This window comes from Pelecanus crispus, chromosome 2 (assembly GCF_030463565.1).
Source record: "Pelecanus crispus isolate bPelCri1 chromosome 2, bPelCri1.pri, whole genome shotgun sequence".
In the NCBI taxonomy this organism is placed as follows: Eukaryota; Metazoa; Chordata; class Aves; order Pelecaniformes; family Pelecanidae; genus Pelecanus; species Pelecanus crispus.
In genome coordinates this window covers 101,839,478-101,972,082 of record NC_134644.1, presented here as the reverse complement: position 1 = coordinate 101,972,082, position 132,605 = coordinate 101,839,478, and the positions used below count along the sequence as shown (strand labels likewise).

At 37.6% G+C, this 132,605-nt stretch overlaps 1 protein-coding gene across 2 annotated transcripts; it reads left to right on the top strand.

The window, feature by feature from the left end:
* The first annotated feature begins 11,533 nt into the window (after positions 1-11,533).
* Positions 11,534-108,692, top strand: PTPN3 (protein tyrosine phosphatase non-receptor type 3). 2 transcript variants are annotated; one of them, XM_075704848.1, is made up of 25 exons: positions 11,534-11,671; positions 21,904-22,011; positions 22,198-22,240; positions 23,320-23,398; positions 24,932-24,976; positions 25,923-25,975; positions 36,427-36,547; positions 40,860-40,947; positions 46,754-46,842; positions 52,145-52,208; positions 58,003-58,175; positions 63,447-63,581; positions 65,102-65,278; positions 78,733-78,931; positions 79,921-79,998; positions 80,963-81,019; positions 85,985-86,141; positions 87,925-88,091; positions 90,862-90,952; positions 91,214-91,275; positions 92,094-92,240; positions 96,147-96,275; positions 103,669-103,814; positions 104,491-104,626; positions 108,615-108,692. In XM_075704848.1, exons 1-25 carry the CDS (start codon positions 11,534-11,536, stop codon positions 108,690-108,692), a joined length of 2,760 nt encoding a protein of 919 aa, XP_075560963.1. The 2 variants fall into 2 exon arrangements, with proteins under 2 accessions (XP_075560963.1, XP_075560964.1); XM_075704849.1 differs by lacking the exon at positions 63,447-63,581.
* The last annotated feature ends 23,913 nt before the right edge of the window (positions 108,693-132,605 follow it).

Genomic DNA, 132,605 nt, shown 5'->3' with positions numbered 1-132,605 from the left:
CAGTCCTATGTTGTGTTCAGAAGCAGATTGAGTAATGGCCATCAATTGAGAACACTGGGTAACAGTGCAAAGCTTTAATTTGGGCTTTGTCTAGTATGGGATCAAGAGTTCTGATCAAAATCTGGCATATAATTAAGAATTACTTAATAACCTGTTTGAGTTGGTCAGCTGAGTATCATTTGCGGCAGAAAACTCTTGTCATCGGTCTTGGTGGCTGTTGCTTCCCTGCTTCTGAGGTTTGTGAAAGCAATAATAACTGGTTTAGCTAATGTGTGGGCAATATTAGAAATCTTTAACAGTAGCGATGGACAAATACGGAGTTTTGGTTTTGATATTGGGAGACCTGATGTTGGATGTGCGTGAGCTTGTGAAGACATCACTACTAATAGCTTGCTGTGTTTTATATCTGAATACTTCAAATGAACCTCAGGCAGCTGGAGATCCCAGCACTTCCAAACTTTTCACAATTTTGTTGATTAGATGTGTAGATGAGGAAGACGTTTTCATTGAAAACACAAAATTATTCTAAGGTGGGACCTTCACCAGTGTAGGCTTTGCGTACTGCTGTGTGGGATGTTCCAAATTTGCTCCTGTTGCTCTTTATTTTCTATTTGCTTTTCATCCCATTTTCAAGTGGCAGGTAGATTTCACGATCCTAATCCACTACTCAACTGTGCCCATGCAAGAAGGAAACCTCAGTCATCTGTAAATTCAGGCTATTTCTCAGGTCTTGTAACAATGTATTGCTGATATTCACGTGGCATTTCCTTTTTCTTTAAAGGTGGAGTTAGCTTTCTGTGGCATTAATATGCTCACTGCCATGATTAAGGTGTTTGTTCTCCTTCTCCTCCCCCCGTTGCAATGGATGGCAGTCACTGCTGTGGCAGCATCTCCCTGACATAGCACGTTTAAGTTCTGTTTAGCTCTTCATAGAAACTCTTTCCAGTTGTGCTATGGAAGTTGATAGCACTGTAACAACAAGCTCTTAAATTGTTTATTCACAGTCTAGTTATCTACAACATGCTGCCCGCTCTTTCAAGTTTTTAAAAAATATTCTTTGGCAATTATTTTAGAGCCATGATCCGTGTTCAATTTGGAGAGAAGTGACCAGTTCACCAAATGCACTTAGTGACAACATCAGAAATAGAATATGGGCATTTAGATTCACAGCCTTGTGTTGAATCCACTACTCTGTTGTTCTGTCTACAGGCTGCTGCTTTCCTGCTCTTTAAAAAACAGCTTAGATTTTTTTTTTTTTACTCTAAATAAAGGTGGTGAAATGCGAGCTGTGATACCATCAGACTTGTTGAAGAGAATGAAATGTTTGGTAACTGTAGCTTTGATGTGAAAAATGTAATGTGTTAATCGGAGGGAAAAATTGTAGAAAGAGGTCTTTTATTGGACTGATTAATATATAGGAAAAAAATTGCTTTGGACATGCAGTTGAGATGAGAGGCTTGTTATGGAAAGCTGTTTTTCTTTTTAGACACACCTGTAGGAGTCAACTCATAAGAGGTATTATTACCTGCAAGCTGTGATTTTATTTATTTATAGGCCATCATGCAGCTTTAGCAAATGAAACACCATTTCAATGCAGATCTGTAGTCTTTTATCTCATAGATAGTAACTTTGAACTGTTGTCGTCTATCAGAAGACAGCAGGTCTCACATAGGAAACATGATGTAGGAACCTGATGCTTTTCTGACATTCTCAGCAAAGTTTTTGTCACTGTGACTTCTCAAAAGTGAACTTCCTCTTTATTTATCCATTTATTTATTTTACTCTAGAGGAGGTAGAGATTAGTATTGACCTGGAAGCCTAGTGGATAGTGTGATATTTGTGTGGATAATTCCTGTTTTACTTGAAGGTTTTTTTCTGTGTTTTTTAAAATCAGTAGAAGGAGCACAGGTAGTTTCTAGACTGTTTGACTAGTATCATGCTATGGTTATAGTAAAACAGTAGAATTTCCCCTTTAAAAATATATTTTGGATATATCGGTTTTAATCCTTAGAGAGAGCTTTTGGCTATTTGTTTTTCTCCACCCCTTCCTGATTCTGTAATGCAGGTAATTAAAATTCTGCTTAATTATCACAACTTTACTTGGCAGTGTAATTGACGTGATGGTTCTTATCTGTCATACAATAGTTCCACGAAATACAGTTTATTGCCTGCTAATAGAATATAAGGTCTTTTTGTATTTAAATTTTGTTATGGTAATTGACTTGATACCTGAGGTTTCAGAATATTTTAGTAGCTTGTCTTTGTAAAATTCAGTGGTGAAGGCTTACTTATTTGGTTTTGAAAATTTGAGGGAATAAATTATTTATTATATATAAACTAATGGCATTATTTGGTTACTGTACTGTAGCTGTGGACAGAGCTTCATATTTGATTATTTGATTTTACAACATGGCAGTTAGTTTTTTAAAAAAGAAACGTTACCTTTGTATACATTGGTCTATCCTGAGCTATTTGTGGGAAATGTTGGTAGTTGGGCACTGCAATGCTCTTTGACTCGGCTTTTCATGTTCTTCCACTCTTCAGTGTTGTCAACATAAGACTCTATCAAGCTGAGGAAGGTGAACTTTGACTTTCAATCTGCAGTTTCTAATTTGAGTTCATGCAATGTTGTTTGTAGCCCCAGAAAAGCATTATTTAGGAAATAAATTAGTGATAGTTCTTGCATTTTTCAGTGAGCTGGTTTTCTGTTGTGCTGTGGTACTGTTTAAAGCTGAGGCAGGTGATAGAGGAAGCCGTAGAGTTCCTGAATTCTTCGATTGGCACAGTGCAGGAAATGGAGCAATGAGCTGTTATTGCCTTGAACACACTGGCTTAAGGTGTTATTTTTACAAATGGGTTTTTAAAAATAAACATCATAAAGATCTCTTACATGAGCAATAAAAACTACTGAAAATGTGAAAGCATTTTCATCTGTACTTTATAGTACTTGAGCAGTGTAGGGAACAGGTTTCTGCTATTACTTAAGTTGCTTTTTCCTCCTATTTGTTTTTCTTCTCTGACTCATTCTGCATGCAGTAGATTGTATCTCCGTACTAGTGCTAATCCAATATCTAAGATTTTACAGTAATGCTTCACGCTGTATAAGATGACACATTGGGTCCTGCCATGACTTAGCTGCATGATTTAGTTCTATGTACGTTAAGTAGCATCAGTGAATCTGGCATAACCAGATTCACATCCTTGAAGGTTGAAGGGTCATTCATACAATCTGGTATGATCCTTTGCAAATGTGACCAAAGTATTTTCCTCAGAAGTTGGATTAAAGCGTGTTTAAGAACCCAAGTACTGAAATCGATGGTCAGTATCGTTTTTCTACTAGTAAGATCTACAATTTAATTACCTTTAGTTATCTGATTTCAAGATTCAGTTTTCAGATAACCAGTCTTGCTGTTGAACATGTTGCTGAGAGGCTGGGATAATTCTTTTTTTCCCCACATGTAAAGACTATGACTATGTAAAGAATATGACTGTTTTGGCCAAATAATCTCTATTAACCTATAATAGCAGCTTGTCCTGATTTATTGCTAGCCAGTCTGTGTCCTCTTGAGTCTTACCAGCAAGAACTGTTGTTATGCCTGAAGCTATGCCTATGCACATTTTAAGACTTTGCAGGCAAAATCTGTAGGATGTAGGTAATGGAAACCTTTTGAAAAAAGGGGAGGGGGAAGAGGAAGAAGGATCTCAGAAAAGTTGAAGTAGAGTCTTTGTCTCTAAAAGTTGTTTGAGAATGAATATATGTATAATATATATACAGAACAAATGTTTGACATGAATATTGCTTTTTTTAAGGATAATTCATTTACTTTGTTGTTACTCTGTCACTGTAAGTGCAGCTCTGCTTTTTGTAACTTAACCAACATTAACGTATAATTAATGATCTGAAGAGAGTAAAGCCTCTTTTGTTACACCCATACAGTATTTTGAGAGCACTGAGTCTGTCATCAAGTCCCTCTCTGCCATCTGTCGAGAGACTGGATGGTCCCAGCAGAAGTGTTGTCCCCAATCCAGCTGTGTGAGTGTATGTACGTACCAGGCAGCAGAACTGAATTAAGAGTGGGTGGCTTACTGTGCTGCATGGCTTATCTGCATCAGGTATTTGCAGCGTCTCACAGTGCTTGCCTTACCTTCAGTATGTTATTGGCTTAGTGGGGGTCTTAGGGACATGTCAATCAAGATACAGTGTAATGCTAGAACTAAAACTCAGGCTTATTTCATCTCCCACCCACCTCCTCCTTTGACATTCATGTGTGGTCTTGTTGAATCCAGAGTTCAAAATAGCTGGATTTCTCTTGAAAACACTTCGCAATATGAGTTTACCAGAGATACATTATAATAGAAAGCTAAATGAAGTGCAGGGAAGGCTTGCAAAGCACTTAATAACTCAATCTTATGCAGTAATTAAGCACCTAACCTCTTGTAGTGGTGTGGGGATTTTTTTAACTTATTCAACTGTGTATATTGGATTTTCTTCTTAGAAGCAATGACTACAGAGCAGTAGGTAGGTACCTGATTTCTAGACATAGGAACAATCCAGTTTGTCTACTTACTGGCTTTTAAAAGTAAAATTGCCAACCTCCACAAAATTATTTTTTATTAAAGGAAAGAGTATTCAAAAGTACTTGTGGTTTGGTTTTTGTTTTTAAATTGAGGCTTTTTTCCTCATAACTACCTTAATTGAAACTAAAATGCTTTCAAGTACATTCTAAATAAGCCAATAGAGATATCCTCATATATACAGTCTACCCTGAAGGGTTATTTGTGGATGAACTCCAGCATAAAGAGCTGTCAAATGAGGAAGATGTATCATTACATTTTACTATGGAAGAATTTTTTTTTCTTTACTCTGTTCTTTATTAGTTCTGGTAAATATTGGGCTGGCAGTATGTGCAAGAATATATGTTAGGCATTTTCATACCTATTTAAGGTATAACTTTAAAAGGCCTATGCTTATAATTTTTTTTTTCATTTAATGGACTAGTTTTCTATAAAGAATCTCTGCCTGTAAGATCTGTTTTTCTCAAACTTACGATAACTAGAATGATTGAAACCTTGTTCATGCAATTTTTGACAACATTCTCAGAATGCTTTGCTAGATGTCTTTATTTATATGGCAGGTAAATAATTTTGCTGTGCTGGAATGTATCATGGATATTAGCCACTGGAAGCAAATATAAGAAAGCTGAATCTTTTTTTATGTTGATTTTAATTTTGGGGTGAAAAGCTTCTCTTATAATGATAATTGCTGTCTGTCTTAAGAGTGATTGTTGGAAAATGTGCAGCTGCTGCTTTGGAGATTGTGTGTGTGTCTACACACACACACAAACATTCATTAACCTTTGTTCTGGTTCTGAGCAAGAAGATGCTGCAAGAAGTCTTTTATTCTTTGTATCTCAATTTGGAGGTATTTTTACACCATAAGCTGTAATGCTTAATCATCTAAGGCTTTCATGCTTGTTCTATATTTATAGTTTAATTGATCTTTTTTTTCCCCCAAGTGATGTGAAGTTTTATCATATTGTGATACTTCTGGCTTCCAAATTTATTTACTATATAATTTATATGTCAGGAAAAGTTTGTGGGAATAACTATAAATAAGGAGCAAGTGATGACCAGCACGTTGCTCAAAATGAAGTTTATCTTTTACTTTAGTAGTTGCTTTAGTAATGCCCTATAATTTGTATGGAAACTTGCAAATATTGTATTATGGTTAAATACCTCATAGGATTTTCCTGCAAAATATTACAGTTGAATTTTATATTAATGGGGAGACATCTATAGTTTCTCAGTGGGAATGTAGAACAGATGATGCATTTCCTCTGCAGAAGGTGAAAATAGGTGATGTTTTTCATAGGTGTTGGGTTAAACTTCAGTCTTCTATGTGGAAAACCTGGCTGGATAATTTAACACTCATTAAGATGCATTGATGATAGATATGGCTTTGAGGTGTGTAAATAATTGTTAACTACATGAGAAGAATAATCAGAATATAGATTACTACAAAAATTTCAGGTTCACTAGTGCTGGGTTTTTTTCTGATAATTTGGGAGATTTTTTTTAACTAGCAGATAGGGAAAGGTGATGCATGCTGAAGAGCATTTGTGTTGGTTGTCTTTGGGCTATACATTGATACAAAGACACCTTTAATTTGTTATACGTCCTTGTATTCCCACTTACTTTATTTCATATCTTCTCCATAAAGCAATAGGTAACCTTAAAGTATAACTGTTATTGAAAGGACACACAAGACTTGGGAATGTCTTTAGTACTGCAGTTTTTCCCTTCATTGTCAGGGGTGGTCACTCAGACAATGAAAATAGGTTAGAAGCACTATCCTTTCATAAATGACATTCCCACAGATTTTGCAATGTTTACGATTTTCAAGAGCCCAACATGGAAGTATACATTTTTCAGTCATGACTCTGAAAACATTTAGAGTGCGGTAGTCCCCTTCTAGAAAAAACATGAGTGCACCTACTTGCAGGAGTAGAAATAGTCCCATTTACTCAATGAAATGGTGGTAGTGAATGATTTATTTTTTTAAAAAAATATTCAGTTATATAAGGTGTCATTATATGTAGAAGGTCCTTGAGTATAATATACTCAGCAAATCTTCTCTTGATTTAATTCCTTGGTGACAAACACATTAATGGTAATTATACTGAGAATCAGGTCCCAAGTTTCTTTACTGAAAATTCCTAAGTGATTTGGAAAGAAACTAAATGCTGGCATGGAATAGGTCTTTTAAAAAGTCAGTTTTCAATACAGAAGATGAGGAAAACACATTATTTTTGTTCTGCTTGACTGCAGTGTTATTGTAGGAGAAGGCATGCATAACCAAACTTGTCCAGAAACGTGTTTAATGTGCTTGGAAAACATTAACTTCTTTCTGTAGCTGTGTAGTTTGCTCCTGTAAGACTGTTGCATGGTTTGATTATGGGATGGAATTCCACATCTTTGTTTTATACCTTAGAGTGAAAATAACTGTGTTTTGGGGGTGGTTTTGTTTGGTTTTTTTAATTAAAATATTACTCTCAATTTTCTGGGTTCATGATGCTTATTTTAGGGAAAGGGGAATAATTGTTATAGAATTCTCTTATTAATAATGTTTAAATTTGTCTTATTTAGTTCTTTGTTTTGCTTTGTGAATTAGTCTCCTGCCCAAGGCTACAAAGCTGGAGCTGGGCTTTGCATGTAATGGCTGGTCCTGGCTACTCAGGGCTGGAGACTGATCACTGGTGTTTAGAGCCGGCATCTGGTCTTGCCTGAGATCTCAGTGATGCTCCGCCTATCCCAAAAGCGGTTGCCATTGCAGATTTGTTTATGTGCTTCCATGTACCCCTTTATTGCACGGGGTTGATAAGCTATTTCAGTAATCTGGGCCTATTTAAAATGCAGCTTTAAACGCAGGTCATATATGGAGGAGAAATAGTAGAGCAGGTGCTAATAACTCAGCTGCTCACCTCTTCTGTTCTCCTTCCCTTGCCTTTCAGATTAGGGATTCGCAAAGTTGTTTCCTTACAGACTTGCTGAGTGTGTAGCATGTTAGGCTAGGACATGCAAAATGACGTAGGCTGGTGCCTGTGGCGTGACACCTGTAAAATAGCTCCTTCAGGAGCTTACTGTCTGCACAGTAACCTTGAAGGCCATCTAGGTGGGAAGTAGAGAGTCTGGCTTTCTCTGCTCAGGGCTCCCAGCTGGTGGCACTTTTCTGGGGCTTGATTAGGCCATTTGAGCTCTAGTTGACTAATGGCTGTGGTGTCCAAACACTCAGCCATTTGTCCTGGCCTTGGCACAGTTTCCATGGTCAGCTGGCTCTGTCAAGGATAGCCTCAGCTGGGGCTCTTTGCACACTGTAAACACAAACCATGAACTCTGACTGTTAGTGGTTTGATTTTACATAAAATTGTAAAAATCGAGGAATTCCAAGTTTTCATTTGTGAACTCGATGCAAATTCGTCACACTAGCACATTTGAATTTCTTGTGATGAGTTTCTGAGTTACTATTTCAGTTGGGGCATCCCGCATATAACCTGAAGATATTAAAGCAAATGTAGCTGTGAAGAAATAGCATAAAAAACACCTGTAACTAACCTAAAACTAATCACCTCTCTGATCCTATGGTGAACAGCAGTATATAAGTACGTGTTACTGTTAGTTCTTGGATAGCTTCTGTGGATGCTGGGAGACGGACTGTTAACAGGTTTATGGCATAGAAAAGAGCAGGTCTGACTTGCGGGAGGACATGTGGAAGTTCAGCGATAAAATGCATATCGTATGATCTCTTTGCTAGCATTCACAATTCTTGTTATTTTGTGAAAAATTTCAAAATGGAATTTCATCCTTGTCTCAGACAGCTTTAGGGTGAAATTCCTGTCACCTCTTGTGTCTAGTTGAGAGCATTCAACAGAAACTTGGGCTTGGGTTTAGAGAGTATAATATGGGTTATCAGGGGCAATGGTTGGATTTCATGTAGAAATTGATGCGCAAGTGGAGAAGAAAAGTTAGGGGTTTAAGTTATGAAGAACATAGGGGACCATAATCTGAAAATTAAACCTAGCCTACCAGATCTACCTCAAGTATGGACTAAGTTATCCAGGTGACATGCTAGGCTTTCTACAGAGAGGGACCTTGGTATGAAATGGACCTGTAATTACTTGTGCTGCTATGCACAGTCAGTTAAATAAAAATCATCAATTTGTTCATACAGGTTTATTTTTCCACAGTTACAAAAGAGTTTGGTTTGGGTGGTTTGGGTTTTTTGTGTGGTTTTTTTTTTTTCTGGATAGCAAGTGTGTGTATGTATATAAAATTGTTACTGATGCTATTTTATTGGCTTCTATATTTGAAGCTTGAACAAGTGAGTAGCAAGTTCTAGCTATATTATAACACTTGAAAAAAATAATGTTCTGATGGAAAGTGATGAGGATTAGAGATCAAAATTTCTGCAAGGTCTCCAAGCATGGCTCGACCTGCATCATGCTCTGCACTAGGAGTGCAGGGGCTGAATGAGATTCTCTTGCTTTCTCCAGGCAGATCAGGAGCTGAGTGCTGGAGACTCCTGTGATTGTTGCTCTCTGCTGAAGCCTGGCTAAGGCAGAAGAGTAGAATATACTTAGAAAAAGGAATAGTGGAAGTGTAAGATAGGAAGCATTGGGTGTGGCAGCTGAGAAAGGTTGGAGAATATGAGCAGAAGGGTCAAATAGCATTTTCCCAAGAGTGGAGAAATCCATAAGCTCCAGGAGTGTTAGGCATCGCAATGCACACTGAGCCCGGAAGGCCTGAGTGTGACAGGCTGACAAAGCTTTGAGTTTGGCTACTAAAAACTTGTTCTCATCTAGTGGCTGTCCCACAACGAAGAATAACTTTCTCCTTTTACCCATCAGCGGACTAGTGGGTAGAAAGCTATTTCTGCAAGTGAAAAGTTTTGGTTGTTTTTTTTTGTGCGTGGTGGTGGTGGGGTTCGTTGGTGTGTGTGGGGTTGTGTGTGTTTTTTTTTTTTTTTTTTTTTTTAAACCTCTGAGGGTAGAAAGGGGAGAAAAGACTGCAGTATAATTCATGTAGTCACCTGGATTTTTGGTAAAAGATAACACAGTGCAGAATAAATAGTTTAAAACTCAGCTGCTAGAAAATTAGAGAATGCAAGAATGAAGATTTCATATACAGTCGTAATCTGTCTTCACCTTTTTGTATGTCCTTGATAATTAGATAGCTGCATGTTTTCTTTCACACTAACTATTCCTGAATAAGAAAGCCCATTTTCTAGATAAAAAAAAATCAATTTACTGTGATTAACTGCAGACCGAACAATTTCAAAGCAATAGGAGTGCATAGTGTTTTATGTGGAAATACTGTTCAGAATTCACCTAAAGATCGCCTCTTCCTTTTTTCCCCCTCCTTTAAAAACAAAAAAACCAAGCCCCCAAAACCACACTTTTGGGAGAGAATGGAAGGAAAATACTGATCGTCTCCTAGGAGAAAATGCAATGTTCTGGTTAAATAAGTGAGTCTTGGCAACTTACATACACTTTTGATGTCAGAAAATATAGAGTAGCAAACTATCAATTGCCTGACAAAAAAAAAAAGAATTCAGGAGTACTTGCTGAATGCTTTTCTGTGTCTGACTTCTGAGTTTTCTGTGAGAAGGGAATGGTTTTAGCTGGTTCCAAGTATAGATTACACTTTGTTATGTGAGGATGGGTCACTGCGCTGCTTTGTTGCCTTTGGTAGTCTATACAATTTTACATCTCGTGGCTCTTCATGCATTTCACATTTGCTTTTTGTAGTGATGTGTGAGTAGATATGATGTTTCAGAATTGTAAGTGATTTTATTCTAAATTGTTCAGTTTCTTTAGCTGCTTGAAAGACAAGACAGCCTATGTTTTAAGGCAGATACACAAATAAGGGGAGGTTGCAAAATAGTCCTGGCGTTGCTCCTGTCTAACTTGGCCAGCTGTCTGGGAAACACTCATATTATGCAAGTCTCTTTGTAGCTAGCCTCTAGTAAGTGAGGTATGATTTGGTAATTGGTATGGTAATTAACCTGGAAAACTATCCTCTGCTTCGCTTGCCAACTGGCTTTATATGCTGTGATGTTAATTGGTAAACTGATCCAGTGAAGAGAGGCCTGAAATGTTTACAGGCTTGACTGTATTTAATTCATCCCTTATTTCAATGAATGGCTTTTTTCTGTTTGGTGGGGGTTTTTGTTGTTGGGGTTTGGTTGGTGTTGGTTTTTGGTTTTTTTTTTCATTTGTGAAAACTCTTTTCAGAGTTTTCGTGTTCATGAAGATTTTTCCAAAAAAGAAAAAACCGAACTCAAACAAAACAACTTCCTTTTTTTTTTTTTTTTTTTTTTTTTTTACATTCTTCTTGGATGCAAATTCTGGCTTCATGAATTTATGTATGTTAGGCTGTAAAATATTGACATGCTTTTAATGTTAATTCTGGTTGCCTTACATATGGTGTTTGTATATATATTCCTGAAACAAATGTTTCCTGAATTGAATGTGATCTGCATTAACTCAAGACTGTTTTGTCAGTTGGGAGTAAACAGAATTGTTTTATTATAGTGAAACTTGTATAGTAAATATAGAAATGTGTAGGAAATCTATAAAGGGGTGAGGGATTTATTTAGTTACAAATGATTAAAGACTTGTCTTGACATTGCCTTCCTGCTTTATAGTAGGTGTTTGGGTTTTTTACTGATTTAAACTAAGGCAATGGCCCATACCTAACCTAAGTACACATAGCAGGGGTTACCTGTGATTCTGTTAAGCTGGGTACATGTAGAATATGGAAGCCCCTCTATATATGCATTTATGTTCTGTTTTACAATGTGCTAATTTTACAACTTATACTTTTATATAAGAAGCATTTGTTACTATAGGTATTTGGGGTGTAATGAGACCTTCATGATGATGTGGGTTTCTCTGAAGAAACACAGATGACATAATGAATTATAAGAACTGTTATTAAACATAATTTTTGTTTTGTAGGTTATTCAGCAATAGTTATGAACTCCCGTTTACGAGCCTTAGGTGGGAGGATAAATAACATACGAGCATCAGAACTACCAAAAGAGAAAACCCGATCAGAGATAATCTGTAACGTCCACTTTTTGGATGGCTCAGTACAAAGCTTCAAAGTCAACGTAAGTTTGGAGAACTACTTTTTTTTAAAAGTATAGAAGTTTGTTTGAAAGCTGAAGATCAAATGTGGGACCTTGAGGCACGGGATTTCCAAAAGATGTTGAAGGTGTAGCTTTGCCATTACAAACTGCAGAATTACTGGTTATGAAATGGATTTATAAAGTGCTATTTTAATTTTCTTTAAAGTCAACCACCTGAAATGTCATAAAATCTTGGCATGCAGATTGTATCTGGAAAAAGGTCTTCTGTATGATATGGGAACCATGAAGATATGTATCTGGTGATCATTATCAGTTATGAATAGGTAATTCATATTTAAAGGGGACTCCCAAACTTGGATGTGCTCCTCCTTTTATCCCATCAAAGGACTGGTAGTGCGAAAAGGAGGGAGGCCTTGTAAAATCCTGTAGTGATGTCAGTACATGTTTTCTGAAATGCAAAGGTGATGTAAATAGTGAAGACATCATGGCTTGGTAGGACAGTTCTGTTCATTCTTTTGTACTTCAATGTAGTCTCTTTTATCTGGGAGCGGGGAGGGAAAGGGGATTAATGGAGGTTCGTGCTCTACATTTTTACTGTGTTTTATTCTGTAAACATTTTGGTTTATAACCTTCAGTACTGATTAAAAGTGTTAATTCATTTTTAAATGAAAACAAGGGAAATGCCTTCACTCCTCAATTTTCAGTAGAATTATCTGACCATGCAGAAAAACTGTGGATTAATTTAAGTATAATCATGTGAATTTGTGCATATGATCCTTGTTTTATCCCGTTTACCCTATTTGAGAAGAAGCATTTTGCTGAGGAAGCTGAGTTGTTGAATATCCTAGACTATACAGTACTTTCTTATAGGAGATTCAAAACTTCACCTGAAAACTGTATTTTCCTAAGTATAATCACAGTTCTCTTTGCAGACTGATTTTATTTTTGAACTTTGTCTGGGTATTTATTGAAATAGAAATACTTTGATAGGTAAACAGATTATTTTCATTCTAATATATACAGGATTAGTCTCATATTTTAGTATATATTTTATATACTATACACATATGTATATTTATGTACATATATATGTGTGTATATATATGAAGTAGCTAGCATTGGGGAGTGGGGTACAAGGACAAGTAGGTATATAAGAGAAAGAGCAACACATCAGTATACAATTTCCATTGTTTGTCTCCAGCATGCCCTGTAGAATTGCCTTGTCTGTCAATGAGCTAGCATAATTGCCCTCCCTTCCTGCACAAGGACCTTTGAAAAATGAGAAATTTAAAACTTTTTGAAATCCGTGCATAGTAGTATATTCTTCCTTGTATACAAGTGTTTATGCAGCTTTAGATTTAGTGCTCGGCCTTAGGTCTAGCACTGTACAAGTGAACTTTGTGCTTCTCATTTCATCCTTTAAGCAGTGAGTGCAATATGATAAATGGGAACCGTTTTGAAACTCGGGACCCAGCTGATTTCTCTCCCTGCCTTCAGTGTACCCCCAGGGTATCCCTCCTGGCTACCTCCTTCATGCAGGAATCGGAAGGGCCTCCCTTACAGCAGTGCTAATACTGAACTGCTGTCGGGGTAATGCAGGACCTGTTATTACTTTATTGAAAAGAAGCGGGGAGCATGGGTACCCCACTATTTTATGGCCTAACGCAAGGAAGAGGTTTACCAGAAGATTTATGTTCCTCGACTACTGAGCTTTTGTACCAGTTCTGGGGGAGCCTGCGCTTATCTGCCAGGATGGCCCTTCCTGATTATCTAACCTTGATGTCTGCCTAAGAACAGGCTTTGCCCCTCTCTCGTTGTGTTGCAAGGCCCAGTTCTCAAACAGGTTTGAAGCTAGCTGCGGAAAGTTTGTATCAGAGTTCTGCTTACGTTAACAGAAAAGCTCAGCTTTGCGAAGTTTGTGCCTGAATGTGTCTGTGTTTTTATTTTAATTGCCAACATCATTCAGTTTTATGTCTGTGAGCAAAGAGTAACTCAGGTCTGTGGTCAGTCTGGGAATCGGCTAGGCACGTATTGAAGGAAAATAAGTTTTGCTCTGAACAGATTTTCCCCACTAGTGAAGTCTTTCTGTGTTGTTTTAGAAAAATTTTTTCTCCTATCAAGACATTGATTTATAGATCTGATTTTGCTCCATACTTTATTCATTTCTGGATGCCAGGTCAATGGATAATTCTATATTTTTAAGAAATTAAATATCCATATGCCATGGTATGATTATCCATAAGACAAAGTAAAAAAGATGTATTTAATAATGTAGTAATACATTATTAAAATGAAGGTGCTTTCTGAAATGACTAGATGTAGATACAAGATACATGAATAAAAAGACATACTGTGTCTGTGAATGTTTTAAATATGTTTTCTGGGTTTTTTACTTTCTCAGCTTTTACTGTTATTGCTGAAATCTGTTGAATTTTTCTCTCCTGTCTGAGTTTGGAGAATTGGAACTGAACAGGATCACCTCTTTTAGAGCATAGGGTACAATGTTTTCTCCTTTTAAAGAACTTCAATGTATTAGTGGAAAATTAAGGTTGGGAATTTTTCAGGGTTGTATGTTTGTGGGCTAGTGGTACCTGGTTGTGATTTATAAAAGCTCTAGGTTTGGATATATGTTATACTTTGAACTAATATTAGGCTAATATGCATGTATACATAAGTATGCTTTATGTTCGTAGATGGGATTATACTTTTCTACCACAAATAGTGGAAAGTGAATGGGGAAAAGCAGAATGCTCAAAGCTTGGCCTTCATCCACTCAGTATCACAAATGGAATCAGAGTCCTTCCATTCTAATGACATCAGTCTGGAAAACACTGAGCACTGCTTTGTCATGTAGCAGCTATCTGAATGCAGAATTCTTACTGCAAGAGGATTTCTTTCTTTTAAAGGCATAGGGGGATTATAGAGAAAAATAACGTCAAAGAAATGAAACATCAAGGGTAAGAAGAAACTCAAGAGAAATTTGCTTTGAGTTTAAGCAAATAGATATTCCTAAGTTGTCATTTCTTATATATTGTTGGCACTGCACAGATGCTCAAGACTAGTAAATTTGAGGTGGATTTAAATTTAATACAAACATGATAGATTAAATAGTCTAAATTTACAAGCTATCAACACACTGAAAAGAACAGCTTACGTATTTTGAACTAGTACTAAGTGATGTCTTTAAAATGATGGTATAACATTCATGGTGTCTGCAAACACTGAACCTTTTGGAGAACAGTGAGAATAGAGATATGACTTTCTTTTCATTCTGTAGCAACAGGATCTTTATACAGCCCACACAGCTGATTTTCATCAAACTTTGTTACCAAACTGCAACTCTGAAGATTATAGCTATAGGTCTCTTTATCATTCTGCTAGATGGTACGTTCTTTGCCCAGTGGTTGTATCTGTAGCACTGTGAGTGAAAACCAAATATGCTAAAACTGGGCAAAGAAAGAAGGTGGATTTTGCTTATGGAAATAACCTGAGGGACTTTCTACCTACTGAGAAACCTGAAGATAGCTGCATAATTTGATTCCTGCAAATTTGTTCTTATTAAGAGCTTATCCTAAAGAATATCAGTAGCCTGACCGACTGTAAATAAGACTTAATTTCAAGAGAGCAGTGCCATTTTTCTCCTGGATTTTTGGCTTTGGCAGAGTAGTAAAGTAATAGGCTTTTTTTCTTCATTGTTTTTATTTAAAAGCATTTATGCTACAGTTTTGCTGAATCTGAAATTTGTATTGATGGTACCACAAAGAGTTAATCAGTATAACTTGTGGTATACGCTGTTCTTAGGTCATCATTATCAAGAAAGTTCACATGGGAGTACAGACACACACATTCCACTACATTGCTTACAGTTCAAATAGATCTACAAGGCTGAAATGGCCTTTCTTGTCTTTCCCCCATTATGTGTTTCAGTATTCAGATGGAACATGTCCAAAGTCCAGGCAAAGAATAGAAGGTGCATGTAAGCTAAGAGTTGGAAATGTTCTTTCAAAAATACATTTGAGACAAAGGCTTGGCTGCTCTTGGTATGGAGTGTTGCACTTGATTTTAATTATATCCAGGTTTTCTTGAAGCCTCCCCAAAAATTTTGGGTGTTTGAATTTTATGATAAGGTTAATTCACTTCTGTCTCTGATGTTACCTCTGTCTTTCTAAGGCTATAATACGTAAGCTTTCCACATGGGGAACAATGTTAGTTGTCATTCTAACATATACAGAATGTGCTCACATACCATGTTTGGGTGTGTTTAATAGGTGTCTATTGAGCAATAATGCAAGTTTATTTGCAACTTTTGGTATAAACATGTAGGAATTTTCCATTATTGCTCTGCTTTGACTCATTTCCCAGGAATGACCATTTGGGAAGTATGCCTCTCAATTTCCAGTAAATTGACTTTGGTGAAGGATTAAAATTTACAGTGTCAGATCATTTCTGTATTGCATTATCTTTCTTAGTGGATGCTTATGTCTTAGTACCTGTGATTTTGCTTTTAGACTAGTTGGCTTTTAGTACTCGGGTTTCTTTCTAGAAATGAAATGATTAGGCAGTAATAATGAGAAGCTGCATGACTTGAAATTCAAATAGTAAGGAATGTCTTTCCTTCCCTACCATCTTAATTAACCTCCTTCTTCCAGTATTTGAGAAGGAACTTGATGGTTATAATTAACACCACCAATTACTATAGGTATGTTTAAAATAATGGGCAGAGATACAAGTCTCAAAGGTTCTTTTTGATTGTGGGTGTGAGTTTTATAATTTTAAACCGCTCATAGTAAAATGCAGTTATGCAGAATTGTTGGACCTTTGTCATTAAGAGTTCCTATTTGATACTGTTTGATAATACAAGACTGTTTAGTGCTAACATGCAGGGACACAGATTGAAAGAACTGCTGTATGAAGTTTTGGACTGACAACAAATATTTAGTTTAATATTGAGGCAGATCAGTATACTCTATGACTGGAAAACAGTAAGGCAGTATGAAATTTGATGATGCCTTTGAGGACAGTGAGAAAGTGATCTGACCTACAGCAGGCTTGTTAGTCTTAGCCCTTTGTGGGATCTGACTTCATAATAAATGCTGAAGGAAAGAATTAGTGGAGGGGAGATTTTTCCAAAGTTAGAATTGGAATGACTAACCTCATGTATATGTTTGTTTTAAATCATTTTTGAGGCAGAGGAAGTGCAGTGGGTCAAAACTCTGTGGGCTTGGATAAATATTTTGTATGACCTTTATATAGGAAAACACTGAGCTGGAGCGTATGGAATCCAGAAGAGTTATGGGATGGGCAGGGAGTTGGCTCAAGAGGTGGCAGTAGATCTTGCTGAAAAGGAAATGTGAAACAGTGCAAGGACATTAATAGAGTTCTTGACTGTCAAATTTCATTAACATGTTGCTATTGAATCTTTTTCAGTAAATCAAAAATGTAAGGTTTGAGGCATTATCAACAATAAAAAAGATACAGGAATAAGAGGTAGATAAGTTATCTTGAACAAGGAGCAATCACAGTGAGGGAAATCAGTAATGTAAACTAATAGCTTTCATAAGATGAGGTAAAGGTGGTTTTTTGGGGGGGTGGGGTTTAAGCTCAATTTTCAGTTGCAGACAATAGAGGAGGAGAACACGGGTAGTTTGCAGGCTGAGCTGTTCATGTGTTTTTGTTCTGAAAAAGGTGAGTGCTGTTATGCACCAGGCAGGAATCTTCAGCCAATGTCAAAGAAGTATTAGCAGTGTTAGTCTTGGCATCGAGGCCATCCTCTGGGGAATGTCACGTGTGGATCCTGGCTACTTGCAGACAAAAGAGGGAAGTTCCAGGCAGGTAGGCATAGAAAGTACAACTAGGGAGTTCTGCAAAAGTCTGGACCTAAGGAAAGAAGAGGCTGTTCTGTTTATTCTAGCTAAACAAAATCTTGCATGCTCTGAAGAAGAGCATCAGGTGAGTAAATAAAATCCAGAAAGAGAAAAGGACAGTTAGCAGAAGAGCAAATAAATTAGCTGTGTGTAAAATTAGTGTGGAAATTAAAAGGAAGTGTAGCACTTTGTTCAAGCTCATAGGCATATTGGGACCAAAGGACACAGGCTGTCTGAATCTGGATGACTGTTAGAGGCTAAATTAGGAAAGGATGACCTCGAACAGCACATGAGGGGGCAATGGGTATTGTGTCTGAAGTGCGACTGAATTTGCAAAAGCTTAGGTGGTGCTTAACTGTGAGGTTATCATTGCCAGAAAGTGAGGGCAAAGCTGTTGCAGAGGGGAGGGACAGAGATGTGCTGTATGTTGCACTGTCCTCTTAAGGTGTCACTTTGTACCACTTACCTTGGAGAAGTTAACAAGCTGAAAAGGATTACTCGCATATTTACGCCTCCACTCCAAAGAACTAACGGTCTTCAGTTATGTTTATGCAGTTCTTGGGACAGTGGGTCTTGTTCACCCCAGCTTCTAGGCAGTACTTGACATTAAAAACAATGAAGGTGTTCTTTCTCTTCAAAAATCATGTAGCTTACTAGAAATTAAACTTGACTAATCTGAATTCCCTAAATATAGCAGGAAATTGTTGTGGCACAGGCAGAATGTAATAGGTGTTAGTTATGACTGCTTTAAATATTAACTTTTGGTCTATCCAACGTAAGGTGAAATATAGTTCAAGGCAGATTTAAAGGAGGTGAATGGTGTGTGGTTATGAGGTGGTTGATGCAAAGCTTTTAACAGTTCAGAATAAGGATTGGTAGATGTCAGGAAGATGAAATAAATGGAAATTATTTCAGGGTGGAAACAAGCAAACCTCTTGGGAATGTTCCTTTTTGGTAGAAAAAACTTTAAAATTCTTAAGATTATCTTAAGAGCTTGTGTCATTGTAACAGGATAGTCTAGTGTGGAAAGTGCATAACTTTTTTGCCTCATTGTTGAAAGGCAAGAGCTTTATTAGGAATGTCTTAACTACTTGCTGTAATGGTTGACAGGGTTAAGGAGAACTTGGTTCTAATGCCCAGTTTAGCTGAGCGGTGTTCATGTTGTTTTACCCTCTTCTTATGGCAGAGGGGAGTGAAAACACAATGTGGTGTAAAGCACTTGACACATTGTAGTGTTAGAGTACACTGTGGCTATGGACTGTATTGGAATGGATGTCAAAATTCAAAAGCAGTGATGTGACATGCTTAGCCTGCCTCACTTTACACCTAGATCTCAAAACTATTTATGTGCAAAATAGATTGAGGATTGTGCAGCGTGAGCTGTGTGGTAACTATTTTGAGGTATATAGGCTGAAAAATAATTCAGGTGTTTCTTAAAACAAAGCCAAAGCTGAGTAAATATAAATTTTTGAGGAAAAACAACAAAAACCTACAACTTTGGCGGAATTTCAACAACTGAAGATGATTTGAACAGTTTAAAATGACATTTTGTACTTAGCTTAGGTTTCTGGAGTGGATCTAGGCACTGTGGAAGAAACTTTGTGCTTTTAATACCAGTGAGCAAGAACTGGAGCCACAGAAAAGTGGTGTTGGAAATTGCTTTTGATAGGAAATGTGGAGAGGAGGAAGAGAAGGAAATAGTAGGTATGTAGGTGGAGGAGACTAGTACTGGCTGAGCAGCTGGGTTTAGGGTTGGGACACCCATGGGAACACTGCAGAGAACTGTGACTGCTGAGCAAGAATATTGTAGCAGGGAGCTTGCTTGTTGTCACAGGGAAGCAGTGAGAAGGCTTAGCAATTCATGTGTGCCGGGGGCAGAAGGAGGAGTGCAATTGTGAGAGGGTGGGGAGAGAGAAGGTAGGGGCATCTGAATTGGAATGAAGGACCAGAAGCATGACAAATGAGAAGGGATTAGGAGATTTATGGGAGATAATGCTGTTGCAAAGAAAGGAGACTGAAAGGAGTCAGAAGTGTTGAAATTCAGAGAGAAAATGAGGAGAAGAATCTGCCCTCTGTGGTCTTCTCCTGCCCCATTTGTAATGAAACTTCAGATGCCCGAACACTTTCTTTCAATAAAGTGTATGTCTCATCCCCTGTAATTACTGGTTTTGCTCGCAATATAACTGCAATTGCTCATTTAGCTCGTGTCAGAAGTATGTGCCATAGATGTGCAATTATGACTCTGAGTTGTGCAGTTGTCATGTGATGTCACTTGAAAGTTTTTTAAACATTCTGCTCATAAAAACACAACCCTGGGGAAATGAATATGGTATGTATAGTAAGGCGGTGCTAAAGATGAACATCTTCAAGTCAGGAAATGCCTATTATTTCAGAGGGTTAAGGGGGCATCTGCTGTTTTCATAGGGCCCTCTTGTGTACATATATGGATAATCTCTGATAGCAAATCTCAGTCTGCGTAGCGGAGCCCACCTCACTGATGGTGCTGGACAGAATTGCCTGACAGATGCACGGCACCGTGGCTGTGTGTGACAAGGAATGCTTGGTCATGTAGTCTTCACCTGACACCGAGGTTTCAGTTTCTAAGCTGGATCTAGGTCTATGCTATTTCAGAAACAAATGGGGTTTGATCAGTGCTGTGGCTTGAATATCCCAAGGAACAGTAGCCTGTTCATAAGGAGGGGAGTAGGAGTGTGCAGCTGGGGAAGAAGGAGGGGACAGAGCTGCTGCTTCTGATGGCCGCACAGGCTTACAGGCCTGAGTGGACTTGCATTTATTGCGAGACCTCAACTGTTTGCTGTGGAAGTTAAACAAGATGGGAGACTGTTGGAGGGGAAAGGGCAGTCTCAGACATAAGACAGTCAAGTGTTGCCTACGTTGTTTTCTTCATGTGACTTGTCCTCCAAAATAAGGTAGCCAAGTGGGTGTCTTTTGCTTGAATCATTGTTCTTTTCCCATCTTTTAAATAGGAAGAATGCTTTTATGTGATAAGGGAAGACTATGAAATATGTTACTATTTAAAACACTCAATTACTACAGTGTGGTACCCTGTTTAAAAAAAAAAAAGAGATAAATCTGTCTTCTGAACGGGGCTTGAGTGTTGTATAATAAACAAGTCTAAACAAAGAGAATCGAATACAGTATTCAAAGAGAATTGAATACACATCCACAAAAATGAGGTCATTATCATGCTTACGCATTAAGTCCTTTGTTTCAAGAGACTGTTTAAGAAGTTAAGAAATTTGTTTAAAAAATCAAAACTTAATTAAATCAGAACTTAAATTTTAAGAAATTTGTTTCAGAGCAAAGTGCTTGTTTGTCTTATGCAGTCTAAATAATTTTTGTCTGGTAAAAACTTTTTTTTTGCATGTGTGCAGTTTATTTCTGCTTTTAAGAGTGAGATTTGGAAGATCATATGAAAAATTAGTTTGCTATCATTTTTTGAATAGGCAAGATCCTAACTGGCCTGATTTTGTTCTGTCCAGCAATCTTGTGTATAAAAATCTAGACCTGAAATGCTATACAGCTTTGCAAACTATTTATTACATATTAGCATATTTAGGACTGCAATCTTGTTGAGGGGTTTTTGTTTGTTTCTTTTGGTGGTTGGGTTTTTTTAATAGAATTGGTTCACAGTGTTCTTTTGCAGAAATTGGTTAATCTGCTCTCCACAATGCCATGGCATGGAGATACTTGTTTGGGAAAATTATACCATGCATATGCTCTGGATCTCTGCTGCCTGTGTAATTCCCTGTTGCACCAGTTCTTCTGTGATACCCGTCTTGAGGGACATCTAGGCAGAAAGTGGGGTGGCTGAATGGCATCTTGAGCATGTGGAGGCTGAGGGGCAGGTCGGAGTTCAGGCTGAAGTACAGGATCTTATGGCTGGAGTACAGCATCTTCCTACTTCTTTTTCCCCATCCTAGTGTATACTAACTTTGCTTTTTGACAGCTGACATGGAAAGGGAGCGTGCTGCTTTGGTGGTGACAGCAGGGGCCAGAGCAGCCCTGTGTGGCTGTAAGCCATCCTTGCAGGCTACAGCTCTGGAGAATATCATTGCTCCTAAAGACTGTGGTCAAGGAAGAGGTTGTCTGCTTGAAATTAAATTGCTGGACTGACCTCAAGGACTTGAGTTCAAGTCAATTCATATTATAAGATTTCACATGCCTAATGTATTTTGAAAAGAAAGCCCCTTTAAAAAAAAAAAAAGGTACCTCTATCAGAATAAATGAGAAACTTTGAACCAATGAATTAGCAGCTATTTTTATTCATGAGTTACAATTAACTGAAGTAAATTTGTTTAAAAAAAAATGTATCTTAAAATGTGTAAGTGTTGCAGAGTTTCACTTCTAAAGTTTTCTTGTTTTCAGAAACAAGACACTGGACAGATTTTGTTGGATATGACCTATAACCAGCTGGGTGTGATGGAAAAGGAATATTTTGGTTTACAGCAAAATGAAACTTCAGTAGATTCACCTGTAAGTATAGTAAATAATAAATGTGTGTGCATGTATATGTGTGTATACCTACATGTGTATACATGTATATATGTATATGTATATATACACATGTAGGTATACACACATATACATGCACATACACATAAATAAACAGTATTTATTTGTAAATATTTTTAATCCATCTAATAGTTTTTCATTTCACAGCGATGGCTTGAACCAAACAAACCTATTAGAAAGCAGTTAAAAGGTAAGACTTGTTTTTTAATATCTTGATTGTAACTGTGTAGTCCTGCTTTTTTGTGTCCTTATGATTAGAATAAATACAGTTCTTGTAAATTAATGTGTCCAGATGGTAGATTTTCTTTAACAGCAAGTCTTAACCTCTGCCAGTCTTTTCAGCAGAGCTTTCTACATCTCTTACTGCTACCTGAGGGCTAATAAGACCTTGTAGGTCACTAACTTTGATGCTGTATTAGCATCTAAATCTGGCTTCTGAAAGGTGTTGGACATCATGGCCGTGAAAGCAGTAGTCATATCATGGTGCCAGTAAATTCCTCCTCATAGGGAAGATAGAGGAGAGGTTTTGATCAAGGGAAGTGGAGCCAGTTTCATGTGTATGTTCTGGCAGTTTCTTTTCTCAAGTAGAAGAAAAAAAATAATGTTATGCTTGTTTTTATTAAAAACCAACCAAACAAAAAACCAACACTACACACTTCCAAGTGCATGTGGTGTTCTAGAATGTCATGTTTATAAACAGCTTTGAGTAACACCGAATGCTTACCAAGAAGCACAGCATGGCCAGTGTGACCCTGCCAGACAGCAGCTTAGGAGGACTGAGTGACACTGTCTCAATTTGTGCTGTGAAATGAGCTATGTTTTTCAGCTCTCTTATTTCTACCGTATGGTATAGATTGTGTATGAATTGAAATAAAAATACATGAAACTAACATGGTGAACTTCTGTTAATTTCTTTTATTTGTATGTAAGATTGAATTGAGCATTATCCCAATTGAGACGCTTCAAATATGTTTGCTGCTTTTTTCTCTTCTAATACCTATGAGGCAAGGATAACTAATGCCTTTTATGTAAAGTAGCATATACAAAGTACTTTAAATGAAAGCATCACCATATTTGAGAGTATTTTCTTCTCATAGTTGGTGTTGGATCAAGAGAGACTTCTTGTGGTTTCTTTTAGTTTTATGGGGAAAAACACATGAGATTTCTATGTGGTGGTTCATGTAATTTTTCTATAAATATAGAAATAAAAACATTGGGCTCTTTCTTTTTCTGAACAAAAAATTGATTTGCTCTTCTAAAATATTGCAGGAGGTTTTCCCTGCACTCTTCGTTTTCGTGTAAGGTTTTTTATACCTGATCCTAACACACTTCAGCAAGAACAAACCAGGTAACTTCTGTTTGATGTTTACTTCCATGAACTAAGAATGTGTAAAACCCTTCTTTCTCATCTCCACAGCTTGGCAAACTATGCTTATTAGGTAGATAACTTTGTATAACTTTATGTACTAAATGTGTTTGGAATTGGCAGCTTGATGTGATGCTCATAATGAATGGTTTTGTCTATACACAGCCTACAACTCCAAAATACAGCCAGAGAATAAGCTAGTACAAAGATGGCAGTTGGTTTATTTGCACTTTGGATTCCTTTTTGTTTTGAGCCCTTTGTCACTTGAAGTACTTGCCTGTTGCATTTTTTCTCCTTTTCCGATTCCTTAATCGGATGCAATGAATGAAAAATAGGGAAATTCAATGATTAAGCTGTCTGCATGCCCTAAGTCCATGTTAGAAGTTTTGTATCAACACTGAGTCAGTTTTGAACACGTGTATTAGATTTAGTGCCAAGGGTGTGGGAGGGTGGGGTTTATTTTGTTTCAGGAAGAACAGATAATTGTTCTGGTTTTCTAGTTTGCCCATTACTTGTAACATGCAGATATCCGTAACGCTTCAGTTCATAGTAGACCTTTTACAATTTTCTTTTTTTTACCCATCTCTGAGTTTTTGGGGTGGTGGGGTACATGAATTATAAGCAATTTTCAATTAATTTGTCACAAGGCTTTAACTGCTTGTTTTATTCAGTGCACATGATTTGGAATTTAGAATTCACAGGCAGCCATTAATCTGGCATTTTTGTAACATTATTGTAAAATTTTCATTGTTAATTTTGGTGACTTGAGAATATAAGTAGTACAGCATGTTAAATGATATTTCTTGTAGAAAACTTAGCTATTGACTTGTTTTGGTATTTGCTAATCATGCAGTTGTAGGCTGTTCTGCAGTTTTAAACTGAAATTATTCAAAGATCTGTTCTTTATGGTTTTTCACATTGCAACTCTCCAGTATCACTATAAAGTAACATTGTCACACTAATAAAAGCAAGACTGAACTGCCCTTGGAGAATTGTTGAAGTGTGTTTTTGTCAGCGTATGCTACTTGAGAAATGTCTCATCTTCCATGGAGTGGTTCCAAGATAGACTATCACAGTTTAGGGTTGTTTTTTGGTGTGGTGTTTTTTTTGTTGTTGTTTTTTGATGGGGTTTTTCTGTGGTGGGGGTTTTTGTTGGGTAGGGTTTTTTTTGTTGTGTTTTTTTTTTTTTTTAAAGTAACATCCAAGATGAGTATTCCTGGTAGAAAGAGAGCCCGGTTCTGCCATGGTTTGGTTCTTGTAGTGTTTGCTGTGGCATCAATACTGTGGTCCTAGAGTTGTAGTACAGGCTGCCAAAGATCTTTAAAACTGTTGTGAGAGTGAGTGGGTGTTATGATTGCATAGCTGTAAATGCCACTAAGCTTTATTCATCTGATTATTAGATTTCCTGGAAAACTATACAAAATTATTCTAATGCATGTAGCCATTTAAACCATACCTTTTAAATGTGAAAATAAATGTATGTTTATTTGTTTGTTTTAAAAAAAAATTTTCTAGGCACTTATTCTTCCTGCAATTGAAGACTGATATTGTGGAAGGAAGGTAATAAGAGGGATCTTCAATTTCTCTACAATTCTTTTTAAAATAAAATTTAAGGGAAAAAAACCCCACAACCCCAAAAAAGCCTTTTTCTGAGGGTATCATTGCTATAAAAATGTACCTTGTGAAATATTGCTTTAAAGGAAAATCAAATGGCTAGGAAATGTTACAAATTTTCACATAGCTCACTTATTAAGAACAATTTAGAAGCCTGTTGTGAACGAGCTATAGGAGATGCTGTGTGTCTGCAGGTACAATGTCAACCTGAGAGATCTTTATGCAAGGCATGGTGTGCCAGGCACGTTATTCCAAACGTGAGGACCTGCTGTCTAGTGCAGTAATCAGGAGGGGGTAGCAAAGGGCAGTTCATGCTATCATTTCTCGTGATTTCAGGGTTATATTCCCTATATGGTGGGTGTATACCCAGTTGTTCCTTTGCCTGAGATTCCTGTGTGTTTGTACATTTTAAAAATGGAGGAAAAAGGTGGTCTGAGTATTTGCTGCCAAATGTAAATTGCCTTTAGGTGTTAGCTTTTTTCTTCTATGGGGTCGGTTTTGGTCATGAGATCAGAGCTGTCTTTGTGCTTGGCATTTGGCTAATTTTAGTGTTTGTGTCTAGTTTTAAATACACCAGCTGCAGCTATTAAAATAATGTGCAGAGACCCATAAAAATCCCTTCTCCTTTTGCTTTCCCGAATAAGCATCCAGCAAGAATATGAGCATGTCCTTTTAGGACTAGTTACTTCCATTTGCTTAAGAAGCTGTTACACAGCAACTAAATTTTAATGTCCAGTCCTACCGTGCTTTGACAATCAAACTTTGTAAGATAAAAATCAGATGCTCTTTGCAGATAAATGAATCTTCCCATACTGAACTAATTGCAGAGACTTTGTTAACAATACATTTATACAGTCTATGTCTGAATAAAAATATTTTCCCCTCTTTCCAGGTTGTCATGCCCCATTAATTCTGCTGTTGTCCTGGCATCGTATGCAGTACAATGTAAGTAGTAACAAATCGTTATTTTGTTAATAAATGTATTTGACTATCTTCTCTGCTGTTCCGCATGGAAAAATAAGGAAAAGTTTCTTTCATTGTCATTGGAAACAAAGTAATGAAACTTATGTGTGTTACAATAGCTATGGGAAAGCATTTCAGGGAAATAAGAGATCATCCTGAGAACAGTTAAGGGAAAGGTAAACTCATGATTAAGAAACTCCAGTGTTCTTACGTAATGTTTTTTCAGGGAATTTGATTTGTTAGATACGTAAAACTGTCTGACACTTTGCAATACATTTAAGGTGACTCTATGTACAAGAACTTCTATCATTCTCCTCTGCCTGCAGCTGGCAAAAAGAAATTCTAAGGGTGGTATTAGAAAAATATCTTCTGTAGGAAAACCAAAATGGAGCCTGATCCTACGCCTTACAGGCATCCTAAACAGATAGTGAAAAGCAGCTGGAGGAAGACCTGTCTCATTAAACAAAAAACAGGTTGAGGGTTTAGTGGAGTTTGTATATTTGTAAAAATGATTGTCAGGGGAAAGCATACTAGAATAGTTGTGTAATTTTTTGGCTGATGTATATTTATCCCATTTCTTTATGGAAAGGCTAGCAAGGTCCATAGAAATGATTGAGGTAATTTGTGCTTGAAATAAGGACCAAGGTAAACAATCAAAATATGTTTTTCAAAGGAGGAAGTGATGAACTGTTGGTATCTATGAAAATCCCAAGTGGCTATGAAACATTCACTTTTATGTTTAAGTATATCATATGTTGTGCCCTTTTATTAAATGGAACTTTAACCACATTCAAGCTTAGTAAGAATGGTTGAAACCAGAACAAATTTTCCATAGTAGGCGGGAGTCCCAGTTTTGTTGCCAAAGGAAATGCGTCCCTGCTCCTGTATCCCTGGGGCGCAGTAGGGCACTTGAAGGCTGAAAAACTCTGAACTTTTAGGATTGCTAAATGTGGTGTTGCTAAACCCGATCGTGCTAAAGCACAAAAATGTAAAGGTACACTGAAGAATGAAAGTATTTTATGACAAAGTCAGGCTTAACATGATTTTTAAAACTAATTATGCTGCAGGTAGTGTACCCCAAATCCCAAAGTAATTCCAAAAGTTTTCCCTTCAGTTTTATGACCGTTCCCTTTTTAGTGCTTTGGATACCTACTAATGCAGTTATTTGTACTAAAGGAGAGCAACAGAAGGTCAGTGAAGATTGTGAAAGGGTGCTAGTGTGTCTTAATCTTTCTCTTTCCTGGTGGATTCTGGAATTTCCCATACAGCTATTTTCCTGGTTTTCTTAACTCACGATAGTGCTATTATTACCAGGTTTTTTTAATTTTTTTTATTTAGAAAAAAAAACTTTTTTTTTTGCTAGCTGATGGCCTTTCTGTTACTGTTTGTGTGATACCTATATTTATTCTCTGCACTGGCAAAGAATGAAACATTTAGTAGAAAGGCATATTCCCTTAAAGAAAAAAAAGAAAAAAGATTTTCGTTTTGCTACCAGGTCGTTGCCATTTACCTAAATGTGATGGCATAGGAAAGACCTGAAATCTGAGTGTGTAGGTCTCCTTATCTAGTCATGTTTGCTAGGACTCTTGTCAAATTGTTTGAAATAGTTTTCTTTCGTGTGTTTCAATTTCTAATTGCACTAAGGAGAGTTAAAGTTCTTGGATATGAGGTATCTGCTTATTAAAAAGCCGTTGTTTGAAGTTGCCATGGATTCGTTCTGTGTGAGCTGTTTCTTATTACTGCCACTTCTTGGTGGTTTTCAGGTGGCTCTCTCCTTCTGTGACTTCCCTTGTATGCAGAAGGGGCAATCATTGTTGTCTGACAACCTTATGGTTATTTATTTAAAAGGTGGAGCAGTTGTCACTGGCGGGAGGGCTGAGGCAGATGTCTTTCATTGTGCATGAAGTCTGATGTGGTGGACTTGGTAATGTTAGGTTAATGGTTGGACTGGATGCTCTTAAAGGTCTTTTCCAACCTAAATGATTCTGTTTGGTATTTCTGCTCTTGCTTTTTAACTATAGTTTTCACATATGGCAGTTGTATGGTTGACCTTCACAGGCTTTGTCTGAGTTTTGCAAAGGCACAGTTGGTGGTGATATCTGCTCTGCTGCTGAACTGCTGCTTCTCTGTATTGCCCTTTGCGCAGGTGTTTGGGTTCAGCACTGCAGTTCTGAAATAAAGCTCTGACGTGTTACTCTGCACCGTTGTGGCACACCCTGTGTTGTCTGGTGGTGCTAAGTTACAGGGGAATACAACTGGGTGTGAATACTGTGTCTAAATAGCATGTGACTAAGCTTGATTACGAATACAGTTCAGACACTTGAAGAATAAATTGTTAGTTTATCAGTAAATGCGCTTTGTGACAGAAATGATCAGTGGATTTTGAAATCCTTCTTTAAGGAGAACTTACTAAGGTGCATTTCAAATAATTTTGAAATCGTTAAGTCTGAATGATGCTCTTGTACTGAAAAAACAATCTAAGATAAATCATACATCTTGTTTTTTACTAATGTAAAATGGGAATGTTGTACAGTCTATAAAATTAAATACGGGACCTAGGCACTGTGTATGTCACTTTTTATTTAAAATGTCACAAAACTGATTTTAGCACCACTTGTTTTCTATCACTTTGTGTAGTAAGTTCCCATTTCCAGAACAGTATTTAAATGACTAAGTATTGGTATGTAAGAAGTCCCATGGGTTTGGTGGGAATATGCTCTTATGTGCATAAACCCTTTGCTGGGTTGGGACTTGAATCTAAAGCACAGCAACAAAGCCAACAAAAGATGTTATGAATACTTCTAAGCTTTCTTTTTTCTGAGCGTCGGTTGTTCAGTGATTCATTATGATTCGGGTCTTTCTGTTACCCCCTGTGATATTGTCCCCCTCTCAACTCTGCATCGAGAACCAGGAGGTTTGTCTAGCACGCTGCTATCTATCTTTGGGAGTTTGTTCAGGAAGGTTTTGACTGGTTGCTTGGGATTCAAATGCGTTTTAACCTTTTCTAAGAAAAGGAAGGCTGGCAAGGGTGAGGATTCGAGCAAAGCTGAGCTTAGTGTGCAAGTCCCTCAGGAACTAGGCACAAGTGTTTGTTAGAATTTCAGGAATGCCAGAAGGCTGAGATCCCAGAGGAGGTGGTGGGCTGTAAGATTTAGAGGAACACCACCAGCAGCTTCACAGTGAGAGCCGCACCATGTAATTCGCCCGCCAACTTTCTTCTGGCCTGACTCTTCTAACTTGCCTTCATTTTGCCCCTCTCTTTTTACAGAAATTACACTGAAACCTCAGACTTCCTAATTTACAGAGACCTGCCTCTTTTCGTAGCTAGCATTTGGGGATCTTCCTCTGTGTGTGCTCCCTGCCTATGCTTTTTTGAAGTGAAATAGTGCTCAGAAGGATGACATGTAAGCAGAGAGATTTGCTCAGAGGTCAGTCAGGTTCCCACTACTCTCCAGGGCCTCTGTAGCCCTTACACCTCAGAATCAAAATCAGACTGGATGAACAAAGAGAACTTTGACCTGAATTTCCAGTGTTTGAAATTGTTTACCAGATGTGTTGGGTAGTCTGAGGATTGTGTGCATGTCCCACCTGTTCTTCTGAAGCCTGCAGCAATGCTGTTCGGTTACAGGTACCTTTCGTCATGTCTTACAGTGCTTGTCATCAGCAGTACCAGAGTGTTACCTGTGTGATGGTGATGAAACTCCCAATACAAGAATCTGCTTGAAGAGATTAATTGAAATACATGTCCCTTTTCTTCCACATGGTTCACTGTGGTCTAGATTGCGGCTCTTGAGCTTGCGAGCATCTCTTTGTACAGCAGCTCTTCTAACACTGTCCTGATAGCTTATGTACAGCAGCTCTCCAGCTGTTTTGGACTGCTTTCCCTGAATTATATTTTACAGTTGTGTTAGGCAATACAGAGGCCACTTCAGGAGGTCATTACTTCAAGTATTGTTTGTTTGGTGGTGTTCCACTATGCCACAAATAATTTTTTAATCTGTAACACTTCAAAACAATTTACAATGCTGTAATCTCTGGAGTGGAGAACCCCGGATCGGGATATTGGCCAGTGCAGTGGCTGAAGAAGGTGACTTTCTACAGTACCTTGTAGACTTAGTGCTATCCTTCTGTATTTCAAGGAGGCTGAACGTATTAAATATTTTTGTGTAACATAACTTAAAAAAAAAGAACAGTTACCCAAGGTCAAGGTCCATGTAGTACAGTATTATGCTCATGATAGTGAGTAGTGGTGAATGCTGAGAGACAACATACATGATAGAAGATCAGAGTAGTTTTAAGATGCAAAACCTCTTAAGGGAACAGTTGTCAGTTCTCCCAAAACATTAAGTCTTTTATCCCCATACTTTTTCAAAGTGAATACTCTTTGTACTTTGGATTATGCTTTGCTTTTCTCAATAGTTTTTCTGATTGTTAATGTATGGTTTCTGAAGTACATGTTGTGTTTTAGATGCAGAAAAAGCAACTCAGTATAACTTGTATTTTCTAATTTGTTTCTTCCTTTTTGTCGTTTAACTGTGGCTGAGTTTTGAGCTGCTGATTTTAATTTTTTTTTTTGTTTTTAATAAAAGTTATTACAATGACTGACTCATTTTTCGTTCTGGGGTGGTAATAGATAACTTGGAGACCACCACTGTATATGTATAGTTGGCATTTTTTTCTACAAATGTTCCTTTGTTCTTACCAATGGCTAATTTCTCATTCTGTCTTACCACAAAGTGACCAGCTGTCATAAGTGGTCATAAGCAGCTATTTGCAATCCTCTCTAGATTGAACCTTTTTTTATGGGCTTTTGAGTGTGAAGCATTATTTCCTTTTACAAAACAGGTTAGTTTTTTATCCACATGATAGCTAGTTCTACTTGTCCAGCAGGGACATCACGCTTACTTACTCAGTGGTTGAGTGGGTTAGAGTTCATGCTCTAATCCTTATTTGGATACAGGTTCTGCTTGTTGAAACACCTTTCCTTCTCTCAGCATCCACTTATGAGGGTTTTGGTCCTTTTTGGAGACTCTCTCTGATAACCATTTTCAACAATGGTGTCTTTAATCTCTACATCTATATGGGTTTTTCTCACTTCAGTGCTCCTTTTTAGTCTCTCTCTCGTGTCTACATTTTAATGTTCGTTCTTTGAAACTGAATTCTGCTGCAGTAGATCATTTTCTGATTCCAGAAGCATTTTCATACCTGAATACTTTGTAGTTACTGTTGAGAAACAGTAACTGCTTTAGTGTATGGTATGCAGTGCATCATCTTTCTTCTGTTCTCTATTTGTGCCAAGAAGCGATCACTTAAAAATGTCTGAACTGATTGAACTGTACAGATTGGGAAGTATCTCTTCTTTTTGTACCTCAGTGTTCATATGAAGATAAATTTATCATTAGCCTTTAATATTATATTTCGGTCTCACCTCAGCATGTCAGTTATTATTGCTGTCCTAATTTGGAGGCCCGTCATGTGACCCTAACTATATTTTAATCCTGTATTGCAATTTTATACCTGAGGATTTTTACTCCTTGATAAAAGTTAAATTAGTTATATAACTTGTCTGCTAGACTTGTCCCATTGTTTGGTTATTTTCTGTTCCATTGGGAACCTGATCTGCTTATGTAATTATCCTCTTTTAAAACCAGGTAGCTCAGTTCACTTTTGTGCTTTATTCATGTCACCTAAAATATTCAACCCTGCAAAAAGTTATGAATTCAGTGTGAAACTACTTGATTTTTTTCTGGTACACTTCTCAGGTCTTTAGAAAGTTGATGTTAAACCTGTTTTCAAGGACTAGCTTTTGTAGGCATTCCTTTGGACCAAATTGTCCATATTATCTATAACTGATTTCCCATCATGCTTAGCCAATGAGCTGTTCATACATTTGCCTTCTGACATCTGTAGTTACTTGGAATGTCCATAGGCAGAAATAGGTTTTGGTGCTATTACTTTGTATGCAAATTATTTTATTATTGTTTACAAACAAACTCTGTAGAATTGGAGACCATCGTGTCTTCTATACCTTGAAGGCTATCACATAGATAGGAAGCAGAAATCGGTCACCCTTTAAGTTATACAAAGCTAAAGGCTTATCTTTTCTACTGTTATGTTTTCTGGGGCTGCCTTTGGAAATTGGGCCAGATTGAAATGATGGTATTTTGGTACTGTTAGCACTCAAAAACAACAACAAAATTAATTTCCAAAATGGGAACCAAACAAATAATTATATTGGTTGTGTAGCAGAAAGCTTGTATGTCAAAAATAACTTCATGTAAGTAAGAACCACAGGCAAGTTTAGCTTGGAAGAGGCTTCTTCAAAGTCATATCAGGTTGCTCAGGGCCTTTGCAGTTCAGTTTTGCGTTTTCAATACTGAAATTTTTGTTGTCTATCATCCTTTTGGTTTGCGACTCAAAGAAGAGTCTGGCTTTGTCTTTCTTGCGCTCTCCCTTTTGGGTAGTGGAAGACAGAAATGAGATCAGTGCTTCCTTACCCTAATATATAAGCCAACTGACCAATGGTTTCTTGGAAGAAACCTCAGGAATTACCGTAAGAGTTGTTGGCATCAATGGCTTTTTTTTGCTTCCATATGTGTCAGATCTTCCCTCTATAAAGCTCTCTTTTCTTTTTTCTTTTTTCTTATTTTTTTCCTTTTTTTTCCTTAATACAGCAATATATCTGGTACTCAAGCTTCTCTTTCTAGGGAAGGTGAATGTGTACCCATAGAATTCCTACTGAAATCTATCAGTGCTGCATAAATACACTTGTTCGTGGTCTTCCCTTCCTCTGTATCTCAATATTATAACAATGTGTAAATTTTTTGTCATTTTAATTAGTCCTTTTCTTTTGCCTTCCTGCACAAAAGTCTTCTGCTGCCAGGAGAGAGACAAAAATACATACCCACCGCATTGTTCTAGCTAAAATAATTCTTTTTACAGTCTGAAGAACAGATGGCTTGTTTAGGCTTCAGTAAGGCATAGGCAGTTCATATCCTGTGTAAACATATATGATATCAAGATTTTAATTTGCTTTTTAAGCATTTATAAATTCTTACTGTATTGAGAGCTTATACAGCTACTGTTTTGGTAGGTCAACATGGGACTTCATCCATGGAAAATTATTCTGTGGCTGCTTGGCTATTGCACTATTCTTTTACTCAGAGTTATAAAATAAATGTCCTCTTTTTATTGAATATGGCCTTCTAAATGAATGGTCCATCATGTTCCCTTCTTTAAAGCCTTTCATATTAGATATAGAACTCAAACACAAGAATCTGATATTCAAATAACTGATTTTTTTTTAACCCCTTGGTTCCATTGTCATTCATTTTGCTCTATATTCTTTCCCAGTTATAATGAATTAAAGAGCAACAGTTGGCTAGAATGGAAAATAGTAAAAATATGGTCTTTTTTTTTTTAACTGTAACTTTATCCTCATTGAGTCAGTATCTGCTGGCTTATGTGATCAAAGCAGAAGCTATGTCAGGAGAAACTTGTATTAGAAATAGGTCTTTAATATTTCCTGCCCCTCTGCTCTCATCTGGAGAAATCCAGTAGAGGTAGAAATCTCATAGTTTTTTCTTCTTACTGAGGTCTTGATATGCCCTAACTTTTTTTTCTACTTGGATAATTAAACCCTGCACAAGATCATTTAGTCTTCCAAGATGTCTACTAATCAGCATTTATAGTTTCTCTTCAACTGTGACAGTTGGCTGGGGAGTTGGAGAAGCAAGTAGTACTCTAAACTGCTCCCCTTGTCGACATGACCTCAGGTAGCTAGGAGGAAGAGGAAAAAAGACCAGAGTAACCTCCATATTTGGAAGATGAGCAAGAAGACTCTACCTCATAATGCATGAAGGAACAGCAGTTGCCCTCTTTAGAGAAGGTAAAACTACAGTAAAAAATATTTTTACCTAATGCAAATAAAATTGAAGTGGACAATTACATTGTCTTATTCCTGGCAACCTGGTCTCTTCCCATTGACAGGAATGTAATTCAAGCTAGCTGCAATGAACCTTAAAAATGTTGACTGTGTTTCATAGAAAAGATGGGTTATGTTAATGGCTAATAAAGGAAAAAGTCTTCAATCAACTACTGTCATCTGTGAAACTGTGTGTTTTATTTTTACACTGTTATTAACATACCTACTTTGTTCAAAAGGGTTTTGTTTTTTGTTTTTATTGTTACTGCCTTAGCCTTAGTCTTGGCAGAGACTTGGACTTTTGTTAATATATAGATATTCCTAAAAATTATTTCAGTTTCTTGTTATACTTCTAGATTGTCTATCTTGGTTTTTTTAATTTGTTCTTCAGAGATATATCATTTGACAGAAGTGTTCAAATATGTGCTTTGGTTCTAAAGGTAAATATTTAGTCTTTGGCCAGCCATTTTGCTAACTAATTTAAAATTCAGGCTGCCTTTAAAAAGAAAGGGGTAAGCATTGCAGGAACATCTGCATTCAAAATAAATTACTTACTGTTTATCATTCCACTTTCTTCTTTATTTAAATATTTACCTTGATGCTGACAATCAGTTGTGTGACTATATTAGCTTCTGACCACATTTGCATGGGAATTGTTTTGTATCACAGTGGTTCTGTCTTCCAGGCCATAGAAATCATGCTTTTTGAATATGTAAGTGGCAAATATTAGTTATCCCCACATTACAGATACTCCATAGTTGCTGTAGCTGTAAGTTATTTCTGAAGTCCACAACTTCCCCCCCTACCCCCAACCTGGATCATTTAAATCACTTTTATACTTTGTGTTTCCTGGAAAATAATGGTAATAGTATTGTTCCTGAAAGTATGCTCTTTAACTTTGATTTAGTTGAGGGGCTTTCTAAGTTGAGTTGTTTGCAGTCTATACGAGTACTTTCTTTTGTGTTAATTTACAAGTCATACAAATAACTTCTGGGAAGTTTTAATGCTTTAGAATAACTACTTCATGATGCTTAGGGAAAAAGCAGATTAGTACAGGTTCTAGTGATTTGTTTAAACATACCATCATTCTGGGAGTTTAATCTCTTCAACTATTTCATGAAAACACAGATTTCTTTCATGAAATATGGCGTTTGAATTACTGCTTAATTAATTGAAACTATGTAAATTTGTGGCAAACAGGCAAGTACTTTATTAGAAGCAACCTCCCTGCTGCCCCAAACCTTACATGTTTATAACAAGTAAAAGGTTTGTGTATGTTTTCCAGGATGTAAACTTATGCTGACCTAGCTTTCAAAGAAAACTTGCATAGACCGAGCCTATAAACTTGTTGTCATTTATATGTTCATATCTTTTCAGATGTACCACCAACTATGGATAAGAATTAGCTTTGTCTAGTAACTATTTAAAAATATCTACTAACTAGGATCATTTTTGAAGGGATAAAGTTTTAGGGAACTTCTCTTTTTTCTTTTAGTTTATTTGGCTATAAACATATGTTTACTTTTGGTAGCAGCTTGGTAATGTTATGTGTATCTCAGCAGTTATTTCTCATGCATTCTTAAGTAACTCATCTTCAGCTGAGGCAAAACTAACAATTGAATTGTCAGGATAGAGCCACAGTTGGTAGTTTGAACAATTTTTACTTAATAGTGTAAAGAGTAGATGTTTTCTAAGTGACAGATCTTGTGGAATACTTCTAATATGTTATAGGCAAGTAGAATCATAGAATCATAGAATCATAGAATCATCTAGGTTGGAAAAGACCTTTAAGATCATCCAGTCCAACCATTAACCTACACTACCAAGCCCACTCTAGACTAATCAAGGGTAGACCAGACTAAACCATATCCCGAAGTGCCACATCTACCCGTTTTTTAAACGCCTCCAGGGATGGTGACTCCACCACCTCTCTGGGCAGCCTGTTCCAATGCCTGACCACCCTTTCCGTAAAGAAATTTTTCCTAATTTCCAGTCTAAACCTCCCCTGGCGCAGCTTAAGCCCATTTCCTCTTGTCCTATCGCTAGCTACTTGGGAGAAGAGACCAACACCCACCTCACTACAACCTCCTTTCAGGTAGTTGTAGAGAGGTAAATGTAAATGTATATCAAAATGATTTCATTTGCTGTCTCTTACTGAAGCAATTTGCTTTCCTCTAATGTTACAGTATGCACGTCTGTGCCGATGTGGCATGTAATGCCTGTCTGGTGGTGTTACAGCTTGTGATGCAGAAGTGGGGCTATATAAGTAACTAAATAAAGTACTGAGTCATTCAGTGACTGAGATTATAGTTATGGTAAGCATATCTTGATAAAAATCTTTCTTCACTAATGTCATACAGTTCCCTGTGTTCAACACTGCTTGTCTGTTGGGAAATAATTCGTAATTCCTGCGTCTCCCCATGTGTGTACGTGTTTCAATGAGGAGAAGGAATTCCTTCTAAATAATAATTAACTATGAAAACTTTGTGTGTTTCTTGTTTCCTAACAGCACAACTTGGAGACTATAATGCTTCAGTACATCATTCAGGGTATCTGTCAAATTACAACTTTATACCAGAGCAGAACAAGGATTTTCTTACCAAAGTAGAATCGCTACATGAGCAACACAGGTAACATGAACTTTTAGTTCTCTCTTGCTTTTTGAGTTTTTAAAGAAAAAAAACATGCCAAAAGGAAGACTCAATTTCTTAGTAGTTTCAGTACAACAGACAGTGCTATTTCACATAGTTTCTGTTAAATGAAATAGTTGGTTTTATCACGTAAATGCTAGACTAATCGTATTCAGAGTATGATGCCAATGTGTTAAAATGTTTAAATAAATATCTAGCTATAACAACAAGTAGATCAGTTGGCATGATACATTACTAATGGCAGCCATCTAGAACGCTGTACTAGATGTCTGAGGGTTTTTTTTTTCGATCAAGGACATATGACCATTTTTCAAATCCTGTAGACTTTTTTTGTCTGCCTGTGGGAGGGGGGCAAAAACATTAAACACTTCAATTAACATTGTGCTTTCTCTCCACTCTCCTGAGTGTAATATAAAGGCTACAACAGATTATTCCAGTCAGTCCGCTGCTAATTACTCTTTCTGACCCTGCTGATTTGTCTCTTGTAAGACTGCAGCTTTAGAATTAGTGGTGTTGATCAGATACTCACAAGCTGAATGCAAGTATGCCAGCCTAAGAAATTGTCTGTGAGTATTGGAGCAAATGAAATCCAAATCTATGTGGACTTGTTCTACTCTGGCTGTATCTTTACTGCAGCAGAGCTGTGTCCCCACTCTCCTAGTTTCTTTGATTTATACCCTGAAATATCTCTGTTTTCATGTCCCTCTGATATTCCTCGACTTTTTTGTCATCTTTCAGTACTCTGATGTCTCCCTCTTGTTTCTTTACTGCTAGTGGGTGTAATGAGTAGTTCCAAACTTCATGCGTGCTGCCTAGCAGTCCAGAACATGCACGTTGCTTTGTCATTTATGGGGTGAAGGAGAGATAACCACTGAACTCTAACCGCAGCCATTCATGCTGCGTAGATACTAATCTGAACTGCTTTCCTAGCAGTTCATGTTCAGGAACATTACAGCTGAGGCCTCTACTCCTTCCAAATTAATTTGCAGTTTCCAGTAGGCTCAGAAGTTTTTAGAGGAGGACTTGCAGACAGGCATGAATAAATCTGTTTGTCTTTAGGAAGCAATTGTCTTGGAGACCACTGAGGGAAGATTCTAGTGAGTCTTGAAGTGGTTGGGTTGCACTCATGTATTCAGTGCTATCACAGTCAGAGATATAAAACTGGTTATATCCTGCAGAGAAAAGACTACAAGTTACCCTTGGTCCAGACAAAGATGTGGTGGGGTCTGTTGGAAAGACTCCTTTCTTTTCTAGGTCCTTTCAGTGAAATTGATGTTTTCATTGAGTGTTTTTGGTAGAGTGAGGCCTTAATGACCTAGAAGTTTAACTGCTGCATTTGAATTCACGTAGGTGGTGGTAATTGAAGTTCTGAATAAAAATACTTGAGTAGACTGGACTGGGAAAAATGTTTCTTTGTTGTTTTAACACCTTTTTTGAAACTTACCTCTTCAGGTCTATTTATTTTGGAGTGCAGGGAGAGGCAGAAAAATTATTGTATATCCTGGCAGTATTTCTTGCATCCTCCTTTGGCATTCATAGTGAATACTTACGTCTGAGACATGGTTTTGACTAGATCAGTGCCAGTAACATACTTGACAAGAATGGTTCTGGTGTTCAGTAGGCCTTCTGAGAAGGAAAGACAGAAAGCGATAATTTATCTTCTTAAAGTTTGAGGAGAACAGTGTTTTGGAATGAGACTTCTGCTGATCTGGAGTAAATAATATTTGTTGTAGACCATATAGGATATCTGTAAATGATTATCCCTTTTAAATTGGCATTCTTAAATTACAGGATTGCAAAGCCAGCCCTATAAACAACTATCCTTTTTCATTCTTTAGTGTCTATCCTTTGGGAAGCTTTCACAAGGAAAATTAAAAGGCTGGAATTGCTGAAACATGGTACAGATTTGAGAAGCCATGTTATGTCTTGTGTGTTGTAGCTAAATACAAGTTTATTTTAGCTAGTTTCTATAATGTTTTGCAAAATCTGAGAAAGTAGTTTTGTGAACGTGTTCATATCGGACATTATTCAGTGGACAGTAAGTAGCTGTTGAGGAAGCAACTGTTGTCATATTGAACTGGTACAGCTTCAGAAATTTTAGTTCTGTGTTCATCCCCAAATCCATAGTGAGATTTTTCTGTATGTAGTTTGTTCTAACAAGGTTTTGTTACTGTTTTTCGCTTAGTGCATAAGCAGCCTGCGGTCTTAGGATGGAGATACTATCCAAATTGGTAATGTTTTCGTAGTGCTTGCTAGATCTAACCATCAGTTTGAGGAGAAGGATGCATTTGAAACTTCATATGATGCTTATATTCCAGATAATGTTTGTTAGCCCTTGGCTATCAACAGCTATAAAATTTGAAGGAGACACAAAGACCAGTTTCCTCTTTCCTGTTTATCTCACCAAGTAACAATCACCTGCTTAGGGACCTCAAGGTTTCATTTCATCTCTGAGCAGGGAGGTGTAACAACAAGAAAAAAAAAAAGTCAGTGCTGAGATACTTCTTCTTGTAGGCCCTTCAAGACACAAGGCTTGATTGATCTGGTGTAGATGGTGTATGCAAATGGAGAATTAAAATTTGCAGGCATATCTTGTTGGTATGCAACAGACTTTCCCCATCTTTCTGAACAAAGTTCTTGGTCAAAATTTAAAAAATGAAAATAATGTGCTCTTGCAAACATATTCAGCATCCTGTTGTATAATAAAATGGTCATTTTGTGTTTGTTTTCTCCTCTGCCTTTCTGACACAGTGAAAGAGATAAGGTCTACTGAAATCAAGGTGACAGTAGTCACTGTAGATGTAGATCTGAATAAGCAGTTTATGTCAGGATTGTGACAAACAGCTCTTTTTTTTTTTTTCCTTTTTTTTTTTCTTTTGTCTTTGCTCTTTTTTCCAATATTGCAACATCCTCAAGCCATGCTGCTGGCAATGGCTTTCCAGTTCAAGGTTACTTTCAGGTTCATGGAGCATGATGTAGTATTTCCTAGACTGGCTGTTTCAGGGCATAGTATTTTGATGGTCTGGAATTTGAAAGGATGGATATTAATTAAAACTAATAAATATCCATCTTTTGAAGGTAAAACCCTGTTTTTAAAACTGAGAATTACTGCCTTATGTGGAATGCCTTTGTATCTGGAGTTCTTAACACAATGTTAGGTCAGCTTTTTATAGGTTGTATTTAAATGACATTTGATTAACATAATTTTATGCAGGTCATGTTGGAAGCTCACTTAGCAGAGAGTTGTTTTTACCTGCACTTAGTTGCAGATATGATAGGATGATATCATATGTCTTTTCTACTTAGATGTGTGTAGATACTACAGGCATCCCTCAGCCTCTGTTCTTACAGTTACTCAAACATGCTGTAGTGCCTGAATTGGTGGTCTGTGGGCACAGCACAATGTCAATAGGCTATGTCAGATTCCAGGTTAGAGCTGCCTCTTGTCTGATCAGTTCTTGACTGATCTTGGCCCTGCAATTTATTGGAAGGGACTACTTTCGTTATCATGCCTAAAGGAATCTTGTTTAGGCCATGTTACATTCCTCTCAAATGAATAATTAGTAAGCTACATGGGAGGACCAGCTAGGTAGGGATTACTGCTGATTTCTTTGGTTTTTAAAACTCCTAGCAGATTCCATGTAGCCCTTCCATGAAGGCATATAATCTGTTTATTCGAAGTGTGGGGATTTTTGAGTTTTTATCTCTGGAAAAAAATGTCTCAGAATTGTAGAAGCTTTCTAGAAGACCAGAAGATAGAATCCTTGTCAGTCTTGCAGCACATTTCACATCTAGCAGCAGGATAAAAAAGTATTTTAGGACTTTTAGATGGCTTTTCCTCAGTAAGTTTCATAACTTATTTAATCTTCTTTTTCCCCCTTATTTTTTTTAGTACATTCCTGCTTCTAATCTTTCTTCTAAATTACTTCCTTCTGAGAGACTGTGCAATATAGAATATTTACAGATACAGCTTCTTGTTACAAGGGAAGCTTTTATAGGGGAATCATTTCCTCATCCCTTTAAACAAAACAGATACAAATGATTTTTATAAAAAGCCATTCTGGACCAGTTCTAAGGTAATAATGTTGTGTGTAATTTGCTCCATTTTTTAGAGGAGTTTAAGTGGACCTTCACCAGTGAAGAACTTGTGGTACTAGTTAATGAGGTTGATTTGTCAGATACCGGGCTGTGGGATTCTTCTGTTTTTCTGCATTTGAAATAAATATAATATCATGTCTTTTATTTTTGATATGGTCTATATATATCTTTTTTTTTCCCCCCTCTTTTTTAGTGGCCTCAAGCAATCTGAAGCAGAGTCCTGCTACATAAATATAGCACGAACACTTGAATTCTATGGAGTGGAATTGCACAGTGGTAGAGTATGTTTACATTGTGATTTTTTTCACTTAGAAAAAAAAATGTATATGCTTTTTTAACATGAACTTAATAGCAGTAAAACCAGTAGCATTTAAATATTGACTTTATCATGTGTTATTTTTAAGTCAAGAGTTGGGTAATTTTTCAATAGTTTCTGTGTAACCTAGGTGCTGGAATTTCAGCCAAATAAGCTAGATCTCCTTGGAAGAATAGCAATGTATTTTTTAAGATAAATTGTTTCAATACTGCAATATATTTTACTTAATAACTTTAGTAAAGTTTATGCGTGTCTTAGCATGAAAGAAAATGAATGCTCTGTTTAGTGCTATGATGTAGTTGGCAGGTGTTTTAAGAGTTTACTTTCTCTGAATTTCTAATGGTGTTAAGAATATAGAGGGGGTTTTTATTATTTTATTCCTCTATTCCCTGACTCCAGGCTAAATTTAGGCAGTATTTAACAGTGTGGAAGATGACCACTAATGGTGTATTTGAAATCTTTCAGATACAGGGTGTGCATTGATAAGAAACATGTCCTACTCTTTCACTGGCTACTGGGATTTAATTGTTTGATTACACTAGCTGTCTGAGACGAATCCCCAAAATACTTTTTTTTTTTTAATTGCATCCTAGTGTGCAAGTTACCATTTGTGCTTTTATGTAATAGCAAATTATTTTGGCATAAAGCTTGTTGTATAAAAACTTAATGAAGTGTAGTGCAGATGATTGATTTCCTAAATGAAGATGACTACTGTTTTTCCTAACATTTTTCTGAAATTTGTTGATAATCCTGACACTGAGAATTTTAATGAAAAAAAAATCATCAATTTCTGTAATGATGGAAGGGGTAGAAAAGGTCATTTTCTTTCTCTTCAGTGTGATGTTTTCTTCTGTTTTTTCTTTACGCTACCGCAAATAAGTGAGTGTTGCATTAGATTTCTAAGAATTCCTAACATACTCCTATATAAAGCCACTGTAATTACATTCATATTCATGAAATGCAATGCTCAAACTGTAGAAGCCTTTTTTTAAGGATGGGGAAAAGTACAAAGGAAAAGAAATAATTGAAGTGATGAACATATGAACTGTCTGTGATTATACCATCTGATATGAGTATCAGGAGAGGCAACTGTTATGTGACAACTGATAAAGGTGATCAGATATCTTAGTTCACATGCATTGGTTGTGGTTAAGTAACGTAGCATATGTGAATAGATTTCTTATGTTCTTGTGTCTTCTAACAATGTAAAAGCCTTCCCAATTTCTAATAAGGTGATTACCTTTAAATGGTAAACAGGCATCTTATTAAATCTGACTTTGTCTAGGTTCACTGTCCATTGGGTCATTTGTCACCTTTCTGCTATATTGAAGAACCCTTTACTGTCACACCTGAGATTTTCCTATGTGCACTTAACTTGATCTGTCTATGCCTTTTAACTTCTGTTGTAGCCTAGTATTTTGATAAGCCAACTTAAGTTCCAAGACCCAAGACTTTCACCATGAGGCTATTATCTTAATGTTCATGGGATGCTGTTTATGAAAGTTCTTCAATTTCCAACATCCTTCCTGAGTTGTAGGCCACCGAACTACATCTAGGACGTCACTAGTGGTCATACCAGTGCCAGGTAGTGAGGATAGTTTAGAGTGGGTTCAGACATCTTCAACTAAATGAAATTTCATTGCAGCATACTGGGCTGCTCTGAGTATAAATACCTACTGGAGATACCAGCTTAAACAGTATTGTGGGTTTTTTTCCCAGTGCGCTGTTTCATATTTAATGACCTGGGGCTACCAGGTTGTCAGAATATTAGTCATGAGCCCCTACTCTGCCTGACACCAAACTGTATGATGTGAATCAAATAGAGTACAGATTTGAATCAAAGCCTTCTGTATTCCAGGCTGCTAAGATGCAGACTGTCCTGCTACTGTTTCAATCCAAATTAATACTTTTATCACAATTCAATTTTTTTGAAGGATGAAAATCTTTGAAGTGGTCTGTTTTTTCTAGTACTTGAACTGAACATCGAGACAATTAGAAGCTGCTAGGAAGGAAATAGAAAGCAAAATAGAAAATGTTATGCCACCTTTTAAATCTGTGTTTTGATATAATTTGAATGTTGAGTTTTGTTCTTCCTCTCCCTTCTTATCTCAAAGTGGGTAATGGAATAAGAAAAGTACAGAGAAGGATAACAATCATGAGTGTTTTAAGGAAAAGCCTTCTGTAGCAAGTGAACAGCATGGAGAATGTGAATAACGAACAATTTCTTAAAGATTTAAGGAGCTTCAATCTCCCTGGAAAGAGACAGATTTCAGCAAAAGGAACTTTTTCTATATGGCTGCAGTTGAACTGTGGGGATTACTGCTATTTTCAATGGATGACCAAGGTGAAATAGGTATCAAGAGCAGTTAGGCAGTTCAGTGGAAGAATGATTCATTGGAGTCCGTTAAACATACAAAAAGCTTCTGATCCAGGAAATCCTCTAGCTGTAAAACACTGGAAGCTGGGAAGGGGGGTTATTAGTAGAGGTGTGATTGGTTGTCGCTGGAGTTTTGTACTTCCAAAACATAGGTTACAAGTTGTTGTTTGGACTGAATGCCATGAGGCAAACCTTTCAACACGTTATCATTGGTTATGCTCCTGAAGGCCTATAGGAAAAGTGACAGCACTGGATTATATCAGAGTGGACATTCTGGGCATTGTCCTCTAGTAGATAGTCTTCCATTTGCTGAGTGCTTTTTGCCTGTGCTGTAGCAGTCCTGCAGAAGAGTACTCCTCAAGATTTGGTCTCATCTGGTAGCCCATGTTGACTATAAATGACATTGTTCTGAAGTTTGAAACGGTCTATTTCTGAAGTTTGTAGTGAATGTTAGATACCTTCCCCCCCAGTATGCTGCTGCTTCACAGAGGCTACCACACTGTACCCCAGCTTTGGCAGGGATGTTTGCTGTGCCTCCTGATATCCTCCCCTGACTTAGTACTGCTCTTAAATCACCCCTCCAGTTTTGTCAGGTCCCAGTGCTTTGAACAGATCTAGCAGGCACTAGTTAAACTGTGGCTTTTTGGAAGGCTTTATCTATGTGGATACTTATGCTTCAGCTCTTTGCTGCTAAAATAGTCTTAGTCCTCTTAGATTGTGTATGGCAGAGGAGCTAGGCTTTTATACTAGTGGCCAAAAGAAGCTGATGTTCCTGTACTGGTGCTTGAGAATGGGACACTTTTGGATAATGTTTCTTGAAGAACAGATGAATATCTTGTTTCCTTAATTTTAATGTTTTATGGTACAAAGTTAAGTATTTTGCAGAAGTCAAGTGTGAGCTTTCTTTTTAGGAACTTGCTAAACATGAAACCATTAGTGAATTAACCTGAGCTCAGTTTTCATCTGCAAACACTTCTGCTTTTCTCTGAGGATAAATCTGAACTGCTGAAATTGCAATATTCAAAAATGAAATAGTATTAAGAAACTCAGGAGAGTGAATGCAATACCTTAAAACTGTATTGAGATTTCTTTGAATTCCTAATCTCCTTTTGACTCTGGACCGCTATCTCATTTACTCAGTAATTAGTCTGATGTTAACTCATCTTTCATTTTTACTCAGAGACATGAAGATAGGAAATTTGTAGAATCAATATTATTTCCAAATCTACAAAAATCCAGATGGCAATTGTAAATGAAATCAAACGTGAATCAGTATTTAACTAGCTAGATGCCTGGTATGATCATTTTTATCTTTATAATTTTTTTTATGATTATCTCTATAAAGAAACAGGTAAAAAGAAAAGTATATGCATGTTATTTCTTAGTTGTGCAATTTAACAGCATAGGCGTTTTGAAAGGGAAATAACTGCATATCTATATCATCTTTCTTTTGGGAGACCCACTTGCTTTACGCTAGTCCAAAATCTTAGTTTTGGCTTTCTTAGGTTTAACATAAGAGAATTCATTATAACAAATGGCATGGGAGGTTAGTGTTTTGGACTGGGGGCAGATGGGGGTGGGGAATGAACTTTGTTCTGACAAGCTCCCAGAGAAAATAGAGTAGTTTAGCCTAATTAATCCCTATCAAGTGTTTAGCTAGTTCTTTATTTCTGCTAAATAATGTAGGTTTTCAGCTTTTTTCTCCTAAAGCTGTTTTTTCTTCACAGTATTGATTTTTAAGAGCAAGAACCTGGAGTAAGCTCCAAGTGCTAATAGTACAAGCTTCTGCCCTGCTTTAGGTTGGCTGTATCATGGCAGGGACAGCTAAATTACATACAGTTCATCTCCTGGAATACCTTAGTTTTCTCCCCAAGTGTTAAAATAATGGGGTGTCAGTTCTGAATTCCTGTAATATGCTGGCATAAACTGGCAGTTTGGGAGCGTCTTCCGATGGGGATTCAACCAGCTCCTCTAGCAGCAGTTCTTGGCAAAGCAGGGCAGCAGATTGCTGAGGATTATTAATAATTTCAGCTGATTCTGGGCTGCCTTGAAGTTAAGTGTATTTGGACTGCTACCTACCTAATGATTTTCTTTTATTATACTCTCAGAGATAGGACTGGTAGTCCTCTCATCTTGTCAGTATTCAGTGTTAATGCACTATGTATTAAATAAGTTATGCTCATTCCCTATGAATTGCTGTGGTATTTCACTGGAGGTTTATAAATCACATTACAAATTAGGTTCAGCTTCATTCATTCATATGCCTGTATCACCCTTCTATTCAACTATTTTTAAAGGATTTATTGTAGACTTTCCACAGTATTGTTAGACCATATGCTATCTGTTCTATTCTTCTGTACCTTACTAATATAAAGAAATTGGGATTAGACATACAAGAAAACTGCTTATTAACTGAGCACAGAGTACCATCTAGAGGAGCAGCTAAGCTACTGAAGGCTTTAAGAGAATCTGTTACCCTTGGCCATCCTTTACAAAATAGCCTGAAACTACTTTTGAGTCAAACCTGATGTTTTAACCAATGGATTCTACACTTACATGTAGATTTATGCATGTGTTCAGCTCTGTTTAGAAGTTTGTGTAATGATGTATTAGTAAGTGTTGATCACAGAGAAATAGGAAGCCAGGATTTGTAACTTTTGTAACATCAGTTTGGGTTTAGACTCAAATTGACCATTCAGCATCCTCTCTCCCCCTTTTTTCCTTTTAATTCAAGTGTTTGCTTGTACATAAGCATGTGTTTCCTCTTGAGTATCTCTCTCGCTATATATAAAGGATTGTAAATTTATGGATGTATTTTTTGAGTTGAGCATGTTAAGCTAATGGACGGGTATTGTTTTAGTTAACAATGGAATCAGTTTAGTGTATCAAATATTGGTGTACACATATGTGTACATTCTAGCATACTCTCATATGCAGAATTATGGTCACCTCCTGCCTACTTTTTGTTGGTAAGACCTTTTTGGAAAAAAAAGGAATTATTTCCTTTGTCTTTTTAAACAGCTTAGAATTAGGACATTTGTATTCAGTTCCCAGAATTCTGTGACATTTACCTGACTTGTCTTGGGAAGTACTTCAACTTCTTTCCCATGGTTAAATTAATAAGGCTGGACTTGAAACATTAGTCTGATGCTGACCTAAAGAATATCTAGTGTAGTTAGATGAGCGTTAGAACTTGTTTTAGTGAGTGGAATTGTAGTACATAGTACATAACATTGAAGAAAAGAGATGCATGAAAAAAAATCCAAATATGTGATTGAATTTTTGCCTCAGGAGTAGCAATTTAAGTATAGGAAACTTGAAAATTAATTTATAAGTAGATAAATGGGAATGTCACAAACTGCATCTGTGTTCTTACATTATTTTTCTTTTGCAGGATCTCCATAATCTAGATCTTATGATTGGGATTGCATCCGGTGGAATTGCTGTATATAGAAAACTCATCTGCACTAGCTTCTATCCCTGGTAAATTCCTTTACTAGTAAAGAAATATGTCTGATCTTTTCAATCTTATTTCCATATGCTTTAAAATTTATTCCAAAGAAGCCTACAATACAAAAATTTGTTCTTTATTGGGGTATCATGATATTTCCTTGTGTTGAGGTAAAAATGAAACCTGTTGCCTAGGTTTTTAATTCTCTAAGACTGTTGGACTCCTTGCACTGTGTGAAGTCTTGATCAAGTTAATTCGCATACAGGTCTCAGTACATGATTAGGAGGACCCTGTGGTCTTGGAGATTTCCTCCAATAATATGTCGTCTTTTTAAAATCAGTATTACTAGTAAAGCTCAACAGCTAATGGTCTGATCATTTTATCTTGTCATTCAGCAAGAAGATATTTGCTTCTCAGAAAAGAAATGTAAAAAGAATTATTTGGAGCTTCAGATTTACTGGAACTAGGATAATATAATTTCAACGAATTTTTGAATGTCATCAAACAAGGCTATGTAATGTTAACAAGTTTTGGAGTCTCTGGGTGAGAGACCTTTGCATTATTCTGTGATACTGAAAACATTAGAATGTGTGATAGTGCTGTAGAAAATAACCTCTACGAAGAAGCAATGTGCACAAGATGTCTAACATGGATGACATTAGGAATTACTTAAGATATAATCATTTATAGTATTTATGGGCTTTGCTATTTATACCATACTAAAAATGATAACATAAATTAGAAATTATATGGAGGCTGGGCCTTTCCTTAAGGTTTTTGGATTGGATCAGAAAGAATTTTTCCCAGTCTTTCTTTTTTAAAATAAGTATGAATTGTTTTATGTACTTTATGAAGTATAGCTTTATCATGTTATGCATAATTTCCTCGTGTAAGTTGTAACCGTTTTTCTGGAGACCATTTTCTTAATCATGGCAGAAAAGTGCATGCTAATGGGTTGTACTTGCTTTTTGCTCCTTAATTATATAAAAAGGTGCTGCTTAGCAATATTCCTTAAATACTTGAGTCATCCATCCTTTCATTATGAACCCAACCTAACAGGTATTTCCGATGGTAAAGCAATGAAGTAGGTTTCAATTTATTTGTAGTGGAAAATGTAGTGCACAGCCCCCAAATTTTTCTTTTTTCTTTGCAGTGAGTTGTCTTTCAACTCACTTGGATGTATAGTCACCATCATAAATGTATGTCAATAATGCTTTTGTACAGCACAGTGACATCTTGTATTTTTCCATCTCTAATGCAATGAAAGCATAAAAGAATTTTATCTTTCATCTTTGTGCCCTGAGCTTTGCCCTTTCATATGTCAATCTCTCAGCTTCTTTAAACAGACGCAGGTTTTAAAAACTGCAAGCCAGAGGCACATTTTCTGTCTTCTGCAAGTCTTGTTGTGCCAACTTAGTGACCTAAGGTATGAATGGATAATAGTAATCCTGGAAACCATAGTGATGGCATTTTAAAATCCAGGACTGTATGATTTTTAGGGAAGGGAAAGAGAGCTTTATTAGACACAAGACAGGAGGAATCCACAACTTCCTGTGCTACTTTTGCTCCTGGAGAGCACAGAGGAATAAACCACAGATGCTAAAACATCATTTACAAAAACCTATTCTCATTTAAAAAAAAAAAAAAAAAAAAAAGGAAGGAAAATAACCTGACAGATTTTTCAGTTCAAATGATTTCCACTTTAAAATGTGAGATTTAGGCAGCAATATTTTCAGCTGACAGCTAATATAATTTTACAGAAGCTTTCCTACTCTCTCTAAAAATATCTTCTCAACTTGAAAGGAGCAAAAACTCACTACAGTGAGGGGGATAACTTTCTGATATTTTACTTCTGGCTTCTTGAATGAGTTAGTCATAATTCTTCATGCAGGAATGGTGGCCATTCCCTGCCCCCTGAAAACAAGCAATCAAGGAAAGTCGCCAGAGCAGACTAGCCTGTGCTGTATTTGTAGTGTACACTTTCAGTTTCTTTTTAGATCTCAAATCAGGACATATTTCTGTAATGCCTGGAGTTTTAATGTATCTTGGTTGGACCGAAGGTGTGCAGGTAAGGAGATTCCTTACTGAACAGTATATGCCTGAGAATGGGGGGAAAAAAGAAAAAAAAAATCAGATAATTGAAATAGTATTTAGGCTTTTGTGTAACACCATTTGTAGTAAGTAGTTTTTCCAACGGGCTAAGCAAGCTTCACCATAAATGTGGTAGAACTCAAGGTGGCAGCAAACACCATCAAAGCACTCTTTCCAAAACTAAGTAAAATACGGTGCAGCATTAGTGGATGACAACAATACAACTGTGCCATATGGTAGTAGTCAAAGGGGACCAAAAGTTTTCAGGAACAGAGGCAGTGAGAGAGTACTGCCTTGGCAAAAGGAGAGTTTTCAATCAAAGCAACCTACGTAAGGAGCTGACTGATCAGTCAGAGGCAATGCAAGACAAGGCAGGTTTAAAAAAATAACTCTGGATTTAAGGCAGTATTTTATATGCTCTGGAAAATTATTCTTGAGGGTGCTCAACTGTTTTGTGATAACTTCCAAATTAATTTTGCAAGTAAAGTATTATTTTAATGGCAAAACCAGACAAGCACTCTCTACATCAGCAGCAATTAAGGTTGTGTATTAAACGCTATTCAGTGTATGCAGTTTCTTTGCTTTGAAAACTTCAGAGGAACTGCTAGAGGAACGCATTCTACATTGCTAAGTTAAAATTTAAGAAACAACTCGACAGAGTCTTACATAGCAAATCTGACAGAACCATGCCTGCTGAATCTTCCAATGGCAAAGTGTGAGACTTTCAGCTATAGAAACACTTTTGCTTAAAGTCAAAAATACCAGCTGTTAGTACTAAGTGTTAGGACAGAACTGCCATTTTGATCAGAAATGAATAATTCTGTTGCCCACTGAGTGACAAATCTATTTTGACCCTTGTGAATGATAGGAAGACAGAACCCAAAAGATGTATCATTATTAATATGCTACAAGTAATGAGCATTTTACAGGTAAACCATGAAACGTAATCATTTGTGAATGTTGCATAGTCACTGGACAGATTATTGGTGAGTGATAAGGGCAGCTGAACCACCAGTTAGAGTAAGAATACCTACCTTCTATTCTGATCATGTTTTGGATCTGGGATCTTCAAGCCCTTGTTAAATCTAAATCCTTTGATACCTTAATCTCTTGGATTTTTTTTTTGTGGATTGCGCTATATGCGAACATTAACTCAACTTGTAGGTGTAACACTGCAAATGATTTTTAGTTAATGTTAAATAAAACTGTCAGATTAGCAAGTGTTCTTTGTCACTGAATTAAATAGGTTTAGTTGTACTTTAAGAATGAATGGAATTGAGAGGGATGCTCTACTTAGAGGAGAGTCAAAATAAAGAGACTTAAAGCCCTGATTTGACTTGAAATTATTATGTGCTCATGCAGTGAATCATGTTGGTTTTTTTTTTAAAAAAAAAAAAAAGGGATTGAGAGAGTTTTGGTATTTTTGCATGTTGGCTACCTTTTTGTTAGTTTTGTAAGGCTGGTTTTCTGTGTCCTGCATTTCTGCTGGCTCTTACATTAGGGTAAAAATAGACCATGACAGCGGCTGTGTAAGCTGTGAATGACTCAAACTTATTTGTTGAAGATTAATCTAAGTCAAAAAATGTGTTGGGAAAGAACCAGAAGTGCAAAACTTGAGTGGTACTAGTTCAGGCAGAGTAGTACCAGGATTAAGAAAGGATTTATATGTAAATGAGTTGCATCTCAGTAAATGCAACTGAAAGTTTATATGACTTACCGGGAAGTTCAAAATCCAGAACTTTTAGATGAACAGTACAGATAATTACCATTTGAGGTAGCAAGTCAAATAGCACATAAGTTTCAAGAGTTGGCTTAACAGGAGAAGTGGATGCGATTTTCTTTTTAATAACTGGCACAACAATTTTGCTAGTCACCAAAGAATGTTGTGAATGAAAGTCCTGTTTCTTTGTGGTTCTATAATTGATAGGAGAAAAGCATTTTCAGAAATGGGCACACATTCAGTTTTCCACCTCTTTTGTGCAGGAGGGGGGTTGTTCCTTCCGCTACATTTTGTGTTTGTAACTGGCAAATACATGAATCCTGTATGAATGAGGAACGTTGCTCTATACTTAAAGTACGTCTTTCTCATGGGCAGTGGGGAATGAATGATATGCCATTGTCCCACTTGCTGGGACTGATGCAAAAACTGTAGTAGGAACTGAGATGATCTTCAGTATAGTTCATACCTGATGAGATCTAAGGTGCTGTGAAACATTATCAGTTGATGAGAGTATTCTGAGACTTTTAGAAGCAACCTTCCAAAACCCTTTCATGGTGAGTAGATGGTGTTTTTCAGGCAGATATGACTCAATCAGACCTTGAATAGCTTTCCCAAGGCATCCATATGATTCTAGCTGATCATAGATTCCTTTTTTCAAAATACGTAAATTTTCAGTTATTGAAGTAAAAGTATTGTAGAGAAAATTAGGTATTTCAGACAAATCTTGCTTTGCTGTAGGAAGGTACATGGGTACCTCGAAGTTTTTTTAATTTGGCAAAACTGATAAGTATATAATTAAAATGAAAATTGCTTGAACACCAATTCCAACTGTAATCCTTACCTTAGGAAATCTTTATTCATACTATGTATATATAGAAAACAGATGTTCACTTCTGTATAAAATTACCACATAAATTATGCAGCAATGTTAATAATTGAAGTGAAAAATATACTAACACTCATTCTTACAGTTTTGATCCTTCTACAATTATGACTTTAACTACAGTGTTTGTTTAGTTATTAATACTAATATATTAATATGATATTAATTAATATGATATTTTTCACATTATGAAGCCAATTCTGTGAAGTCTCTGGGAAATTTCAGATGTTTTATGACCAACCTTGTCGTGTCATTAGGGTCTTAAATTTTGTTCCTTTAGTCACAGTTGTTCTATGATTCTGAAGTTACACAAACTTGACACATTTAACATTTGTGCGGCTTAGTAAAGGATGTCATCAAGTTTTTGCTGCAAGAATAGATTTGGTGGGAGAGAATTGCTATGTGAGCTATTTAAAGAGTAAATGAGGAAGAATCTCAATTTTTAAAAGACCTTTCCTTAGCTTTTGCTTTGAATTTCTTGACACCTATTTGCCACTTAACACAGGAGATGTCTGCGTATTATTCACTGAATATTTAACAGCTAAAATCTTTTAGGCTTGATGTATACAGCATTATTTTTCATTGTTTTTTTTCCTGTCTAAACATTGTTTAGTATTCATAGTCTATTTCTTTCTTTTAGGGTGAACATATTAAAAATTTCCTTTAAAAGGAAAAAATTTTTTATACAACAACGGCAAAAACATGTAAGTAGTCATTTCATTTTCGTTTGCTCAAGTGGTCATGTTCAATTTTTTTTTTTGCCTAAATGTTAAGGCAACAAAAGGCTCTGTTGCGTTAACTTGCCTTTGAAATTCTGTTTTGTGAACTTGCCCTTGCTATTGTGGTCCTTTATGCTCGCTGTTTCCCATTTTTGTTTCCTTTCTAGCATGGAATCTTTTCAGATTCAGTCTGTTGGACTATATCTTACTCACGCAGGTTTCTTCTCCCTTGGAGACTTGGGGGAAATGCAGATCATCTTTTCTCCAGTATTTTGTAACCTAGCATATTTCCCTTTTCTTGCCAGCATCTGCTGCTCTTTTCGATGCTCTCCCTGCCCAGTAGAGTGCCTCACTGCAGTGAATCTACTAAACAGCTGCTTGTCCCATCTAAGAGGACTGTGTAAGGTCCCTTCTGCTTATGGGGCTCGGTTCTGGAAGAAAGGAAGGCACCTGGAGAAAAGGATAGGTCTGCAGCTGAAAGACATGAGGTTGGAAAGGGGGATAGTGCATCTCCTGCTGCGTGCAACATGGAGCACTTTAGAAGTTGGCAAAATATGTGAAGATAGTTGACAAAACTGATGCACAATAGAAGATTTTAGAGCAGTCTTCATAATGCTGTTTGCTTTTTGCAGACTTGTTGTAATATTAGGCTATTTAATAGAAAAAAAAATCTTGATTACAGTATTGTACTGCCATAATACGAACAGATAAACTAAGCTATCTTTTGAGCAAGAGAAGAGAATATTTAATATGACAGGAATAAATATGGAAATTAGTGACCAGCAGATATATAGATACTTTAATTCAGTTGAGGACAGAACTCAGATAGTAAAAGGTAAGTGTTAACTTATACCTAAACTTTATGAAGGCTCTTGATGAGTTCTTAAAGTGCTAGGAGCTGTGCTGCAAGAAGACCTCTTGACCCTCATCGATTAGAGGGGGTGCTGAACACAAGTTGCTAAGGAGGCTTTTTTTACCCAAAAGGAGAGTATTTTCATCTTTTCTTTTTTTTTTTCTTCTCCCCACCCCGCCCCTTGTTGGGTATCTCCCAAGTCTGAGGAGTGTGCATGTATGTACGCATTCCTAATTTTCAGGGCTCTTGTGTAAACAAAGTTAGTGTCTAGAGATAGTGTTACTGCACTAATGCTTACATACATAGCATGCACAAATGAAACTGTTTTCTCTTTTGAGAGAGCGTATCCTAACCCACCACAGAGGGGTCTTAAGTTTTCTGCAAGCTATAAGTTTCTAAATATATTGTTTATATGTAAACTTGTCTCAGTCTGTTCAACTGTATTTCACTGTATGAAGAAATGAGTGGTTGGCAAACCATTCTACTAGCTTGTGAGTGTAATTATATTTGCATTACACTCAGTGTAATTGTATGACACAAGTATTACCTTCTTCTAGGATTAAAAATTTACTGGTAAGGAACAAAACTCGGTGGTTAGTAACAATAGATGATGAGCATGCTTACAGGTTGGGTTTTTTTATTTTTTTTTTTTTTTAATATGGAGGAATGAAGTGTCAATATGTAATAGTCACTGGACTCAAAGATCAAGTAAAATACGTGGGTTCATTGCATAAAGACTTTACTGCTGTCAGAAATTTAATTTCTCTTTCTGGAGATGTGTCACCTTTGAAGAGGGCAGCATTCTTAACATTTGTTCAATTAAGCTTTTGTTAAATGATGACAGTTCAAGGCCCTTGATTAATTTAATTAATCTCCTCTTAATTGATCATAGTTCTTTATTTCATAACCCACTGAGATTACAGTAATGCACACTGTATTGTGCTTAGAGAGTTACAGAACTGTGGGAAAAATAAGGCCAGCCACATGACCTTTTCACTCTTTCTCAGTAGATATGAAAAATCAGACCAGGTGTGCTATTAAATCTCCAGATGTGTCTGTCCTTGTCAGTTAGCCCCTTGTGCCTGAAATTTAGGGCAGCAAGTCTGCATGTCTGCAGTACTTTACTGTTGCTTGAAAAGCTTGCTGTTGCAATGTGATGGGAGTGAGGGGGCAGCTGGACTGCTAGGGGTTTTCTCCAGAATGGTGGCTCGCTTGAGGGGTTTGTGAAGGAAGATGACTGAGGTCATGTCAGTTTTTGGGTTTATCAGATTTTTGCTTGGAAGTGCAGGAGGGAATAGGTAAATGAGGCTGAAAGGAAGGTGGAAGAAGGTGGGGAAAGCAGAGCAGATGCTACATATTAGTAGGCAAGATTTTACTAAAGATGGCAACAGTGCTATAACATTTCAGAGTTTTATATGTCATATGTAGATTTCTTTGCAAAAATCTACAGAAAGTTCTCAAAGGCTATGAATTTGCAGTCATTGGGATGTGCCATGTTTCACTGATTTATTCTTATTTCTCTTACTCGTTTTTTTCTTTCCTTATGCCCCTGTTCTGAAGACTCAACTTACGTTATCTCACTGTTTCCCTGCTACTCACCTCCTCTTTCACCCTCCCACTGCTTCAGTCAGTTGATCAGCTACTTGATAAAGTATGCAATATTTCTGTTTCTATTGAAGAGCTACATAAGGACTGAGGAGCAAGACAGAATCAGTGAATGTCTGATGCTTTAAAAGGTCATGATATGTAGACTTAATGAAGGGTGCAAGATTTAAGGTAGGAATAGGAACTATACTAGTTTACAGGCAACATTTTAAAGCTTCCAGCAATGAAACTTTATACAGTGTCTTTCAAATCAACTTCCTTTTCTGCATATTAAAATAAGTTTTTACTTGCTATGTTGTACGCACTTTCAAATTCTGTGTGAATGGAATAGGCATATGTCTGATCAAAGTTCTTGCCTGATGCTGAAATAGCAAGAGACTCACTTTAGCTATTGAGAATTGTTCCATTAACCTTAATGGTCACAGATTTCTCTAATCCTCATTTCTTGATAACTATTAAAATAGCATTCTTTTGGAACTTGAGTTGAGAAATGTGATAGGCACTAAATCCTTGGATCCCAGTAGAACACTCTTCATCTTTAAAATGGTGTATCAATTTAATAGCACGATTTGCAAGGTGACCTATTAGTGAGCCTTATGGTTTTGTTAACAAAAGATTTTGTTAATTTAAAAATTGACTACATTCTTCTGAAACTTCTGAAAGTATTTTTCCTAGTATAAGCCCATATTTGGACTTTTAGCCTGCTTAGAAACTGTTAAGAAGGTTCAGTGACAACAGTTGGGAAGAAGGTACTTGTGGCTTAGAGAGCAAGATTCATTACTGTTTTCAAACCTAAATTTAAAAACAGAATATTAGATGTACTTAATTCCTTATATTTACGCTATGGCTTTTCAGTATAATCGAGATGTTTGGATAATCTAATTTTTATGGGAACTGAAAGACCAGTACTCCAGGCTGACAAAAATAACTCTACATTTCCTTTTATTTGTCTGCTGGAGTAGTGTAAAGTGCTTCAGGTGGTTTTCAGCCAACAGGGGGTATGTAAGAAATGCTGTTTGTTGCTAAATCTTTAAGTGATGTGTGCTTTTTATATTGCAAGAAATTCTGAGTTAAAATTTCGCTATGCTTGCACACTTTATTTTATATAAGCGAATTAGAAGCAACTGTGGTGAACTGACAAAGATTAATTGGTTCCAGTACACATGATGCTCCAATAACAAACCCTACTTCTTTTAAAAAAAAAAAAAGTTTTAATAGATATGGGGAAAAACATGCCTGAAAGATTGCAATCCGGTAATGTTTTGCAGTGCCTATGTAAAATCAAGGGGCAAATCCTTTTTATCTTTCTCTTGAGAGTCTCATTGCTTTTCTAAAATAGTGACTTCAGTCATAGATTCTCTGAACTAGTCATCAAGTGACTTGCAGAATGAGGCATTGATCTCTGATACATGGCATTTGTAAAATGTTGCCTAGAAATAAAAAGAATACAAGAAAAACACGCTGATTATTGCAGCCAAAATGGTCTGTAGTTACTTCCCAGTAGGATTGTTGCTGTGAACAAGCAAAAGGACAATGGCAACTAGAAATCAAGGTGTTATCCAGGTGGGACCTCTTATTTCTTGCTAGACTGTATGAGAAAGAACTTTGTTAGGTCTGAGTCCTTTAATAAAAAGACTTTGCAACCCAAATCCTGACATTCTCCAAAGTATGAGTTAGAGAGCTTTCCTGAGATGGTTGCCCACCTAATTGTATGCTGATGTGTCAAAATTCAGTCATAATTCAGAACAGCTGGAAAAGGTGAGAAATGACATTGAAAACTTGCTTTTTTCACTGAAGTGCTGAGCTGTGATAGCAATTAACTCAGGTCTCATGTTATCTTGCTTTCTCCCCTTTACTTTACCTTTCATTCCACTTTCTTTGCATCAGTAACTATATTAACTAACTAAAGCTGTGTCTTGTGCAAAACTCTCTTGGGATCTGAAATAGCTCAACAAGTTCTGTAGTTGGTGAGGGCACAAATGTGGATGGCACAGTTGTGTTACACCTGTGTTTCACTGGGGCTTTGGCACTGAAGTTACAAATAAGAGTTTGTACCAAGACACACAAGCTTTGTATTCTGCTTCCTTTTGATCTCCTCATTGTGGCCTCATGTTATCATCCAGAAAGCAGGACTGGATTTGAACAGCAGTAGCAGCAGCTCCAGTCCCATCACAGCTACTTTCTTTCCCCCAAGATGGGTCACCGTTAACATCTTTAGTATCTCTTAAAAGACTATCAAGCAGATGCTTTTTGCATACTATGTCTCTTGAAAGAACATTATTGAATTGAAGCTTTATGTGAAGAGTTTGAATTCAAAGATTGAGGGTTTTTTCCTTTCTACATTGCACCCTTAATGGAATGTTTAAAAGAGTTTTGTTTGTCATAGGAGGTCAAGATCTGACTGGAAACCTGAAACTATATTTAGCCATTTTTTGTGGTTTAGCCCCAGCCAGCAACTAAGCACCACGCAGCCGCTCGCTCGCTCACTCCCCCTACCCCGATGGGATAGGGGAGAGAATCGGAGGAGTAAGAGTGAGAAACACTCCTGGGTTGAGATAAGAACAGTTTAATAATTGAAATAAATTAAAATAGTAATGATGATAATAATAACAATAATAATATAGAAAGCAAGTGATGCACAATGCAATTGCTTATCACCTGCTGACCGATACCCAGACAGTTCCCGAGCAGCGATCGCTGCTCCCCGGCCAAACCCCCCCAGTTTATATACTGAGCATGACGTCACATGGTATGGAATAGCCCTTGGGTCAGTTTGGATCAACTATTCTGGCCGTGCCCCCTCCCAGTTTCTTGTGCACCTGGCAGAGCATGGGAAGCTGAAAAGTCCTTGACTAGCATAAGCAGTACTTAGCAACAACTAAAAACATCAGTGTGTTATCAACATTCTCCTCCTACTAAATCCAAAACACAGCACTATGCCTGCTACTAGGAAGAAAATTAACTCTATCCCAGCCGAAACCAGGACACCATTTAATATTACGGTCATATATACAAAATCTTTACCACTCTAGACTTAAATATTTCATTAACGCTGTAAGGATTAGGAACTGAAAAACTTAATAATTTTCCAGTATTGCTTAAACTTTTAGAGTGTCTGTTTTGCAGTTTAGAATTTCATATAGTCACAGGGCTATTCTTGCCATCTCCAGCTCAAAATCTACTATACACTGTTTTTTTTTGTTTTCCTAAATGCATTTTTCCTATTTAAGCTAAAAGTAATTTCATTGTTGTTTTATGAGGTTGTTTACTGTGTTTGGTCTGCTTGTATATATTGAAACATGGTATTTCGTACTGTTACAGAATGAATCCAGAGAACATATTGTTGCCTTCAACATGTTAAATTACAGAGCATGCAAAAATCTGTGGAAATCTTGTGTAGAGCATCACACGTTTTTTCAGGCAAAGAAGTCACTACCTCATGAAAAAAAGATACTGTCACATTATTGGACCCTGGGTTCTAGAAATCCAGCAAAGTAAGTATTCTGTGAAAGCATGTTTTGCATTGTAATGGGAACAGGAAGATTTGTGTCAGTGATAGCTGGAGTGGCAGAGTTCAGTTCTGCCCACAGCTGTGTCCCGGTCTGTATGTGAACCATTTGACAAGTTATATAGCTGTGGTTTTAGTTTTGCAATGTGGTGTCATTACAATACAACTTTTCTTATAATTTCCTAAAAAGGTGTTTGAATGTAAGTGTGTTTCACTGGTATTGTTTCAGCTTGCTGTTTCAGTTTGAGGTACAAAAACACTAGAAAGTAAAAATGTCATGTAGCTAATGATCCAGTAAAAGAATTTGCATAACAGAGTTGTTTTGAACTGTTGACCCCTTAGTGTCGTATACACACTGTTTAATAATGTTAGGGCAATTTCTGTAGTGCATCATACCAACCAGTTATTACTGACATCGAGATAAAAAACTTTGTCCCATCCAAGTATTCAAGATAGCACTTTTGTGACACTTCTAATCTTTTATTTGCCTTGTTGGGTTCTGCTAGTCATGGAGCTGGTAGTTTCATAGTGGTATCTAAGATCTATCTCCCCAAAGGTAATACTTCAGAGCCTGTCATTTTGCTATATGAAGTTGGGATTGTTCTTTCCCATATGCACCAACTGGGCCCTAACTGCATTAAACGTCATCTGCCAGTTTATTGTCTTGTCACTTGACATTGTAATGTCCTTCTGCATTTCTTCACAATTGACCTTTATTTTTCCCATCCTGTGTGATTAATATCTTCAGCAAACTTTGTTCACTCTTCTCCCTAGATCACTAGTGAATATGTTGGACAGAAGAGCCCCCAACAGATATCCCTCTAAGACTTCACTGCTGATCTTTTTTCACTATAAATCTAAAACATTTTTTCCTATTCTCTCTTTTATGTCACAAGTGAACAGGTAATTAATTCCTCCAAGTGAAGACCCTATTTCCTAGCTCCTTAGTTTCTTTATGGGTTTAAGGGACCTTGTCAAATGTCTTTTTGAAGTCTTGAGTAGACTAAATCACTAGTGTAAAGTGAGAGGTTATACGCAAGTAGTTTTGCTGATTCATTTTAGAGTCTTTTAGATTTTTATAAGTATCAGTCCCAGTGATTTCTTTCATTAAATTAATTTGTTCTGTTGTTTCATTTATCAGCAATTCAGCTACAAAAGTGTCATGTCATGTGTTGTCATAGTCTTGTCTGTGTCCCGTCCCCACCCCACTCCTGAAAAAAAATTATGTCATGAAACATATCAAAAATCTTTCATATTAATTGTGAATGAAAAAGTAAGTGTCATGACACTTCTCCGAATGTGAGATTTTGGAGGGTTCTTTGGTCCTTTGATCATCTGTAGTCTCTGTAGACTCTCTAGGAACCTGCTTGTTCTGATGATTTTTGGAGAAGTATTTTATTGTTTTCTTTTTGTGTGTGGGTGGTGGTTGTTTGTGGATGTTTTGCAGTGTGTTCCCCTAACAATTTAACTTTATATTTAATTTGTCAGACTGATTCTCTCTTTCCTATTTGGATATGCTTCAACTTTTGAATTATGTCATCACACTTCAAATAGCTTCCCAGACTTCGGTGGCTGGCTGGCTTTTCATATTGTCATGTCTCTAGACACTGCAGAAATTCATACCAAGTGGACTTGTCTTGCTTGTAAATGAAGCAGTTAACCTATGAGGGGTGTCCAACAATAAGATGACTGATAAAATGTTATGTTTTCTGCTGGAGTGTAATTCTGTATTTTCACCTGGTACTAGATCATAGCTGAAGCGAGTGAAAATAAGTAGTTGTATGAACAGTAATCTAGTTTTCTAACACTTTACAGATCCGTATTTTGAGAATTCACCTCCTCTTTGGGTGATATGAACTTGTTGTTCCTATAGTGAAGATTTTGAGGAGGTAACTTTCTCGGAGCTTGTAGGATTGTCACATCCTGGAGTCCTTTATTTCTCTCAGATTTACAGACAGATTCAAAATCCTGATGCTTTTATATACATATGCACACACAGGCATTGCACAGCCCTTGCAATCATAGAATGCTTTGGGTTGGAAGGGACCTTTAGGAGGTCATCTAGCCCAACCCCCCTGCAGGGAGCAGGGACAGCTTTAACCAGATCAGGTTGCTCAGAGCCCCGTCCAGCCTGACCTTGAATGTTTCCAGGGATGGGGCCTCCACTACCTCTCTGGGCAGTACAAGTTCCAAAGGGTACTAGTTTAGTATCATTCAAATTTTTATCAAATATTTGAATTTTGACAAATTTGACTGTTACAATTTCTTAATAGCTTGTAGCATGCAGGATAGTTCTTATTGTTGAACTGAGTTACTAAGAAGGACTTCTTTTCAAGTAACTTCATGTTCTGAGGTATTACCTCTAGTCAACTGCTTATTTAGGCTCTTAAGGAATCTCTAGGGAGAACTGTTCATTGTGATATCTTCCATCAGCTTAATGATATCCTCTGTATTAATGCATTCTTTGGCCATCTTTGTGCCAGCAACAAGCGTGAACTTTAGGATCTATGTGAGGCAGAAATGACTCAGCAACCTTTACTGTCAGAGATTGCTAAAGTACAATAAGAAGCAATAGTAATTTTGGGAAACTTTCAGTAGTTCCTATCAACTTGGTCACTGTCACTCAGCAAATTATTTTCTCAAAAGATTTAAGAAAAGGTGTGAACAAGTCACTTCTGAAATCATCAGTCATATATTGAAAATTTTCAGTTTTCTACTTGTTTGTGATTGTGGAATGTTGTAAGAGACAACATGAGCTTCCACGTTCCTTTTCAAGGATGACTCTGAGCTCATGTGGAAGCTACGCAACAAAAAAAAGGGATTCTGTGTTCTCCCTTATGAAAGAGAACAAAACTTTGCATTGAGTAAAACAAACAAAACCAACCAACCAAAAAAAAAAAAAAACCTTAAAAACCCCACAAAACCCCCACCAACCACACTATACAACCCTGGAGGTTTTAAGATTGACTTGTCTTCAATTCATCCAACTTCTGTCAGCTTTGAAGGGGGTTACATTCAGGTTTTACCACCTTAAGTATCACAAGCTTTCCTCTGGAATTTGTAGCTTTTTTGTACTATGTTCTTTTACACTCGTGAGGCAGATATAGCAGCATCTATTGCATCAGTTCAAATAGCAGATATAGTAGCATCTATTGCATCAGTTCAAAGAGCTGAACTCTTGCAACCCTTTAGTACAGTTTCCTATTTGCATGTCTCTGTGCCCTTCTAGATTCTCTTAGCTTAAGGTACTAGTGGAATTCCATTTAAATTAGGCTGCCAAGTTGTATAAATCACCTGTAAGGCTTATTCTAGGGGCAGGCTGAATCACATCTCCCAGATTCTGAGAGCTCTCTCAATGTTTCTGGACTGAATGCTGAATAACCTGTCCTAGGCACATTCTCATTCCTTGCTGAAAAGCTAAAAATGTACCTATTTTTTCACAAAGGATAACCTTGGTAATAAATGGGAGCAAGGAACTGTCACCTCAAGATATTACAGCCCATTCCAGAAAGGCATTAGCAGCCTTTCAGTATGTTTGCTGAGAAATATCCTTGTATTTGATATCTGAAGAGCAGCTACTTGGATTTCAGGAGATTGTTTGTTTTGTACCTTCACTGAAATATCCAGAGAATATGTTGTTAAAGTGATTCTGTGGTCAGGGTTTGAGGTTAGGGCTCTGGCTTCTATCACATGAGTTACATTGCACCTCAAAAGTCACCTGCATTGGAAGATGCATGAACAGGCACTTGTAAAAAAAGGAAAACTGACTAATGCAAAAATGTGGAATTCTTCAAGATACATTTTTTGTAATACATCCTCTTTTTCCACTCTCCCTCTCTGCTCCACCTGTGTAAGGCTTCTTTGAAAGAACTCCTTGTTTTTGTAGAGGACCAGAGCAGTTGGTGCTTTGTCATTGGTATTCAGAAGACTTACAGAAATAAAATGGGTAATACAGGCAAAAGCTTCTCCTGACTTCATGGACTGTGTGTTTACTAAGCTTAAAAACATGCATGGGTAACTGATTTTGATATGTAGACACTTCATATTAAGTTTTCCCTCTTTGTGTTTTGAACTGGGAGAAGCTTTAAAAGCACACATTTAGAAGATGAAGGAATTAATTGGCTTTAATATAATGAACAAGATATATAAAATACTTCAGAATATAAAAAAGTTTTGGATTGCTTTTTCTGTTTTGCTTGTATAAACAAAAAGCAGTACAATGCAAAGCCATACTTAAGGTTTGATATTAGCACAAGTAATATCCACAGCATAAACAACTTCAACCTTTTTTTTTTTGTTATGCTATGTAAAACTGAGACATTTCAGCTCTATAGTAAAGTCCTCACACACACTGCTATCCCAGCCACCCATTTTATACAGCTCAGGACTTTGTGAGCCAAAGATGGTTTCTCTGTAACTCATAAATTGCTTCTTTTCCGTGAGAAATCCTAGGCCTGTAAACTTGAGGATGAGCAGCTTATCTCTCTGCTTGTCTTGTGGAATGCTGTGTAAAAAAGATGCATAAAATTTAGTTTATTTCAATTCTGATCTACTTTAAAAATTTCTTTATGCTGTATACTTCCACTAGTAAGATATTTTTATTGCTTTCCTAGCTGAGGTTCTGATTCTGATGCAACCCTTGTCTTGTCAGGTTCTTGTCACAAGAAGCAGTCCAGACTTGGAGATCCCCTTTTCATGTCAGATCTTTCTCTAATGCTTTATTCCTATAAGGAACACATCACTCAAATGTGGCTTCCTTCCGGAAATAGAGAATGATCTGGTGTAGCTCTTACTTGCTGAGGCAGCAGGTAGATGGTTAAAGTAGTCCTGTGCTCAGTGAAGCCATTAGTGAATTATGAGTTTTAACAGGGAACATCTAGAACATCTAGAATCCTTTGCCTGTATCTGAACCATGTTTTGTCAGGCACTCAGTTCAGTGCCAATAGGACATACTGAATTTCCTGTTTTCCCCTCCATCTTCTTAAACACAATTGGGTTAAAAATAACTCTCAGAAAAAGTTATTTTTACCCAGGCTTGTGATTAACATTGCAGCAGGGATTAACAAACAGTTTTATTGCCACAAGTGAAGGACAGTAAATGGCCCTGTGAGAATGCAAACACATAAGTAAGGAGGGGTAAGCACAGGGGACTCTTTAAAACAAATTAATTATAAAATTGGCTTTTGTAAGCATATTTTATTTCATTTAAGTTTTCTATGCAAAATAATTCACGTACAATTTTTTTATTTCTTTTCAGGTCTGTAAACAGCCAGTACTGCAGAAAAGTTATAGGTGGAATGGTTTGGAACCCATCTATGAGACGATCTGTATCTGTTGAACATCTAGAGACCAAAAGCCTTCCTTCTCGATCACCTCCTGTTACGCCTAATTGGTAAATCCAGTTTCAGCCTTTCCCATACCTTCCAGCCTCCTACCTTTTCTAATTGTATGTAGTCTAGCAGAATAATTTATGTAGTGTGTACATATACATTCTCAGATAACAATGTTTAAATATGTATGATAACAGGAGAAGAGTGGGTGTCACTTACCTCGACTTTAGCAAGGCTTTTGGTACTGTCTGCCAAAATACTATACCCAAGTTAAGGCATAATGTTTGGGAAGGGTGGACAACAAAATGTGGGTTTTATTTTGTTTTTTTTAAAAAAAAAAATGGTTGGATGGCTGGACTCGGAGGGGAGTTATTTGTTAATGGGTCATGCTCTACCTTGAGGCCAAATAACAAGCGGAGTACTGCAGGGGTCTATCTTGGGACCTGTCCTGCTTAACATCTTTATGACCTGGAGGGGGCAATGGAGTGCTTGCTCATAAAGTTTGCAGATGACACCAAACAGTTGGAGTGAGTCAATAAGCTTGGGGGCAGGGCTGCTGTCCAAAGGGACCTTGGTAGTCTGGAGAAATGGGACAATAGGAACTCTATGAAATTCAGTGAAGACAAATGCAAAGTCTCGGAAGGAAGAACCCAATATCCAGTATTGTCTGCGATGCAACTCTCTGGAGAAGAACCTGGTAACCTTTGTAGGCACAAAGTTGTACATGAGCTATCTGGTGTGCCCTGGCAGCAAGACAGCCACAGCAACCTGGCGGTATTAACAGAAGCATAGATGGTAGATCAAAGGAAGTGATTATCCTCCTTTAGCTCAGCATTTATTAGACCTTATTAGAATGCTGCAGCCACTTTTGTGTCCATTAATAGAAGAAAGACACTGACAAACTGGAGTGAGCTCAGCAAAGGCTGCCAGCCACCAAGGTAGTCAGGAGCCTGGAGCACTTACCCTATGAGGAAAGGCTGAGACAATGTCACTTGTTCAGCCTGGAGAACCAAGGGTTTCCTGCATGCCTAATAACAGCCTAGCAATACTTAGGAGGAGGCTAGCTAGAGGATGAGGACAGGTTCTTTTAGTGTTGCCTGGTGGGAGGATGAGGCAACAGGTATCTTGAAACAGGAGAGGCTTTATCTGGACATAATGAAAACTGCTTCACCACAAGGACAGTTGAGCAGTGGCTGCTTAGAGAAGCTGTGCAGTCTCTGTCCTTCAAGTTTTTTGAGATCTGACTGGATATAAGCAGCCTGCTTTGAACAGGAGGTTGGACTAGATGACCTCCATATATCCCTTCCAACCTGAATTATCCTATGATTAGAACTTTAACAACACAGGTAGCATTTTAGGGGGGAGGGGGCGAGGGAACAGATCAGTTCAGTGTGTGGAACCTAGGAGTGTACGATTGCCTAGTATGCCATACCAAATGTTTAAAAATTAATTCTTTAAAGACCTATAGGCCTGTTATGAAGATCTCTGGACTTAGATTGCAATAGGATAGAAATTTCACTCTGATGAAGTTTTATGAATTATTCTGATCTTCCAACTTGTGTTTGTGTTCCTTATTTTTAAGGCGGAGTCCTAGACTACGTCATGAAATTCGTAAACCACGACACTCATCTGTAGATAACCTTACAAATGAGATTAGTTATATTACTGAAACGGAGGATGTTTTTTATACATATAAGGGCTCTCCGACATCAAAGGACAGTGATTCGGAGTTCTCTCAGAACCGTAGTCCACAGAGGAGGTGAGGACTTCTGCAAACAATTCATTGCCTGTTTTGATTTTTTTTTAAAAAAGACACCAAACAAAAAAACAAACAGCTTTAGTATAAAACAGTCATCATTGGTTATAATATCAAAATGAGTTCAAACAGGTTTATGTTTGCATAAACTTTATTTTGACAAATTGCTGAACTGCAAATGCCATGATACAAAATGACGTTAAAAACAAACCAGCCCTTTTTCCCTAAACAATTCTCAGCAGTTGAGTTCTCGGTAAAATAAAAGAAGCTATTAAAGGCATGCCTGTTCATATCTGTAATATCCTGTTTCCTAATAGCTTCTGCATCCCTTTCTTACCTGTTACAAACTCTTCTTTTTTTTGGGGGGGGGGGGGGGGGGGGGGGCGGGCGGGGGGGGGGGGGGGGGGGGGCGGGCGGGCGGGGGGGAGGGGGGTGAGGAAAGACTTACTGAACTCCTAAGAGTTCACTTATGTTCCACATCATCAGCTCAGCATCATCAGTTGAAAGAGTTACTGCATTTGAGTAAACACAAGAACATAATAATGTTAGCAGTCATCCATCTTTTTCTTCCTCAGAGGAATTGTAGATTGCTAGTCTAAAGGCAGTCTCTGCTTTTTTGCCTTGAGGCATTTTTGCTGTATTCCTTGAAGACCAACTTTGTTCTCCCCTGCAGCAGTCTAACCACTGCTAGGTCTGCTTCCAGAGCTTGAAGCACCCGTCTAATAACACTGATTATTTGTTCGCTCATATGTTACATTTTATGGGTGGCTTCCCTCTTGTCTTAAAAAGGCATTTCCTAATGAGTAGCTTCAAATTAACACAATATTAACTTCAGAAATAATATACAAAGTCATTGATTGTTCAGTCTCAGAAAGAAAACAGAGCTACTTTAAAACTTTCAGCTGGGAAGAATACTACGTATTAAAATGCAGGTTCCTTTGCAGTGTTACAAAAGGAAAATGGTTTCTAGTGATCCCTAGTAACTTTAAGGCAAGATGTAGTTTGAGAAGAAATGTATTAATGGAAGCTGATAGGACTCACCTACCTCTGTGATAGTGTGCAGCTACTAACTGTAGCTTTAAACTCTGGATTTAAACAGTTTTCTTCAAATTTTGATTTGTTATTTATTATTTATGTGTTGTTACTGCATTACAGCAGAGAGGTTTCCATGAAAGACGGGAAAAATTAACATGTATGCATATTTGGAGTTTGTCACTGTGGTGTTTTGAATTGTTTTTCTGTTTTTCTGACTGGAAGTCAGATGAACCTTAGTACTAGTAGTGTCGTAATAGCCATGATAATATACGAAAGTGATGCCTCTAGATGTTGTGTATAGTCATAGATATGAAGCCATGTCTTTCCTGTATTTTAACATTTACAGATTATATACTTTTAGAAGTATTTTCTGAGTAAAAGTAATGAGAGGCAGACCATAAGAGGAGATGATGAGGGTAGAAGCTGTAGACAGAAAACTAAATTATCATGCTGTGTTCTGTGACTGGTGGATTGTGTCTTGCCAGTTAGTACATTGTTGGGTTTTTTCTTTTATTTTCCTTTTTCTTTTCTTCCCCTGTAGCTTTTTTCCTTTCCTTCCTGTTTCACCTTTCCTATGCCAACTGAGAATGGAGTCAGAAAGCCTGCTTTTATGCTGTTTCTCAGACAGTGGAAATAGGATATTCTAAATTTAAAAATAGCACATTAATTTATTTTCTGAGCACTAAATGACTATGCTATATCTGAGTACTATCACCACCGTGGAGATTACTGTTATTACCTCATATAAACCAAATTTTCTATATGTCTTATCCCCAATGCATTCTTGGTTTCTTGGGTATGTTTATAATATTTGATACTCTGCAGATAACTGAAAAAATGCTTGCATAAATCTGATGAATTTACATTTAAAGAGTGTGTTTTGGAAGGAGAGCATAGCGCATGGAATGGATGATCATTTGTACTGACTGTTACTTTCATGAAGTAAAATGGTCATTAATACTTTCATTTTTAACAATTTAGTTAAAATATACAGTAACTGTACAAATCAAACAAATGTTTCTTCTCTACACTGAAGTTTTCAACAGTTTATGTTAGTCCATATTCCAGTTTTTCTTCTTTTATATTCTTACAGTAGTCATTACTTGCTTCACTCCCCTATTTGAAAGATGTAAAGTAAAATTAAGTATAGATGTGGTCAGATATTTCTTTCCCTGAATGCTTTATTGACAGAGGGAATCTTACCATCAGCTAAATCTGTTTTATAAAAAAAAAAGTTTAAATTGTGTATCTTCAGTATTAAATATGGGCAAACACTTGCCCTGGACTTTTGCTGCACTTCAGGAATATTTAGATACTAACTATAAATCACCTTGCAGTGTACTGATAAAGCCAATTTACCCTTTTTTTGCTATCTGGTTTTCTTTTTCCTTAGAGGAGAGTCAAGAGTAGCTTCTCATAGTCCTGCTAACATACATTGAGGGCTCTTTTTTTACTGCCTAGACTGCCATCTGAGACTATCAAAAAAGGTGTTAGTTAAGGCTGATTATAACTAATGAATAGCTTCAATATGAAAAAAAAAAAGGGAAAATTTTTTGAGAGCTACTAGCAAACAACTGTAAGATGCTTATTTTTCATTGCTGAATTGTTATGTCTGGGACCTCAAATCTTAATTGTAATCATGCAGCTGCTTGATTTTTGTAAACTAAATATGTTTACATCAATTTCATTTACTGTATCTCAAGCTCAAGACTGTGCAAGCTGCAGTTAGCATGGGTTATCTTCTCTGTTTTTCAGGCTGCTATTAGCTTTTCGGGGGCGGGGGGATAGTTTTCACCTGTTTCACTTCAGCCCCTGGGTAATGTCTTAAGTCCTCTTTGTCAGAACAAAAAGTGGTCCAAGATAGACCTACCTTCAAACCGATCTTTTGTGATACAGTGCTTTTTGAGACAAATATGTAGGCAAAATTTGTATAATAAGACTTGCTGTGTACCTAATCCTACCAAGGCATGTTCAGAACCTTGGTAGGTATCAGAACTGTAGAAGCCACCACTGCTGGCAGAGTACCTATACCTTCACTTATTTCCCTATATACCTTATTTTACCTCCTGACAATACCAAGTATAATTATTTTTTTAATAATCTATTTTATTCCTTGCTGTGTTTACTCATGTGAGGGAATCAATCAAGTTCTGTTTTCTTTCTATAAAACAGCTCTTAGTTTAGAGGGCATAAAACACATCAGTTATTTACATGTGTTCTTCTGTTTCTTTAAACATGTTGTACTGTATTGACATGTCACCACCTGGAACTGTTTACTGTTAAATACTTTTAAAGAAGCATGCTGGAGATGAGGGCCAAGAATATTTTGCTGTTTATTATATTGTTTCTCTGAAGAACACAGTGATTGTTTTAAAAAACTACTTTGTCTGAACATTCTACCTTCTAACTGAAATTTATGAGGTATATCCTATGGGCTGTGACTAGAAAAAAGAAAATTAGGAAACAGAGCAAACTGTGTGCATAGGTGAACTATAGAAAACCAGGGCAAGCTTGTGAGTCTTGTGTTGGTGTAGCTAGACTGCTTCTGCTACCCAAAGTATCTAAGGTACTTTCACATTCAAGTACAATTTGAGGCTCAGACATAGTGAAAAGAAGCAATTTTCTCTCTCAGATTAGCGTCTGCAGAAAAGATTGGAGCTGTCTGTTACATATGTATTATAGACAAAAAAATTGCTCTAATCGCAAATTAACATATATTAAATAGAGCTTTATTCACAGGGCATGAATAGGTTTGCCTAAGCCAAGCATCTCAAATCACAGCTGCATACAAAACCTGTCATCAAAGACAGTGCTGAAGAGGACTTCAGGAGGACTTTTGTTTAGCCCAGGGCTCCCCAGCCTTTGTGAAGAAAGCTTCCCCTGTCAGTTCTTTCTCCTCTTTGTTGCCCTGCTGACGTCCAACTCATCTGACTGCTACTGCCACTGAAAAATTAAGACTAACGCAGACATAGAGCCCACACTGAGCCTTCTGAAGTCTCATAGGTTGCTTTCTGTGTTATACCACACTTTTTGTTATGGCTGTGCCTCACCAGTTCAGAGCAGGTAATCTAGTCTATCTTCTGACTATATGTTGTACTCCCTCTGTCACTATAATATGGACATGCTGCTACTGTTCTTTTGGGTTTAAAATGATTTAAAGAATAATATTGAGATAAAACATACTAATTAGTAAGTGCACTTGTTTGACTGTTTTTCAGTTAGAATTGGCTTTCCGTAGTCTTGACTTCAGCTTCCCTGAAGATGTTTTTCTTGAGAGATTTGTTATCTTCTTCATTGAAGCACTGCTGCTACTGACTTACTACATTTCTTATTTTAAGCAAGGTAGAAAACACCTATGTTCTGTGAGGTTACATACCTTACCTTCAGATGTCCTTAAACACTGAGGTGTGCATTAGGGAAGAGTTATGAATACGAATTCTTATGGCTTTCCTTTAAGACAGAAAATAAATTATATTATGAGGCTTTATTATTTCTAAAGCTATGTCTGCTGAAGAGCTGCTTTAATTTGGCATTTTTTTCAAAGCTGTCTCATACCAACAGGCTATTTGGTATCAACCCATCCTGACCATCTGCTGTCCTGATAGGTAGCCTGGATAGAGCTCCTGGAAGAGCTTTTCTTTGAGAAAAATGTTTCCTTTTCAGTGCAACAGGTTTAAACCACAGCTGGTTATTTTTAAAGGCAGCCTGATGGACTGGTGCAGGGAATTCCTTCTGATGATAGTTTTCCCTTTTTTTAGCCTGGTATGGTACCTGAAGATTACCACCATTGCAGTTTCTCTTGATAAAGGTACCACTAAGGTTTCCAAACTTGGAATGAGGAAAGCCTCACTGGTGTAGAAGAACAAATCATCATTACTGATATGCCTTTCCATGACACTAATGCAATCTGTATGCTACTGTGTCATCTGAGGGCAAAAGGCAACAGTATAAATGAAATAGTCATATTGAAGTGTGTGACACTGTTTTCAGGACCAGGTTGGGAAATTCTGAAATGTCTTCAATTTAAGCTGTAACCTTCAAATCTACTTTGGCTTTAAGTGGGGCAATAGGCTGATTATATTTTGGAATCATACTCTGACATGCTGCTTGGTCTTGTGAATCAGATGGCAGTTTTTGTCTTGAAAGACTGCACTGGCCACCCCGAGTGCAAGTTCTGGTTTTCAGTATTGACATTTGCTTTTTTTTAAAAAATAAACTTAAAATGTGCCTAGTGTATAGGGAATGTAACTTAATGCTTATCACACCCAGTTGTTCATGTGTAGGATCCTTCACTGATGAGCTGTTACAAGAACAGGAAAAAAATTGGAAGAAACTAGCTTACCCTTTACCTTCAAGTAAATAAGTGAAAATTTAAATGACTAAGATGAGTTTGCTTGTTTCCTTATGTTCAAGTATTTGTTGTAAATTAAAAATCTGTAGATGTAAATGTTTCAGTAATATGCATTTTAAACACTTGGTGAACTTAAAATACCAAGGTCCAAGGTTTGTCATGAAAACATGACATGTAACTGAGTAGTATTTAGGGAGCTTTGAACTTTAATTTTCCCTGTGTGTTTCTTTCCTTTTTCTCAAGCATCTTCTGGTGCCTGAGGTGTGATACAGATGTTCACACTTCACAGTGACATGAGAAATGAAAGTGAATGAATGAATGTCAAGAAATGAAAACTGGCAACCACTGTGTTGTTTAATCCTCTTAACTGCCGAGAAACCAGCTGCAGGAAGCTGCATGGTTTTCAGCCAGCCCCTATGAAAAGGGAAGAGTATCCTCCACTCTGTGTTCATGGATTTAAGGTTTTAATCTGGCTTTGTGGGAAGGCTATGTGTTGTTACCAACACCCACACTTGCCCCTTAATTGAATGTTGTCTCATTAAAGCAAGCTGGTGTTTCTTCCAGACAAGAAGGTGTTACTGAAACAAACAGGCTTCTTTGTGGTTCAGGATAATCTTATGTTACCTGTGCAGGACCAATTTCTTCTTTATGTGAGGAGCAGAGCTTATTTTTGACCTTGTAAATTCAGGTTTAATGGCTTGTGCTTTTCTAAAATGTTTTTATACTATAGGTGGAATAATTTGGAGTGTTAATATAGTTGTTGCTTGCCCTCTTAATGCCCTTTTTCATGTTTTTGAATGCACTTTTCTGAGTGGGAAGGGTACATGTTAGTAAGAATATATAACTTTATGTATATAAGGTGCTATTTTAAGGGAAAAAATAACTGGATTATTGCCTTGGAAAAGTAACCTGATAAAACTGTGCGGAGGGTCTTGCTACTTGAACTGTATTCAGTTTCTCTTGTTCACTCTGGAATTAAATAAACCAAAGATGTCTGTCTGGTTTAGAACAGCAGACTGCATAGGAACAAGTGTTTTGGTAGTTTTTTAGAGTAGACTCAGTGGCCTAACAGAAAAGATTAGCTGTGAAATTTTCTGTTTAACGTGTATTTCAGAAAGAAGATTACTGTAAAACACACTTCTAAGTGATGAGGTATAGTGTCAGTCAGTAAGAAAAACTCACTGACACATGAGGCATTATAGATCTTATAAAGTCATACATTGATTGGTGAGATAAATCTGGCTAGTTAATCATAGATGTGAGCATATGATGTATGAGGAGAACCAGAAGGCTGGGGAGGTTGTGGAGGGTTCGGTCACATTGTTGTCTTACTCTGCCAAAAGAGCGTTATCAAGAACATGGAGGCAACTCTTCTTGGAGGTGCACAGCAAAAACGTGTGAAGAAATGAATGCAAGTTACAGCAAGGGAAGTGCTCAAAAGACTGGGGCGGGGGAGGCGGGGGAAATCACACTGAGGTTAGTTAAGCCCTCGTACACATTGACAAAAAGGTGGAGGTGTTTCCATCCTTGGAGAACCTCAGAACGCAACATGACAAGGACCTGAACATCCTCATCTAACTTTGACGTTGGCTGCTCTTTGAACAAGAGTTTAGGTGATCTCTCAAGATCCTGTCCAACCTAAATTACTTGGAGTCTACAATTCTACTTGTTATAAATGCAATATATTCCTGCATAAGCCTTTCTCTTCAAGTTAAACATGCTTGCAAAGCTATAAACTTCTTTAACTTATATTCTAAAACTATCTTTTGCTCATGATATAGATGTCATAATGTGTACAGTGCCAGAGTTGGAGGGGAAGGAAATGAAATGATGAACTAGTATACAAAAAGGAAATTCACTTGCACTATGCTATGAATTTCTGGAAGTGCATATACGCTCCTGGTGTAAGTGTGATGCATCATCTGGTGAAGGTATTGCACTGAAAATAGATTTCCTGAACGTATGCTGTATTTGTTCAATTCTTTCAGCTTACCATTTTGGTAGACAATAAACTGTACTGTAGCTGCATAGTGATATTTAGTGAATGTGCTTTGGGAACACATCATCATTTTAACTAAAATATAATTCCTTTTGTGAACAAAACTTTTAAAGCACTACGGTTGATGAAAGTACCCTTCAGATGTATCCAGCCAAGTCCTAGTAACTACATTCTTGGTAGAAAATTGCAAATAATTTAAAAAAAAATTAAACTGCGTTATTTATCCTTAATTTTTAATCATATACAGATGTGTTCAATTCCTTGTTCTTACAAAATCTGCTGCATTCACAAGAGTCCATTGTCCTTGTTCATGTAGTTCAGTCTTTCTCAAGGAAGATGTCCTTCTAATACTCAGCAATGGATCTCAGAACATTTCGATTAGTTTCAAATTAAAGTTTTAAGACTACTACTAATAGACTTTTATGAGTTTTACTGTGTTCTTCCACTCAAATATATATGAAAATAGTACATGTATATATTTTGCTTATATGTAAACCTTTCTTTTTAAATATATATCCTTATTAAAATGTAGTACACTTTCCTTGCCAGTTCAAAAAACAATCATTTCGCATCCAAAAAGAAAGTCTCAAAGTTGAATTGAAAATCTGTGATAAGACAAATTTTGCAGCAAGCCCAGCAGTTGCAGAGTATCAGAATACATTAAACCTATATGGAAAGTAGGTAAACTGGAATATGGTCCATAGAGGCAAGGCAGAGTAACTGAAAGTATCCTTTTATGGGTGATGGCAGCAGCCTACAAATGTGGATGTTTCGAATTTATAGGAAATCACTGAAAAACTTGTGTATACTATGAAGTCTGCACATTTTTTCTCTAATGATACTCTTAAGTATGCAGTACAAAGAATCTACATGGCCTTCTTACACAGTCATTTTGTTCGTAGAAATGCTGAACATTAACTGTGCAAGTCATTCTGTATATAAACTTCTCTAAAATGCAGCAAAAAAGTTCTTCTGTAAATATCTCTTACTTATTTGGCTTATGAATAATAATCCCAGTTCTAATGGTGATCTCTCAGAAAAGAGGTGATAATGGAGGTGCTGGCACACAGTCTCCCCAGCCCTGCAGGTGTTACAGTAAAAGAAGCTTTAAGAACTTCAAGAACACCACAAGGGCATAAACCTACAGATGTTTCCTTCAGTTGTTTGTAAAGGGGGAGTTTTGCTACAGTTCTATTGTTTCAGTTGTCCCTTTTCTATCGGGGTTTTACTCTGCTGTAGTTTATCATCCTCAGTTCTCAGAATAGCAGAATTCCCTGGTAGGGCACACTGAAATGTGGAGGAGGGGTCTTTCCTTAAGACCTTTTCTTTCTGTCCTCCTGACAGAAGAGGAAAGTTAGACGTTTTGGTTTTTTTTCAGGGCAAAGAGTTTTATAATAAAGATTGTCACTGACAGAGCAATCCATAGTGAGTGAAAGATTGAAATGGCATCATTTTAGATATATTGTGGAGTAAGGAAGAGAAGTTACCTGCAGTTTTGAAGTGTTTGCTTGTTAGCTGCACCAATGGAAAGCTTAATCTCCTTGCAAGGAAGGGCGCTCTTTCTTGATGAAAAAGTTGAATGGCTGGTCTGGTGAGTGTTCTCTTTTACTGACTTAAAATGTGGTCCTTGTCCTATGTTGTGAAATGAGGAAGATATGTTAGTAAAATGTGGAATACTGACTTGTATAGCCAGAAAAGATCATCTAGTTATTCATGTTAACATATTGGTGAGTAATTAAATGTTAGAAATACTATTTAAGTTGTGGAGATCAAAATTCTGCACCTATAGCATGCTGAGCTACTAAGGACTTTAGGAAGACACAGCTGCATTGTCCATGATGAATGTTTTCAAGCATTGAATTTGGTCGATTTCTAGGTCAAATTTTTGGTTACCTTCTTCCACTTTAAGAGGTTACAGAATGATTCAGTAACTCTTTCAGAGCTGATATGTTTGAATTAAAGTGCAATAATTCAAGATAAACCTGCAGCAAATATTACTAAGAGTTTATATCCCACATCCAAGTCTCCAAATGTATTGGTGAGATGATGAAAAATTTGCTGCATGTTTATATGCAGTATATGAATGGAAGCCCAAGTTGTTTTCTGTCTCAAATGACCTCACGGGGGGGAGAGGGAGTATTATATTAAGATAATGAAATTGCATCGCTTTGCATCACAGTTTTATGGGGTGTAAATTTTTGGTGAAGGCTTTTGGAAGGGGTTAACTTATGGCAATGTGAATTCCACATAGAATTTGGTAACAGAGCTGTAGCTCTACTGTGGCAAAATGTAGAAAAGATGTACAGTTTCATTGTTCTTTGCCTCACAAAGAAATCAGCTTAAACGAAAATAATGTTTCTTTATTTTTAGCATCACTTCCTAAGGAAATAAGGCTTATGTCATTGCACTGCCTGTCTGCCTCTGTTCCCACTTTAGAAAGTCTGGACGATTGCAGTCAAATCTAATGTAGGAGTCCAGTTTTCAAAGATTCAAAGTTTTCTACAAGATTAGTGAAAGTCAGTGACTTAGGCAGAAAAAAAAAAAAAAAACCACAAAACTTGGACTGATCTTATCCTCTCACTGAGCAATTACAGTACAAGTTCAATGGTTGTCTGTTCCATTTAGATGTGGGCTCATCAGGCAGCGAGTGCACGTTCCCAAGGATCTGCTGTGCACTGCTGGCACTCGGGGTAAAAATGCTAATGGGGATTGCAAGTAAAAAGGACCAGAGGTATTTGTGGGAGAGTGGGGGTGGATGTCAGTGGAATCAGAAGGGGGGCATGACTGCAGTAAAAAAGGAAGTTAGTGCTTTAGAAGAATTTGAAGTACACACAACCCGAACCTCCACAAATCTTAGAAATCAAGCTTCACCATCTCTGCCTCTCAAGGAGGAATTTCTTCATATTGTAGGATACATATAAGGAAACTTAACTAGACTCATACTACTGCTGTTTTTGCTGTAGTTCTGATGAAATATAGTACGTAATTCTTAGTATTGAGGTTGTTTTAGAGAACAATAATTGAAAATTTACCTATATACTGTGAATTCCCTCCTATAACTTGACAATTCAACAATTCTATATTCAAACCAAACTACTCAAAGTTCGTATTTTTCCAGCATGGACTTATATCACTCCAGGTTCTTTGGTCACTACTTAATAAATTTGTAAAGTTGTCCCCTCTGCCCTAAACTTACTTTGCTTTGCAAGCACCTTTTTGATAACTTTTGCTTTCAAATTTATCTTAGTATCACAGCTATTGTTTTAATTGATGTACTGTAGTTTAGCTCACTGTTTCAGGTGATTTCTGATGAAGCTAATGGAATGCCTTGGAAAATGCTATGCACTGCAAATTTTGATTTCTTTTCCATGCTAGATTGTCCTCATCTGTGTAATCACTTCTGCTTTAGTTATGCTTTGTCTTAAAGTTCTCTGTCAACATCTGTTCTGCTCTTGCATTATGAGAATGTGTAAGAAAATTCATGCTTCTGAAGCAGCCTATGCTGCTCTTGTTACCTATACATAAAGATTTTTCTGCATTTGACTTTTTACAAAATACAGTCAGTGACATCTGTAGTCGTTGTGATCCACATCTAAAGCTTTCTTAAATGATGTAGTGTGTCTTGCTAAATAATTGCCTCTGTAAACTCCTACATAGTTTAAGTTGCGGTAGCAGATGTGTGTTGTCTGTAGTTGGGCTTGCACCAAAAGTGGAAGTGAGTGCTTAGAGCTGCCCTGGGATTTTTGTTGAGTGTTTCATAAATTCCATAATTGTCTGATTCAGACTTTCAGCATAGGATTAAGTATTCTTTAATTTACTGTGAGCACACCTTTTGGCTTTTATGTAGGCTTATTTCTTTTTTTATTAGAGTTTAGTTCTTGTTTTCCTAAAGATTTAACTTATGTTCATTTACTGGTTTGTGTTTGTTTTTTTTAAACAGGTCATCCGAACAAGAATCACCAAAGTGAGTTTTCTTTGAACTTTGTACTATAGAATCTCTAGCTTTAAGATATATAATAAAATACCTAACTTGAACTGATTTTTTTCAAAGTACTGGTCTTGTATGGTTAGAAGACACAACTAAATGTATAAACCAATGGAGATTGTAAAGATTTGTGAAAAAAAAAAGTTTTTTGGATCAAGATGTGGAAAGTCTTAAGTCCTAATACACCCCTAATCACTATTAACAAAAATGTTGGTTAAAAACTGCTGTAAAATTTTAATGATGCAAAAATACACTGGTAATTTTATCTGCTAACTCTTTATATAGTGCCAGAAGGCATTAACTGAAATGATTTATCATATTTTTCTGGTATTGTTAATTTTTTTTCTACAGTGAAAAATTATTATGATCTGTAATCTCAACTTGTAAGTGCATTTTTTTTTTTAAATTACTATGTTCTGAAAAACCTATTAGGATGTATTTACATATACAGTGTTCGTACTTGCTTACCATTGACCTCACAGGAATCGTGAAGAGTCCTGGAAGCTATCAGATAAAAACAAAATTTTGATTCCTGTAAGTGTCATTATATTTCACTACTTCAAAGTATTTTCAAATTGTTGAGAGTGCCAAGTTAATATCTCACGAACACTGAAAAAATATTTTCTGTAATAACTGAAAATTCTGCAACTGTGCATGAAACACTTCATTCCTATTGCCAAGTACACATAGTATAACTGAACATCAGAAATATTATGGCAAGAATAAGTTTGTTTGATAGCATCTTTCAGAACGTTTATGTCTGTTGCGGTCAGATTTCTACAAGCGGAGAAATAAGTGTTTGCATTATTAAAGTTTGCCACAGTGTGAGTCCTGTATGTTAAAAGCCTAAGCTACATTCTTCTATAGTGTAGTATTACTTCTTCATTGACAGCTAGCAGTGGCTGCTGGAAATGGTTCAGAAAAGCTCACATATATCGTTAGACTAGTACCAGAGCAGAGATGAATGCTCTAATTTACAAATTTCAGTGCCAGGGTTTACTTGCATATATTTCTGGTACTTTAACCCTGTGAAAATTTGATGTTGCTTTTAGGGATAAACTGCAGTAAATAACTAATAGCCTGTGTACTTCCAAGGATCAAATATGCTTCATTGCAGTGCTGGGTTGTCAGTAGCAGTGCAGAGTGTTCTTGCAAGATGTACTGCCACTGAGCATGATGATCTATCATGTAAGTGAAAGGTCTGTCTGCAGTGGGGTAATACAAGTAGCTAGGGCTCAGTTTTTGCCATAAGCAGCACTGTGTGTTAGTGATATGAAACAGTGTCTGAGCTGTACCTGCGCTTTCCCCAGGTCAGAGGTTTTCACAAAGTACTATATAGTATTTATAAAGACGGAGCAGTTCGTATGTATGGTATCTGTGAATTTGATCCAGTTAAAGAAGGGGTTTAGTTGTATTAGACAGAGGTCTGCATTTCATCCTCTTCAGAAGACGGCATGTAGCTAAATGAATGTTTGAATGTTCCTGGAGCACAACCAGGCAATTTGGCCAATTCTAAGATTTGAGGTGTTTGTTTACTTACCCATTTTTGTTATCCTTGAACTTTAAGGTTCTTGACTCACTAGGCCAGGTCTGCACCCCCATTTGATTCTGGGTCACAGAAAAGCAAAGCACCTTCTCCCAGAGGGATAAGGTTGAGATGGCACTTATAAAAGGGAGGAATGAAAAACAAGTGCTTTGCAAGAATGAAAGTGGAATCATGGCAAAAGGTTTTCATGGGTAGGATTGGCAACTGAAGTGCCTTTCCCCTGGGCTCCAGCTCTCTTCATGTTATTGTGATTTTCTGTACCACTGCAACAGTGCCTTTCACTGCTAACATCCAAATATTTTGCTAAAAATGTTTTTGCTACTCTTGTTTTGTCCATTCTTCTGGATGTCCACTAATCAAATGAGAAGCTTAGATCACACTCCAGTCCTGCTACCCCACACCTCAAGAAGTGGTGTTAAATCTAAAGTACAAAGTTGGCTTGCTCTTTTAACTGGGCAGTACATTTGTATGTTTTACTATTTAATTTAAAAGTCTGGATAACGATACCTTTGTAATATTTATTTATCGTTTTTAAATGAAGGAATGTATTGGGAAACAGTCCAACGCGGAGTTCACTGACCCGTACCTCACCTAAAGCCTTGGCTCAGTCTCCCAATGGAGTTGGTAACATTTCTGGCTCTTACCTGTTGGAAGGGGTCGATAAACAGTTCTTAGAAACATATGACAGTGTTACAAAAAGCAGCTCGACAGAAGATTCCAGTCAGTACTACTGCGATAAGGTATGGTCAGTTGCCTTCTTGTAAAGTCAAAACTAGTACTAAATGTAGCTTTGAACTGTAGATTAAGAACCCACAAAAAGTGTGGTTATATTCAAGGATTAGCATATTTTATGCAGTAATAAGAATAAATCTTGTCTTACTACTCAAATTTATCCAAGAACGTGTACACGGTATGATAGGCAAGCCTGCCAACTACATTGATTTCCATAGTGTTCAGGTTTCCAGAAGCATCTCCAGGGGAAGTTCCTAGTGGAATGGGAATACTTATGTGATTAAATCTTATTTCTCCAAGGAAAGATCAGATAGCTCAAGCTGCTGTATGTCTTGATAGCAGGCACAGCTGCTTTATCCCAGGCATCTCCTCTTTAGGATGGCTCAAAATCATCCTTTGAATTCTGCTCTGGCTAGAGAGCAGCTGCTCCCTGCTAGTGTTGTGGTAGTGGATCATTCTTCCCCTTTCTCCAGCATGTTTGAGTGATGCTGAACAGCCTCCCAACCTGCCTGTCCAGTAGTTGCTGCCAACATTTAATCCTTCTGGCTTGTGGATCTCTTGCAGAAGATACCAATGCACCCATTTACAGAAGAAAAATTGGGGAAAAAGTAGTCAGTTCATAGTCCTCAGAGCAGAATTGATTCAAAGATGTCGCACCTAACGTTTTTTTTTTCCTTTTAAGTCACCTCTAGTGAAGATGACACATTGAAAATTTTAATAGGAGTTATCAATTGAGAAAGCTAAGAGGAGCGTAACAATGTTAGGATAGAGCAAGCAGAGTGTGTATTTGCTGTTATGTATATTGCTATTTTTACAATTTAAAAGGTTACAATTGTGAGTGTGTTCTGTAACCTTAGCTTCTTCCTATTTTAAACATGGATTTACATAGAGTATTCTTGTTCAGCACATCTCAACTTGGATGCACTGTTTTCTAATTTGCTGCTATTTTCTTTTAAAAACTTGAAAAGTTTTGGTTTGTTTTTATTATGTATTACAGAATGACCTGATTGAAGGAGATTTACTTTTGGTACGTATCATACCAGATGAAGATGGCAAGTTTGGATTTAATCTAAAGGTAAAACAGCAATCTTTTAGTTATTTTTAAATGCTTTATAGAGATACTATGCTTTGACTTAATTATTTTTCATTTTTAATGCAGTGCTTTGGAGAAAGCAGTATATTCTACAGGAATTTCTTACGGACCGAGAGTTTTTACAAGTGGCAGCCTAATCCTTGAATGCTAAAGCAACATTTACAGAAAACAGCCTCTACTTGTTCTGTGGTTTTTAGTGGCAAATACTATGGGCATGGCACATTTCCAAAGCAGACTGCCTGTTTGGCTGTTTAAATATGAACTTGGAAGCCTAATTTAAGGCATCAACTTTTGGAAAATTGGTCCTCTCTATTATAAAACAAGTTAAATAGTTTGTGCTATCCAATTGAGTATATCCATTAAAAATCCTACTGGAAAGGTGAAAACTAATTTATGAAAAAAATGGAAATTACTATTGATAACTGACTATTGTAAATTTTTGACATTCCCTCACTGAAATTCCATTTAAGCAGATAGCATAAAGCAGCCATAATATCAAACTCGAGGCAGAGTTTGATCTTTTCACCTTGGGCAGTGATGTAATGTCATGTAAAGAGAATAAGGGAGTACAGTTGTCTAGATCTTTAATCCTACCTGATCCCTTGCAGGTTCATCACAACATCTAACACTGTCCGCCTTGCAAGTTCAAGTGTTGAATTAGGCTTGCTTGAAGGGTAGGGTTAGAATAAATGCTGCATTTGATCTGTTTATTGCCTATTAAAATATATGTCCAAGCAAAGACACTGGGTCTAGTTTACTGGAAATTGGTAGATTTAAAGACACCACACCCTCACCCCCCATTTACTGATGAAAATTCAGTCTTACTAACCCTGCCTGTAATGACAGTTTATATAAATACAAAAATAAGTGATTACTTGTTTTAAATGCTGCTTATGCTTATTATAATGATATATTTATGGTTGTTATTTACTTGACATTCCTCTAGGGTGGTGTAGACCAAAAAATGCCATTAGTGGTATCAAGAATAACTCCAGGATCACCTGTAAGTAAATTCTTAAGACTTTTAATCCCTCCCTTTATTACTCCCTCCACCACTCACACAAGTCCATACACATTGGAATTTGGAAACACATAACCAGTATGAGATAGCAGCTGTGCTATTCTCTTTAGAAGTTGATTTGACCAGTGGTTTCTTAAACCACAGATGACATGATCTGGAAGTGTTAGCCAAACAAGTTACCAGCAGAAAGCATGTTTGTTTCCCCCTGTCATCTCAAAAAGTGCATCTTGAACTGGAAAACGTTTGATATGGGGCAAGAGCGATGACTGAAGACATGAACAGTGTTCATTAAAGAAGTGAGTAGTCTGGGCCGCTGCAGCCTAGAGAAAAGAACTGGTTTAAGGGAGATGTAGTAGAGATCTGCAAGATTAGGAGCACTGTGAGCAGGGGATTCCAGCAGAAGATCTACAGGCTACCAAATTAAGTTAGTGAAAGTCAGGTTCTTCATGCTTAGTGAGGTAGTTCTTCAGGCATAAGATAATAGACCTGTGAAACTCTTTGACAAAGGCTGCCGTGGTTAAAATAATTTTGTGGGTGGTCAGGAGAGGACAAGTAGTTGGGAGAAAAACCTGCTAGCAGTTACTAAATAGACAGACCACAACAGGCTGAGGAAATCCTTGGGGCTAAAAATATTTATAGGATGGGAGAGTACTTGGCTGGGGAGAAGGGGTGTGGAATATGTTTGCTCTGTTCTTATTTTGCCATGGATTTTAGCTTGTGGAAATATTTATGGACAAGGTGGAACACCCATCAGAATCAGTACAGCCATTGAATTCTTCTGTTGAATTGTGAAATACTAACAATAATATAACATCTTGATAGCTTTTTTCTAAATAATTAGTACATAAATTTGTGAGGACATATGCTGTCTTATCTCACATTATTTTCAATCACCTTCTCCCAAAGCATATTTCCCAACTCTCATAAAATAATTTCAGTGCAAACTTGATAGGAAATATTGCTGGCTTAATCCTAAAAATCTGACGTATCTTGTAAACTTCTGAAATTTGATAATCAGTCACAGGACCGGTATCTACATGTTATGATGTAAATCAAGCTAAAACAGATTGTTTGAGAAGTTTTTTGTCACGTTTATGGTTTGTGGCTTGGCTTGTGTAGTGCATAGCACTCCTTTTGTGAACTACAATAATTATTCAAATAAAAGAGTAGGAAGAAATTATCATTATAACTTAAATCCACAATGTGAAAATAAAACAATCCTTAAAATGATTCACAGTCAACCTAGCAAATTTCTTAAGGGTGTTTTGAGATACTGAAGTTAACATAGGACAAACAGGCTCATTCCACAATCAGAGAATGAAATGCTTCTCCAGAGGTAGTGATTTCCTTTGGCAGATTTGGATTGTCTCCTGGGAAGTATTGATCTTTTTTTTTTTTTTTCTCTTGGATTGGAAAAGGACTGGACTTCTAACTTACAGACTGCATTTACGTGTCTCCAGTTGGTGGGATAAGCATAGATGTGAGTGACCAGTTAGCTCCCTAGCCTAGTAAGCCACCAAGCGAACAAGTTATCAAGGGTCAGGGAATAAATTGGAAACAGTTATCCAATACAATGTACTCAACAGCAGTGTTATAGAAATCACATCATGTTACAGCAAGAGGAAAAAAATATACTTTTTTTTAGAGCATAGCAGTATTAACCTTTATTAGATTGTTCTCCATAAATAAATTTTACCTGTTCTTGACTGTTTAATGAAATGTAGCTGATATTTGAAAGTCCAAGTTAAACAGCCTATGGAATGCATTTTTACATTGTATTAGCTCAATGATGCCTTTCCTTCATTGTATTTGCTACTATTTTGACTTGCACTAGACTCACTCATTACCCTGTAAGTTGTCCTCAGGAGTGCTGTTTGGTAATATTATTTGCTAAGATTTCTCAGGTTTGTAGGTCACTTTTTCCCACTTTGCTACAAAAAAGATGTGCGTTATTTGTGGAGGAGAGGAAACAAATATATTCACCAAAATAAGGCACTACTTTCCCTTTCACTTCCTAAAGTTCTTTTAAAAATCCCCCTCTAATACAGCAGCAATCTAGTATGCTGGGGAGATTGTAGGATAGAGTAGTCAAAATTGTTGTGGGAGAGCATTAAATCTAAAGAACCACCATTTATTGCATTTGGTACTTTTTCTTTTAACTAAAGTCCTATACTGGTTTGTTTGTTTGTTTTTTTTTTTTTTTCACAAACAGTATTAATGTTCTAAGGTGCTAAAGCAGTTGTTATGGTTTTATTTAATAGAGCTTCTCATTGAAAAAATAGTATACATGCTTCTTGGAGCAATAGCAAGGTGATTAGCATAAAATGAAACATTAGGTGTGTCAGTAGGACAGGAAGCCTTTGACATAATTAATTGTCTGGAAAAGCTCAGTGTGTGAAAAATCTACAAATTATGCTTACATGGAAGGAATTAATTTTCCTTCAAGATATATTTTATATAGTGAGATGATTCAAGTAATAGAGCTGAGGCATTAACATGTCTCATGATTAACAAAGTTTCTTTGAGCAAAGATATTAATCTCCATCTTTAATAAAGAATAATGGCAACCAGCCAAGAAATCTAAATTATAGGCAAATATAGGAGATCAGAAATGTCCATGTTCTTGTTGACTTCTTGACTCTCTTAGACTGACCTGATATGGTATTTATATCACACTAGAGACTAATTTATATCTCAGACAATAATATTTCTGAGTGATTAAATCAATCAATCAATCATAATTGCATTCTTCGGTCTTGCCTTTGTAAATTGTACAAAATATGGCAAGGGAGCTTTTGGGGAGCTGTGAATACCTAGTTCAATCAAGTGTTGAAGAACACCACAGCTGTTCCTAATTCCCATTCTTCTTCTGTTTACATTTGTCTTTTTTATCAATCATTGTCAATCTTCCCTATCCTTCATTATTTTCAATCCTTGTTTCTTTGGAAAAAGTTGGGGGAAACTATTCCTTTTTTTAATTTTTAAGCAGCTTTTCTGCTTGGGATTTTTTCATCTTGCATACATCTATCTTTTTTTCTCTCTTCTTTCTCTTCGCCTTTATCTGTTTTGTGGCACTCATACATGTCTTAAGTTTTCTTTCTTTTTACTTTATTCTTTGGCACAAGTGACTCCCAATTTATTTTCTTCTTCATATCCTTGCTTCTCTTGCCCCCACCCTCCCTCTTACTCTGCATTTTTCTTCTTGTTGGTTCCGTCATTATCATTTCCATTTCCATCTCGTCCTATTTTTTACTTGGTAATGCAGTACATCACTGACAAACTTACTTTAGGAGCCATCAGTGCAAGGCATAACCAGGATCGGGGCTAACTAGAACATCTTGTTCACATTTGGAGGGTTCATGATGTTTTTTGATAGGGCTAATAACACTGGATGAATAAAGTTCAGGGAACCTGTGCTGGCATTAAGGAAATACAGGGAACAACTATAATTAGAGAGTAACAGTAAAGGTCTATGTCTCATTCATATAACAAATAAAATGGAGTGTGTATATATGTGTGTGTGTATATATGTATATATAAGTATATCACTCTTGTGGTAGCTGGGTACTTCCTAGACAAAATAAAAATTAGGGTAGCAGTGAAAATAAAATTGTTACACTACTTGACACTCAAAGGTTGTAGAATCCTGCACATTCATATTGCAGAATCACAGAAGATTGGAAGGGACCTGGAGGTCATCTTGTCCAACCCCCCCCAGCTCAAGGGTCACCTAGAGCCAGTTGCCCGGGACTGTGTCCAGATGCCTTTTGAATACTCCAAGGTGGGAGACTCCACAATGTCTCTGGGCAAGCTGCTCCAGTGCTTGGTCACCCTCACAGTAAAAAAGTGTTTCCTGATGTTCAGAACAGCCTCCTGTGTTTCAGTTTGTGCCCACAGCCTCTTGTCCTGTCGCTGGGTGCCACTGAAGAGAGCCTGGCTCGATCTTCTCTGCACCTTCCCTTCAAGTATTTATATATTTTGACAAGACCCTCTCTGAGCCTTTTCTTCTCTAGGCTCAACACTCACAGCTCTCTTAGCCTTTCCTCATACGAGAGATGCTCTAGTCCCTTAATCTTCTTCATAGCATCATCATCATACTCTGGCCATAGCTTGAATTGCTTTGCACTGGACTTGGAGCTAAGCACACTAAGAAGTGTGGCAGAAAAAAGCCAAACAAACCCTAGAGTTCAGCAGTTAATCTAAATTGCTGTATCTAAGACAAGACACAATGTAAGTTTTCATGTGAGATGGGGAAAACCTTGTTCTAGTGTTCTCTGCAGCACAGGTAGCAGAAGAATTTGTCACAAATGCCAGTGTACTTGAGCATCATAGGTTGAGCACTTACCTGCATATTCTTGTTAAAACTTTCAGTGAATGAAGTGAGGAAGAATGTTCTCTATTTGTAGATATCATTTGACATCCACCAAACAAGAATGTGATGAATAACAAAAATAGAAAATGTGTATGGATTTCTTTAAGTTTTAAAAATTGCATGCCTGGGGAATGTTATATTACTTAAATGATGTTCAGCAAAATCATGTTTGGAATTCTCAGTATTCACTGCATAAAAACTGAAGCATGTTATATGCCCAAAATACTTCTTCCAGAAACTCATTTGCAAATGGCTATAACCAGTGGTTGTTGAGGCTTGAGTCTGAAAATTAGATCTTTAAGAGCAATCTGATGGTGGCTGTTTGATAAATACAGATTCTTTTTATAGCTATCAATATGCTGTTTGAACTGTTTCTCATCTTCATTGAGAGGCTTTGAAGCAAGAAAGACATCTTCAGATCTGAATCCTGTGATAGAACTTCTGATACCGAAGATGAAACCTTGTCAGGAGAACTCTGAAGACTTTGCTTACATGATGAACTTAATATCCTAATGTGTTCCTGCTTACATGACTGGATGTAATGACATTAATGTGTTTCTTTGGTCTTGAAACAGGCTGATAAATGCATTCCAAAACTGAATGAAGGTGATCAGATAGTGTTAATTAATGGCCGAGATATCTCAGAGCACACGCATGACCAGGTGGTCATGTTCATAAAAGCCAGCAGAGAATCTCACACGAGAGAGCTTGCACTTTTGGTCAGGCGGAAAGGTAACTGGGCTAATTTTATTCACTTTTAATGTTTTTGAGACTGTTGCTGTTATGGTTGGTGGTATACCCTCTTCTGTTTACATACATGTGTTCTCAGTGCACTGGGAACAGAACAGGTCTGTGCTAAAAATTAGATCTCCCTGCATTTGAATTAGGAGTACAAATAGTTTTAACTGTATGGGTTCTTACCACTGCAACAAATAATCTTATCAAGTTGGAATTTCTTCTTATTTTTTAAATCTAAAAATCTATAAGAACAAACAGTCCTTTGCAAAAGTTTGGGGATTTTTTTGTAAATACAGCATGATTTCACAAATCCCCAATTGTAGGTTTGCAAATATCCGTGGGTTGTTCCCCAGCACAATTATACAATGAAACAAGTCAAATAAGCTGCTTTCTTTCTTTTTTTTTTTTTTTTTCTCTTTTCTCTTTTTCCATCCTTACAAGTGTAGACATTTTGTGACAATACTGAGCTAACATGTGCTGGCTTCTTGCTAAACTGCTGCCAGCAAATGGGAGACAATCTCTGAAATATGCAGGGACTTAAGCCTGTATATTTAGAATATGAGGAACCCATCCAGCTTGGTTGTGCTTGCTCCATATTTAAACACATGCAGATCCTGAGAGCTTTCAGATGATGTGAAACTTGAGTTTATTATTTACTTTCCTTAAGAGCTATGGTAGGACCTTAACACACATGATTATGGAAGGGCTTTGCACAGAGTTTCTGATTACATTAAGACTTAAAAATCTGAAGGGATTATGTATCACTGGGAAATGGAGGGAATGAAACTGCCTAAATAATATGTACTTCTGTAGCATTTACTTTATTTAAAATTTCATGTGTTTCTAGGAAGACAAATGGGCTCTTGGCCTTGTTTTCTGTGAACAGTCTTGTTCCTGTTATTGTAGGCTTTTCCACTGGCTCTATGCAGTATTTAGTCTTCCCTTAACTTTTCTAGTCCCCTTCCTACTTGCAGATAAGAGAAGTCTGCTCTTAGCTAAAGATAACCTGTGGCTCCATGCCAGTCATTTGTATAGGCATGAGTATGGACAGCTCCCCACTTTCTGAAGTTTGGCAGGTATGAGCCATTCTGGTCATTGCAGAGAATAACCTCAGCTGGACACATTTGGTGGTACAATAGCTTTCACAGAGATAGAACTGCTGTGTAGATGAATTCATTAATGTTTGTCATGTTCTTGAACATGTTAGCAAGGAATGTCATGGAAAACTGACTAATAATTTATTTTGTAGTTAGTTCCTTCAATGTTAGCATAAGAAATTGCAAAAGATAATTCAATTGCTTCTCTAATGGCAAGGGAGTACAACATAAGTATGTTTGTGTTTGTTTTGCTGTTGGGGGTCCAAACTTATGTAAGCTTCTTAGAGATATTGTATCAATTACACTTTAAACTTTTTTAGGCAAAACTCATTTGTTTTTTACCATGGTGGATATTGTGATTCATTAGCCTATTCAGCAGTTCATTCTGTAAGACAAGGTTGCAGCAAAAAAACGCTTTGTGCTTGGAAATCAAGTTCTTTGCCTTCACAGATAGGCACCTTGAGGAGTTTCATTTTCTGAAAGATTGTAAGGACATTTTACTCTTAGTAGTTTCTACAGTAATATAGTACATAAAGAAATACAGTTAAATGTATTGCTGTTTGCTTTCCTGAGGCCTTGTCTTTGCAAACTTTGTTCTTGCAAGCTGGTAAATTTTAGTGTGTGTTGCAAACACATTAGTGGTGTATGTAACGGATTTTAATTTTCAATACATCTTTCAGTAGTTAAACAGTTTGTGGAGCCTAAATCAGAAGATGAAGCTGATTCCCACAATCTCCCAGAAACTCTTCTTCCTATCTGTTCTGAATATGGTGGTGATACACTGGAGGAGTCTATGGAGCAGCTAAAGAAAGGGCTGGAAAGTGGAACTGTCCTTATTCAGTTTGAGGTAGGTAATACTCAACTCTCAAATGCCATTAATATAGACCAATAGCTGTGACCAGCAAGTAATGTAAGGGCTTAATTAATTGTAAATCTCATTGCTCCTGTTCAGTCTTATCTCAAGAGAGCAAGAATGTGACTTGCCCATCAGTTTCACCCTTCACTACTTAGGATAGGGAAGAATGAATTATCAGTCCTGCATAAAACATCATCTGCTGAGAAAAATGTGTATTTAATAAACATGTTTCTAGCCCAAGTACCCAAAGCTCACTAAAATAATTAAGAAAAAAATATTAGTTTATTGAGTAGAATAGTGGGGTTTTGACAAAGGTCAGTCTTGTACTTTGTTTCTTTTTCCATGCTGCTCAGTGACATTTCTAAAACATCTTTGATACCTTAAGTTAGGGTTTCAAGTTCTCATGTGTTACCTTCTTTCATGGAATAACAGAAGCAACTTGACCATTCCTCATCTTTTTCTATTAGAAGATGATGTGAAAGTGTTGGAATGTTAATTTCCGTTTGCAGGACATTTGTAATGTCCGGTTCTGTGGTGTTTCTCCCTGGCGATCTAAAAACACTGATGGTTACTTCTTGGGCAGATTACTTCATAGGTGAGATTCCCCTGCATGTAGGAACATGAGAATTAATATTTGTCATATTCTTCAACATGTTAGCAGGGAATGTCATAGAAAACTGACTAATAAAATGGTTTTATAGTTTATTAAATTACTTCCTTCAGTGTTAGCGTAACAAATTCTAAAAGATAATTTAGCTGCTTCTCTAATGGCAAGGGAGTACAGTGTATGTATGTTTGTGCTTGTTTTGCTGTTGTGGGTCCAAACATTTGTAGTAACTTTGGAGAAAACCTGGTTATTATGACTATAAATTTCACATTGTTGAGTTCTGGAGTTAACCCTTTGTGATGCTGAAAACTTACAGAACAGCAATACAGTCTTTCCCCATTTTGATCTTTTTCCGTCACTGTTTTTTTCAAATGCCATAAGATTTAATGGTGGTGGCTGAAGAGTTGTGGTATTGCTTATTGCATAACCACTCTTTTTATGAGGTTTGCTTTGTTTCCAAGATTTCTTAGAGTTAAGATTCTGCTTTTTTTTAAGGAATTGTACAGCACTGGTTGCAATGCAGCAATAGCAATGAGTCTAGCTATTGAAATAGTAACTCAAAAGATATGAACTAGCCTTTCAATGCTTTGTTGATTTTCAAAGTTGTTGACTAAATTTGTGCACAAAATTCCTGTAATAATCTTCATAGGACATTTGATCCTTTATGACTTTTTTTCCTGACAGCATTTATAAAAGGATATTACTGATGTTACTAAAAAAGCGCAAAACCTTTTTGAAATCTAATAAACTAGGGGACAGCTTAGTGGTCTTCTTTCTTTGAGTTCATTGTTTAGTGATCTTCAGAAGCAGAGGCAATTGCAACATCACCTCATCAGCTTTGGTGGCTCTCAAACTTTCCATTCACCTTAGTAAAATAGTAAATAATTAGCCACTAGACTATGAATAATTAAGTTTTTTCCAGAATATCTTCCTCCAGTTAAGCAGAATTTAAGAAATCTGTCAATGGCAAATGGCTTTTTGCCAGGCAACAATAATGAAACTCCAGGATTGTTACTTAACATTAAATTATTCTTCCTTGTCTCCCAACAAAAGCAGAAATTGCAACTTGGCTCTAGTAAAATGGAACATGAGTTATAACTGATAGAAGCTGTTTGGTTACATGTATTATCAAGTTCTCTTCTCACATGGCTTGTTTATGCTGTTCAAGTTGAAAAACATGGTGAGCTGTGATACCGAGTCCTAGGATTCAGTAAATCTCACAGTAAACTTTTTGTGTGTTATTCCTTTTCTCTCAACCAAAGTAGGGGATTTTAGCCTCCTATTTGTTTCATTCAATTTTATGTATAGAACCATATTCTAAACCTTCATTAAACATGTAAGATATAATGAGGTCTTTGGTAAGTGTTCAATGAAGTCCATAAAACTCTGGCACAGACAGGTTAATAACTCAGTTGTAAGTTGTTCTCATGTATGTTTAATACAAAAAAGTTGTAGTTGTATAATTGCGTTTCCTCATTTTTTTGTTGTTGTTTTTCCCCCTCTGTACCTTTTGTTGTCTTGTATAATGCACTTAATGTATTTTGACCTTAATTATTTTTGGTTATATATTTGTATGCCTACATTTACTCCAGATAAAGTTTGCAAGATAGATGTTGGCCCAAAAGAAGGGAAGTTGCATGTTAAGATCTTGTGTTAAATTGAAGCTTTGTTTTTTCAGATACTTGCATGATTGAATGTGATGGTTTTAGTCCAGAGAATAGAAGTTTGTTTTAATTTTTTGTATTACAGTTGATTCCAGAAAATATCAATCTGCACCAATTTTTTTCTTCTGATGTCATCTTCTGCTCACTTCTTCCACTCTCAACCTATGTTTTCCTTCTGGCAAACATATAAGAAAAAGGCAACCTTGCAGGGAAACAGTTTATATCAATGAGTCTTAAGCTTTTTTCCTCTTCCCTCCCCCCCCCGCCCGAAAATTCTTCTAGACAGGGTGATGGGCTAGCAATAACAGAAATTCTTGTCATGTTAAAAGAAAAAACCTCTCAAGTGAATTTTGCAGATGGTTAGGAAAAAGATTAAAGAAAATAACTTACGATATTTTTTTCCAGTCATGTATTTTCATGTGGATCTGTTTAGTGTGTATAGCATAATCACATCCCTTGAAATCCTACCATTTTTCATTCTGTCTTGCAGCAACTTTATAGAAAGAAACCGGGATTGGCTGTTACATGTGCAAAGGTACCTCAGAATATGGACAAGAATAGATACAAAGATGTTCTACCATGTGAGTATTAAGTATAGACTTTCTGCCTATTTTGCTTTATCCTCTAAATGATAGCTTATAAAACTTGTATTGAACTTCTTGATTAAAGATTTCATTATATAATCAAAGTTGTATAATTGTGCATCGTATCTTCTAAAAGGTTATTTATTTTGGTTTGTATTCTGCTGTTTGTGTGCGTGCAACTCCTCAGTTTTTTGACTTAATAGAAGGGAAGCATGCACCTTCATCGCTAATTTGATTCCCTCTATTTTTTGTGTGCAGATGATGCCACAAGGATAATATTGCAAGGAGATGAAGATTACATTAATGCGAATTACGTGAATGTAAGTCATACATAGACCTGCATTTGCCCACTTTCTATATTGTAATAGCAGGCTAAATTTAGCCTTTTTAAGGAATAAGGGTTTTTTCATTTTATGTTTTGGGGATTTGTAAATGTAAAAGATGTAAAGATTCATAATGTAAAAGATGAAGTGTCTCTTGTGAAACAGATACACATCCTGATACACAGTAGATGCAAGCATGTGGTATACACTGTGATACATGCAGTGTCTTTAACCAGTAAAAATTGTTTTACTTTTCCGTATACTGCCAATGCTGAGGTTGTCTCCTATAGCTTAAAACTAAGCCTTTTTCCCTCTAGAACCACTTATGGCCTACCAACTATGCTATGAAGGCTCCAGAAGATAAACTGGAGCCCTGATTGCCCTAATCATGTGTGTATGCTTGTGTCAGATACTTAAGTTAAACACCTAAATCACAGAATCAACTATTAACTTACTGTGTCTAGATCAGACAATAAACAGTTTTTGCTAGTGTCCCTTTGGTATATCTTGCCATTATTCCTTACTAAATATTAAAGAAAATTGGAAAGTTTTGCAGTTTAAAGTTTTCAAATACCTTTTCACTATTAATCATCTCTTCCTAGTTCAGCATGAAGGACTATAGTATCTATAGTATACATCTGGTTTAAGTTAAATATTTAGAGATTTTTCACATAACAAATTGTGATCTTGATTGTCTTATTACTCAGCTTGTAACCTTAATCTTCCCTTAACTTGAATGAAATGCTGAATTAAAGAAAAACAGTACTTGAGCAGTGAGAGCAAACTTTACATAGGATTTTTCTTTCTCTTTATAGATGGAAATTCCTTCTGTGGGTATTGTGAACAGGTACATTGCTACTCAGGGGCCTCTTCCACACACATGTGCACACTTCTGGCAAGTAGTCTGGGATCACAAGTTGTCGCTGATCATCATGTTAACAACTCTCACTGAACGAGGACGAGTAAGTGTTCAGGTTCTTTGTATGCTGAAGAAATGTATTGTGCCTTTAAACTTTTTTCCCATTGTTATGATTTAGTAACCCTAAAATAGGCCAGCTTATTCTGTTGAATCATTTCTCTGAAGGCCAGGCTTTCTGAATTACTTAAAGGAACAGATACTCTGCAACTTTCTTTTTTTTTATGCTTCTTTGAAAACAAACCAACAATCTGATAAACAGAAATTACTGCATTGACTCCCATTTTGCTGATCAGCCAGGTACGAAGTGCTGTCCTTTTTTTTTCCCCCCTGAGAACTGGGCTCCATGTTGCAGTTGTTCTAATGATTCGGCAGACATCTGTGTTGAGCAGATTGAGCAAAACCTGCAGTCTGCCTTCAAAGGAGAGTCTGCCATTGCAGTACTTACTAGTTTTAGCATGCAGGTGGTCAGAATTTAACCTGCTTACTTTTATTTGTCATAGGATCTTTCCTAGAATTGGTCTGATAATTCTTTTAATTCTGTTTAAATAAATTCTAGCACTCCATTAATTTCAGAGTAATACAGTGAAAAATAAAGCAATATCCGGTGTATTCTGTTGTACTTTGATTTAACATATCCTTTGTAGTTTTAAAGATTTTTAGATGATTAGCATACATAAAGGGATTGTTTTTGAAGTTCTAGAAGCTGAAAACTGAACAGTTGTTTGGCTATTTTAAGAGGTGGAGAAGATGATGACTCTTGTATGCCTTCACTGTAGCCTTTATCTATATTTCCTATGTGATCTATCCTAAACTATCAAATTTATCTGGCATCCCAGTCAAAATAAAAATGTTTTTGGAAAGCAATAGAGCAAGTATTTCAGGTCCTAAACAGCATAATGATTGAGACAAGCAAGGACAGTTAAGCAACAATGTAATTCTTCACTGAAATGTATGAAGGAAGTGTGAAAGCTGAAAAGCAATAGATTTTAACCATGGTCAGGTTACGTAGCTGTTCATGGAGGCAGACATTATTGAACACCATCTGGCACAAAAATGCTCCTTCCATCTTTCGACTGTATTGCAGCCAAAATAGCTTCCTGCTTTCTTTTCCTTCTATTGAGGAGAAACACAGATTAATACTGGTCTGTACTTTGCCCAGTGAGTTGGAACCTTCCAGGTGATTTGTTGCTAACTTCTAACCATCGTTCTAGTACATTTATACACCAATGCTTTTTCTGAGTTTTGTTTACTTTCAGAGATATTTTACATTTGCCTAGTTTGTGGGTAAATTTTCAGGGATAGAAAAGATGTATGTTCTTGCCAGAGTATCCCCATTGCCAAATGCCAAACCTTTTCCCAAACCCAGAGGTTTTACATTCTAGAATATTTCTTTATTATAGGATAAAAACCTTCCGCCCCTGTTCCCCCCCCCACTACCGTTCATTTTTTTAGAAATGGATGCATTATTTTGGCTTAAATTTAAAGGGGAAAATATTTCAGATAGAGTACTACAGTAAAAGTCATAATGGTTAAAATTTGGATTTCAAGCCATGAAAATTGAGCTGTAAGAAAGGTAGAATTAAGAAATTTTAACGTTTCAAAAATTCCAGCTCTTGCCACTCTGTATTAGTTCAAAAAAGGAGTTATAGACAAAAAACGTTATGGATGGCACAAACAATGTTGATAAGTTGATAGGGAATCCAAATTAACTAAAGCTGAAATACAAGCATGTTGGGAATATCAATTTGTTGGGTTTCTTTTGGAGCCAGCAACAGTTATTATTACAATGTATAGGCAGTGAAGAGGACAATTATAGCTCGGCTGTTTTGGTCACACAAATTAAGTTTTAAGTACAGCGTGTGGGGAGTCGTGTCAAGATGGTTGTTTATGACTCCCTTGGATATTCTTATAGCTCAGCTGGACTTTTTCTTTAGTATGCCTTTTTCATAAGTCCGGTGGACTCATACTTGGAAACTACTTGGTTTATATTTGTTACATGAAGGCAATTATTTACAAGATGGAGTTGAAGTGGAAGATGAGAATATCCAATTACTGGGATGAAGTGTGGCGACCTTTATGTTGATGGGCAAACTTGAGCTGTCTTCAGTGGACAAGGATTTCACTAAGCTACTATCTCACTGGAATACTTTTTCCAAGTTCAGTCTATTCCACAATGTTTTGGCCTTTGATTAGATGGAAAATGAGGTGGCAAACCTTCTGTCGTCAGCACTGCTCTAAGCTTACCTTTTAAAATGAGGACTAGATATTGGCATGAGGATTGTTTCTACAAAAGTTACATGTACACTGACCAGATGTGCCTATCTATCTGCCTTTAGAAGGTGAACCAGAAAAAGGAAGACTATAATTTCAGCATAATTTCTTACTATTAGCAGCAGAAGACAGGAGAGAAAATGGTTCTTTATGCTTGTACACAGAATTGATTAATCTCTTTTCTTTTAGAAAAGATAGAGTATTTTGTGGATGTAATTTTAATATTGAATTCCACTTCAGCTCTCACTTGTATTCTGGTGTACTGCATATGCAGTTTGAGGTACATCAGGTGCATTCGCTTGCATGTGTGACTTTGGTTGTCACATGTTGGTAAGCTTGTAGGTTAATCCATTATGGCCTTCCATGAAACCTGGCTGAGGCGGAGGGCAAATTACACTTTCCTGCATCAGCTGGTATGTTTCTAGGCCTTTGTATATAACTTTAGCATTTAGTTATACAATTAGTCATTTAAGAGAAGATCTCTGTCTTCAGTCTTACATCTGACAAAGAAAAAGAAATATGCATCTCTTTGATAAATGGCATGCACATGAACTAAAGTTTTTTGTCCGTTCTTCCAGTTTCTGAGCTCAGTTTTCCCTAGAAAACATGGAGGGCAACTTTCATTATATGACCAAGTTACTGGTGTTTATTGTGCCTGCAATAACTTCCTATATAGTATTCTTGCTACTAAAGTTTATAAGCATTATTCTGTGTGTTAAAAATATTTTTGCCTTAAAACACGGAATACGATCAAATGGAAAAATGAAGAAGTGTTTTCCCACTCAGTGAATTCCTGTCAAAAGCTGAAATAACACATAGCTCTTAGTGGCCTGAAAACTAATACCCGAATTAGGGAAGCAGTCTTCAGAAGATAGCTAGGGTTGCTTCATTACGTTCACCACTTGCTTTCAGGGAGAGAAGGGAAACTCTTCTTATGGAAGCAGCCAGACAAGTACCAGGCAGGCTGAACTTCTGGGCGGAGCGTGTTAAGGGGTGACAGCGCTGTTGAGTATTCCTTTTCCTGCTCACTCTCTCTGCAGAATGAGTTATCTCTTAGGGCCTCCAGAAACTGAGCCTGCCTTGCTCTTTCCCTCAGCCGTGAGACTGCAGTGTTGGAATTGGGGATTCCATGGATAGAGATTCCACAGCCTCATAGGACAGCTTGTTTCTGTGCTTGACCATCCTCACTGAAATAGTTTTTGCCAACATCTAATCAGAATTTCCTTTTTTGCATTTTTTTCAGTCACTTCTTGTCCTTTCATTGTTCACTTTCAAGAAAAGTATGGCTTTATCTTCGCTATAACCTGCTGTTAGGTGGCTGAAGATAGTCATAAATTCTCCTCCCTTACACTTTTCTTCTTAAGATGGAACAAATCCATGTGTTTCTCCTCCTACATTATGCCTTGAGAAGTCATGTTAGCGATTGTGGTTTAGTACCAGACAGAAAGCATCTTGCATCCAATTTACCTGAATTTTTATTAAAATGACTAAAACACAAGTTTATAGAGAACTTAGCCTGTTTTGTTATGTTATTTTCCAATTTGGATGTAAACATCTCACTAACAAACCAGAATAGATTTTATACCGCTCCTTGAATTCCCTGAACCATAGCATAGGAGCGGAGGCTCAAAACAGAAGTGCTTGTATAAAGTTGATATGTGCTTCATTTTCTTTACAGACGAAATGTCATCAGTATTGGCCTGATCCGCCAGATGTAATGGAATATGGCAACTTTCGTGTCAGATGCCATTCTGAAGATTGTACGATTGCTTATGTTGTTAGAGAAATGGTGATCACAAATGTTGAGGTAAATGCCTGTTATCTTTAATTATCCCCAAGCAAGCTGAATTAATACATGTATAGATAGGCAGATGGAGACTCCGTGTCTGAGCATGTGCATCTCTGTGTATGAATATACGTACGTGTGTGTGTGTATATATATACACACAGTTTTATAAAAAGAATATGAGTATATATTATATGAATCAACATAGTATGATTATTTCTTTAGAACTTCTTCAAAAACACTTTCTGAAGTTCTATAATACATTAATACATTATGCTGTACAGGTACTGTAATAAGCTTCATAAAGAATTTTAGTGCTTTCCTGTAAACAGTTTTGCAGTCACTGACTCTTCACAATTATTTTGATTTTCAGTGAGAGGTTTTTCTAAGTAACTGTGCTCTTTCAAGGATGAAATATGGGTCATTTGGTTAATGGCACATACAGCTAGAAGAGCTACAAAGTAATGAATCAAATAGTGTTGTTTTGAGAGAAGATGCAGAATCTCACCAGCTCCTTTTCATCGTCTTTAGTCAGATTTAAAAAAAGAAAACAAATCCTTATCCTTATATAGTTCAACTGAAATGCGCTCAATTTATGTAAGGTACTTGCATTCCTGAGCTGTTAACACTTTATGCTAGTAGAAGGGTTATAAAGCAAAGAGGAAGTTAAATACATGGAATACTTCTCGCGTATCAGCTTGTGTTGTGAAATCTGTGTTCAGATCGCATCTAGACTTCCCACAACCTGAATATAGGGGGTGAAGTTTGGCTTTTATTTGTAATTTCTACATTTCTTATACATTTCCCTCTTCATCTCTTTTCCAAAATTCTATGGTCACAAGTATTTTCTAAACAGATGAAGTGTTTGTGCTGTCATAAGATATGTATGTAAAAAACCACTGTGTACTGACCAAATGCTGATTTACAGTTCCAATACTTCAATCTTTAAATCTCTGTTCTACTTGTGTAGAGTTAAGTAGATTTTACTGTTACTAAAATCACTAGTGGTAAGAAAGAGGTAATATCTGTTTCAAAATGTAACATTTCATTGATGTTCTTACAGCAAGATGACCAATCCTTTAGTCTCATAAATTTGTAACTGAATCTATCACCTGACAGTGCAGCCAAATTTGTTTTAATGTGATTAAGATTTCCTTTGTAGTCATAAACATGTGAGGTGCCAGTACTTAAAGGTCTTTCAGTTAAGATGGTTTACAGTGTTTCAGTTTCTAGCTATGAGAAACCATCCAGTCAGGGAACAGCATGATTTTTGGTTCTGTTTTTCAGCCAATTAATCTGTAAGTGATAAACTTGAATGTCAGCACAGAAGAAATTAATGTCATTAAAGCAGTACTGCAGAGTATATGTAGACAAACTTTTAGTCCCTGTCACTCAAATTAGTTGACTGCAAATCAACTTTGGTGAGCTAATACTTCTTGTAAATTTCAGTTTACTCTTTTCAAATACTTGTTCTTTTTCTTGGTTAGTATTTATCAAACTGGGATGTAATTTTGAGTAAATTCACCAGTGGCTGTATTCAGGATGTGTTTTCACTTCAGGTGACTTATTTACTAGCATGTGATAAGTCAAAATCCTTATGAGAACGGGGCAGTCAATTTTTTTTTTTTTTTAATACAAGTTAACTCTTTTTGAGATAAAGGTTATGTGAGAATATAGTGTGCCGTTGTAGGTATTTTAACAGATGTGAAAGTTCCAAGGATCTTCAACTGTGTAAGTTCTCATGAGAACTCTCAGTTGAGAACATAGTTTCTAATCCAAAGGTGTATGCTTGCATAGATTTCATCTAGGTTAGACAAAAGCATGCTAAAGCTAGTCCTAGGGGATGTGTTTTTGTTGTGGTGAGGGGAAGATTGTTTTGAGGGGGAGGGGTTGGCTCCCCCTCCACACACACACACACCCCCCCCCCGCAACCCAAAACACTGATGTATCTCCTAGTTTTACATCTCATTTGAGCTGCTTTCTTAAAGCTGACCAAACATACTCTTTTGGAGGCATCTTGTGTTTGAGTAGACTTTGCAAAGCTTTATATGTACTACCTCTCACTGATACTGTTGTTATATTCTTTGAAGAACACATAAAAAGTCATCTGAATTCAAACCAAGGTTTTATTATTCCCTGAACTAACGTGAGTATCATTGTAGCTTTTAATAGTAAGATGGATAAAGCTTCCAAGCTCACAAGAGACTTGATTTCTGTTGGAAAGGCATATTTGTGAAAGAGTTTCCTGTGAATTAAATTGCACAGATTTCAAATCTGCCTTTAGGGGAAAATAGCTCAAAAGAGAAGTTTATGAAATTATGTCCTTGGCCTTTTGTTCATATATGTTCAGAAGACTTGAGGAACAAGAAACTTCTTAGGATTTTTCTGATGCAGTTTAACTCGGTGCTTCTTTACCTGTAATTGAAGATCAGCAAATGACTGCAAATGTGTTAAATATTTGTAACCTTCTAAGTATCATGAAATGAAATAAGGATTAAATTCCTGCCTTTTCTTTTCAAGACCAAAATTGAAAGCTATCCTGTAGCAAAATGAAAGAAAAGCAAGTAAAGCACCAAGTTTGGTTTTATGAGGTTGGGGTGGTTTTTTTTAGTTTTTAAAAAAAGCATCAGAACACTTTGGGGACCAGAACAAACAGTCTAAAGGAAAGAAATTGTGTAGCGTGAGTACAAAATTCATCACACAGTGCACTATTTTGTAAAACAAGATAAATATTTCTTTTTAATCATTGAAAAAAAAGCATGGGAAGCCTGAAGCAAACTTTCATTCAGTTTCCTTTAAGAGAATTGCCTTGCAACATATCATTGCCCATTAAATCTCACCAATTTCATCCAGTTATGTTTTGAAAAAAACCTTTTTTGCTCCTTTCCCTTGTTTAAACAAGCATGTTTCTTGGTTTCAGTTAAGTGTGACTAGAACCCAGCCATGGAGCTTAGCAAGGCTGTGGAGATGATGCTTGCTGGGGCATATTACTCACATAACTGAAGACCTGTAATTTTGCAAGGTTTTGGTGTTTTTTTTTTTTTTTTGCTACATCTTATGTTGGTTGTTGCCACACCTTGTTAGTTGTTTCCAAAGTGCCCTGTCATTCTCCCACCTGATCAGTTTTATCAACTAAACTAAATCATTCAAGCAAAAAAAAAAATTCAAGATGTTTAAAAACTGATTTAATTTAATCCTTTAAAGACAAGTTATACCATTGCTGTAATGAATGAGGAGTGAGCGCCAGGAGAGAGCACTTACACCTTATAAACAACCCAAGTCAAGGTAATTAAGACAATTCCTTGTGTCATAATGTGGACTGTTTAGCATGATTGTTCAGACAATGACAATGCAAATAGAGGGATTTGGGGAGATAAGCTTCTTTTTAATTTAAAAGCTATCACTTTCCATGGACATCAGAATGATGGAGGGGATGGTTTGAATAAAAAGAAAATAAATTGATGCAGCAATTCAAACAAATTGAAGATTAAGCATAAATTCATTTTGCTAAGGAAGGACATTGCTGTTTGCTGAATGGAGGAGGTAAAGTTGCAATGAAGAATGACTAGTATCTTTCTGTTTGTTAATGACCAGCATGTAGGCCTTCTAATGATGGGGTTAAATTGATATTAGATGAAACAAAGGCAGCAATGTAAATGGGTATACTGCCAGGACTTTCTGCTATAAACAGATTAAAATAGAATCTTTTTAATTTTTACACATCTTAATTGTTTGGGCTGAGGCTTTCCATGCCATTTGTCTTCCTTGCCACATACATGTCATACAAAAGTTTGTGAGGGGAAATGTTGAGTTTGCTTATGTTAAAGATTCTTAGACTGGTTCACTGAAACTTTTGCTTCTGTACATTAAATAAGACCTTGCATTTTCTCTTTCCAAACAAATCTATATAAATTTGACCATGTCATCAATGTCTTGAACAAACCTGTCGCACTGCAGAGGTATTTTTAAAGGCTTCTCTGAAAAGTGTCTGCACTGAACATGTTCTGTTCTGTCAAACGCTTGTGGTAGAAGAAAAGAGATGGCTTTGAATAGTAAAGAGCCAAAGAGCAAAAGTAGATGAAAAGTGTTATGTCAAGGGTGTACAGAAGCACAATGAGGTGGGAACAGTGGTCCGAAGAAATGTCAAATGCTACTGCCAAAATATCTATTCTTCAGAAACTAAGCCTTAAGACTGATCACTGAGTCTCAGCTTTCAAGGTATATTTGTGAAGCTCACTAGCAAAGACCATACCTTTTCCTGTTTAGAAGATAATAGAACCGTTTCAAGGTTAATGTAGTTCTACATGGTGAATTTTTTTTTTAATTGAAGATTATATTATAACCTAGACCAAAGAGGACATTAAATGAAAAGGTGAAATGCAAAATCAATTGCTTGGATTTTAAGAAAAGTCAAAATTAAGGTTGAACTTTCAAGCCTAAATTTCCTTCTTTCTGTATGAGTATTATCATTCTAAGCTGTGTGTGTTTTTCTGAAGAACACATGATTCTTTGATTAATCAGAGAGAGTCATTTTAGGAGAATGAAACGAGGAACACGGCCTCTTAATGTAATGATAATAAGCAACTCTTGCTGTCTCACTTTGTGTAAGTTTAGACTTACAAAACATCTTTATAAAGCCTGGCTTTTATTAGTCCTAAATTCTACGTTTATCAGTCATTAAGATGCTACAATAATGACTGTCATTGAAAACCTCAGTGCAAAAAAAAAGAATTTGTGGAAAGAATTTAAGTGGACTTGCAGAGAATAATGGTTTGGACAGCAACTTGAGTATAATGAGAAGCTACCTCTTATTTTCCATTACCAGGTTTGTACAAAAAATCAGGATCTGGCAGAAATAGTGTGTTTAAAAATAAGTATCGTTAATAGGACATGTACAGTGAGGCCAACTATGGGACCAGTCACTATAATTCTAGCACTTTTTTTAATGTACAAGTGCTAGATTTTAGTAACTGTGGTCTTTTAATGCAAGTTATTTCCATGTGTGGTGGTATTTTCTGAATTTAAAAGCTGACTTTCATTATGAGTGTAAAGACTTGAAGACGTTATATTAAAAAAAACCAACCCACTAAAAATAGCTTAAAAATCTGTACTTCATCAGTATTGATTTGTATGAGTACTGATTTGATATCTTCTGTATGAGACATAAAAGTATTAGAATTAGAAAAACTAGTACTAACATATATGAATATAACTGCTATTTACAATAGGTTACAATACATATTTACTAATAAAAAATTGAGTATTTTAAAATACTTGGGCATTTTGAAATTCGAGTGATGTAATGGTCAAGTTTTAACAATTTGAATCATCTCAGAAGAGCTCAACCAAAAGAATCAAAACTGATTATATCAAAATACAAATAACGAGAAAACTATACTGAAGCTTGAGGCATACCTGGAATAATTAACAATCAGCTGTGTTGATCTCTAGGGATGAACAGGGCATGTAACAGAAAATGAAGATGATCACACCAAAAGAAGCAGTTCTGAGGACTAAGTGCATGGTCTTACAATGTATTCTTACTCCAAATAAGTCTTACATAACCTGCTCGTTGTACTTAATGTCTATCAACTATTAAAAAAAAAAAAATGCAACACGCTATATTTGAGCCTGAATTATTGATAAGTAAAAATTAAGTTAACTCCTTCCTCTTTTCTGAGCTTGTAAAATGGCTTTTGATGCTACAGATCACTGTCGGTGGTTCTCAAGTGTGCCACTGGCACTTACCCATGATGTATGGTTTGAAGTTCTTGATGCGCATGGAAGGTGACTGGATACTCACTCTTAGATAAATTTAGAATGAATCAAGTCTTTGTTTCACCTGAATGCTGTAATTCAAATGTCCCTGATTGAAGAGAATCGGCTCAAACAGTTGCATGTAATTGCTACGTTATCTCATTTCCCTTTCGAAGAGGCTCTGATTAAGCATGCGCAGATTTGCAAAAGAGGACTTTTTTAATGACATTTTCTTGTCATGTTTTTGTATTTTTTCAATCTCTGGCATTTCAGAAAAATTTAAAGTGTAATCATTTGGTCAAGCTCAACTACATAATGGCAGCAAAGCTGAGTAGAAAAAGGCCATCCTTTTTCTTGCAGAGATCCTGGTCATTGTGGGGTCTTTTGATGACCTGGATGATAGATCCCAATACAACTTGTATTACAGTGAGCTTGGTCATTAATGTTAGATTACATTGTCCACTTGGGCCTTATGCTGGATCTTTTAATTGTGATTGCTCAGGCTCTGGCTCTAAGAAGCAAAGTATGAGCTGTGGTGTTTATCTTCATGTCACTGCAGGCAATTGTAAATTTCTGCAATTACTTTGACTGGAATAAATGCATTTCCTAGGACTCTACTTGGGTACATAGGCAGTAGGTATTCTGTTACTAGCCCGCTCCCTGGGAGCAGAACCACTTCCTCCAGTGGAAGAGGAAAACAAGCAGTTGAAGGCATTTAAAACAGGTCATATATTTCAGTAGTTGTGCACTTAAGAGAAAAGGGAAAAAAACCTCTTAGAGTCACTAGCATCATGAAAACATTCTTGTGTGGACCACTAGGGAGAGGCCAGCTTTTATAGAGTAATACAGTGATAAAGGAAAGGTTTATTTCAGGAGGGTGTCAAATGTTAAATCTAGTAATGGGCATTGGTAAAATGCAGCTAACATTTTAACTGTTGCTAAATGTGTGGAAGAAATAAAGGAACATGAAGACTTGTCTCAGTTTGTAAAGACTGAGATCCTCATTGCATGATGCAGCAGAGCTCAGGAGTGTCTTAAGTTTTTTTTCCAGAAAAGTATCTGTGGGTCATACAAAAGTCATTCATGTATGTACGATGAACATATATGTATGAACAATATATATATTGTTTTCTAACAGAAGACAGATTTAGCAAATGTTGCAGGCAGCTCTATCTTATAACTGAATCTGTAAGTACACACACATACATATTTAGAACAGATTGTGTGCCCCAAGACCCTGTTGTTTTGATATTGTAGTTGTTCTGCTGTTTTCAGCTGTTTCTTCCAACCTGTTCTAAACTATTATATAGTACTATTATGCATAAGTCTTGTAGCATTTTACCTCAGGTAAATCACTGATGTCAAGGTATAATAAGTGAACAGTCAATAAATTAAAAAAATTAAAATCTGGTTAGATCACAGAAGTTAAACTTGATACCTCATTTACTTAGAAAATATTATGCCTTTTGCATGCTTTCTAAGAATTACGTGTTCATACTTTACTCTGAATTTTAAAATGACAAACATTTTCTACATCATATGCATCTTATAGCATCTGCAGAATATGCATACTGTGAAAAGTATGACTTGTATCTAGTAAACATCCATACAGGAGTCATAACACTGAACACTGTTTGAAAACCTTACTGTATTTTAGACAGAACAACAACACACTGTCACCCATCTCCAGTACGTTGCTTGGCCTGATCATGGTGTTCCTGATGACTCCATGGACTTCTTGGAGTTTGTGACCTGTATGAGGCCCAAGAGAGTAGAGAAAGAGCCGGTCCTTGTTCACTGCAGGTACTTGTGTTTTAAAATCCTGATTACAGCTTTGCTTCAGCCTTAGAATAAGCATTTGCTTTGAAAAGTGCGTCTGCAAGACAGGAGAGTCCTTGAATTAGATGAAAATGTTAAACTGTGCAATACCAGCATTCACTGTTGAGGAGAGAAGCACTGGTGGTGTATCTAAAGGACGAGTTTTTTCTCTCCCTTTCTCCTGCAACCTTTTGGTGAAATGGCTTAGTCATGTAATTATCGCAGAGCTGATAATCTGCAGTGTAAGTTGTCTCCATTTTTATCCTCTACCATTGCTGTAACCTCATTTTGAATGGTGCTGCAACATTTTTTTTTCCTGCTGTTTAAGTGCCTGTCAAAAAGCAGTCAATTCACTTTACCTTTTTTAGTCAAAAATACCAACCAGTACATTCAGATTTGTAAGCAGTTATAATTGTTAAAAATCCATTTACTTTAAATGAGGTTTTAGTTTTATTTATATAAGGATTCTTTTCTTTTTGATAGTTGGCAGGAAATATTACTGAAGTGGCTTTAAAGATAAGCTTTGCACTCTGTTCTAATTTTATTAAGGACGTCTTGTAATTTGTAAGGCTATTTAGCATCCTGGCATTAAGACTGTTATGAGTCTGGTGCATTGCAAAAAACCTAATTTTATAGACTATTTTTCTGTTACATTTCACAGCGCTGGAATCGGTCGCACTGGTGTATTGGTCACTATGGAAACAGCCATGTGTTTAATTGAAAGAAATCAACCTGTTTATCCTCTGGATATTGTACGAAAAATGCGAGACCAGCGAGCTATGATGGTGCAAACATCAGTAAGTGGTGGAGAGGAAGCCTCATTTTCTGTATATATATACACTGCACTTGTCCAGTTTTAAAACAGATCCAAAAAATTTTTTAAATTATCTAGTTGTATGAGTCTTCAGTTGCTATTATATTTCATGCTTCCTACATTTAGCATAACATAACATTGTGGCAAAGGCTGCTTTGCTTGTGAGGTGTGTATTTAACTTTTCTGTAAATATTTCTTACCTTGCCATTAAAAGATAATTGATTTCTGTACATTCTAACTACTTGCAATGTATGAAGTCAGACTTGCACAAATCATCTGTTCATGGTCCTTTGTCTAAAGTCTCTGCAAGAAGCTAGAAGAATTTTTTGCTTTTCTTTCTAGTACAGAGCCTATAGGAAGTTATTAAACTGAAGGTAAAATTAAAGGTTTTGTGGTATGATCTGAAGAGAGGAAATGGCCTTTCAGGAGGTCACTATACCAATAGAAATTTGATAGGAACAATATACGTATTTTTTTTAAATTGTGCCACTACTCCAGTCTGGAAAAACAAAGGGCAAGAATGAAATTCAGGAAAAGTTGGGTAGTATTAATAACTGAAATATGAAAATAGAAGGTGGTTTTAAGATAGAAGTGGTTCAAAGACAATTTGAGAAAATGAGGGCAATTTTGCATCAGCTTTGGAAATGAACATATTGGCGTTAGAGACCAAGGATGAAGGATGGGAAGCTCTACTTTCTTGAGCAGAGGTTGAATGACAGAATATTAAGTGTGGGTTATCTCAGAGAGCTAAATGCCTTATGACAAATGGAAGTAAAGGGGTTTAGACCCACAAAGTCAACAGTTAAATTGGGCATTTCTGTCTCTCGTCTTCAAAAGAAAATGCCTTGGCTTCCACTTGATCAAGGGAAGGACAAAGGTAACTTGAGAAAACAAATTCTATTCATTAACAGGTTAATGACTTGCAGGAGTTAGCATTATGACTGACTAGACAGGGAAAAAGTCTTTTGTTTAAAAAGGGTGTGAAAGTGTCAGGTATTATGGTTGCTTGTGTAATCTTAGAGTGCTCTGTGAGCAGCGATTGTTCATGCATGCTCCTGGGACTCTTGTCATTCATTGCAGTATGAGTGTACTCTCTGGAAGTACATCAGGACTGTATGGTTGAGGAGGGAGTTGTCTGAATAGTCCCCTGCCTGTTCCTTGCAGAAATGGAAGCTGAGCTTATGACAAAGGATGTCGTAAGATGAGAAATACTAGCCTCAAGGTTAAGGAAGCTGTTGACTTCTGGAGTTGTACCTGTCTACGCCCCTCAGTTTCTAAAATTAACTGAGCAAGTTCAGGCTTAAACTTTCTAGACATGGTTGTCTTTTTGAGAATCAGACATGAGAACCTGATGTAAACTTCAGCTTGCTGGAAGGCTGAGTCCTTCCTGTTACAACAGAAATCAGCAGAAATTGTCCTTGCGCTCTACAGTTTGATGTAACTGAAGAGTATGGGGAATAGCAATAAATACACTGACAATCAGACCCCCAGTGTGGAAAACTGAGTATCTAAAATAGGATTTATTCTTTACCTTGCTTGCTGTGTTCCACAGTTCACTCTCAGCACAGTCAGGAGAGGGATGATCTGTAGCAGCAACACTGTGAAACTGAATTCACTTGTTATTTCTGAAGTATGCAGATGCTGTTGTGAAAAGCTGATGAGCAGAATTGGCATATTGTACTGTAAATGAGACACCGAAGCAAGGGCTCAACTGCGAGAAAGCAGAATATCAAAAAGCTGCATGTTAACATTTTGATCTATCCTGGGTGCTCTATCGCATTCCCATGCCTGCATTCCAGCTAGCCCCACTGCTCATATTTGATATTCAGCTTAGGGCTTCTGGGAGAAGCCATTAGGGATTGTTCGGTTGTAATAGAGGGATTGTTCAGTTCTAATAGCCTTGCCTGAAGCATGTTCAGCTGCCCTGTGGGGATTGCGTGTGAGCTCCAATTCTAAGATGATACACATAGCCAGATGCATGTTATGAGTTAATATCAGACAGGGCATACTCAGTAAGTAAGACTGGACTCGTCAGAGCTGTTAATTGGTCAGTTTAGTGTCTGCTGTTAATCACGTCAAAGCTGTATTTTCTCAAAGACCTGTAGTTCAGTCATCAGGAACAGCAAAACAGGAACTTTGGCCAAAATAATAATGCTACAACAAAATTTGTGTAACTGCATGACCTTTCATTAAAAAAAAACCAAAAACAACCCCTAACCATTATGTTCCATTAAAGAGAAATTAGAGATACTTAACAATACAGAAAGCAGTGCTTTAGGATGTCCATAATAGAACTAGTTATCAGCTGAGTGAGCAGTAAGAATACCATGCAACAGATAAGAGCAAAGAAAACAAGTAGTCAGAGTCTGAGTCAGAGGAAGCAGTGCTGAAGTGCTCATTCTTATTTGTTCAGTAACTTGATCACACAAAGGAGTTAACAGAAGGGTTCAACAGAGAGCTAAATATCACACTTGGCTTGTTCAGGCAGTAGAAATATGCAAATGACAATAACAATGAAGAGAAAAGTCAAGGTAATTAAGAAATAAAGACAAAAGAACAGAGTGATATTGAAGGTGGGAGTAATTGACTGAAGGGTTGAAAGAAAAGGCAGGAAAATAGAGATGCAGAAAATTAATTTCCATCCCCCAGTTTTCCTTAAGTTTTTCTGTACTTAAGAGAAAATGTATTGCCAGTTATGGACAAGAATAATGTTCCTAATTGCTGGTATTTAAATGCAACCTAAGGTCTTTCGCAGTCCAAGCATTATCTTTTAGCCCTGTCCTTTGGGACATATTGGGGGAATGTTTCCAAATGCTCCTGGAGAGTTGGCGAGAGCTGACGTACAAGGGCAGCTGGGATAACATTTTAAAGGCGTAAAAAAGGATTTAGAATATGTAACGCTGCACTCCTCTGAACATATGACATGGAGCTTTGGAGAAAGGTGTTCATTTGGGGGTTTTCACAGTAGTGAAAAGTACTTTTGGAGAAGAGGAGAGGTATGCTTTGATCTTTGTAAGTTCTTTTAAATTTCCATCATCTTATGTTCTCGGAATTGTATTAGTCATAAAAATTTATTCAGGCTATGTGGATTTTTAGTTCTGCACTGGTCCTGCTGCTGATGTCTCCTTGTATCACTTTTCAGAAAGAAGCTTACAGACTAATTGCTTTTTAACAAACAGGTACATCACAAGATCTTGGAAGAAATAGTCTTTGTAATAGTATGATTCAAAAGAAACACTTATCTAGTTTGTGAAGACTTTATAAGAACTAAATGAGTTCAAAATGTTGTGTGACAGAAGAATTAATGTGGCTGCTATTATTCAAAATTATTCATTCCAAAATTTTGATCCCATTCTGTTACAAAGGAGATGTGTGGTCTGATCACAAATTGAAAATAAAGTGACTCCATCTTCTGCAATAGCGTAGGTACTTTAAAAAAAAAAAAGTTTCTAGCAAGGCAGTTGGACCTATATATCCTATATGGTAACTTTAAATGCATTTTTGGTCACGTAACTTAAATGTGTCCACTAATACATAACTGCAGGATTGGCAAGGTTAGAATACTTGTAATAATCGGATAACAGTACTAAAAAAATAGATGAGATATATGAAGAACATTAATAACTAGTTGAACTTAGTCAGAAGAATCGTATAAATTTGCATAGCTTTAACAAATAAATCCTGTTCCCTGAGATTTAAGCATGCGTTCTTTTAAATTTGGGGATTGTGTTTTCCTTGGTGTGAGATTTTTTTTTTAATGCTTGTCCTTCAAAGAAGAATAAATGTTACCTTTCTTTACTGTGAACACAACCAGGAGAGTTGGGTTTTCTCCTTCCGTCGTTGTAACTCCTCTTCTGTCATTGTCCAGGAGAAAAGGAAGCAGTGGGACTGTTAGTCTTGTTAAATACTACTGTATAATCAGGAGTTTAACTAATCATCCATAAATGTTTTTGTTTTTTTTTCTTATACAGAGTCAATACAAATTTGTTTGTGAAGCTATTCTTCGTGTTTACAAAGAAGGATTGGTTCGACCACTGGATTCCAGTTAGCACAGCAGTGAAGGATGAATGCTCTTTTCCCCTAAAAAGACTGCTCTTTAAGTAAAGCAAGGGCTTGTTTCTGAAACCAACTAGAATGGACTAGAAGCCCATGAAAAGACAGATGAGCACATTTGAACTGTGGCACTTTAAATTTCTCAAGAAGATTGCTAAATCATGTACAGTATAATGAAGTCATGTAGATAAATATTTGAGAGCAATTGTGTGTAATATACTGTATTCACATAGGCACCATAAACAATCATGGAAACCTTAATACATATCTTTTACTGCCTTAAAACACCCTTCACTTTGGAAGTTACAAAGGTCCTTGTGTTTCTTTTGAAAATGCAAAAAGAAAACTAATAGTATTGAAATGATTCAGCTTAAGAAGGTATTTAATATCTCTGTATTGTATGAAAGTTCACTGAAGGTGAATGTTTATAACATTCTTATTGGGATGCTAAATATTCATTGAAATGTAACCTTGACTTCTAAAAGGCTAATGAAGAGCTTTAAAGGCTAATGCATAACTACTGTACCTTAAGAGCTGAGAAATTATCAGTTACCATAAATCTATTAGTATAAAGTATGCCAGCTGTTATAATATGCTTCTTAGGAATCACATCCACTGTATGTGATATGCAAAATAATGCTGCATTTAAGCATTTATGTACAGTCTACATCTTCTGTTGATCAATTTTAATTGCAACTTGCCCTTTTAAGTGACCTGCTTCTTACAGTTTTAGTTATTGTACTCCTTTTCTTCTGTTTCTGCTGTCCATCTCATTTATACTTGTTTTTCACTGCTGTTTCTGTATGTGGACTGAAAACATTCTAACTTAAAATGAGGTTTAATTCTTTTGCCTCTGTTTCCATGTGTATTTATGAGTTTTCAGATATAAAAATGTGGATTAATGTTGCACACAAGTACTAGACTTTTGACTTACTGTATATGCAAAGTAGTCTAATCCAATACTGGAAGAAAAATTACTACTGAACCCATCAAATATGTTGCTGCTAATTCAAGGTGAAGCTTACAAGGGCACAGGTGTTGCTAGTGTTCAGATGGTGATAAGATGTTGACTTGCTGCCCTTCAGCAAGACCTGCTCTTATCCAGTGAAAAACAACTCCCTTTTGCAAGAGTTCTGTGGATTTACTGTGTTTCTTGCTTTATAGAAGTGCAGCTAAATTCACATGTAGATTTATATGGAAAGAGAGAATGAATTTGTACATTGAATAATTCACCCTAAGGTACACTGGTCTCCATTTCATTTCAAATGGGAGAATTGGACTTTCTGAATAATATAACCACGTTTGTATGATGTTAATTTATTTTGTGTGTGCTTTTGGATTACCCTGAGATAGTTCTTCATTTTTGATTAGTGTTTAAAAAAAATATTCTAAGGGACTGTTTAAAACTCCGTTATTTAAAAGATTAGTCCTAAATAAGGAAAAATTTTTATGGGGCATATTAGCCAGATGTTTATATGTGTATAAAAGAGAAAACTAGATCATTTTCTTTGTAGAGATATATATATACACACACACATATTCAGATATATTTTAGAATTATGGTTTGTATTATGGACATTATCATTTATATCTGGAGTTTCATTATAGAAACTGCCACAGCTGTACATATGCATCTCTCATGTTACCAGAAGGTTGTGTGTTTTCCCCAGGAGATAGCTGAAAAGTGAATGTAGGATGTGCTAAATTGCTGACTCTTGTCTTCTGTAGGCTTGGTCATTTCTTCAAGATTACGTTATTAGTTATAGGTAAAGAAGATACGTCGTTACTATTTATTGATGAAGAGAGTTTTAATTGGAACATGCAGGGTAATTGGCAACATGAAAAGCTTCTTGTCTTTGTTAGGTTGAAGGGTAAATAGGTTTATGCTCATTCTGATATACTGCATTCCAGATTTCACTTTCATTGAAGTTTTGGTAATATTTTGGATCATTATCTTCTTGCTTGATTGGGCACAGATTGGAAGGCAAGAGACCATAACTGTGGTTCACTCAACTTCCTAAACTGCATCGGGTCACTCAGTCAGTGACTCCAATTGTAAAATGATACTGGACACGCACATGTTGCTTGGGAAGCTTTTTTGAAAAATGCATGTGGAAAAGTGTTGTACAAGTGCAAACTGCCTGCTGTTCTTAGAGGGAATATTGAGCAGTGAGAAAACCTTGTGGCTCTTTCCCATGTGAGGAGTAGTGAGCACTAAAGAATCTGTGCCTGCTGGGTGGGGTGGTTAACACAAGCTTCCTTTTCTTATAATGTGTGTGCCTTTCTGTAAAACATCTTTTTTTAAGTTTTGTTGTGCACAGGTCTCAAAGTCAACCCTTGCAGTTGGCATGAGTTGCAATTAATAGCTTGTCAAGAAGTGAAAAAGGCAAGGAGGAAAAAAGCAAGAAAATAAATAGTGAGAAAATTACTTAGAGTATCTCTTTGTGACATCTGTTTCTTTCAGGGAAGTACTTGATTAAACTTATGGTTTATTTGTGTTCAAGGTTATTGATATATTCCTGTCACTATGTTTCTTCATGTTGAATATGTATTTACCAAAACACTGTAAATTTATTCCGTATATAACTCCAGTCTGAAGATACATGGTATAGGCTTGACTTACATTAGTATGTGTGTGTTTAAATGATGATGGTCATGTTGTGACAACAAATGCTGCTCTTGTTCTGGTAAACTTAGATGGTTTCGGTAATACCATTCCTGAACTCTTATCTGGATTTTAATTGAAATTGCTGGCCACTGAGACTAGTCAAAGCTATAAAAATAGTAATCTCTGTAAAATCTGTTTTATTTTTTTGGTAAAACCATAGAGCAAATATTAAGTACGCAAGTATCTTGTACATTGTGTCCATCTTTATTTCAGTCTTGCTGGGTTTTGCACATGTACTTGTAGGGTCCACAGGGGAGAATGAAGGGGGTTTTGTCTTCTCTCTATAGTGTGTGATGACTTTGCACTGAATGATGTATGCCTTAGACCTGATCTCACAATGAAAGCATTAATTATGAAAATGTCTTCTTAATGCTGGCTTTTGTTTCCACAAGAATTAGGAAATTAAAAAGACACACAGTATTCAAAATTTCTAGAAATGGCGGTGGATGAAGAGGGAGTAATAAGCCTTTGAGGCTTTCATCACTGTGAACTACACTAACGTTTATTCTTCAGAATTAAATAATTTTTAACTAAGTGGCTTTATATTTGGTACAGAAGTAACTAAAATGCCTATTCAGAGTGTCTTCAGAAATATCACAGGGGAATGCTTCTAAGACGGAGGTGGGAGGGAGAGATCTTACCATGTGTAGAAAATAAGAAAAATGGTGCCGTAAACCATGAATGCCTTTTGTGTAACAGGATGTATGAAACATGAATCATTAAAATACAACCAAACCTTGAACAGTGGTGGTGTTTTGGGAAAAAAAAAAAAATAAAAAAAAAATTTATAATCCAGGGTTTTGGTCTCAATAATCCTGTCTTTTTGGTGTTGGTACTAAATTATATGTGATCAAAATGTACCTAAGAATTCAGCAATAGCTCTTCATATACACTCATTCTTTTAACAGTTGGTTCTCTTTTTTCCCCTCCTTTTTTCTACTATGCAATACTTGGTTAAAAAAAAATATATATAAAATATATATTATATATATATTTCAAAAGAACTGTAGCTCTGAAATATCTAATGAACTGTGCATTTGCTTTATTACAAGCATAATATGATACTGGTTTACAACAAAATTTCTTCCCTGTAGATAGTGTTCTTATCCGTCAGACTAAATGCATAAATGGTCCACTGATGGAAAATGTTGAAAATAGACATGCGTGGTTCATATTCAATCAATTAAAATTTAAACATAGTTATTTCACTGATAATGGCTTTCTTGTTATATCCTGAAATGTAGCATTTAAATGCAAGTTTATTTTACTCCTTCACATAAAGCCTTTCCAGAAAGAACATGCGCTGGGAAATGTTTGTATTTCGATTGGTAACCTGCAATTAGTCTACTTGGTTAAAAGCATTTATTAATTGAAACTATATAGAAGGTAAAGTTGTGTCATGAAATACTTTGTTCAAAGGCAGTTGAAAGCCAAGTGAATGATTAATTCATTATATAAAACATAATGTTTTGATTAAATGGGTTCTCTTGCATTTAAGTTCTGACACTGGTAGTGTTAAGCCATCTCAGATGATTGTCTGTTTTAACAATAGTATTATATTAACAGTTTAAATATAGCAATCTAATGCAATATGATTTAGTTTTAGTGTACTTTAACATATTTAATGTTCCAGTTGTTCAGTAGCTGTACAAGCTTCAAACAATAGTACAATAGTATCCATAATCACTGAAACTTGTTGTCTTTAAAGAAAAAAAAAAAAAAGGAGGTAAGTTTGTCCAAGTGAAAAGGAAGGAGTAGCACATGATATTGCTATATTTAACCATTTTTCAGCTCAGACTAACCCTGTGACAGTGGTGGTCTGATTTGACCACTGATACAAAGAGCAATTGTTGAGGACAAAGAATATAATGGAAAAAGTAAATTGTGTGGACTGTTGACACTGTTTGTTTAGTTTTAGCTGTAGTTAAGAGACCAGAAACTATTGCCTTTTTTTTTAAAGACAAATTCATCTCACGAGGTGGCTTTGGGGATGGGGAGTGGAATGTACCTTTATTGACTCTCCTAATTTTATTGAAGACTACTTGGATAAGAGTCTTAGATTGTGTGTTATTTTGACCTTAGCTGCAGGTTTTGAATCTTCAATGAAATTCTTATTTAAAATATTAAAGCATTGATTTTAATAGACATTAATAATGAAACACTTCACTTTGCTGTTAGTTGCTCAACTTCTGTTTTCTTGGCTTTCATGATGCCATTTCTTGAATTGTCATTGTTTTACCTTTTAAGAACACTTTGAGGTTTCCCACAACTGTAAAACTGGCTTTGTCATAGACAGGCTAAGTGATGTTGCTTTCTCTTAAGGTATGATGTTACTTAACACCTGCTGACGGTGCAGTGTGGTGTTGAGACCAGTCTGAACTGAGCTCCTCTCTGAGGAATTTAAACAGTGCTGCTAACGGTAGTAAAAAAAAAAGCTATGTTGAAAAAGCATGTAGGAAATGTTTTGTTCAGGGCAGATAAGACTTGTTTTTTATTTTTAAAAGAAAAAAAGTTTTGTGAAGGTGAAAATGTTTTTAACAGATAAGGTAGGGGTAGGAAATGCAAGATTTCTTTCCCTTTGCAGAACACTTTTCTATGTTTTAAATGCATCATTGCTCTTGGAGCAATTTCTTTACTAAAGAGCCCTACTATTGATAGGATTTAATTTTTGTCAAATTGACCTAGAAAATAATTTTAAGTAGAACTTTTTCCTCATTTGCTGCTTTGTGCTTTTAAGTAGCATTAAACAAAACTGAAATCTTTTCCTTCTAAAAATTATTTTGCCTGTTTTCATTTGGTGTCTCTTTCTGAGACATAGATGGAACTCAAATGTGGCCGGGTAACTAGCGAGGTTGCCGTGCATGCTAAGAGGAAACAGATGCTTTGCTAGACCTATTAAATCCATTACCTCACATCAATTACCAGCTGAAACCAGTCTAGCATCATATTTCTATCAGCCTTTTGCAGAACAACCGTTTTGTAAATAGGAAGTCTTTGGAGCTTGCTCTCCCAAGCATCAGGAAGTCTTCTTGTACGAAGCTAGAATTGATGCTTAAAAAAACCCCCATGCATTAAAATCTGAATCTTCAAGTAAGGAAGGGCAACTTATACAAAACACGCTTATACCTTTTACGAGGGGGGGAAAAAAAAAAAGTTTCTCTGTAAAAAAAGCAAGCTGCTAGAAGTGAGTATCTTTGCTGTGGGTGCATCTTTTATAGTTGTAAACCAAACTAGTTCTCAAGTAGCAGTAAGCAGTATGGCCACTAAAGCACAGAAAAGTTGGCATTGACCTAACCGCCTGATTAATTTCTCAACTTTCCTGCGAAGGGTTGGTTGCAATCCTGGTTCAGAAGTCCTTGCTGCAGAATGGGAGGAGAAAGGGCTTCCTTCCTTACGGAAGAGACTGAAAGCCTGCTCAGTAAATCAGCAGTCTCTGCTGACCTTAGTGGCATTGTATTATCTAACCTGAGCAGTCTCGTTTAAAGTAAGATCAGGTGTATCTATGTGAGTTTGCAAGAACATTGAAGCCCTACGTTCATTCCAGAAAAATGTTCAGACCAGCAGCGTTACTTTCTGTGGGCTTCATTTGCTTCAATTAAGCAGCAGGTTAGCATGGTAGCAGTTGAGTTGTTCTTGACCAGTGCCCTTCTAATTCAGAGCTTCGCACATGTGAATGAAAACCTGGTATAACTTGCTTTCATAGTTTTTAATAGAAATTAAATTACTGTCTGTAGAAATTAGGTGGGAGATTAGTATAGGCGCTCAAATGTAAATATATTTCAAATCCAGATTTTGCAAAATAAATTACAAGTATCAATGCTTATATTCCAGTGACCTGTGCAGTGAGTACTAAACGTAATTTATTTAGGTTTTCACACTTCATTGTGTAACCTTAATAGAGACATACAAGATAAATAATGGGGACAGGCCTATCAAGGCTTTGAAAATCTGCCAGGCATTCATAATAACAAATGATGATTGGTTAAAACTGACCTTCATTGCAACTGATACAGAAATGTGCTTAATAGTACTGGAATAAATTACATAACAGTTGGGAAAGCCAAAGTAATTTTTTGCAAGCTTTGAAAAAGATTCCACTATTCTAGTCACTAATTTTGTATTTTCATACGCATTCAGTTAGTGTTTTTGTCAGAGATGTAAAAAAGCTTGGAAGATAATATCCATAGACTCTGGCTATTTTTTTTTTAATGGTTGTTTCTGTAGCGATCTGTAGTTTCTTCTTCTGAGATCTTAGGTGCCAGTGAATTAAAGGAATAAAAGAATGTTTTTGATGTATTTGGAAGGTAAGGAAAGAGTTTATTTTGTATCCTAAGCTGTACTTTTCTTTTAGATCATTTGAAATGTAAATTGATGTTGATATTACAAAGCTTAATTTATTGTTTAAAAATGTAGACACTTCTTGAAGTGAATGTATCATTTTTCTTTTTTATTTTTATAGGAATAAAGTATTGGTTAATGTTTTCAGTATAGTTTTCTTGGGGTTTGGAACTGTTTTGAACAAAAATATTACAGCCACCATTTTATGCTTACTGGTTATATGGCTAATGGTGAAATAAAGCATTTTTGGCTATATTGTTTTACTGTGGCTTTATTCAAGAAGCAAATAAGAGCTGCATAAAAAAGTTACTGACCTTTTTAATTCTTTAAAAAAAAAAATCACGTGTGGCTGTGGCTTGAATTGTATGTAGGCAAGTAAACATGTATGGAAAGTGTCTGGTCCGTATAGGTACAGTGTGTAATTCTTTCATAAATAGCTTGCTGGAGAAGTAGAGCAACCAAGTAAGCCACTAATTCTTAGGAATATTCCACTTGCAACAATTTTTATGAAAGAGGATTGTCTTGATTAATTAGACCAGTAAACCTCTGCACTCATATGATACAAGGCCACATAAACAACTGTTTGAGCATGGATCTTCTTTTTTGCTACTATGTATAAAATGTGCAGACTACCCTTCCTTTTGGTATTTCCTATGTCCTCAAGGTACTCCCCAAAGGTGCCCCAGTAGTCCTATCTTCTACACCCTCTGTTGCTCCAGGGTAGTTGTCACATTTTTACAACAAACCAGAGCCCAGTGATGCTGCTCTTGAATTATTTCTGTTTACACGTGTATGTAAAATGCAAGTTTATAAGTTTCAAAATAGAAAACACAGTGAAGATTAAATCCAGCACTACCAGATGGATAGAGCATTGACCTTAAAATATGTCTGGGATTCGGTTAAGAACTGGGATGGTTGTTGTAAACAGCAAAAAGTGCTTACTAAGGCATGGCTCTGCCTACTTGATTAGTCTTTTTAAGCTTGAGGCCAATAATCCTTCATGATGAAGCTATGAATTCAATGAAATCTCGGTGAAGGAAAGTACAAGATCAAAACCAACCATCTGGGCAGCTCAGACGTGGGACACGCATGCAGGTTGGAATCTCTTATAGGTGCATAGAAAGCTACGAAGATGAAGGTTTTGCTGGAAATCTGGATGAAACAGCTTACACAAAGTTGTACTGGGGTCTTTGCAGTTTGTTAGCAGGATGGGGTGCAGAAGCGCTTTTTGGAGGAGATAAGGCAGAAGTAGACTCCAAGCCCGTGCTTGTATCACCAAGACTTGTGCAACTGATTGGTAGCGGAGAGAAGAGACCCTTAACGTGCCTGCTGTTAAGGGTGATTTCAGACCATGCAAAGCACCAAGGTATTCCATTCGTACACACAAGGCGATCCTTTAAAATCCTTACAGTACCGGCAACACCACGGAGGATCAGGGTGTCCCACCAGGAGTATGTAAAACATGTCTTTATGTAACTCATGTCAGGCAAAGACAATTGGGAATATATATGTCAAACTGGCATTTCTCAATATATGTATTATTTCCATGTATAGCTTTTTGGTGCCGTATCTCAGTGATATAAAAATTTTCAAGCAGTGATTCAATCTAGCTTATGTTTCTACAGTACTCAAAGTAAAATATTTTAACAAATATCATAAAAATTATAAAATATCCAATTTAATCTTGATTTGGGATTAAATTCCTCTTTTTGGTCAGTCCTAGTATAATGTAACTAAACTGATTTCTATGTACTAAAAAATAAATATGCAACGGTAGCATGTACAAAAGCTAGTCTGCTAAGAAAGCTTGTCTTTTCATTTGAATGACAAAATTCAAATTTTTTTGCATTTGTTAAAAAGGACTGTGTGAGAATAACTGAAAGATGTTTGGGAAGACTGAGATCACTGCTGCTGATCTCTGGGTTCAGAGCCAGTTCAGTTTCCCAGGTCCATCTCCAGGCATGAGGGACACCAGTATTTCACTGGAGCATGCTAAAGGGCCAGACTCGGTGTAGCTCCTGCAGTCCTGTGTGTTAGTCTGACACTGCTATTGGGGAGCTCAGACACCTGCAACACCCTGCATTTGAAAGCAGAAGTATTCTGATTTCCTTTTCCTGTTTCATTGACTTTAGCATCCACCCACAGAAGATGCAACATTGTCCTTAACGGGAGCCTTTAGTTCTTCCATCCATCAATTATAATTTAAAACATAAATTATTTGGCAGTGATAGAAAAAGTTTCCTGAGCACAAGCTCTGTGTCTCAAGCGTAGCGTGTAGTTGTATCAGGGGCTCTCAGGTTGTGCTGGCACAAATGATGCTGTGGGCTATGGTGTCAGTAATGCTGATGGTAATACAGAGATGGAGGGGTGTGTGAAAAACAACACTGTGTACATCAATATACCCTACAGAATAACATAGGAGAACTGATTGCTAATGGGTTTGGTCCTATTTAAGTTTAACTTTGGCCTTCAGAGCTCTCTGTGTCAGTACAAATGCCCTGAGCTTTTAGACCTGATAAACTCTCACTTAAAATTAAATACTGAATGTTACTCCTTGCAAACCAAAAAGTGAATTGTTGTCCTTTTTGAGTATGTGGGTCCTCAGCTCTAATCTGGATAGCTCAGCTCATGCATCTTCAGAAGAATTAATAGAAACATAATGTAAATATAGCGTAGCTCTCGAGCTTTGCATTCATTTGTACAGATTCCAAGTTAGCATAAGCTTGCTGGTTTCAAAAGGGGCCAACTTGCTGTATTGGGTTTGCGTGGCAAGGTGTCGGTAGCAGGGGGCCTACAGGGGTGGCTTCTGTGAGAAGCTGCTAGAAGCTTCCCCTATGTCTGATAGAGCCAATGCCAGCCGGCTCCAAGATGGACCCACCGCTGGCCAAGGCCGAGCCCATCAGCGATGGTGGCAGTGCCTCTGGGATAACGTATTTAAGAAGGGGGAACCCCCCACCACCATGCAATGCAACTGCAGCCGGAGAGAGGAGCGAGAACATGTGAGAGGAACGACTCCGCAGACACCAAGGCCAGTGAAGAAGGAGGGCAGGAGGTGCTCCAGGCACCGGAGCAGAGATTCCCCTGCAGCCCCTGGTGCAGCCCATGGTGAGGCAGCTGTGCCCCTGCAGCCCATGGAGGCCCACGATGGAGCAGATATCCACCTGCAGCCCGGGGAGAACCCCATGCCGGAGCAGGGGGATGTGCCCAAAGGAGGCTGTGAGCCTGTGGGAAGCCCACGCTGGAGCAGGCTCCTGGCAGGACCTGTGGACCCATGGAGAGAGGAGCCCAGGCTGGAGCAGGTTTGCGGGCAGGACTTGTGACCCCATGGGGGACCCACGCTGGAGCAGTCTGCTCCTGAAGGGCTGCACCCCGTGGAAGGGACCCACGCTGGAGCAGTTTGTGAAGAACTGCAGCCCATGGGAAGGACCCACGCTGGAGAAGTTGGTGGAGGACTGTCTGCCGTGGGAGGGACCCCGCGCTGGAGCAGGGGAAGAGTGTGAGGAGCCCTCCCCTGAGGAGGAAGGAGCAGCAGAGACAACGTGTGATGAACCGACCGCAGCCCCCATTCCCCATCCCCCTGCGTTGTTGCAGGGGAGGAGGTAGAGAAAATTGGGAGTGAAGTTGAGCCTGGGAAGAAGGGAGGGGTGGGGGGAAGGTGTTTTAAGATTTGGTTTTATTTCTCATCACCCTACTCAGTTTTGATTGGCAATAAATTAAACTGATTTTTCCCCAAGTCGAGTCTGTTTTGCATGCGACAGTAATTGCTGAGTGATCTCCCTGTCCTTATCTTGACCCATGAGCTTTTTCGTTATGTTTTCTCTCCCCTGCCCTGTTGAGAAGGGGAGTAATAGAGCGGCTTTGGAGGGCACTTGGCATCCAGCCAGGGTCAACCCACCACACTTGCTTATGTATAATACTTAGCCTAAAAGGATGTAGTGACTCCAACCTTCTGGCTACATGCCAAAAACTGAAGTGCCTTTTGCCTTTGAAGATACTTCTTACTGTATCCAGACCAGCTGCAAGTGTCATTTTTTGTTCAGAAGAGTATGGCTGTAATTTTCACCTGTGTTGCTGGGCTTTTTTGGTTTTTAGTGTAAGAAATGCTATTACAAGAAAATCTGCTCCCTTTGCTTAAGTGTTCCTCAGAAATCTTATTGCTGAGGACACTTGCATTTTGAATAGAGAATGTAATTTTTGTCCCCTGTGAAAACTGCTTGCAGCAAATTTGCCGTGATACTGCACCTCTGCTACTTCTGCAGCTCTGCCTGCCCCATCGAATGAGATGTCGGAGCATGGGCAAGAGTCTCTAGCTCTCTCAGGCATGCAGCTGGGAATATACCACCTCTCTGTAGGACCTCTTTCTTATACAGTGAACAATGTGCCTACTTTTGAAGAGTAAAGCAGGAACTGAGGAGAAGCAGAACTTCCAGCTCAAGTTAGGACCTGGGATTGTTTAGCCTGGAGAAGAGGAGGCTGAGGGGAGACCTTATCGCTCTCTACAACTGCCTGAAAGGAGGTTGCAGTGAGGTGGGTGTTGGTCTCTTCTCCCAAGTAACTAGCAATAGGACGAGAGGAAATGGGCTCAAGCTGCACCAGGGGAGGTTTAGGTTGGATACTAGGAAAAATTTCTTTACGGAAAGGGTGGTCAAGCATTGGAACAGGCTGCCCAGAGAGGTGGTGGAGTCACCATCCCTGGAGGCATTCAAAAATGGGTAGACGTGGCACTTTGGGACATGATTTAGTGGGCATGGTGGTGTTGGGTTGATGGTTGGACTGATGATCTTAGCGATTCCTTTCCAACCTTAATGATTCTTAGTTTTTACTTTCATTAAAAAATAATCCAGGCACCAAGCCAGGAAACATGAAATTATTACTCTACCCTTAATTGGTTTAGTGGTGGACTTGGTAGTGTAGGTTAATGGTTGGACTGGATGATCTTAAAGGTCTTTTCCAACCTAAACGATTCCATGATTCTATGACTGAACAGTGCCTAGATGTTATACAGAAGGCCTGCAGGACCAAAGTGTGATTAGACCTTGTGCAGAAGCAGGAGGATGGCAATTTGAAAGGAGCTTCTTCCTCCTCTTCCTTCTCCCCATTCCCCTTAGATTTTTACTAAGGAAAACAGGCAGTTCAGCTGCAGTCCCTGTGGCAGGGGGGTGCTATAGCCAGCCTGAGCCCCCCCTTGGAGTGGGAAGGTTTCTTCCCTCCTGTAAAGCCATCTGTTCTTTCACGGCCTGATGCAGATCATATTGTTGCTTTCCTGTTTGTCATCTGTTACTCAACTTGACAGATACAGCAGCAAGTACTCAGAAGTGGCCTGGTTTAAAAAGGGGAAAATAGTTTAAAGCTCCTGAGCTGTGTAACTAAGAAACCCCATCTTAGCAACTGCTGTTACAAGAGAAGTCTTAAAGATTTACTTAAACGGCATTACTTTCTAGTACTCTCTTTCTCTATCAAGTGGATAGGAAGGGGGTGTATATATAGAGAGAGATATATATACATGTATGTGTGCATATGTGTATATATAATAGAACATATAAGCGAATAACAAAAGTGGCTCCAAAAAGGGCAGAGAAGGCATAAATTCTCAACCATAAACAGAATTAAAGGGGGGGGGGGGAGGGGGGGTGTCTCAAATGAAGATAGCAACACAGGTAATATAATAATGTATAAATAAGGAGTGCTTTTTTTGTACTGTGCCACTTTGTACAAAAATAAAAACTTGGTTCACACTACTGAAAAAATCTGTATATAACCTGGTTTCATTATTTATATGCGTAGTGTTTGCTTTTGCAGATTCCTGTAATACATGCATAGATTTACTTGTTCAATTAACACTGAATGCTGCTTGCTTTATTGCCATCTTGTGTAAACTGCTTGCTTTTTTGTCATTACAAGGTTATGGAGATTGAGGATTTTTTTTAATGCTAATGACTTAGAAAAGTGATTTCCTGGTATTTGAGGGAGTTTAGATGGCAGAGAATAGGAAAAATATAATACTTTATGTAGCCATGATTGCATTCGGCATATATTTAAACAGATTGACTTACAAGTCATGTCGTTTCCTTAATCAAACCAATCATTATTCAAGTTTATCATCTGGTACAATTAGGGCACTTGATGCTGTGCAAATAACTACGAAATGGAATCCTACTTCCAAAGGGCTTTCAAGCTAGTTCAGAGGAGAGACAAAAACAGTTTATACGTGCACAATCAACCGAATTATGGTATATAAGGAAGCAGGTGTATGACATCCTCCTTCTACTCAGGCTAAATACAGAAACAAGTAAATGTACTCTGTTTTAATAACTGTTCAATAACAGGAATGATGCCACAAATAATTTCAACAGACTTTTTAGAAGCAGAGGTTGAGACATGTGAACTGAGAGAGTTTCTGAAGCATCCAAGTGCAAAGGGAACAGTATTGCGTGGAGCCTGGATTATCCAAGTATAGCAAGCAAGAAAGAATAAAGTCATAGAAACTGGAAGTAAAGCATTGGCAATGTGCCTTCAGAGGAAGCCCACATAGTGCAGAGCCCTTTCTGGAAAAAGAATTGAAACCCTGAGCAAAAAACTCATTCTCACTGTCATCCTATTATTTCATGGAAACAGGATCTTGATGGAAGGAACTGCACTGATTTTTTAAATAAAGTTCATACAAAAAAAGAGAAAAATCTACTTTTCTAATGCAAGGATCTTGCTAGCTTTCTTATATTCCCTATTTTTTTTTTTTTTTGGGGGGGGGGGGGTTAGCAATAGCTGAAATTTTGCAAAAGAGAATACATTTTTTATATAGCCCCCAATGGACAAGGTACTGTGAACTTCTTGTATCTTGTGGCCAAGCACAGTTTGGTTTCCAATAGTGTGAGATGCAGTTATTTATGTCTGTTCTCCAAATAGGTAAGGTTAGGTGCAGAGACTGTGGTGCTCACAGACACAGAGCAAAACTGTCAGATCAGGGAACTGAAACTGCAGGCTAAGTTGTAGTCCTCTGCCCATGCCAGGGCTGATGCCAGCTTCCAGAAGGATTTATCTGTGTACCATGGGATGCCCTACTTGTGGAAAAATATTCTGTGGAGTTCTGCACTGGAGAAGTTTCAGACTAAAACCAATTATATTACTGGCTGTAGCTGGTGGTAAGGTAGCAATAGGGTTGGGTGGCTGCATCAGGACTAAGCAGTTTACAAGATGGTGAAACATTTGGTTCTCCCAGGATGAATTTTTTTCCCCCCTTCTTGAGTGTAGCCAACTCTTTGTCCTCCCGAAGAGGAGGGTTCATCTCAGCTGCACCCCGCTCCCCTTCTAGCAGCGATTGTCCCTTCCTTACCCTAGTTTGCTCTCCTCCACCACTCGCAACACATGTGCCTCCCTGGCGCACACAGCATGCAGTGATAAATTATGGTCATACCAAGTGGGTAGAAGTGGGTGAGTTGCTGTTGTGCTGGAACAGATGGTGTCTGCAATGCAGCCACCAGTTATGTGCATGTGTTGTAGGTGGTTGCTAAAGGAAAAGGGGATAATTTAGAGTTTTTGTTGAAATGGTTTGTTAGTTTTTCTCTTATTTATTGGGGGTGGAACAACTAGAAAGCTGAGGTCAGTTTGTTTTTTTTTCAGTGGCCGGTGGCTGTCAGTTGTTTTGTTCATTTAGATGAGGGGAACTTGCTGCATTGGCCAAGGTAATATAAGGGGGATGGTTAGGAGGAGAGGAATCTAAGTGATTATTTTCTGTCCCTTGATAACTTGCAAGTAGCCAGATTTCTGGACCACAGTCTACAACTTCCAGGTGTTCTTATCTTCCTCTGTTATGTCCCCATCGCTTATTGCAAGAAACCCCCTCTTAGGTAGCCTGCAACCCACACCTTGCCTGCCCAGCCTGGTACCGCAGCCTGCAAGCTGGCCCCTTTCTCCCTTCCTCTTGCAATGAAAAGCCTGCAGCCACCCACCAGCTTTCTCCTCCCGTGGATCCCCAAAGTCTCTCGGCCTCCTGCCTCTCACCTGGACTTCCCGCGTGTCCCTCCTCAGGCAGCTGCAGAGCTCAGAGTCTCCTCACCAGCCCCTGGCACAGCAACCACCTGGTCCCAGCCCCAGGGGCTGGCGTGCTGTGCCCCTGCCCTTGGACATCCCCCTCTCCATGAGGGGATGATTTAAAGAAGGTGCAAAGGAGCCGTTGAGGGCAAGGGCTGACAAATCTGCCCAAGGGCGCTGGTGACCTGGGATGGGCCACTCCTGCCCCCTGGATTTCTGGCCCTGCATTGGGTTTTGGGGCGTTTTGGATGTGTCCTATGAGATCCCAGTCAACTCATCTGTGCTAATGGTTTTCCTTTAGGAAGGGCATCAAAGGTTGGTTGGTTGGGTGTAGGTTTTTTAAGAAGTTTTTTCTGTAGTCATAATGTATATCTTGGTAAAAGTACTTTTTGTGGCAGTGCTTCATTTGCGGTGGATATTTTTTTTAGCTAAAGACATTTTAATCTATATGAGGGAAGATCTGGCAAAATTTGGAGGAGGAGGTAAAGTATTCATGTCCGACAGCTCACGAACAAATTTTTTTTTTGTATGAAACAAATTGCAGATGTCCCTTGAAGACCTGTGGTACCAACAGTAGGCACTGAATTCCCTTGTTCAGTTGTGCAGCAAAGAGTCTGGCTTCTTGGGACTTGCAACCCAAGCTTTACTGCCTCCTCAGTAACACTGTACTGTGAACTCCCATATAATAAAATTAGAAGATAATTCACATATGTTGTATAGTTCACAGCTTAATTTTTCATGCTGAGTGGTGTAAGGTATTTACCAACTGGTTTAATAGCTTAGATCTCTGCCTGCACCTCCCCACGCTCGGCTGCGTGTGTATGGAGGCTGACAACTCTGCCTTTATAAAAGTGTTCCTTGCTCAACCCCATGACTAATGCAGATAATTATTTTTAAAACCAGCTCTGGATGCCACTGCAGTGCGCTTTCATGTGCATACAGAAATGTGTATTTACATTCATCTGGCATTTGTGAACCCCAGGGTGCCATGTAAATCTTACTCTTACCGTGTGGTTTAAAGAAATACTTTGTAGGGCTAGTGTCACAGTGGGGAGCCAGCTTGTGTGGTCTGGATATCCAAAGATACAAAACAGCGAGTGTAAAATAAATAAATAAGGATAAACATTAAAGAGATCTCATTTCATGGCACATTATTAAAGTCCTGTATTCCTGAAGACCCTCGAGGTTGTTCCGTTTCACTTGGCAACTGATTATTTCTCCTTTCCAAACCTGGCTGAATGTGCAACAAAAAAAAAGACCTCAAAATCAAAACAACAGGGAAAAGAAAAATCACGCACACACACACACAAAAAAAAACCCTCCACCAAACCAAAAGCCCAAGCCTCTCTGAGATTTTACATCCTGGTATGGCAACAGGTTAAAAACTGGATTGATTTGACGTGCTCATTTTTAATGAGTTGGTGATGGTGGTTGCTTGTGTCTTGGTTGCTTACTGCATGTTCACATGTAAATAGGTAATTTGTTCTAGTACTTTTCTAGGAATTGAAATTGAAGCCACTTGCTCTATTATCCTTGGACATTTCAGTCATTTTGTTAAGATTAACATCTTGCTTGTCTCTTTCCCCGTTATCCAGTGCTACTCTTTCTCCAAGAGCTCAACAAAACCTTCTAGCAGTTTTGATGTGATCCCCCACAGGCTGATGAGCACCCTGGGTGCATTTCCTCAGGTCTAGCCAGTTAAATAAGCTTAGGTGTTTTCTACCTTACCAGACTGCTCTTTGGCTTGCTCCTTTTTTGGTATCATCTTAGCTCTTCCACCCCTTCTCTGGGCGTTACTCTTCTGTCCATCTGTGCCCTAGCTGGATCCTTTTCAGTGAATACTAAAGCAAAGCAGCATTAATTGCTCTGATCCTCAGTGCCAGCTGCTTCCTCCCCACTGAGAAGTGATTGTTATTGTCTTGCTAATATTTTCATTTACATACTTCCCTGTTAATGTTGTTGTTCTCTGGGTCTGTTCTGTGTCTTTGGCCTTTGATTTTACGCTTATAAATTCATGCTCTTCTGTCATGCTTCTCCTGAATGATTTACCCTATTTCCTACTTTTCTTATTCTTCTCAAGTTTCAGGCTGTTGCACAGCTCCTGACAGAGCCAAGTTGCTCTCCTGCTATGCTTCCTCCGCACTGGCATAGCACCTACGTGTGCTTTTAATACTGTTTCTTTAGACAGCTACCCATCCTCTGAAACTCTTCCCTTTAACGTTCCAGAAAATCTTTGCCATGGTATCCCAAGAAGCTCTTGAGCCTCTTGCCTGCTTCATAGCTTTCTGTTGGGACAGGAAAAGGCTACCAAAGTCACCAACTAATGGCTTGAAGAAAACATGGAGAAAAAAAAAGAAAAAAAAAAATTGAAGCTGTCTACCTAATGTTCCTTGTTAGATGACCTGTAGCAGACCTCTCATGTGTCCCATGATGCTTCTTTTATTTTCGTTACTAAGTAGAGACTTCTAAGTTTGTCCTCGTGTCCTGTTAGAATAAAGACAGAATATAAGAACAAAGAAAATGATTCATTGATATACCAAACTAATTTTTTTTTTTCTTGTTGGCCCTTCCTAAACAGCTATAAACTTATTCATAATAGTCCAGTCACATGTGTCACCTAACAAGCTTTTGGTATTCTAATTACTTTCTAATCCATGACTTCAGTTCCTTTTCAACTGGTCTATTTGTTTTTTAAAGGAAAGTTTTCCACAGACTGTTTTTATTTTTAAAATAAATTTTTTTAAAAAAAGTAAGTTTTGCTAAAAACCTTCTTATCTCATGGAGTTTCATTTTTATAGTCAGATTCATTCTAGGAAAGTTGTTCGCTTTCTTTCCACTCTCAGTGTACACATGATCAGGAGCACAGAGGGACTCTGATACCAAGTGTTGGGAGAAGCATCTGTGTGTGCCAGTGAGGCAGGGAAAACACGTTTGTGTCAGCAGTAAGCAGACAGTTTTGGAAAGAGGAGGGACAGGACATCCTCCCCGAATGCCGCCAAGCTCTGCCTATATTTACCTAAAAAACACCCAAACCCAAACCAAAAACCCCCAAAGAAACAACAACAAAAAAAAGAGCTTGGACTTGGTTCTTTCATTCAGCCCTCTGAAGAAGCGCACAGACGGCTTGGCACGTCCCGCGCGCCACCTGAGACCCCAGCCACCCTGAGTCCTAACGCGGCTGCAGCATCAGCTCGGTGGGCCACTCCCGAGCAGGCTCCCGTGCTCCTTGGAGCACCGCTGCCGCTGCTTGCTGAGGACGGAGGAAAAGGCCCAGCCGTTGACTGATGTGAGCACTAGCAATGCAGCTGGCGGAGAAGCACGAGGGAGCTGCTGCGGCTGGTCTTGATTATAACAGAGCATTTAGCTCGTAGCTGTGCCTCTTCTGAAGGCTGCCCAGCGGAGATGAGAAGTGAAGCGGATGGTTCTCCTGCATTTTCATCATTTAACCTCTTCTGTTTTGCAGCAACTGAGCATAAAAACCCAAAAGGTTTCGGAAGAATGTTATTGTGAATTCAGGGAGTTATTTTCTTTTGCTTTGCAGCACACAGCATTGATTAGCTAACGTAAAAATATGTCATTGTGACATTTTATCCCCTTCCTTGAAAATGGATTAAGGTAATTAACAGGCTGGTTACCTCAGCTGCACGCTGCCTTGCCAGGAACCACAGTAAGATCTCTTGGCGTTTTGGGCCTCCTTGGCTTTTATATGTGATTTTTTTTGCACATCAGTTTGCTACTTCTAATGAATCCAGGAACCATAAAGATGAATTTTGGCACCCACCATCCCTCTCTCTCAAGAAGGGAATTCTGTAGTGCATTCAGTGACGCTTTAAACGCACTGATACATCTTTTCCCTCTTCTGGTGATGAAGCAATGAGCAGAGCTGTGCACTAAAAATGACTTGCTGTCCAACCCTGAGATCCACCTGGCCTGTCTGCCATCGATTCCTTCTGGATAAAACCGGAAGATTACTTTGTTTACTGTTTTCAAAGTACAAGGTGGTATTATGAAAATTTGCCTAAACGATTTCTACTGATATTTCTGTTGGACAAATCGGGCTTTCACAGTTCTCGTAGATAGTGCCTGCTATCCACAGAAGTAAAGAACTTCTCATTATGAAAGAATACATCTAATAAAAAGAATGATTTTTAGTTAATCCAGATGTCATAATGCTTCCTGAATCATATTTTAGGTTTTATCAACAGCGTCCCTTGCCTGACGTCGCCCACGAGGAGCCACAGTCTTCCTCCTACCCTGCACCCAGTGAGGCGTGCCTTGCCTGAACCTGACTGGGACCCCCAGTGCGCAGAAGAGACTGGGCTCAAAAATGGCAAACCACAGCTCCTATCAGTCCCTCAGTGGCACTTAGAGCTAAAACCACTCCAGTATTATTTTTTTCATCCCTACTTTCAGCTCATTTTCCATGAAAAATATTAACAATGCAACTTTTTTCATCAAGTGTTTTCCCTTGGGCTAGAAATTCATTTTCTGCCCTCTTGAAATTCTTGTTTGTTAGACCCCAGGGGAGGAATGCAATATCTGAGCCTGGGATACTGAAGTAGCACATGTACAATATTCTGACAAGCAATAGAAAAGCAAAATCTATTGTATTTGCATCTTGCAGCAGCTGATGCTAATGTACAAAGCTAAAATAAATCCAAGCCATATCATAGATTTATGATCAATACTTACGTGAGTTGTTTACTTAGTAATCAGAAAAGCTAATGATGATTAGATCTGTCTGGAAATATGCTGGCCTGCAATAAGTAACTTTTTTATCTCCTTGCAAAAATGAATTTGATCTGAAAGCATCGAAGGGCTTAAAAACGAAACAAAATCTTTCCTTCAAGCTGTATATATGTTTCTGGATGCCTTAGGGGCAGTCTGTTTTTTTTTTTTTTAACAGTAATAAGTGCATTGGAAGCAAAGCCTGTTGGAACACTTCTGCAAACAGCAATTGGAAAGAGAAATGCAATGAATAGAGCCAATCTGGAGCAGCAGTTTCAGCCTGGCACGGCCATTATCTGAATTAACTGCCAAACAGTGCTCAGGCAGGGGTCCATGTTCCTGGGTTTGTACAAGTGCTGAGAGGTTCCCTGGAGCCTGTGTGAGGGAAGGGATGACCTCTGTGTTCCATCTCCTTCCCTCTTTCCTTTCCCCTCCTGGTTGCCCCCCCCCCAAACTTCTGAGGAGTGGTTTCTAGATGTTCGCTGTGTCTTGAGACAACAGGCATGTGTGTATCCTCAGTTAGCAAATGGGGGGAGAGGGGGCCACAAAATCCCTTAGGGCTCCTTATTTTTAAGTCTCTGTGCAGCTTGTGCCTGAAACTAGAATAACGTTAAAGGAAACATCTGTAACTTGTAAGAGCCTGGAGACGAGCGGCTCCCACCCCAGCACGGCACCCGTACAAAAGGATGCCCAAACTGCTCAGGTTACAATATGCTCTTAGACAAGCAATTTCCCATCTGGTGGAGCGGGATGCCCATTTCCCAACTACAGATGGTGCCCAGGTTGATTCAGCAGCTCTTACGAAGGGGCTTGCTGGGGTTTAGTCCAGCCAGCCCTCTGGCTAGAGAAGAACGAAGAGAGAAGAGACCTGGCCCTCCAGGGTGCAGAAAGCAGAGCCGAGCCCTGCAGCGAGGACAAGGACATCACTTCGAGGAATGGCAGAAGAGGCTATTGAGAGGGTGCCTAAGTGATGCTGCCAGCAGGCACAGCCGCCCGTGCCTTGAGGCGGGTCTGCCCCAGCGTTACTCTCCCGTGAAGCTGATCAGCAGCAATCAGTGCTGGCAACAGGCAGGGGAAGGCGGGGGTGGCGTGCGCTGGGCCAATTGCACCCGGTGAATGTCAGAAACCAGCCTGCTGTGAAATGGGCAGTGATTAAAATGGCTGTAAGCGTGAGGTGCTCAGGTTTGCTACTCAAGAGGATTGTTTCCTAGAGTGGAGGCTGCTTGAAAGGAGCTGGCACTCTGGGCGATATTGGGGATGTTGCTATGGCCACCGGGAAGCTTGGGAGAAGGAGGGGGGACATACAGGAGCACAGAATGTGGGCGACAAGGTGGCTGCAAGGTAAACCTCTATTAATCGTTCTGGGAGTAGTTCCCTGCCAATTAGCACAGCAGCTTAATGTCCAGCTGAGGCTTCCCTGAAACCTCTAAAGAAGTTTGCCTGTCATTTTCCTGCATGTGAGCACGGCACCTATGCTGGTGGAGCAGAAGTGTAAAGGATATTTTTTTTTTTTTTGCGTGCATAGCCTCTGTCCATGTCTGTTGTTGGATTGGTGAAAGGAAATTTAGTTAACAACAGAAGCGATGTAAAAGTTTTTGCCTCCTTTGGTCCTCTGTAAGGTGCTGTGATCCAGGCTGGTACAGTCTTTGCCTCCAGTGCCCTGGGCTTGGAGGTAGCTGCGTAAATGTTTTCCATTCCCATGTATTATTCACTGTAAGATTTGAATATTTTATCTAAGACAGGTTCTTGACATTCACTTACATTCACTTTCTCTTCCTTCCCCTTTCCTCCCCCACAGCCCAAGGAACAACTAAGGTGAAAACATGAAGTCAGAATCCAAATCAGTTCTTGCAAGCAAGGAGGCTGAGAGATGCTGATGGAAGCTGGCTGTAATGGGAAACAACTGTTGTATGGAGAAGGGAGAGCTGGGATAGGTGCGAAAAGCTCTTGTGTTTGCTTCAGTGCTTAGAAATATGTGGAAAATTTATGCTTGGGATGAGAGGTGCCACTGCTGGAGAAAGGGTTGCAGGCAGAGAAAACATCCTCTCTGGGAGTTTTTCTTGCATTAAGTATTCTTTAATCTCTATTTCTGCTGTGTGTATCATTTTGGTACCTAACAGGGGACATACACTCAGCTTTAAGAAGAGTGGCTGAAAGGTGACATGTTTTCCTACCGCTCAGCTTACAGCCAGTCATAGAAGAGAAGGCTCCGGGGAGACCTTACTGTGGCCTTTCAGTACTTAAAGGGGGATTATAAGAAAGATGGGGACAAACTTTTTAGCAGGGCCTATTGCGATAGGACAAAGGGTAATGGTTTTAAACTAAAAGAGGGTAGATTCAGATTAGATATAAGGAAGAAATTTTTTACAGTGAAGGCAGTGAAGCACTGGAACAGGTTGCCCAGAGAGGTGGTAGATGCCCCATCCCTGGCAACATTCAAGGTCAGGCTGGACGGGGCTCTGAGCAACCTGATCTGGTTAAAGCTGTCCCTGCTCCCTGCAGGGGGTTGGGCTGGATGACCTCTAAAGGTCCCTTCCAACCCGAAGCATTCTAGGATTCCATGACTCTGTGATTCTGTATCTGCTGACTTTAGTGACTGCTGTTGCTCCTGCAGTGCTTGAGAGGGAACTCTGTCACCGGGATAGGAGCTGGACGCGCCACTTGATCCCCTGTAATCATGAGAACTGCTAAGTGGTTTATCCTTCTTGTTGTGCCAAATTGCCTTGTCACTTGTAATTGCAGGACCTTCCTTGGAGCAATGTCTAAGCAAAGGGGATTCTCAGAGGGTGGGTTTTACAGCTCTGCTGCAGACTCTATCACTTACTGCAATGTGCAACTTATTCAAGTGGAAGGCTAGGACAAGAAAATAACCCCTGGAAAGCCCTGCAGAGGACGGCTCTAACGAGAAAGGTGTTCATGGGCCCATCTTAAAGTACTCACTTGGCTGGAAGCTGTGTCGTCAGGAAAGGAAGGGATCCTAGAGGTTGCCTAATCTAACATGTGGCATCTCACATGCTTGTTTGTAGCCCTTGCTTATTTGTGGATTTGAGACGGCTCTCCACAATCTCCTGTACTTGTCAGCTTGAAAGTACCATCCTGCCTGAGCCTTTGTAACAGCCTCTCAGCAAATGCCCAGGGAAAACCCAGCACTGTAATAGTCAAAGGGCTTGAAAAACTGGAGGATTTTGTTGTGGATCTTGGGCAGCTCCTTTATGTTTTTGTTAGTCAAGATGTTCAGAATTGAAATGATCTAATTTGAGAAGATGGGTTTCTTTCTCTTACTGGGACTGATGTTATTATGCCATCTGAAGAGCAAACATCAACATTTCTGCAGTCCACATTACTGATTCCCCTCCATTAGCATTAGCAGATGTCACTGGTGGGTTTGCTGGCTCAGATGCAAATGGAGAAAACCCACCACTTGCTCGGTCATCTCATGTGAAAGAACCGGTGCCATGGCAGACCTCTGCTGTTTGGTGCTTGTTCTCCTTTCAAAGACCATGAGCATTTTAGGCTGCCTAATTTGTCCATCTATATTATGCCAACCGGACAAATATACTCTCCCCTCCCTCCCCTCCCTTTTGGCACATTGCTGGGGACCACGACTTGCTCTGTTTATGATTTCTGTGAATAAGGTGGAGAGGCATGGGCTAGAGTTGTTTCTTTGCTCATTTGTTTTTCTTATCTTCTTGACTTGTGCTGGCGCAGCTGGTCTTCTGCAGCATGCACAACCTTTAATTACAGCAGTTATCAAGTGTTTAGCCTATGAGAAGGTCAGCTTACAGTTGAAGAACGTAGCTGGTCTTTGGGTTTTCCGTAACTGGTGCAGCACCAACCACTCTTTGGTAGCAGAGGTGGCCGCTTGCAGGAAATAACTCATCAGCAACCTCTGAGTGCTTGCATCACCCTCTTCCACCCAGCATCTCCTCTGGTCCCACTATTTCTCCCAGGCACTACTCATTTCTTCTCTGATTTTTCAGGTCTTCCTTCTCCCAGCAGACCCAAAAGCAGTTCACAACGTGCTGCTGCTCTGTGCTCGCCTGTAAATTCACAGGACTGAGCAGTCAAGCAGCTGCATGCAGAATGAAACACGGAGCCTCGGTCCAGCTCCTCAGTGCTAAGGGGTGTGATTGTGTGGGGTTTTCTA

What these genes read in the sequence shown, in the direction of transcription:
- PTPN3 (XM_075704848.1), top strand. Translation starts at nt 11,534, where the DNA reads ATGAACTCCCGTTTACGAGCCTTAGGTGGGAGGATAAATAACATACGA. An exon ending in AAACTTCAGTAGATTCACCT is followed by an intron (nt 22,012 to 22,197) that starts GTAAGTATAGTA and finishes TTCATTTCACAG; the next exon opens with CGATGGCTTGAACCAAACAA. An exon ending in TTAATGCGAATTACGTGAAT is followed by an intron (nt 91,276 to 92,093) that starts GTAAGTCATACA and finishes TTCTCTTTATAG; the next exon opens with ATGGAAATTCCTTCTGTGGG.